Source organism: Melospiza georgiana, chromosome 11, assembly GCF_028018845.1.
Source record: "Melospiza georgiana isolate bMelGeo1 chromosome 11, bMelGeo1.pri, whole genome shotgun sequence".
In the NCBI taxonomy this organism is placed as follows: domain Eukaryota; kingdom Metazoa; phylum Chordata; class Aves; order Passeriformes; family Passerellidae; genus Melospiza; species Melospiza georgiana.
Window position 1 is genome coordinate 6,466,919 of NC_080440.1, and position 141,897 is coordinate 6,608,815.

Below are 141,897 nucleotides of genomic sequence, written 5' to 3' on the forward strand. Positions count from 1 at the left end.
CTCTTCATGGAGGATTATTTTATGCAGATTGAGAGGTGTTTGGAGATGACAGGCATCTAATCTCATCTTAAGCCTTAAATTGCTGTAAATCCTGTATTGGTTTACTTTTAACTTCAACCAAATAAGATATTATCCTGCCTCAGAGTTAACACTTTCCAAGCTTGCCTCAGCTGAGTGTTGCACACCAAAGGCATTATTATCTGCCACCACTGGACAAGGCACAGCACAGAGCCACCAATTCATGTGTGACACAGCTAAAACACTAAACAGGATTATGTGGCCCATAAGGCAGGAACCACATGCATGTAACAACCATTTTGCTTCTGCGTGGGGCCCTTGAAGGGCAGGTAAAATACTGAAACAGCCTGAGATGTGCTGTGTTGTGTGCATGGGCAAAGGATGTGAGGTCTCATCAGCTTCCAGATGTGGCTATCCAAAGGCTGCACTAAGAAGGGTGTCAGTGGATATTTACTTCAGTGAGGACCTCAGTGGAGGTCACAGCCAATGTCTGAATGATGAAAACAAGAATGAGGGTGTGAAAAAATTTACTTCTGAAATGCAAAACATTTATTGTTATTTCTTTTATGTTAGTGTTCAAGAGCACCTTACCCTCCTTTATCCCAGGAGCTGTCTTAGCAGTCTCCTTCAGAATAGATTATCTTTGACTCCAGTGGTACATTTATTTTGGGATGGATTGCTAATAAATAGAGTTTTCTAGGTGTTCTGACTGCAGGGAATGTAATTGGTAGGCAGGTACATTATGAACCTAACCAAAGAAGACTTACAAGACTAAATATTGTTTTATTGCCTATTTAAGACTTTGAAATGAAATGTTTGTATAAAAGAAGGTGCATTATCCCAAGACAGTGGTTTTATTTGTGCTATTATTTAACAGAGTGTTACAAACACCCAAGAGGCCTCTGTAAACTTTCTGACTGAGCTGTGAATTGAGGCCAAGGTGAATGTCATGGTTTGACCCTGGCCAAATGCCAGGCACTCACGAGAGTCCTTCCCTTACCTCCTTCTGCTAGTTGGGCAGAGGAGATGGGGAAAAAAAAATGAATGAAGGGTCAAGATGAGGACTGGGAGAAAAAACACTCTAGGAGAAAAACAGGTTTAAATTGAAAGGTATATAGTAAATTTATTATTAACAGAGTCAGAGGAGGATAATGAGAAGTGAAATAAGTCCTTAAACCACCTTTTTTTCCCTCCAGCCCTTCCCTCCTTCCCAGCGACAGCACAGGAAGACAGAGCATGGGAGTTTTGGTCAGTTTGTCACTCAATATCTTTTTCTCTTCATTCAAAGAGAGGTTTTTTTTTCTGCCATGTCATGAGTCCCTCCTACGGGCAAACAGCCTTCCCAAAGCTGCTCTGGTGTGGGTCACTCATCCCTGGGGTGCAGTCCTTGAAGGGTGGGCTGCTCTGGTTTGGAAGCAAGGACCCTCTCTCTGTCTCTGGCAGCAGGGGCCCTCTGTCTATTCAGGTCTCACACTGGATCACAAATTTCTCTGGCATCCACCCACTGTGGTGTGAGCAATTTGCCCATGGGCTGTGAGTGGATCTCTGCATCCCCCATGCACTCCATGAATTCCAAGGGGCAGTTTGTTTAACTGTGCCCCTCACCATGGCTTGCAGGCAGGCAGGCAGAGCTCACTGTGAGCTGCACTGAGATGGGTTTGGCCTTGGCATTGCATTGCCATGCTCCGTGCCAGGGATGGCCCTGGCAGTGGTGCTTCACCACTCCTGGAAAAAAACTGCCCATGTGATGTTTTGATTTTCTTCTTAAATGTCGTCACAGAGGCATTACCAACCTCTCTAACTGGGCCAGCAGCATGTCCATCTTCAGAGCCATCAGAGATGGGTTCTGTTGGACATGGTGGAAGCTTCCAGCAGCTTCTCACAGAATCTACCATCTACCCTGTGGCCCTCTCCCACTACCAAAAAGTCAGGCAGTGCCAAATCAATGCAGTGAATTTCTCCCAGTGAGACACAGTCACTGGGTAAAGATGTTCCTCTTAAGGAGGTAACCTGGTCAAAATGGCTAGAAGTTATTCTGATCCATAACAGAGCTGCTCTTTATGCATTTTTGTGGATGTGTGAGGTTTTTACCCACTAGTAACATGTACAGGTATAATTTATTTTAGCACAGAAGCACTAAATAATTAATTAATTACCACATTCTCCTTGGATGTGTTCAGCTGCTGCTTGTTGTGAACATCCCATAGGCTCTGAGGGATTGTTTCTGTGCAGGCAGTGGCTGTTACCCTGGCAAGCAAGTGTTCACCCACTGTTTAGAAATCTTATTTTCTCTGCTGGTATGTGAAAAATTGCATGGCATTCTGGTCACAAAATTCCTTTTCTAGTTTTCCTGTGCTTTGCGCTTTCACAATTCTCTTTGGCACAGCAATTATTATTGTACCAGCTGCAATGCTTGCAAAAGGTAATCATAATGAAACCTTGCAGGCATCTTGTGAAATGCCAACACTGGTGAGTATGGGCCCCACCAGAGCTTTTATTATAGATTTTGCTAATTCATTTGGGCATGCACGTGAAGGCTTTGATGTTATTTACCTCACATGCTATATCTAAGTGAATTGCCATAATTATTTACCTATGAACTATATTTTTTTATCTAGAAAAGTGTAGTTTGTGGCTGGTGCTTTGGGATGAACTTCTGCTCAGTGTGTTCTTTGAATGGCTTGGCACCCCAGTTGAATGACACAGGTTTTAGTTTTGTACATCACAGAAAGAAAGCAAACTTATAAAACTCTGTTAATGAAAACTAGCTCTGCATTTCAACAACTGTTTTAATTATTACCAAATTATTTGTTTTACTATATTTGATTTCAAATTTAATTTTTTGTAACTCTGTTTCAAGTATAGAGACTGGTTATATTTATCTTTATATATTTTTATAATTTATATTTTTATGTTTATATTTATATTATAGGTTTATATATATTTTTATTCACAGACACCTTAAAAATTGAATTTGCTTTTGTATTTCTTCCATTTATACTGATAAAATATCATACACTACGTAATTCCTATACCCATTACATATGATTTGTCATCCTTACTTCCTCAGCCTATTTTCAACTTTAGGCCACTGCTAATCCATGACCTTAGTGTTTTTGTCTCCAGGTTTGAATTATATAAGTATTATGGAGCAAGGATTGAAATTAACTACTCTTGACTTTATTGTACAATTACAGTCAGCTGATTAGCTTTTCTATTTCCACTAACTTGAATAATAGAGCAAATTTAATTACTTAAATTTTTAAAAAAAATAATGATTATTTAATTTTTTTCAATGTGGGAAGGCCTTTTATGAAATATTTCTAAAAGGAAAGTGGAAATTAAAGAAAATAGCTATGGTCTGTGTTTCTGGGTATCCAGAATTGCTGCCAAGCGCACAGAAAGACAACTGAAGCAGGAATGTACCCTGCATTCTGCAGTGCCCACTGCAATGGCAATTGAATAAAATCTGCTGAGACAAAAAAGAAAAATCAAAAAGCACTTTGGTCACAGAGCTGAAATTGCAAAGCAGCAACTGTTAAAAGGAACCTTTTGTAGTGTGTCTCCTCAAACTCTGTCTCCTTCCACGAGACTCAAAAGAAGAACACCTGCAGAATGTCAGGTTTCCTTTAGGATGCAGGAGAGCAGCATCACAAGGCATGGCCATGTCTCCAACAGGCTGGGCAGTTTGCTGCTGCTCCTGTTCCAGCCAAGCTGGTTGATCCTCACTTGAAATGCTATCTCTAAGCTGCTTTTGTTCAATTGCTTACTCTCCTGAAAGGTTATAATCAAATGGCCATACTTCAGGAATAATTTGGCTCCCTTGTATGGTACTGGTTTCCAAGTGGCATGTAAATAAGGAGTCACATTTTCCAAAGAGAGAGCTGCCCCACCATCAGTGCTGTGAGAAATCTGCTTCGCAGCTCCATGGCTGAATTTAGGGGGAAGCATTGCTGACAGGCTGAGTCAGTGGCCCAAATTCTTCTCCCTTTATCCATATAACCACATGAAAATTGTTTCTCCTATCCACAGAATGTGCATGAATAATTTGCTTGGCATGGAACTGGAGCTAACTAGCACAATAAATGCTTTTGTAAGCTCCATATGTCCCTTGCCTTGGAGCTTTTCAGATGACACAAAACCCTGGTACTGTGACTAAAATGAGAAAAGCCTGGGCAATGACTTCAGAAGCAATTGGGAGCGACCTAAAGCTCATAACGGATTCTTGGCTTCAATGGTATTGACTCGGGTCCATCAGACTTACAAGTTACATCCAGACCTTATTGGGATCCTGGAATGACCCCTGCAGTCTGCAGAGATGGGTTTTTGAACCCTGCAAGGGGGTCCAAATTTCCAAACTTCAGAAACACCAGACTCTTTAACTGTACTTTTTGAAATAAGTTCAAGAAATGAGTGCACACATGTTGCCTATCCCTCTCCTTCTCTTTGCACTCAACATTTTTGGTGTAGGAGAGTTCAGTAACGGAAGTGTAAACCTTCTGTTTACATCTCTAAACAAGATAAGGTACAAATTGCTGCAATACAAACTTCCTTGCTCTGGCCCTCCACTGACCTCAGCTATAAATGACAAGGACCCCTCTTTCTCACAGTTGCAGGAGTCTCCAGTCTCTGGGACAAAGTTTAAACCAGCAAATGTGCTTACAGAATCTTCTGTGTGAATTTTTCTGACTGCTGTGCTAGTCACACGCCGCTCAGGGCCAGGGGCTCATGCCTGTGACATGAGGGACAGACGCAGCTGGAACTACATTTGGAGGGTGCCCCAGACACCTCCAGCTGCTGGGTGAGCCTGGGTGCATTTGCACACATTTCCTGAAGTCAAGGAGCAAGCTACAAGCACTTTTGCTGAAGGGCTTGGATAGAGAAAGCCACATTGTACCACATCTTAGACCTACAGGAAACACCCGTGTCACTGTATCTCACGCTTCAAGACTTCTCCTGGAGGCTGAGTCAAATAAATTGGTTGCAAAATATCCAAGATTTTGCCAAGTAAACACAAGAATAATTAGATTTAAAAGCTACTCATGCATTGTCTTATTTTTGTAGATTTCAATGGGTGCAGAAAGAAGAGCTGCCAGTAACACAAAAGCTGTTCCAGGCACGGGAACCAAATTCCTTGGTGACCAGGAGAGATGACACATGGCCTGAGGGAACGACACAACAAGAGGGATGGGGCATGAGAAAAATCTTATGGAGTGGGGCAGAAAAGGGAATTTCTGCACCTGACAGCTGTAACTATATTTCCATACCCTGAGAGATGTCACAGCCACTGGCAGTCACACACACACATCATTGAGACTATGGTGAGTATTCCTAATTGGAATTGTTAATTTGGGATTTCCACAGCCATGTCTGTCTGGGTGGTAGAAGTGGAAACTAAACCATCATGTGTGGTACCGACATCAGACTGTAGAGCAGTGCAAGGCTGGGCATTTGCACAAGGGTGAGAGTTACATTGATGTTTGTGTGTCCCCTGGCAGGACTTGTGTCCCTCTCCTCCTGGAGCAGCTCAGCAGAGGAGCACAAGGACATCACCTCTGGTATGGGTCACCCAGCTGCAGATCCCTGGAACATGGACTGGTGCTCAGGCAAGGCCCTGCAAGCTTTCCTTGTTCCTGCCCCATCACCACTGAGCACTCACCATTGGTGTGCCCTGGAGAGAGTGGGAAATTACTCAAAGAGGGTCAGGTCAGTAGTTCTTGTGTGTTTAAGCAATGCAGAAACTTCTCTTTTCCTTGTGCTGTGCAGTGGATTGCAGGAGAGTGACTCAGGGATATCTGCAAGAGGGAAGGGCCATGGGGATGGTTCTTGGTCACTGTTGTTAATGATGCTGCAGAGAGGTGGTGACAATGGATCCCTCACAATGCTTTCAGCAGAAGCATGTCAGCTTCTGAAAAGTGCCAGCTCCTGGCCCAGAGGCCTGTTTTCTATACATAATGGTATCCAAAAAAAAATTAATGCAATTAGATACTGCTGCCCTAAACCACATGGTTTTATATATGTACAACCAGGGCTGCAAAGTTCCATTCTCACTGCTCAGAGGAGTTAACTGATGCACAGAATCAAAAAGGATGATGTGTCTGTTTTAATGTACCCACTTCTACTTGTGTTTGGGGGAAGTTGCTCTTTTGGCTCTCCATGTGTTTCACAAGCTATGAGAGGTCTAGAAGTCTCAGCCGTGGGGGAGCATCTCTCTGTCCTGCTGTAGAAGGAACACAAAATTTGTTGGTAGATGAAATGGCTCAGATTTGGACAATTCTCTGTTTTGGCTATGGGCTTTGTGCTGCAAAGAACCATGTGCTGGAACCTCCTATGAAAACAGCAGGGAGAAAGAATGCTGCTGGTGTGTATGAGATTTCTCCTCCCTTCAACAAATGCTATTCTTAGCTGGCTGGCTGGTGTGGAGTAATGCATTAACTGAGTGTGATAAGGCAGGGGAATGCCGATTCTGGCCCCATTTTCAGCCCTGTGTTTGCTCTGCCATTAGACAATGGGGTCTTGGTCCCCTGGGAGGCCCTGACATGTCAAAACAATGTCAGTTAAGTCAACAAATATCCTTATGTTACAGTCATTTCCAAATCATGCTTTATCCTTTTAAAAATTCTGAATGGAAAGGTTAGGGATATTTAAGAATTAAGATAAAATATGGGGAGACAACATGGAAACAGCTGGCTTACAAACATAAGCCTGATTCCCATCACCAGCATTTGTTAATGTTATTTATGTTGCAATGCATATAAGAAAGTTGAAAGGTCTGAAAAACACGACATGTATATCTCAGCATCCATGTGTAGGGTAGGAAATTACCCCCTTAGCAGAGCTGCCACACCTCCAGACATAAAAGGTGTGCTGCTCACATGCACATCTCCTCAGGTCTGCCATGCACCTGCAGGTGATGAGGAGCTCCAGCAGGGCCACAGTTCCCAGGAAGGTCCAAATCCTTTAGATAATTTTTGGTAATATTTCTGCATGGGAAAGAAATGTCATGGCCTCACACTGGGTATATGGGAGCTCAATTCGTGGTGTCATTGAATTCAGATATTATGGGTAATAGTGCTATAATCATTACTGCCAAATGATCACACCTGGATTTAGAAGCAAGTTGCATGTATTAAAGCAACATAAAGATTACTGACAGGCTGTTTATTCCTACTGGCATCCTTATGGCTCTTGTCCCAGCTTATCCCTCCTTGCATGCAAAAGACATACAAAAGGCTCAGTTGAAAAGTTTTGGGAATTTTGAGGGCTGCTCTTGTGTGCTTAGAGGTGACAAAATTAGCTGCTTAATTCATTGGCTGACAACAGATTAAAAGTAACACCTACTTGTGCTATGAATAATTCATCAGTGAAAGAAAGTGCTGCAGGATAGTATTTGGGATGAAAACTGCACAACAGTAGTCTCACAAGTCAATTTGCTACCTGTAAAGGAAGGGATTTCTGTTGGCTGTCCTCTCTTCAGGAAAAAAAATCTACTCCTCTTAACATTGTCTGCGTTTGGAAACAGCCTACATTTTAGGTAATTAAAACTGATGTTCCTGACAAACATTCGCCTCCAAAGAAATGGTCTATTGTAAACGTAAACTCTCAGGATTCTTCCAGGCGTACCAGCAGACTGTCTCCTAAAAATTCTTCCCAAGCCATCTGGTGCCTTATCTTTGTAGCCAAGCCATACAATAACTTTAAAAGAGGATTGTTGCTTGCAGGGTTTAGTCTCAGGACTACAGATTCTCTTGGAAGTATCCCAGTTCACTCTGAACCCCTTAGACAAGCAGCCTTGGTTGTGTGAATTCTCCACTACTTTTAATCAAAACCCAAAATGTGCAGCTGTGGTTCTCTGGGGAGATCCCCTCTTCCTGTGGTTTGCAAAGGGAATGAAGGAGTTACAGAGAGAAGCTGGAGATTTCCAAACAGGGATTTACACTCCATTAATTCTCTCTCCAGCATCCCAGCCAGAGTGGCATGACATGAATGTGGTTAAGGCTGCAGCCAATTCACATCATTCTTGTAGCTCTCCTCGCACCTGTGAGGGGAAAGGATGGATTCCAGGTTTGCTCCTAGACAACCTTTGCCATCAAAAAGAAAAAAAAAAGGTATTTTGTGAGTAAGAAGGCATGAAGGCATAGAGCAGAGGTGGCTGTTGCAAACAGCTGGGAAGAAAAAGACAATTTTTGTTTCAGCTTTGCAGATCACCCAAAGTTTGCTCTCCCTGAGTCCTGCTACTTTTGTGCCTGCTTTTTAACATCTCACCTAAACTCCATCTTCTAAGAAACTGAATTCTTAGCATTAAGTCCTCTATTTTGGTTGCAAAAGCAGAGCTGACAGTGAAGTTAAGCAGCAAAGCCAAGGCTGCAGGTATCTGACAACAAAGCAGTAGCTCAGGCACAAACCAGTGAGGGATCCTGTATTAGGTGTGCCCAGCTGCTCAGGCAGCGACAGCCATCGTGAGAAACAGCGCAGGGTGTGCAGCTGAAAATAGAATTTGTTCACCACTCCTTCATCCAGGGCAAACACAGCATAGTTGGGGAGAGACCAAATGCCTTTTTGGATTTTTGTGCTGCGTTTATATGCTGAATCTTCCACACTAAGCATTTCTAGTCTCCTTCTTATCAATGCTGCTTTCAGAGGAGAGGAGGAAACTGGGTGCAAGGGTATAGGAGCACCTATAAGAAGAGAGCTGTTTCCTCAACATATCCTGCAAGTTGGGGTCAATGACTGTGGTCTGTTGCACATTCTGGCTGTGGTAATGATGTGGTACCAGCAGTGCTACAAAGTGATGGGCTGCCATTAGATTATCTTCTCTCTCCCTGTGCCCATCTGTTCTGGGAACCCTCAGCTATCTGAGAAGAATTTTAAAACATCCCAGTTTTGGTACTGCAACTAAGCAAGCACAGACATTTTTCTAAGTTAAAAACAAAATGGGTTTTTCAAGCTGTTGCATCTTGGTAAAGAAATAGTGGATGTTATATATGCTTGTCAGGTGGATATTAATGAGCAAGATGTGATGCTATAAAATAGCTCCTGGAAATGACAGAGATTCATTCTGCACTTCTCTAAGTCAGTGGAAATTTTGATGATGAGTTTTGACAGGCACTGGATTAGGCCTAAAACATTCCCAGCTTTTTGGCCATTGACAATTTTTTTGACAGTTTTACAACGAGTAGAGACTTCCTACCACAATACAAATGCAACAACACTGTAAAGACTTGCCCCAGGGAGACGTCTTTGCTTTTAGCTGGGTACCTCGTTACACCCCAAGGGAAATCAAACAGTGTAGGGAAAAAGAACTTGATATCTGTAATGTTGCTTAGCTTTTTCCCTGCTCTACTGGATATTTGTATTTTGTTATCTCTGGAGACAATCTACTATTTGGGAAAAGAATGAAAACAACCCTCCTAAAATAGAATTTTACAGTTTAATGATCCCTGCACTGAAATATTACATTATACACTTAGACTGCATACATGATGGAGAGGGAGGGTGGAACTAGCATGAGGTCAGAGCTCCATGACCCCATGTTCTTGGCCAAATCAATCATCTCAGTTTTCTTTTCATAAGGTGATGGTGACACCTCACAGAGCTGTTATGATAATTTGTTTATATAACAAAAGTACATGGCTCGAGGGATAAAGCTTTTTGTACCTGTATAATTTCCAACATTCCCAGGTTGCCTTTTGGTGTGGGATTACAGAACATCTGCTCTATTTAGTCCTCCTAGTATTACTGTTAATGTTTTGGCAAAGGCACCTGAAACATAGCATAGATGCATAAGTACATAATATCAAAAGTCATGCAGAGTGTATTCCAAAGATAAAAATAATGCTTAGCTTTATGTGGCTTAATTTGCACAAAAATGGAAAGATTCAGAATTGAGTGTTTCTTAGCTACTTTAGGACTTCTCCCAGGTTTACCTGTAGTAAAAAGGGAGATGGGATCTATAACTACTTGTTAGGCCAAAGAAACTGCCGGGCTGCAGCGAGACGCAGAAGCTGGGCTGTCCTGAGCACTTTCCACGTGGCAGATAAGAGGTGTAAGGAAAAGGAGCAGTGTGTGAACAGTCAGCAGCAATGCTGGGAGCAGGGGAGGGTGAGCTGGAACCAGCAGTTTCAAGTGGAGAGCCTCAAGGGATCATTATGTCCATCCGTGCTGACCTGAAGATGAAAATCCCACACGTTTGCAGTGTCTATGTGGGCTGTGCTGTTCCTCCCACCCAGTCCCTAGCTCCTACTCATGTATCTGTTTTCCAGGGTCAGAGCTGTTTCTGAAGGCAAGCTGAAAGCCAGTTTCCCTGCATGAGTGGAGCAGTGGAACAGGCTTGTTTGTGCTTCCTCCTTCACGTCCTTTTCCCAAATGGTGATTCCCCACCAGGCAAAGAGCAGGGATGGTATCTGCAAGGAGGTAACACTGCATTTCCACTGTGCCCACCTTGCACCTGTGTACAGAGATGGATGGCTCCCACAGAACACGGCTCCTGCTGCAATGCATTGGCTGGGAAGATGTTTGAGTTGCACAGTTTGACACAGGACCAAGATGAAGGGTGTTTGGGTATTATTGCCCTGGGTAACCTTGAATTAGTCACCTCAATGTGCACATCTCAGTGTTCAGGGAAGTGGGATGGCACTGATGGCTCTGCAGCATCCTGGCACATCGTGTCACATCTCCCTCAGCCAATGGCCCTAAAATGGGAACCAGCATATGGGCCCACAGAGGGCAAGTTGTGACAGCAGTGCTGTGCTGGTATTGCTGGGAATGGCAGGAAGCACTTCCCAGCCTCCTGTGGTAAGAGGAGCAAACTCCTGAACAACCCAGTGATTCAGACCTTGATGGCAGCAGCAAACTACATGGGGTAAGAAGAGAACTCCAGGGAGGAAGCAGAAGCTTAAAGGACTACAGTCAATGAGTGTATTTAAATCCTTTAAACGAGGACCAAAAAGAGTTGGCTTGGCACAGATAAGTTTGACAATTAGGTATACCCAAGGACTTGCAAGTTTCAGTCCCTCCAAACAAATGTGAAAGGCTTACAAAACCTAAAAATCCAGCTTTGACACAACTGCTGAAAATGTCTTTTAAAGAGAAGCCTCTATGAGAGTTTCCAAAACAAAAAGAAAGGCAGCCCAGAGTGGTATCCTTGTTACCAGCATCAGCAGATGAATGAGAGAGCAGGAGAGGGTGGTTAGCTGTTGGAAGGGAATGAAATCTTTCGCTTTCTGACCACACAGATTAGACAGAAGGAGAAGAGTTGGCTGTTTTCAGTTATCTTGTAGCACTGAGGAGCAACCATCAAAGGGAAACTGCCTTGTGGGATAATCGTTGGGCAAGCAAGAGGATGCAGCAGATAAAGGAAGATGATGCTTACCCAGAGAGGGTGAACCACAAAGATCAAAGATTAGTACAGCCTCACCTATAGTGAAAATGAAATGGTAGCGAGGGAGAAAAGCAGTGCAAAAACCTCAGGAAATCTGGGTTCTTCTGCAAGTGTATTCTTGCAGCAGTGTGCACTGCCTTAATTTCTTACTGAAATTTTGCTGTTGTGATCAAGTTCTGATTTTGTGGTTTTTAGAAGAGGCATTTGGAGCTCAAGTTCTGCAATATTTACATAGGCAAAATTCCCAGTGTTTTAAGGGGTAGGTATGGGCTCTTAAGTCTTACTTTTGACTGGGTGAGGACTTGGAGTCTGCACAATTACCATACCGTAAGTATTAATAGATCCTTCCTAATAGGAAAGTTATTTGAATTTAAGATTGCAGCTTAGTTCCTCTAAGCTCCACATAATCTATTTACTTAGAGTACAGCTTTCATTCTGCACTTACTAATCTCCAGCTGTAAAGATTCAAAATGCCACACAACATAAAACTTGTGCATGTTGATGGAAATGGCTCCGGAAGTCATGGCATGCTGCATGGAATGCATAAATGTATGTTTAGTGACATTGCAAAGCCAGGATTTGGTCCTGGGAGGCTTCAGACCTCTCCCAACTCTGCCCCATAATGGAGTCGCATGCGTTGGATCCCCTTTTCTGAATGATAAATTTGTGTTTCTTGCCTTCCTTCAGGTTGGTGGTTTCAGATCAGTGGGCTGGGCTGTGAGGATGCTCGACAAAACAACCTTGCTCCATTCAGCTCAGAGCCAAAAAGAGTCCTACCCAACCAAGTCACAGGTATGTGCTGTCACTTCTCAGCCATTACCAGCTCCTGAGCTCCATCAAACCTCACCCCAGAGCCAAATTAGTTTTCTACTGGTCACCTTGTAGAAAAGTAAGGAGAAAAACTTCAAAGCTCTGATAGGTCTTCCTGTGACAGTGAGCTGAACAGAAACAAGGCAGCTCTCACCAGTGCCTGATGGGACACAGGGGATGCTGAGGCTGAGAGAGGTGGGATGTGAGATGTTTGTGAAATGGGGATGCCCCGGGGCACTCTGCAGCCTAGATAAACCAGACCTGTTTCCCAACACCATGCTCATCAGAGGCCTGAAGGCTGCACCCCTCTCTCCCAGACACAGGCAGGACAAGCTCCACGTATGCCTCCTTCCCTCTGACTCAGCCCTAATGCTATGCTCAGCTTTTCACTTCCCCTTCCTCAGGCAACTCGGTTCACTTCTCCTCACTCCCTTTTTGCTGATCAGCTGCTCAGTATTGCTCCACATGCCCAAAGAGCAGAACAGGATCCCCCTGGCACTCCTGGGAAATGTGTCCACATCCACCTGAGTTTGGGATACAGCCTACCCTTCCTTCTCCCACAATTTCTGGAGCATTATCCCAAGCTCAAGCACCCTGTGTGTATCTCTCTCTGTGAAGACTGAAAGCTTTGGGGTACATGTGGACATTGTAGGAAGGTGGTCAGGGCTCAGGGTGCTCTGCAAGCACTGCAGCTCAGGAAGACATGGGTGAGTTATCTCTTGGTAAGTATCTGAGATTTTAATTAAGTCTGGTTTGTAAGAGTAGGTACAATGCCATGCAGGGAGGTTTTGTGCCATTACACCTTGCCCTAAGGATGTGCTGACTTGGTCTCCACAATACTGGAGATTTCTTCACTGTCGAGGCTCTGCCTCCCAGCCCTGCAACCCTGGCCAGCCAGCAGCAGGGTTGAAGATGCACGGCTTTGCAGGTGATGCTTTATTTACTCTGACTTTTACATTCATCATACAAAATTAATAATTGACTCCTAATAGTTGAGGTTTGTAGCACTTCACCAGTTGAAGACTCAGGAGGTACCATTTTGCCCAGAAGTGGATTCTGAATTGATTTTTATTTTAAAGCTTTCCCTTTCTGCAGCAAATACCAACATTTCTGTGCCTTGTCCCAAAGTTGAGCGAAGAATGTAAAGAACTTTGACATTTTCCATGGAAGTGCAAACTGAACTTCCAAACTTCTCATTTGCCTTGCTTATGTGTTTTAAAGGTTTAAAAACCTTTTAAACCAAGGCTGGGGTTTTGATTTGAGGAAGGGGTAGAAGACAACACTTAATTATATGTAGCTCTAAAGCATGTCTTAAATTTTTAGAGACCTTTCAAACTGTAAAACAAAACAAAATAAACTCAGTTTTGGATATAATCTTCCTTTTCCCTCAGGGTGCCTGAAAAGTGCACAACACAAATCTCATCCTGAACAAAAGTTGCTTGAATTGCCTCTTATCTGAGAAATGCCTAAGAAAACAACTGCTATAAGAAGTGCCGCACAGGGGATTCTTCAACTGCTGGTCCACTTCTTCAAGCTGCCTTGGGAAAAAAAAAAAAAAAAAGGGAAAACATTAATTACGTAAGAAAACCCATCTCTCCTCCCAGTGAGTGACAAAGGGACTCATCCCCACCAGGTCCTGGCAGTGCAGGCAGCTCTGGTGCCGCTCTGCCTGGGCTACTTTGGGATTTTAAAGCTTTTTGGACGGAGCCGGCGGGGAGCGGGCGCCGATCCCGGGTGTACGAAGCCGTGGCTCGGACTCCCCCCGCCCGCTCCAGCGATGGTTTCCTTGACCAAAACCTGCGACTTCGGCTCTCGCCGGCAATGAAAAAAGAAAGTGTCATTGGAAGGTGGGGAGCAGAGGAGGGCGGGCTTGATCCATGGAGCCCGCCCCTTTTTAAACAGAGAGTCCCGGCAGCTCTCGTCCACCAGCCCGACGGGGGGAGAGGCGGAAAGCGAGGGAGAGCAGGCGGGCGGGCGGGCGGCTCCCCCGTCCTGTCCCGGCCCGTCGGTCCCGACCCCGGCCCGTCCGCCCCCGCGCACCATGCGCGGCCCCCGGCGCCCCGCGCGCCGCCGGCCCGCCCGCCCCTAACGCCGCCCGGCTCCGGCGCCTTCCCGCGGCAGCGCTCCGGGGGCCGGGAGGGGGCCGCGAGAAAGGAGAAGAGAGGGGGGAAAAAATTAAAAGAGGAAAAGGGAGGAAAAAAGAGGAGAAGGAGCGGAGGCGGGGAAAGCTGCTCCTCCGAGGACAGCGCGCAGCACCATGCAGCTGGCGCTGTTGGCGCTGGCACTCACCACGCTCTTCATCGACGGCTGGAGGACGGCAGCGAGGAGGCAGAAGCTGCACCCCAGGCAAGGTAAGGGGGTGCTCGGGGAGGGGCAAGGGGAGTGCTGCGCTGCCGCTCCCCGGGGCCGCGGGGCTCGGCCACTTCACTCAGCGTCTGTCCCCTCGCAGCCCAGCTGCTGGAGAAGCTCAGCGAGTACGAGATCGTGACTCCTACCCGAGTGAATGAGTTCGGTGAGCCCTTCCCCACCGATGTCCACTTCAGGCGGCGCCGGCGGAGCACCAGTGCTGCCCCCGACGCCTGGACGGCGGCCGCCGCCGGCTCCCCGAAGGCACACTACAGGCTGTCCGCCTTCGGGCAGCAGTTCCTCTTCAACCTGACGGCCAGCTCGGCCTTCATCGCCCCGCTCTTCACCGTCAGCCTCCTGGGAGAGCCCGCCGCAGACCAACGGCGCCTCTACGCCGAGGCGGCCGACGCCGATGTGAAGCACTGCTTCTACCGGGGGCACGTCAACGCCCGCCCTCGGCTCACCGCCGTTATCAGCCTCTGCTCCGGGATGGTGAGACCCCCGCCCCGCTGAGGGCCAGGGGCGGAAGCGCGGAGGAGGAGGAGAAGGAGGAGCGGGGCGACGGAGGGTGGGCGGGCAGAGCGATGGCGCCCGCCCCTTCCCCTGACGGCGGCGGGCGGCTCCGGCCCACCCCGGCCGCGGCTTGCTCCCACGCCGCTCCTCATCCCTCGGGTTCGGGGTGCGCCGCTCCTGCTCTGCGGATTTTTGGGGGGAAAATGCCACCCATCGACACCTGGAGGGGCGGTCTGTGGGCCAGACCCGGGCACGGACCCTGCCTGCCCCCGAGGATGCCGGTGTGAGGGACGGCTGCGGGCATACCACCAGCGCTGGCCCCGGAGCCACCCAGCACCCGAGACCAGGGCATGTCCCGGTCCCTGGTACCCCAGCTGGGTGCCCTTCGGTGCAGGGATGTTGGCACCGGGATGTGCAGAAGCTCCTAAAAGGGGAGCTCTTCTGTCTGTCCTGGTACCTTTCAGTCCCACGGGATTCCAATTTCAGGGGCTCCCCGGAGGTTTCTGCTGGCTTCATTCAGTCCCGGGGTTCCTCTGGGTGCATGTGTTCACCTATGCTTGGGCACATGTGTATGTGGCTTCCCTCCCGTGGATACCAGTATGGGATGGCTGCAGAATGTTTTGTCTTGGGTATTTTTTAATTTACCCGCCAAATATGTGCATTCATAGTTGTACGCAACTAGGAGAGCATTGGTGTCTCCTTGTAAGCAGGGATTTCACTAGCTGGACACCTTCTTCTGGTCCTTATATGTGGGTTAAAAGCCTGTCTCAGGGAAATGTGCTGTGTGCATGTGAAGCCAGCACATGATGGCGTTGCACTGGGGCCTCCAGCACACAGCAGCACCATCACCCTTTGGGCAGGACTGGCTTGGTGAACATCACTGGCATAAGGACAGGGTCTGGCAGACATGCCTCTCATGCTCCCTGCCTGTGGGTTGGTAATTATCCCTTTGTAAGCACCAGTGGGATGGCTGTGCAGCCCAGGGTGGGTGCAAGCGGTGTGACCAAAGCTGGAACTCCAGCCACTGCCCTCACAGGGGTTACCACAGAACTAGGCACACCTCCCTCATTAGCTGCTTGCTTTGTGGGGTAGTGCTGCTAGGTGGCTTGTCATCGCACACAGCTGACCACCTGTTCCTCTCTCTGGACCCTCTCAGCTAGGCACATTCAAGTCTGATGATGGGGACTATTTTGTAGAGCCACTCCTATCGCTTGAGGAGCAGGAGTATGAAGAAGAGCACAATAAACCACATCTTGTCTACCGACACCGGACACCTCCAACCAACTCTTCAGGGGACTGGCAGACTTGCAATACTCCAGGTACTCCTTTTCTTACTGCCTTGGATGACTCGATGCTTGGAAGTCCTGTTTGCAGTTAAAAGGCAGTAGGTTTAGGGGGGGGAAAAAAGAGATGTGGAGTTGAGAGACCCCTCTAGAAATGGTGCTGTGAGTGCTGGGACTGGGCTTGTGGTGGTAGCGCTGTCCTGGAGAGATGTGGTGCACCCGTGCTTTCTAGGAATTGGTTATGAGGAAGTTGCGGTCAGAAAAAAGTTTCCCTTTGATTCCTGAGGTAAAGCTGGCAAGAGAGCTTTTCATCTGTCTTGCCTTAAGTATCCTGTGAGCCCTTAAACTCGTTTTCTGTTCTATCCTACATGTAATTCCCAACCATCCTAATCTGATATACTCTCTGTCTGATACTCTGTCCTTTAAATGACATCTGTCTTAGTCTTGCTGTGCTCCTGGTCTTCTTTCCCCAAATCTGGCTGTGAGTTGTCACGTCTTACCTCTTTCTAGTGGAAATGAGGAGGTCCTAACACCAACCCTGACAGTTTTCAGTAATCACTTTTCCATGGTTCATTTTCAAAGGCTTTTTTTTCCTCATGGCTCTTCCTCCACCAGCACCATCTCCCTGACCTCCTCACTCTCTCTTTCTAGTCCTTGCACATATGAAAGAGCACACACCTTTTTCTCCCGCCCTTCATGTGCCTTGATGAGCAATAACCTTGCTCCTACTGTCCCTGTTATCTACAGTGGCCTCCTGCTGCTCTCTGCTTCCCTGACTTCCTGATGTTCACAACTAATCCTCCCCTTTGGCAGCAAATACCTCAGTTTTCTCTGATGAGGCTTATTCCTTCAGTCTCCTGTTTCACCTGCTGTTTTGCCCTTGTCTTTTGGCCTGCAGCTCGATCTACAGGAACTTTAGAACCTAAACAGAGTAGACCTTGACTGAGTTCCCTTGTGGGCTGCAATCTGCTCATATGCTGCAAAGTAGGTGGAGTTGCTCAGGAAGTAAAGGTACCACTGGAGGAGAAGTATGGTGCCCAAGTTAGGCTGCAGTTAGCACACGTTACTTGTTTGGCACCCATGACTGTGATCGTGGCTGTGCTGTTGAGCTGTCAGTCTGTTCAGCTTGCACTGATCATGCTGAGTCCAAAGATGCTCTGATACTCTGTGACCAGCCAGAGCAACATGTGCTTCTTCTGGAAGACGTGTGAATCCACTTCCACATGCAAACCTATGTGCCAGGGGTACAGTGGCACCTCTCACAAGGCTGTCATTGTTTGTTCTTCCAAGGGTTGCTGCTGGAATATGCCATTCTGGTTTCTCTCTTCCAGCTGTTTCTGCTCCCTTCTTTGAGATCAGATGCAGGAGACTCAGAACAGTTGGAAAGAAACACGGAATCTGGCACATTGCATCAGTAACCCTTGGAGGAACGGAGCAGCAGATCACAAGACTCATTGAATCAAAGGTAGCTGGGAGGGCTCTGAATTTTGCTTGTGAACTTGACTCTGTGCTGCTGTAACTGACTGGTGTATTTCACCCCACTGTATCATAGTTCTCATTTAGAATATTATTCTTCTGTATTGTAGTTCACAAGAATAATACTCCATCTGTGATTTTGCTGTATCTCTTTCTCCTTTGTTCCACTGTGCTTTGCTTCTTGCTTGTCTTTGTTTTCTTGCTCTTCTCAGTTGCTTCATGTAGTGGAGGGAGGAGTTCTCACCTCTCAAACATAAGCTTAAGTGTTCCAGATAGGCATGAGAGTCTTGTCTCCCTGTCTTTTTTCCCTCCATCTCTCCCTCTTTACCATCTCTTCTTTTTGTCATCATCCAAGCTTTTGAAAGGGAATTATGCTATGGCCATATGTGTTTGGTGAACAAGTCTTGGTTATTTCATTTAAGGAGCAAGTTCAGAGCAGCTTGGGCAATGATAAACCTTGGCATCCAACCTGAGGTTACATCTGGTGAGAGAAGGTGTCTCATGTATTTGCATCAGAGGTGAACGTGCAAAATCTAGCAGCACTCACTGTTTTAGACAAGGTGTATCTCTCACTCCTGCCAGAGAAGAATGGTTTTGTGAGAGTTTGGTAGTTAGTCATAATTGTAGGGTGTTGTGTAAATCCAATCTTTTGTCAGAAGAATGTGTGAAATGGTGCATTTGCTTTGCAGGCTTCTGGCAGGGGTGGAAATTTGCTTGAAGAGGAAATTCATGGGAGGGAAATCTAAGGTACCCTCCTGAGGTGAGCAAGGGACCCTGTGTTGCCAGGCAGTGGTGCTATTAAGAATGACTTTCTGATAGTCATCTTTCTGGAAATGATTAATAGTCAACATGCTGGTGTGCCCTTGCCATAATGCTGTAATTTTAAACTTCTTGAGGTATTCAGGAAAGTTTCCCTTGTGAGTTGACTAACAGATTGAGTAAAAGCTTTCATTTGCAGCAGTCTCCCTGGTCGTACTTTTAGTTTTCAGTGTCCTGAGGTCAGCTTAGAAAACCAGGCATTTGCTTTTGTGAAGTTTTAATTAGCAGTTTCTGATAACAGTTTTAGGTCCTCTGATATAAAAGATACTCTACAGGTGTTCTGGAAAAAGATCATTTTCCTCTGAATGCTGATGGATATCAAATGGAAGCTGTGCTCTGCAGATGAACTTTCATAGCACAGCACTGGGGTCTCTGGCAATGCATTTGAGCCGTCTGGCATACAGCTCAACTGCTGCAAGAAAAACTTTGGACAGAGTTTTCCTTGGGGTAACAGGTTAATGTAGTTTCAGTCATAGGAAATGGTGCATTTTCCTGTCCTTCTTTTCTTGTAGTCGGTGCCGTGAATCAGTTTGTCATCTGGCCGGGGATCTGGCAGGATAATCAGTTGTGTTTTACTGAATAGCCCTGACGGGATGAGGGCTTGGCCAGGCAGACAGCATGATGTCACTGAGGTGCAGCACCACTACCACCCATCGCTTCAGGATAGCAAACTCTTCCGACCCAATTATTAAATATCCGCTTTTTGAGGTGGAGGAGGAAGAGAAAAGAAATTGCAGTCCTAAAAAAAGAAAAGAGGAAGGGCTCATTGCAAGGCTGGAGAGCGCCGCTTTCCTGCACCCCATGGAGGAACAATCTGACTCCAGTGATAAAGGCACGGAGCTGCATCCTGCATCCACCTTCATGAGGCAGGCAGCACCTCCCCAGGCCCCCATCCAGTGGGACCTTCTGGCAGGAGCAGACCTGTGAGCCCTTTCCATGTGAAACTGTCAAGGTTTGGTCTTGCAGAGAGATGTCCAGGTCCAGATGCCAATAGGACACTGCCTTTGGTCATCACTTAAGTAAACTACTTGAGGCACCTCTTATTCTGGGTCTTACATCCATTTCTGCTGCTTCTCCTTTCTATCATATTTCCCATGGTTTTTGTCAGTGATGTATGCATATATGTATTTCTATGTATATTTCAGTTGTTGAGTTCTCTGGAGCTCTTCTCTTCCAGTTTTGTTGGGGTCTGTGATAGCTTTAGCCTTCTACTGAACCTTAGCAATCATTCTGCCTGTTGGCCACCCCTTATTCTGAGACAGATGTGGCCTCCTCCTGCTTGGTTGCACTGAGCCAAAATTCCCCTATGTCCATGAGTATAATTGCAAGTATTGTGCCCTTTCGTCACCCTGCTTCTGTTGACTGTTTGGCTCTTGCTCCAAACTTAGCAAATTCTGTGCAGCTTTTATTGTGACCCTGATGCAGGACTCTCAACTAAACTTTTTGGGGCAGCTCCTTCTTTGTACCCATGATGCCTTTAAGTTTTAGCTTTCGTAATTTATGTATAGTGAGTGTGAGCTGCTCCCTCCCATGCTGCTGGTCAGCTGTGCCCATCCTGAGGCTGGCATTGGACCTGGGCTCTGGGGCTGGATGTGAGGATCTTGCTCAAAGTCCTCTCTCCTTAATGAGAGCATTTAAAGCAGGAACATCCACCACGGGCAAAACTCGTCATGCAGAAGCAGCAATAACACTGTGATGGTGCCAAACTAGTAGGAAGATGATTAGAGCTGTTCCTGTTTCTGGAGGGGAGCCAGGGGGCTGTAGCCAGCAAAGAGGCCTTCCAGCAGTTCGTGCTGAGGTGGTGAGGTTTTGGAAACAGCCTCAGATGAGTGCAGGACAGAGCAGGTCTTACCTGTGCCGTGCTGACTATGCCCCCACCCACTGCTGGCAGGGGTGGGAAAGCCCAGTGACTCACCTGCTGAGGCTGCTTTCCAAAATCCACCAAGTATTATCAGCACAGATGGCTGTGGGACACAACCTGCAGACTTAGCATATCCCACTACCTGCCAGAAATGAATGCAAAAGGGTCTCAAATTTGCTGGTATTTTGTTGGGTGTTACAGCAGTTTGACTGCTGGAGAGTACATGTGTGGCCAGGCACAGCAGCTCCACAAAGGGAAGCCCCATGTGGTCCAGGGGAGGAGAAGAGAAGGTCTGTGTGTAAGTTGTGCTGAGAAGGGTCCTACAAAAAGCAGAGGAGGAACCAGCAGCATGAAGCAAGTCTTGCTGCTGAGCCAGCATGGCACAGGCATACTCAGTAATGTGTCACTGATTTTTGAGTTGCATTAACGAGTAATTTGTAATAGATTACCCTTTCACAGTAACTGTAACAACCTTTCCCACTGAACCTGGGGAACCACCAGGGCAGAGGAGGGCTGCCCTGTGTCTTGAGCAAGCAGATGCCTGATGCTGCCAGCTCAATGATTGTGATCTTATTTCTGCATGATAATTAGCACCAGCCTGCTCTCCTAATGCCAGCCAGCTGCATGGGAAGTCACTGGTGAACCAGTGGCACAAGCAGGAGATGGTTCTGTCACCATGTTCCCATGTGCTTGGAAGGGCTGGTCAGGTTGAGGTTGCCAGAATGGGGGTGTTATCAGTGTGTTATCAGTGCCATGATCAGGGAGGAGGCCTGGGGAAGGATGTGTTTGCTATCTGGTACTGTGGCTAAAGCCTGACTTTGTAGTGTGGTCTTTCATTGGTGCAGGAAGGGGATGAGCTGTTGTTCCTGCTCCAGCTGTGGTTCCAGGTGTGTTTGCAGTGTTAAAATTGGCAATAGAGTGGAATGAGGCCAGTGGTGGAAAATTTCCTGCTCCTTCTCCAGACCCTTTGTATGTGTTATGTTGTTACTTTATAGCAGTTTCAAGGCAGAAACTTTGAATTCCTTTTCCTCAGGGCTCAATGTTTGTACTCCTGTGAGTGGTGTGTGGTGAAATCCCAGATCCTTTGCACTTGGATTGTTGGTCTGTAGCCCTTTAGTATTTTTGCTGTTTCTTTTGGACTCTGTCTTCCTTCCAACTGTGTCCCCTCTTTTTTGTTTTCAACTCATTCATCCAGCAGAATTCTGCATTCTAGGTGTCTGGTTTCCAGGCAGGTCTTCAGGCAAATTCTGTACTGCTGAGTGTCACGTAAACTCAGGCTTGCAGGAGATCTGCAGGGAGGCTTTCTTAAGCCTTTACTTCCAGGTTGAGCAATCCTTGAGCTCTTTCAAGAGTCTGTTTAAACTGTCAGCTTTGCTCTTGGCCTCAGGGTAAAACACTGAGTTTGTTCTTTTCCTCAGAAAAGTTTCTTATCTTAAAGAAGTGGATTGTAATTTTTAGTCAGATAGTAATTAATTCACATTTCCTTCCCTCCCAGAATAAAGAAGAGAATTGCATCACAACTCCCATATGCTAATGTAATTAATTCTATTTCTGCCTCCCTGTTGAGGTAACAGCACAGTAAGAGCCAACTGGTATTTGGTCAGCTGGGCCTGGGAGGTCAAGCTCAAGCTTTTGCCATGCTGAGCTGGGGAAGGGATCGGTCTGTAATGTTTGAGGTGTCTTGTGATATTGACAAGTGAAATAAGGTAATAGACTGACTTCAGTTAAAAAACATTGATCACAGTCAGTGATACAGATCCCATAATTAGTTTTGGCTTAAGATTCCTCAATGTGAGTTATAAGTGCATGCATTTTGTTGTTACTCTTAGCCTTGAATATGTATCAAGCATCCATCTGGTGCCCTAAAGGTGTAAGATTTAAGATTATAATTAAACAAATTGTTGTTGATTGGTTATTGTTCTGCAATTTAAACATGGTAAGTGGACAGAGTTAAATTATTCTCCTGGAATCAAAATGGACATACTTTTGCCTCATCTGTGTGGACATCCACTGAAGAAGGACAGGTGGGAGAAGCAGAGGGGAATCACTTGGGTGCTTTCTGTCTGTTCCCTATGGCATATATTACTGAAAATAAACAGGCTGACTGTTCTGTGACTGCTTCTCCCATATGCCTGTAATGTCATTATCAACATCCCTGTGGCCAATTGCTGAACAATTTTTTTTTCTTTTTGTCTAATGGGATATTTTGTCTTATCTTTTACTGACTGTCAGTACAAAGTTGTGGTGGCCTCAATGTTGTTCTTGTTGGCATGGTGCCTCACAGGTGTCACTAGAGACTAGTGTGGGACACAGGTTGTGTAGTTGTGACTGTTGTGCATTGGAAGTTGCCTGAAGAGCATGTGTGGGAGTTCTGTAAGATGATCTTGAATCATTTTCTGCCACATGTTCAGCTCATGTGTTAGTATGTCCTTTCATAAAGAGAAAATTTGTTTTGTTCATTAATCTACTTTCTGTCTACTGTGCAAAATTGATAGCTTTCGCTTGCAACATTTTACCTTAGGCATAAAAATAATCTTTTAGGCTGGAATGCATTCTGATATTCATCACCTGGAAAGAAAACATTTAGAGTATGTGTGGTCTTTAGTGTTAGCATGGTATAAACCAGAGAATGTTTTATTACTAAGGGAAGCTGACTGCTGCTCACTGCAAGTCCGTGGTTCTCAGCATTCTGGTTCAAGCAGTGAGAAGAAAGGCAGGGTCACCCTGACAGACATCAGGGTTCAGCATCTCCTTGAGCTTTGGCACCTCCAGGTCTCTATAGTCAGAGACACAGGATGCAGTGAGTGAATTGGGGTGGAACTGTTGGTTTGTGCATCAGTGATGCTTCATGCCAGTCTGAACTGCTCATGGCTTTCTATCTTTGCTTTCTGGCATTAATATTTTCACATATTGCAAACACAAATTCTGCGCTCTGGGCTTGACACGTGGGACTGACTTCAACAGGAGGAGCTCCTGGACATGGACCTGGCTATAGCAGCAGCTCTGGTTCACTCAAGGAGCTATCCAGAGGGAAGGCAGGATTAATCCTGCTCATAGGACTGATCATCTCAATGTGGTACAGGGCAAGGCAGTGGCTGGTCCCCAATTTGTTTCAATCCCTGGCTATTGTCCAAGCAGGGTGTGAAGCTCCTGGCAGAGAAGGTGTGTTCAGCTCTGGGTTATGCTGACCACATCAGCACCCCACAGTTACAAAGGTGAGAATTTGGCCTCATGCAAATCCATCTGAGATACATTTGTAGGTGTACAGAAAGACAGAGATATAAAACATCTTGATATAGAATTAGGACAGACCCAAGGCTAGAAAAGTTCTTTGGTCTGGCTTCTTACCTGTTTGTGTCCTAAAGAGGAGCCAGTTTCCATTCCATTTCTTGGCAAGAAGAGCCTAAAAATGTGGTTCAGTTTCAGCCAGTCTGATCTCTGCATGAAGGCAAATCCATTTTCCTCTCTCTGTTTCCCAGGTGATGGCAGTCCCTGGGGCAGCTGCCTTTGTAGCAGCTACAGGCAGCAAATCCAGCCAGGCAGCTGGAGCTGGGGCTTGGACTGAATCTTTTGGCCAGGGTTTGCTCCTGTGGAGTTGAGGGAGACAGGTCACACACTGACTGACTGCATGAGGGGAACTCAGCTGAATTTTGGTCTGTTTTATGGAGGTGTGCAATAATTTATTATCTGTGCAACTGGATTAGAGCAGGGCTAGAAGTGGTGTGGGTCAACCGCTGAGTGGCAAATTTTATTAAAAATCCTAGGTCACACATTCAGAAAACTTGTCATAATTAGTCAGTTTGAAAGGATCATACTTTTTTTCTAGCAGGGAGATGTTGTTAGCTCACGAAAGAATTTTTCTTGCCTCCTTCTCTTGCTCTCTCTCTCTCTGTTACATTTTTTTTTCGCTGCTATGTGCAGCTCTTATGAACTTGGACCTGAACTGGAATTGCTTGAATTGTTACATGTCTTACTTAATTGTGCAAATTGCTTTCTGTTCCAAGGACTAGTTAATGTAGAAATGGAAAGGATTAGGACTGTTGGGATAAGTGATCATTCCATCTTTTAATGTTTGGTTTAGTATAACAATAGTTACTATGTCAAAAGCAGATCCTGACTCTGCCCTGTCACCCTTTCATGCAGGCAAAGTACTCACACAGGGCCCGAGTCTTCTCTGCCCTCTTTCTTGTGATAGATCCAAAGTACATTAGCCAGCAGGAAACATCCATAAATCAGCTGAATGGATTCTGGGCTGAGGCTTCTTGCCTGGGCAAAAATAAATGGCATTAGTGAAAAGATGCCATCAGGAAGTGATATCCTTGCACAGGATTGGGTCTCCTTTTAAGTCCCACATTACAAAGAAGAAACCAAACAGAAAAAAAATTAAGATAAACTACCAGGTCTGTATAAAGACAGTGAAAACAGCATAGATTGCCTTGGTAAAGTAGGCAGTAAAATGGACATTATTCTAGCCTTTACCTGCCTCTCAAATGAATACAAGCTGTTGAGTCAGTGCATGGGCTCGCCTCATACTGGAATTATTGAACTATAGTTTACATGATTTTAAAGGTAGTAAGTAAAAAGGAAAAGAAAAGTAAAAAAGTAAAAGAAAAATGTTTTGCTTCTTAAACTCATCCAGTTACTACCATGTGTAAGTAGATGTGTTTCAGGTCATTGCAAAGACTGGGGGCTTGCCAAGAAAACCATTTTTCTTGCTGATTTCTGTTACTATGTTAACACAATAGGGAAAATAAAGTGGGGAAATATCACACCCTTTTCTGATGTTATGTGTGGCAGTAGGAAGCTGGTGCTGCAGAATCACAGTTTTGTGTAATGTGAGATTTTCCCTTCTGCCTGATGGAGCAGGAGCACATTGCGCCATTCAATGAGAGCCCTGCTGTTGTGGCCATTGTAATGGAGCAGGATATCAGCAGAATCAGGCACACAGAGTTCCTGGCAGTGCCTGGGTGCTGCTCCCATTAACGTGGTCAGGATTTTACAGATGGGTTGAGAGCAGTGCACAGCCATTAGCATTTAATTTTTTACAGGTGAGTGCACACTATCTACATGCAACAAAGATGGGTGAAGATAACAGTTCACTACTACCAAAGTCCAGGAGGGATTTTCCATGCAGGGCATCCCCATCACTGGTGCCTGGTTTTCCAGTAACCAGGCTGACAGACACCCAATATGTGACCTGTCCAAATGGCACAGTGCAAGTGTTGGAGTGACTTTGTGAGTGGAAATAATTCAGTTGTTTTGGAAGTGAAGATGTGTCTGCCTTCATTTGTGTGCTGAATGGGCAAAGAGCACTGATACTGTACCAACACTTGGCAGGATTAAATTAATGATTGCACTTGATGATCTTTAGTATCTTTTCCAACCTAAATGATTCTGTGACTCTATGCCAGATCTCTGCACAAAAAGGAAAGTTATTTTTCCTCTGTGCTGAGCATACCTGGCTTTGTTGGGCTCTGATTCTCCTGCATGATCAGGGGCAGGTCAGGGCTCTCAGAACAAAATGTGGAATTTCATGTGGTACTCTCTGGGTGGTTTGTGAGGTTTTTTTTTAGTGTGTGACACCAGCTGCAGGATTTCAATGCAAGCCCAATGAATATCAACTTTTTTTATAGATCTGTGTGATAGGTGTCTTCAAAGATAGATGTCTTTGCAATTCCCTCTTTTTTTGCCATCTGACATCCCTGTGACTGGATGGTTGGAGGAGAAGGTACCCGAGCCTCATGGCCCCACCTAGGGCCCTGTAGAGCTCTGCCTTCACTCTGCAGCTTTGTCTTCAGCCTCACTCAAGCCCTGTTGAGGATCTCACCATCCTTAACACATTTTTGCTTGGGCACCTGCTCCTTTTGGAAGTTAGTTATTTAAAAGGGGAATTTGAGTGGTGGTCTGAGGGTGCAGAGAGGAAAGGAGAGGAGCTGGCTCAAGGGCTGGGGTTAGCACTTTCTCCTCAGTCTGGTCCTCTCCTCACCTTTAAGTTATTTATATGCATAGTTGGCTCCCCAAGCTGATTGGCACTGAATGAGTCGGGATAATGTCACGGTTGCCCACGAAGCAGTGCCAGCATGAGAGCATAACCTTGCCAACACAAGGGCATTGATTAGAGCAGAGGAACTAGGGCAATCCAATTATAACCACAAATGCCATTGGCTTTCTCAAATTCTTACTCAAATAACTGCAGACTCTGCTGTATTAAGGTGGTCTGGGCTATATCAAGAAAGGGGAATTTAGAGGACTTAGGTAGTACAGAGTAGGCAGGATTTAATTCTTAACTGCTGTATTGCCTATTTACACATAGGGCAGAAGGATAGTATTTTTCACTTAGGTAGAAGCTGATCCCCTTTCCCTGCCATGATACTGCAGAACATATTTCTTTATTTGGAAATTATTACAAATATTTCTAAAAGGAAACTATACAAGAAAAAAAAAATAAGAAGTTTCCTATCATTTCAATCTTGTTTGAGCATTGAATATTCCTTTGTTCTGTAATATTATGCTTCCTCTAACCTACTCAATGGGTCAGATAAGGAAATGTGATATTTTTCACCACCATGACGAAATTAAACTAAAGCTACAAAAAGCATGAGGATTGTAGCCTGGAGTCGTAGATGAGTAGTTCAGATTTGGCTTTATATTAAATGCAGAAGTGAACAGTCTTTTGTGGATGAATCACATTCAATTAGCTACTTCCTATGATGAACTGATTAAAAATTAAGTGGCATCAAATAAGCCTGATTTTGCTCTTACATTTAAATAATGCTATAATTACATACTAATCAGATGGTAAATCTTAATTGTACACGTTCCATATGTTTTATATGCCTGTTCTCCCTCTTCACTTTGTCGTCTTTGTATCAGCATGGAGTATATTTTCAGGCTGCTTTTATGTTTGGCCTAATTGAATATCAAAAGCAGTATATGTGAAACTTCCTGAATTCTATTCTTTTGCCAGTGGCAGCTGTGCTATTAGATGACCTTTACCATTCCTGTAGCACAGAATAATAAAGGGAGGGGGGGAGCTGAAGCCCAGCCGTGTTATTGTTAGAGACAGAAATAAATCATATATAATTGCTTTGCTGTGAAGGCCAAATCCTGCCGTCCTTCATGCCTGAGTTAGAAATACAGGATTTGGACCTTTGTTTCCTGGCCACCTTGGACGTGCCCAGAATCCTCACACTGCTGCTGCAGTGGCTAATTACCATTGCAGGGCTCCATCCCTCCTGCACAGACCAGGAGCTGGATCTGCTGCAGGGAATGTCCACCTCTAAGTGCTGCTGGCTTCCCCAAGACGGCTTTAAAAATGAAGCCTTAGATGTTGGATTACATGGTGGGCTTCCACAGAGTGCTTCTGTTTCAGTTCCCTGCTTGCTTGGAGCAAGCCTACACAACTTTGTTGAGGCAATAGGTATTTTGACTTAGCATACACATGGCATTAATTTTACTCACTCCAGAATGTACTGTATGTGTTTTCTGCCTTTTAACCATAGATCATGACCACAGTCACAAAAAGAGCAAACGGAAACACTGGAGAAGGCAGTGGGCAGAGAGCAGCATATTGTCTGACGTGGAGATGTTGAAACACAGCCTGGAAGTGAATTCTTTTTCTGGGGACAGCAACAAGACGGGGACCATTGGTGAAAAGAAGAGCCACAAGCGAACAAAGCGGTTCTTGTCCTACCCACGTTTTGTGGAGGTGATGGTGGTGGCTGACAGCAGGATGGTCGCCTACCATGGAGCCAACCTTCAGCACTATGTCTTAACCCTGATGTCAATAGTGAGTGTTCAACCAGGGCAAGTAGATTCACCCACAAGTCGTTTTCTAGTGGTCACAGAGCCCCTCTCTGCTGCGTTCATATGCAACACCATCAGTTTGCCTTCCCTGGGCATGGAGATAATGCTGGGGTTACATCAAAAAATGGTAAAACATGGCTGGAAAATGCTGGTTGGAGTCTTCTTTCCGAGATCCATCACACTTCCTGATCCTTCTCACACCTCTCTCTTCCAGCTTTCTGAACATCAGATACCATGAGCAATAACACTGCTTGTTTAGTCCACATGCTGTACTATTGTTTTTATTTAAGCCCACATGAAATAACAGCTGAATTTAAAAGGTGCTTTGGGCACTGTGCCTTCCAGGGGCCTGAGGCTGGTAGGTTAGGCAGTTGCCTGACTTTCCTTGCTGTTGCAAGGAGAAGGAGCCTGTTGTCACCTTGATCCTTAGCATAGTTCTCAAGTTGGCTTTTCAGGCTGAGAGCAAGCACCTTAGGAGCTGCAGGTACTAGGATGCAGTAGTGCAGTTTCCAGACAGGCAGTTCTGTAGATTCAGAGTGACTGGCAGGGAGTACCCAACACATTTGTGTCTCTGGAGGGATGTTCATCCTGTCTGAGGGTAGAAGTGCACTGAATGCATGGTCTGAAGCTGCCCACGTCAAAATCAGGTGCTTGGAAGAGTAAGTTGCTTTTGACAGTCTTGTTTGGTGGTCTTTGTGTCTCAGAGCAGAATGATCCTTTAATTTGGTGAAATGTGTGCTAAAGCAAAAGGAAATGTTGGGTTTCTCTGATATCAGCAGGTTTTTTTCATTCTCAAATTGTGCTTCTGCCAGGAGGTCTCTCCAGGTAGCATCAGAGCACTGAGCAGGGCAGAAGAGCCGCCCAGGAGAAAAACAGTTGCAAAATGGAAAATATGTGTGTTGTCTTAATTGTTTGTTTCCTTGAATGTTAAGAATAATTCCAAATACTGCTTTTTTGAAACAGGTGGCTTCTATCTACAAAGACCCAAGCATTGGAAATTTAATTAATATTGTTATTGTGAAATTGGTCGTGATACATAATGAGCAGGTAATGGAAATTATTTTCTTCACCTTCTGCTTGACAATGGCATTTGTAGTGAGAATTGTCATGAATAATTAAAATACCTGCTTTCTGTGTGTTGCTTATCAGGATGGCCCTGCAATATCTTACAATGCCCAGACAACATTAAAAAACTTCTGCCAATGGCAGCAGTCCCAAAACCACCCAGAGGGAAGTCACCTTCGCCATGATACAGCTGTGCTTGTTACCAGGTATGGTGAATATTCTCATGAAAACTGTTGCCACTTGTGTGTTAGGGGCTGTGAGCATGTAATGTATGGGCAATGTTGAGGTTTTGATGTGAGTGTAATGATATTTGCAGTTGTGGGAGCATATGTCCACCATAACAAGAGATGATTTTGAGAGGTTCAAAGCTGTCTAAGGTCTGCCCATGGGTTTAGCATAAGATGAAAAACACTGACTGTGGTGGGGAGTTAGTTTGGATGATGTGGCAAACCAGCATGAGAAGGTCCATTGAAGGACCAAGAGTTGTTTCTGCTGTTGTTACTGTGCTTGTACCTTAACTCACTGCTGCATTGAGAATTAATGTGTCAGGTCTGTTCTGCTTTCAGACAAGATATTTGTAGAGCGCACGACAAATGCGATACTCTGGGTAAGGAAAACCTTTTCTTTGTCACTTTTTTTGTAGTTGCCTGTTCTGAACTGTGAGTGACATTTCTTTTTCTATCATAAACCTCTGTGTTCTCTCCTAGGTCTGGCAGAGTTGGGCACAGTCTGTGACCCATACAGGAGCTGTTCAATTAGTGAAGATAACGGACTGAGCACTGCTTTCACAATAGCACATGAACTTGGCCATGTGTATGTTCTATGTAAATACATTTACATTTAAATAGCCCAATATTTATGCTAACTAGGGCTTGCCAGCCAGGCTGGGAACTGGTACTGCTGAGCCTAATTATTTGAGGGGAGATCAGTATATTTGGCTAGAAGATGCACCACTGAGGTAGATGAAACTGAGGTGCTCTGGAGCCTGTCTGAGAGCAGCCAAACCAGCAGGGCCATGTTTTGGGGAGAATAAATGATAGAGAACCACAAGCAGCACCTAAGAAATGACATCTTGACCAAGCTATTGGAACTAGCCAGGGTTTTGGGCAGAGGTCCTTGAGGAGGACCAGGACGAAGAATGCTGGCACATCTGAACTATCTTTTGGGACTGAAGTCCTCTGAGAGCAGATCCTCAGCCTGCCACAGCTTGTCCCACAGCTCTGTGTGGTGCTGGTGAAGGCAGTGCAGCAGCTGTATGTGAAGGAGGAACTTACCCAGGGCATCTGGGAGGTGATGAGGTGTATAAGTGAGCTTCACTCAGCTCTTGAACTGTTTCATCATGGAAAATCCTCTGCTGCCATTCACCTCCTCCAGCAGAAGTTTCTTTCAAACAATTTTTGCTTTTTTTCTCACTTCTGAGACTTTTTCTCACTACTAAGCAGTCATGAGAAAAATCACCTTAGATCACATAATCCTTTACCTCTGGCTACAAACTTTGGCAGCTGATTCAGTCCCAAACCATCACACGCCTGCTTTGCAGTGGAGGTCTGTAGGTGTGGAATGGATGAGTACTTGGGAACAGATCTCCCATTGTTCTAAACTCTTGTTTTTCTTCATGGAGAGCTGGCTGAGACAGTCTATTTTTAACCACAGTAGTCTTTGTTTAAATAAGACTTCCTGACAGAAAGTCCCCAAAGTTTTGGTGTTCCCCACACCTAACCTGTGCCTAATTCCTTTGCTAATGCTGCCTCAGAGCTGCTGGGGGGGTTAGCAGTGCTCCCAAGCAGGATATGCCTCTGTGCTCTGTTTTTCAGAGAACAGAGTGAAAAGATGGTTTGTTGGAGGTAATCTTAATGGAATACAAACTCCCCAGCCTTGGAACACAGGATCACACCAGGTCACTTCCCCTTCCCCACTTCAAACAGCGCAGCGCTTTAAGCCGCTCTGTCTCCATTAGTGAATTTACCACATTCTTCAAGGTGTCATGTGCTGCAAACTTCGTGTTGGTTTCTGCTGATACCAATGCTTGCTGGCATTTTGTAAACCTGCCACATAAAGTATAGGAGCCAAGTCTATCCCTGGTGCAACTCTCCTTAAGCAGCAGTGTGGCCCAGGGTATTCAACCGCATTAGAAAGTATTTTGCATCCAACAAGGTGTTGCCTGTGTGCATGAGGGTCTGCAGTCAGTGGGCTTATATCGTCTCCTTCAGAATTCCCTGAGATCAGCTCTTGGATCTGTGGTCAGTTCCAGAGTATTTCCCATTTTTATGAAGGAGGGGCCAGACTCCAGCCTGTCTGCAGGGTAGCAACTGTCAGCTGAAAAGGAAACTGCAGCTGCGTTTGCATCTCACTCGAGGCTCCCTGGAGAACTTGTCTGGCTAAATATATGCAGTCATGGAGTGGAGAGCTTAGCAGGGTGCTGCACAGCTTTTCCCAGATGAGTGCTAGAAACCCTGTTCATTAACACTTCTAAATTTATTATGAATATATGTGTATTAATACTTTTATTCTGTAATATCTGTCAGCAGCATATTTAGGGAAAATTCTTGGGTTTGCTTGCATTTAGTTCACACTGTTGCCCTTGCTATGCTAAATACTTGATGTTTGCCTCTTAACTGACTCTACTTTTTGCTCTTTTCCTCTTAGATTTAACATGCCACATGATGACAATCACAAGTGCAAGGAAGATGGAGGTAAAAACCAACAGCATGTCATGGCACCAACACTGAACTTCTACACCAATCCCTGGATGTGGTCAAAGTGCAGTAGGAAATACATCACTGAATTTCTGGAGTAAGACCTTGCATATGCATGTGTTGGCTGTTTTCACATGTCCATGTGTCCCATGGAGTTCTTCAGTTAATTTGGAGCCCTAGTGTGCAGTGTTTGGAGGAAATCAGAGGGATTTGTGTGTGCACGCATCCTTTACCTAGAGCAGGAATGCACCCCTGGCATCCAGTCCCTGCCAGTTCAGCCTCATGATAAGCTGGCAAGGACCAGCCTCTCAATGGGGAAGAATAAGTCTTCCCCCATGGATATTGCTTTTAAGGAATGTGTGTTCTCCTCAAACCTGAAGAATGACTTTCCCGAGCTTTGTGGCCCAGATACGGAGCTGTGTTTTAGAAGGCAGATTGAATCTGCCTTTCTGCTCCACAGGTCAAGATAAAGCCCTGGCACTAATCCGTGTGGGAACACCGTTCCAGGAGCCCACGGGTCAGTTTGATGCACAGTGATTCGCCCATTTTGCTGTCGTGCCTTCCCGTGTGTTGTGGTGTGGAACAGAATGAGAGCCATGATGGTGTTCTGGCAAATCCAGGAGCTCAGTCCCTTGGGCAGTTCTGCTAATCAGTGATTTTTTTTTTATTCTGAATTCTTTGTAAAAGTGCGCCAGTGCTTGCTCAGCAACTAAATGCACACTCAGAAATGCTTTTGCCATGGTAGCTGACTGTGGTGTGGTGGATGGTTGCTGTCACAGCACAAGGGTGATGGTGTATGGGTAACACACCCTCCTGTGCTTGAGTTTGAAATAGCTCTTGTAATGCTTGTTAAATATGGCAAACATAGTGTGCAACTGCCCTACAGCTAATTCAGGCAAACACAAGGGAATTCTGATCTCCCACCTCCTGTTTAACACCAGTATTCTGATTTGTGTTGTAGCACTGGTTATGGGGAGTGTTTGCTTGATGAACCTTCATCAAGAACTTACACATTGCCTCAGCAGCTCCCAGGGCTGATTTATGACGTCAACAAACAATGTGAGTTAATTTTTGGACCCGGATCCCAAGTGTGCCCCTATATGGTAAGTGAAATTTCACACCTTATTTTTCCTGGTTTTGCCAGAGCAAAATAAGGTCTCCTGGGGTTGGATGAATGGCAGACTCACAATCCATCAACTTACTGTCAAGCTTGTGAGTTAATGATAAATCCTGGGGGGAATAATTTCATAAAGGATCATCTGTCTGGCAAGGCATGTGGTGCATGTTTAATGTTTTGATCTCTGCAATCACTTGAGCAGATGCAGTGTCGGCGACTTTGGTGTATCAACGTCGATGGTGCTCACAAGGGATGTCGAACCCAACACACACCTTGGGCTGATGGGACAGAATGTGAGCCTGGAAAGGTAATTTGTGCCTCATGGCTCTATTTCCTTGGGCTGAGGATGAGCATATCAGTCAGAATCATCCTTCCCTAATGCCAGTTGTGTGGGGCACAGCTCTGACTGCAGTGCTGGAAGCCCAAAGCAGCTCACTGTGTTTTCAGCCTGGTGGTGCCTGGGACATCTCCAGCCCAGATACATGATTAAAGTCAACTGCTTGGTGTAACACTGCTTAAAGCAGGTATTCCTGGAGTGCTTATCTTCTTGAATTAATGCCCTTGAGTGAACTTTTGAGCAAAACTCTTGCAAAGCTTCCCTAAGCTTTTTTTAGAAATTGCCTGTGTGATGTGAGCAATTAGTAATTCTGTGTAACATAAACTTGTCAGCTGGCTTTTCATCTTGACAGCTTCAGAGTAAAATATAGAATTGGTTGACATTTTATGTATGGAACATTTTTGGCAGTAATTAATAGAAACTTCCCATTTCCATGTGCAATGACTATGACTTGAGACCTTGTGCCCTCAATTTCTCTGTTGGTGAGCTTGAGATCTGCTCACTGCTGAAAGATCAGCAATAACTTTGAAATTTTCTTGAAATTCCGAAAATCTGGGCTGCAGGAAACCTGCACTCACCCTTGGATATGACCAGAGTGATGTGCAAACAGCAGCAGCTGAGCAGATCAGCACCCCCTCAGAGCCACCCTGTGTCATGCAGTGTCCAGCTGCATGGCTCTTAATAAAGACTGTGTGAGCAAAAATATGTCAGGCCACAAATTTAGACAATCTGACAAGTTCAGACCAACTAGGTAAGTGTGATCTGAATGTCTCAGCTGAGAGCAGATGGGCTCTTAAGAAAAGTTAATGCAGCCCACTCGTGTTCAGGTATTTAAATGTGTTCTCACAAAAGGGCTTTATGGAGTAATTTTGCTGTCTGAGTGTTCATCTGATTCAAGCTTAAAGTTTGGATCAACATAAACTCTGTCCTGCTTGCTATTTACTTGGGCTTGTGAAGTGCTGAGGTGCGAGTCTGAAGTGTTTTTCCTTGGAATAAATTGCTATTTTGGTACTCTGCTGTGGCCAGGAGCCCTATCAAACTGCTACTTGCTGACTAATGCCTCAAGTCTGCATGTTTAAAGCCCATGCTGTATGGGTTGGCAGATGGAGAAAATACCATACCATTTTTTATGGAGATATCTTTGGAAATAAGAGAGCCTGAATAGCTAAAAAAAAGATCTAGCTAAAATTACTGGGATGTAGATTTAACTGGGCTCTAAATTTACTCTTAAATCAAGGGCAGTAAAAAACATGGGAGTATTAACTTACACATATTTTGCATGTGAGGACACTGAATCTGATACCACTAAATCAAGCCATAAGCCAAGCTCAGAGTCTGGCTTTGCTGGGTGATGGTTTTACCAGGTTCCACAGAACCAGCTCATTGTTGGGTGGAGATAAATCTCTGAAGGAAGATGAAGGGGGTTGCAAATTTGGGCCACTCTCTGTTGTGCTTTTCAAGGCTGTTTAAAGAATGGTGACAGAGGAGCAGATGAGCAGTAATGATTTGTGTCTGCTGCCCTGTGGCAGCAGGTAGTGTGTCTGTTATGCATGCATGGAGCTGCACTGCCCCTTCTGCCCCCTGCTACTCCATTCAGCCAGCCCAAGGATGGCAGCTGGATTTGGGGAATTATCTGGAGCTCTGGTGGTAAGACAAAGGAAAGGAAAGTCTGCTGTAATGTCTTCCATCCCTGCCAGGGCTCTCCAGCTCCACTGTGTGTCTAAGATATTTTGAATTTGCTCCAGACAATCTGCCTTTTATTCTCTTCATTCTGTGAGCTGTTAGCTTATAGGAAAGAGAACCCTGGCAGGCTTTTTAGTCTTTCTGCTGTATCTCAACATAGAAATTATTTTTAAAATATGAAAGGCATAAAGGTTGCACAGCCAGACTGTTCACAGTGTGGTTCCAAGAAGCACTATTGTGTTTTCATAAGATAATCTTGCTGTTTATTTAAAACAGCTGCTCTTTTCCCCTGCTTCGCTTTACCATCAACTCCAACCTCCAAATTTTTAATAAAATCAATGGATGTAGATGACTTCCTGGTTAATACTCAACCATGAGATGGGAGACATATAGGTCATGTCACGGTCTGTGAGCTCTGTTCATTCACTAGTTAGCTATTCAGTCATCTTCCCTGGGTCAGTGGTGCCAGGCATGACTCTGGTTAGATATTTAGCTGTGAGCATCAACATTGCTGCAAGAAGTTCTCCACTGGGACAGCACTGTTGGGTTGGTGTCATGTATTTCTGTTGTTTAATGATAGCTGTCAGACCTCTTTGGACCTGTATAGGGACCCCCAACCTTCAGGTTTTCAACCTTTAAATGCCAGGAAGAGTTGTGCATTGTAATTTGTCCTGCAGCAAAGAAACAGGCATTTCAGCTGATTTTATTGCTGTTCTTTACTGTAGCAGATGGGTTTTAGTCAGTTTTATCTGGGAGTCAGATCTTCAGATGAAAGCAAATCTGGGGCATTTTGCAGCCTAGAGACCATGCTTGTCTCTGAGCAAACACCACATGCAGGACTCAAATTATGAGTCCTGCTGTCCTGCAAACCATGTTCATGGGCAAATGCACCTGAGATCAGCTTCCTTCATCAGCAAAGCTATATAAAAGTCAGCCTTCATGGGAAAAAGTGTCCCACGTGCTGCAGAGCTGGTGTCCTGTGGGATGCACAGCCCCATGACAGCTTGATCCTGCTCTGTTTTCCTAGATGGCTTTATCCAAGGTGGTTCATAAAGGTGTCTAAAAAAGCAGGATGAGCTTGTGGTGTATCTTGACATACCCTTGTTGTGCTATTAGTGGAAGGGCTGGAAAAACAAAGTGCATTAGCAAATTTGACCCTGTTGCCATAAAGATCATCAGATCTGAACAGCACCTGGTGCACAGAAACACTGCAAGGGAATATTTTAGTGATACTCTCTACCTGCATTTTATAGCCTGTAGCCTCTTCTAATCTGTGAGCAATCAGCAATGTTTGGGCTTCCCATAATTACAAAGATTTAGGCATCTGCATGTCTCTGGGTTTAAAGCAACTGTAGCAAGCACTGTTCACTGAGAGGGGACATTTTTCCATCTATTCTGGTGAGGCCAGAAGGTGACTCTTTCACTTCTGCAGAAGTCTGTGTAGTCCATGTGGTAAACATACCCCAAAGGATACAATTTATACCATGAAAATAGGGATAGGGGCTTGCCAAGGTAACTTAATCCAATTTTCCAAACAAAAAAAAACGAGTCATAGCTGGAAAACAGAAGTGTAGACCAAGTCTTGGCAAGTCCCATGTTATGTCTGAGTGTAAAAAAAAACGACTTGGGCTTGAGGAAATAATTTTTCTCTTTTATTTGCCTTTTGGATTTGGAAGTTTTCTGCTTTGGGTAACTGTGGGGAGGTTAGTGTTTTCCCTGGTGTTTCTCCTCATTGCCCATCTCGTCCCCTGACAGGGCTCTCCATGCAGAGTTTCTGCAGCTCTGCAGGAAATCAGATAGAGCAGCTTTTTGAAAAGCCAGTGCTGCGAGCTTGCTGTGCTGCTTAGCACCAATAAACAGGGAATATTTAGTGGTTGCTGTTGTCTTTAGTCTTCATCCCATAACTCATTCCATGGACTCAGCACCTTGCCTTCACTTTGCCATTTAAGGGTATGGAGAAAGAAAAATATGGGGGTGACAGACAAAAGTAAAAGCGGTTCAGTTTTATTTGATTGCAAAATCATTGTGTGTGGCTGAGAAATAAGCGAGGCTGAGTCTCATTGCCCGGGCTGGTCACTGTGGGTCGCTCATAATGCAAAGCAGCACAATCCCACCTTTGCCCTGTCTCCTTCACGTGCAGCACTGCAGGTTTGGGATGTGTGTGCCCAAGGAGCGGGAGGCGCCGGTGACAGACGGAGCCTGGGGCACCTGGAGCCCCTTCGGGACCTGCTCGAGGACCTGCGGCGGCGGCATAAAGACGGCGATCCGAGAGTGCAACAGGCCCGAGTGAGTGCACAGGGGGAGATGGGGAAACACACTTTGGGCTGCCCAAATGGGCTGGAATCAACCTGGGCTGCCCTCAGTCCTTGGGAGTGCCAAGGACAGGTGGCTCTGCACTGGGCATGGGTGGCTTTGCCCAGCATGGGTGAGGCAGGATCTGGTCATTGGTGTGTGGGTGAAGTGCTCTAAAAAAGGGATCCATCCATTCAACAATGAGGGATAAAAAGCTGATACCTCCATGTGTTTATTACCTTCTGTTTTCCTGTGGAGGCACAGCTGGGGTCCCACTTCGAGAGGTGTTTTTCTTTCTCCAAAGCTGTCAGAAAGGAAGGAGCCTTCCTTTTTCACCATTTTATCCCTGCTTTGGTTGCTTTTGCAGCTGTTCCTATAGGCCTTTATAATAAGGTTTTCTACCGTTTTATTCCTGCTTTGTCTGGTTTTGCAGCTTTTGGCTGCTTTTGCAGCTGATCCTTTATACAGTTACATTTCAGCTGGTGCAGGCTAGCCAAACCTCAGCAGAAATCTGTGCCCCATTAAAAAGTGGTACTCGAGAATGTTTGCTATCAGCCTGGAATGCAAAATCCTGCACCATTTGAAACGGCAGGGAATTTTGCTGTGGGCTTCAAGGAGACAAATATGTAGCTGGTGCAATAGTAATGGCTTGAGCAACTGGTATGAAAACAGCCTGTTTACGTAAATTGTGAATTGTGCTGGTTTCTGTTTAAATGCCTTCTTGCAGAAGGGAGGCTCTCTGAGCTTTTATTTGGGACTGAGATACAGGGAGGAGGGGGTCTGTGGGGCTGGTTGCACTGAGGGGTCTTAAAAAGATTCCTATTTCTGATCACTGGTGTTGGATGGTTTATTGCCAAGAAAATAGCCACTAGAGATGTGCCAGTGATAATTTCATCACTGTTAATGGGAGAAGGGAGAGCTTATGCCCATGACACTCGTGCTGTGGTAACAGGAGAGGCTGCTCAGCACAGCTGGGCAAGTGTCAAAAGTTGAGGCTGAGAGAGTAGGACACCAGCACATTAATTAAAACAATGCTAAGAAAAACACAAGTGCAGAGAGCTCTCCTCTGGCTGTGCTGAGTCAGCACACTCCATATGGTCTTCTGTAGCCATGGAAAGACAAAAGCAAAGCATCTTTGCAGCTCTGCTGCTGAAACTTTGGATGCTGTCAGTGAGATGTATTCCTGTCTTCTGAGACGCATCTATTCAGACTGATAGCTTTTTGTGATAGAAAATCTCCTTTATCCTAAAGGCTAGCCAAGGGATTTGAAATTCCATCTTCCCTGATTGCTTGTGGTTTGTATCCTGGTGCTTCAGTAGGTGTATTGCTGTGGCTGGGATTTGCAAAAGCACCTAAACACACTCTGCTCCAAGCTGCCTGAGAAATCCTTGTGACTGATAGTGGTATTTTCCTTTCCTGAGCCTTGTGCTGGCACTGGCCTCTCTTCTCCAGCCCCTCACAAGGTCTTTGTGAGGAGTAGCCTGTCCTGGCACCAGCCATAGAGCTTCCCACTGATTGTCGTTGGTTTGTGCCTGTAATTTGACACCACAGTGTGAGCTCCCACCTCCTGTGTCCCCATTATCATGGGGCTGCTAAAACGATGCAAATGGATGAGAGCCCACTGGATATTCTCTTGCCTTTTCCCCTTCTCAAAGTACTTAAAAAGGAGACAGTCTCTCCTCTGTTGTAGAAGGCAGCAAACCTAACCCAGATACCTCGAGTAAGGTCTGAAATAATTCTCAATAAATCTTTTGTATTCAAAGTTGGTTTAGCTTTTTAAAGATTTTTTCTGTGCATGAGAATCTGGGGTGGGATCTTGCATCCGGTAAAAAATTGTGTTAAATCTGGCATTGAAAATTACATCCATTCCCTCCATGCTGCAGAAAGTAAAGCTGCAGCTCCCGCCTCTCTACAATTTGTAGAGTGCTCTGACACCTACATGATGAGTGTCCTGCAGGGATGCAGGGAGAGCTGTAGGCCTCTGGAATTGCAGCAGCCTCTTTTGACATACCCTGAAGGAATGTGTTTGCTAACCAGACCAGACCCTTCCCACTGAGATTGCCCACATGGGAATTTGAGCCTGGCTGGTGGACAAAGCCCATGGCTGTGGTGCATCATCAGAGGGGCTGTGGTGCAAGCCCTGATTTTCAGATAAAGACATGCTGCAGAATTATGGGGAAGGGCATATTTGATAACATGTCAATACCAGAAGCCCTGTTTACAGGAATGGTTTTTTGGATGGGGGAGTCTAATCTCTGGATGTGAGTCAGATCACATTTGCATTTTAGTCCATCACAGAGGTATCCACCTGTGCTTAACAGTCTGAGCCTGACATGTAAACAAATGTGTAGATAACTGTGCTAGCCACCAACCAATTCCCAGTCCTAGGGCTTCCTGGAATGTGGGGAAGGATATCTCAAACTGATCTGTGCACACTGGAGCTTCACAGATTTTTGTGCACATCCTCAAAATGCTCAAGCCATCACCTTGAGCATCATGTATTTCAGACCTGTTGGGGTGGAAATGGGGATGAGACCACATCATTCCCTGGGCATGAGAGTTTCTGGGCTGCTGGGAGGAGGGCAGTGGGTCTGGGGTGTGTGCAGGAGCCTGGGGGAATGGTACTGGATTGAAAGTGGGTCCATGCCAGCTGTTCATTGGTCAAATAGGTGACTCCAAGAGAAGGGAAATGGAAGGAAAACAAGGAGGTTTCTGTGCATGTACTGCTTTCCTTTCTGACTCTGTGGTACATTGTTGATGATCCATAAAAATATTACACAGAGCAAAGTATGCTGTATTTCTTCATGACACTGAAAATTGATGTTATATGAGGGTGGCTTCTTTTTCAGGGTCAGCTCTTTCTGTCCCTTAGATTCTGTGAGAAGCAGAGCTGGTTAAAAACACTCTGAACTGTCAGGGCAGTTTGGAGCTGTTTTTGAGTGTCCGAAGTGTGAGTGTGCTTCGGCCCCCAGCATTGTCTGCAAGGAGATTTCCTGCCAGGGTTGCAAAGCTGACAGTTTGCAACAAGGTGGCAAGCTTTAGCATCCTTCAGTTTGTGGTGTGTCCTGCGTCGATGTTATCTCAGTCTCAGGGGTCATGTCTAGTGAAGAAAAAACTAAATAGTAGCTTGGGATTTTTGGATTTTATCAGACATACTTTAAAAAAAGAAAAAGCTCCTACGTGTTCATGTTCCCCTTAACTAAATAGTTGAGAGTTTCATTTTAGTTAATTGATTTATATTGGAAGCAATATGTGGTTGCCATAAAAATGTTGTAATTACAATTTTTTTAAAAAAGAAATGCCCTCTTAAAGGTTTGTATAACTCAGATGTTTTGTCAAACTGCAGCAATCCTGCAGAGGTACAAATGCTTTTGAAGCGAAAATGACGAATCCTGTTAATTCCCCCATGAATGACTCAGACTCAGCCAGGTCTGGAGTGTGCTGTTGCCATGATAAAGAAGTTTCCCAGTATGCTGTGTGGTTGAGATGTCCCTTTGTAGCTAGAGGTGGCTCATGTGCCTGCATGGGAATAGTCCATGGGATGTGCCCTGGTATTGGGAAACCCCCAGCAATTGCCATTGTGCCTGCAAGGCAAGGAGGAGTTTGGACTTCTTTGAAGTTGTTTGTCACAAGGTGGACAACAGATTAAATCAGTTAAAAACCAGGTTTAGACTTACTCCTCCACTAGGAACTGTAAAGGTGTAAAATCAGTCTGTAATCAGGAATCTGCAATGGCCACTGCGTAGTTGCTTGGGCTTTTTATCGCTGGTACTTGCTTAATTGCAAACACCAGAAACCTTTGTAAGTGACATGCATTTCACTTCCAGATGGCATGTGAGAACTGCCCTCAGAGCAGGTAGAGCTGGTGTTGTGAGCTATTGCTCAGGGCTGTGCCTGAGGACAAATCATACCCTGTGGCATTTAGGGTAGGACTAGAAGGGTCTGCACCAGAGCAGTGAGAATCTCAGTGACTGGAGGATGCTGGCAGGAAAAATCCCGTGTTTGTAACTGGTGGTGCCCAGCATCTCATCTGCAGCTGCTCAAGGACGCAACTCCTTCTGCCAAACCTGTGAGCATCCCTAGTGTGGTGCTGAGGGGGTGGTGGGAAGTCTGCCTGCCTTTCCTGGTTTTGCAGGTAATCTTTTGGCAAGGGCAAGCTGTTCTGTGCTTCTGTCTCTCATTTGTTTCACAGGAACTTTGCTACTTGAGTCATAAAGAGATCTCAAATGAAAGAGTGAAGAATTGTTATTTGTGGGATAAAAGGCACTGCTGGGCTTCCTGAGGTGCAGAGATGCTCAAAAATCCTGTTCAACTGCAGGAACTTGTTGACTCACTGTGTGTAGGGACCATTGTGCAGGTGCAGGGGAGTACTGTCTTTTTTGTTAGAGGTGCTGGCTGCACGCAACTTGGAGATCTCATGGTGAGCACCTCTGTTCTGAGGACAGGGGTGGCTCCCATTTATCACTCATTCATCTGCATCTTGAAGGGTTCTCCAAGTGTGCAAACTTTGTGTGTGTTCCTTCCCAATTGAGCTCCAAGGGAAGGAGCATTCTGCCAGCATCCCTGGGGCACTGATGGGCGCCTGGTTCCCAGGCAAGGCAGAGCTGATCCTGAAGAACAGCCCTGGAAAGCACGAGGTGTGGGTGCATGGTTGTTGGAGCCTGGCAAGTCACTCTTCTGATTGCACTCCTTGCTACTGCAGGCACCCATTTTTCAGGGTGTAGATAGAAGATGTAGGTTTAGTGGTTATTTTGATGTGCAGCTCATTCTTGCACCACTGCTGGCAGCAGATGGAATAGGAGAGGCTCTTTCAGTCCCCAGAGTGATGTTCTTTGGCAAAGGCTTCATCTGCATATGAGAAAAATAGTTTTATGACTACAGCTCTGAATCTGTGAGTCAGGAAATTTAAAATGAAAGCTTCTAGGCTTTACCACTGGGTTTTATGTGGCTTGGATGGGATTTCTCTTCCCAGTTTATACCAGTGTCATCCTGCTATAAAATGGGGGTAAGTTATTTATTGGCTGTCTTTGATGCTTTCTGGAATGTATGGAGGTAAAGTTGTTTCAAAGTGCTCAGCATTACCATTTTTAACATTTGGGGCTAGAAATCCTGAAGGACTAAGTGCTGCCTGACCTTTCCGCCTCTGCAGGGAAGGAAGCCTTTTCTCCTGTAATGTTTAGTTATTTGCAACCTACTAGATCAAAGGCAAATTGTCAGCCACAAAATCCATAGGACTGATGGGGTTGTAAGGAAACATGGGCCTGAGTGGGATCCCTCAATGTGAAAATAAATCCTCAGGTGGGGAAGAAGATGTTGTGCTTCCTTTTTGGTTTCTCTCACGACCATGGCATCCATCAGAAAACAAGTATTCTCTTTTTCATCCCTTTTTATTGCATATGTGGGATTTTTTTTGTTAGACACCAGCATAACATTTCCTGCTTGTCAATCTGGGATATTAATTAAAGATATGCAGAAAGACAGAGCCCACAAAGTGCTGCTGCAAATCCTGACTGTACCGACCCAGTTGCAGAATTGCAGTTCTACCTCATTTCCAGCCTGATGTTGTCTCTGCAGACCCAAAAACGGTGGGAAATACTGCGTGGGTCGTCGTATGAAGTTTAAATCCTGCAACACAGAACCTTGCTCGAAGCTGAAGAAGGATTTCCGGGACGAGCAGTGTGCTGACTTTGATGGGAAACACTTCAACATCAACGGGCTGCCCACGAACGTGCGCTGGGTTCCCAAGTACAGCGGCAGTAAGTGGCTGGGGGGATGCAGGTCCTGCCTCCTGGATTGCTGCCTGGGGTGAGGGTGTTCAGATAACGTGCTCCTGGTGTCCCTCCTCCCCCTGCAGTCCTGATGAAGGATCGGTGCAAGCTCTTCTGCCGGGTGGCGGGGAACACGGCCTACTACCAGCTGCGGGACCGCGTCATCGACGGGACGCCCTGCGGCCCCGACACCAACGACATCTGCGTGCAGGGCCTCTGCCGGGTAATCATTGTCCCTTCCTCACCAAAGGGGGATGGCAGTTTGGTAGGGCAGGCTGTTGCTTCTGCACCATGCTCCAGGCAGGTGGTGGCATGTCCTCTTCACTCAGAGGATGCCTGTTACCAGCTGCAGGCTCTGTAAGCCCCAAATGGTCTGAAACTTGTGCCAGCCTCAAGATTTGCCCAAGAGCCACATGTGGAATCATAGGATTATTTAGATGGAGACCTTTGAGGTCAAGTCCCACCATTAACCCAGCAGTGCCAAGTTCACCACTAAACCATGTCCCCAAGTGCCATATCTACATGTCTTCTAATACTAACAGGGAGGGTGACTCCCACCATTGCCCTGAGCAGCCTGTTCCAGTGTTAGACAAACTTTTTGGTGAAGAATCATTTCCTAGTATCAAATCTAAGCCTCCTCTGTTGTACATGAGGCTGTTTTCTCTTGTTCTGTTGGTCGTTACCTGTGAAAAGAGCCTGACCCTCGCCTGGCTACAACTTCCTTTCAGGTAGTTGTAGAGAGTGAGAAAGTCTCTCCTGAGCCTCTTTTTCTCCAGGCTGAGCTCCTCAGCCACTCCTCATCTTAGTCTAGACCATTCACCAGGGGACACACTTAAGTGGAACATGTTTGCACGTCTGCCCTAGGTTACTGAGGGCTGTGGAATCTCAGCCTAAATCCCAGTGTTGCTTCCTTCTGTGTTTTGCCCCAGTTCCTCCTGATCAGGCCCCAGAGCCCTACATTTCCATTCACAATTGTTCTTCACACTTTTCTCTACAGGAACAATTGATGCAAGAATTTTTTTTCTAGTGAAAGCATTACCTGGTGCAAATAGTTGTTCTGATTCTTGCTTTGTAAAAAAGCCTTTTGTTGTAAAACCTTGTAGGATGGCCGCACTGTAAATCAGTGGAAAAATGTGGGGAAGCAAACCAGTTTATCTCACAGCAGCCTTTTGCATACACAGCTTTTGTGTGCCTTAATTAGGAGATTTGTCAATGCTGTTCTAGTCTGTATTTGCTCAATATGTTTTTTTCAATTTTTCTCTTAAAGCAAGCTGGATGTGATCATGTGCTGAATTCAAAAGCAAGAAGAGATAAATGTGGTGTTTGTGGTGGGGATAATTCTTCATGCAAAACTGTTGCAGGCACATTTAACACAGTGCATTATGGTAAGAATCTGTTGCTAAAAACTTTATGGTGAAAAAATGTGGGTCTATAAAAGCCATTACATCACTTAATCTACAAAAACGCCGATGTAAAACACAAAATCCTTCTAGCTATAGTATATTCCTTTTTATAACTATTTATGCTATCCCTAAATGAAAAGTATCAGCTTGTGTAATGTGAAGTAACTTAGCTCATTTCCCTTCCCCTGCAGAAAACAAATCAAGTGCCTGTGTAATAGCCTTGACTTCCTGTTCCATCTTTCCTAGGTTATAACGTTGTGGTTCGCATCCCAGCTGGTGCCACTAATATTGATGTGCGTCAGCACAGTTACTCAGGGAAACCAGAGGATGACAACTACCTGGGTGAGTTGTGTTCCTTATGTCACTCCAGAAATCTGCCTTGTTGTCTGGCTGTGGTGATGTATCTACTGGCAGCTCTCTGCTAGGGAGTTTGAAGAATTAATTTGAGGGAGATGTTTTCTTGGTGAGAATTTTTCTGTGTCTGCCAAACATTCAACCTTACTGGGAGGTTCTCCAATTATAAGAAATATTCCCTTAGGGTGTGTCTAGGGCTCTGAAGGACTGTTGAGCCTGGGTGGTAGCTGAGGGACAAAGCTGGGAACCAAACAGCATTCTGAGCTCTGCTTGAGTCTCCTCACTGCAACTTTATCTCTGCTGTCACCATGCTTTGTTGGTGCCATGTCCTGAAAGATGTTTGTAAACACATACAAAGAGAAATTATTTTCTTCTGAGAATAATAATTCTGATTTCAGATAGTGAGGCCTTCTTGTCCCTGCCTGATAGTGACATGTAACTGTAAAGAAATACTCTGCACCAAAGATATTGGTTTGATTTAAACCTAACAGTAACTTGGCCTTTAGAGGCAGATGAAAATGCTTGTGGTGCTGTGTTAGACCACTGCGCTACATGCACATATATGCTGCTAGCACGGCCATGAGTGTCTTTTCCACCATGATCATCACTCACCCCACAGATAGTTCTGTTTGGCTTCAATAACAGAGATAATACAAATGAGCCTCACTACTGATGTTACACTTCCCAGTTGAAGGCTGATTTTGCCATTAAGTCCTGTCAGTCTCTAGTCCTCCTGTTTTGCACACCCTGTGCCTTGCACCCCCAGCTGTGTTCCAGTAGCACAGGGTCCTGTACTTAAATCTTTGAACAGGGCACTTCATCTTGTTCTGTCACCAAGTTCCTGTAACTAGGTGTGTTAATAAGGGGAGTTGGTTGGTGGCCCCTAGCCCATCAAAGGTATAGGGAGTCATTTGAGAAACAAGTGCCAGAGACCACCATGCACCAAAGGGAGGCAATGACAGCCTTGCTGTTGCTCTGAAATGCCATCCATGTGCTGGACCCTTCACTGAGGCAAAAAGTTGAGATGGTGCAGCATGAATGCACATCAGCACCAAAAAATGGTCTCAGAGTTTTCTGTCTTGGAGGAGGGAGCCAAATTTTATTTTTCATCTTCCCTGGGAAAAGCAATCCTCCCTATGTTATGCTTTTTCAAACTGGTTCACCCCAGAAGGAGCCCCAAAGTTCTCAGCTCTTCTTGGAGGGCCTTTAATCTTCTTGGGAAACAATGAAGTCAAATCTTCTTTAATGTTGCTTTAATATTGCTGGGAAAGCATCTCTTCACATTAGGCCTGACTGGAAGTAAATGAGAAGTGTGCATGTGTCCACTTACTTTGCAGCTCACTGAGTGTGAAATCTTGGGCCCTCAGTTACTGTGAACCTTGTAGTTGCTTAACAATTTAGGAGGAATTTGATGTTGTCATCAAGTCCAAGATGTACCTACTGTTATAGGAGATATAGTAAAAGAGAAGTAATCCCTTAATGAGTTCTACTACTGCCTAATAACATTAAAACCTCCAAAGTGTGAAACTTGGTTGAGAGTAGCCTCTGCTTTGTGAGGTTTTCTCCATCTATGTCTTTTTGCTACTAAGCAGTGTTTTGCTTCATTATCTCTCCTCATTCGATGGAAAAACTTTCCTTTTGGTGTTTAGATTTTTCAGTAGAGGGGCTTTTTAGTAACATAGCTGTGATGGGTGAAATGGTGGGGAAACTAACTTAGGAAATTAGCTACATAATCGCATTAGTGTGAAGTTGTGCAGCAGACTGCTGTTTTCAGGAAACTGTTCCTTTTATAAAGCATTTAGGCTTTAAGCCTCCAGTGCTCTCACATACCTTAAGATTTGGAATAATAAAAAGTATGGGGGGAGGAGGGAGAGGGCAACCAAGGGGAAAATACTGACCAAGCTCTTTGTAATTATATACTAGAAATTATGTTTAGGTAATTAGGGTGCATACATTTACCCTAAGAACACACCTAAAAACACCAGGGAAGACACCCTGCTCATGAAAAGTTTTGGGCAGGATTATTTCTGTGGTATATGTGGGGATACAGCCCATGTGTACTCCTTGCAGCAGCCAGCCCAGAATGCCTTTTGGATACCTCTGTTTTGGGTTATGGATGAACTGTTTAGCAACAACTTCAGGAATTCAGCCTTCATTTTTAGGAGGCTTTCCAGTGGAAAAAGGAGGAGGCAGAATGTCTGCAAGAGCTCTGCTGCTCACTTTACATCCTTTCTGTTTGAGAATGCCAGTGGGCTCCCCCCCCCAGAGAAAGGAGCACTGAGAGCACGACCCACGTTGTTATGTATGTATGAGTTAATTCTGCCTCTTTAGTTATTGTTTTTTGCACCTATGCAGCCTTATCTAACAGTCAAGGAGACTTTATATTAAATGGAGACTTTGTCGTCAGTATGTTTAAAAGGGAAATCAAAGTTGGGAATGCTGTGATCGAATACAGTGGCTCCGATAATACTGTTGAAAGGATTAATTCTACAGATCGGATTGAGCAAGAAATAACACTTCAGGTGAAGTATATGTTGTGTGTATGGACAAGTCTGCCCAGCTTTGTTGGACTGAAAACAGTGGGCAGTGATATCTGTTGATTTACTCTGCTTCATTTTTCTTCCTCTCAGGTTTTATCAGTGGGCAATTTGTACAATCCTGACGTTCGTTACACATTCAATATCCCTATTGAGGACAAACCTCAGCAGTTTTACTGGAATGAGCATGGCCCGTGGCAGCCCTGCAGTAAGCTCTGCCAAGGTGGGTGCTTGGGAAGGGTAGTTTTGTCCTGGATTCATTTGGGGTCTGGGCAGTTCATCAAACAGATCCCTCTCTGTCAAGAGATTCTCACCCTGTGAGTATTGTTGTTTCCCTGGTCTGCAGGGAGGATAACATCCTATAAGGGGCTTCTGGGTTTCAGAGCAGGGCACCTTACAGCCCCTCGCAGCTAGGTGAACCTCACAACCTGGTTTGCAGGTGAGGAAGCTGAAGCACAGAAAATGAGGCATTTCCTAAGGGTGGCCACCCTGCTAAATACTCAGAGCCCATCCTTGTGGAGGTACTGAGCTCTCTGCCTGTGTCCATCCCATCTACAATAAACCCTTTCTGCCTCGCTTAGTCTTAAACCCCCTCCCTGTTTCTGACAGAGGTAGAAAAGCACACCTAAGCATGTCTTAAATATTACTATAAAAGGTGTAGGAGAAATAGCTGAATTGATCACTTACTGCTTGACTCAAACCAAGTGCTGATTTTCTCTGCAGGAGAACGCAAAAGGAAGCCTGCGTGTAAGAGAGAGTCAGATCAGCTCACGGTGTCAGACCAGCGATGCGATCGACTTCCCCAGCCTGAGCCCAGCACCGAGCCTTGTAACACAGAGTGTGAATTAAGGTGCACTGTGCTCAGCCATGTATATAAATAACATTGTGTACTTATTATTTACTCCTCTTGCCTTTCGCTTCTCACCCTAATTCCCTTTCTCACCAGCCTGTATTAGATTTTGAAAAAGAAAAGGATTGGTAGTTGCCTCTTTGTCGACCAAGAGAGATTGTCATCCACCAGTGATGTTTTGAAAGGCACTTTTCAATGTTTTTACATTTCTCTTGCTGGATTCAATTAGAGCTAACTATAACAAAAATTCTCTAATGTTGAAAAATCTCCCTGTGCAATACAAGGCCTGAAATTTGCATGTGCCTGGATCAGAAATGCTCAGTGCCATTCTACATACAGCCTGCAGAGAGGGGAAAACATACACTTAAAGCAAAAATGTAGCTAAGACTTGGATTTATCACTGTTTATTTAAAGCAAAGAATAGGCTTAAGTGTAGAATGGGTTTGGGGCTGTCCCCAGACAATTCTTGGCAAGCTGGAATTGATGGAGCACAGTCTAAATCATCACAACCCATTTTCCTTTAAAAAGCAATCTGTTTTCCTTCCTGGGGCTTAAATGTGGTGGCATTAAGCCTCTGCTGGTGAAGCAATTCAGAAGGCTGAGTTTCCCGAGGGGTTTCTGCAGCCCTGTTAAACAGGGGCTGTGCGGGGCCGGGTTGTCGCGGTAACAGCTGTTGCCATTGCAACAGGTTGGAAACTTGAGAAGGGCAAAACAGGAGTTTGAAAAGCATGCGGGGATGTGAGGCTCCCACCAGTCAGGAGCTATTGATTCCAAATCCCCTTGATCTTATTCTTCTCTGGGCTGTGATAGAATTTGCTCTCTTGGCTTGGGAGCAGGGCTCTGTGCTCCCTGTACAGGCACAGGCAGCAGCCCGAGGGTCTCCAGGACCCCTAGAGGATGTCACTGCCTCCTCCCCCAGAAGCCACCCCTGCCAGGTGTGAGGGGCAATGGACCCTGTTGGCTTCAGGGTCTCCAGCACCTCCCTGGATCAGGCCTCATGTCCAGCATCTCTTTCCAGAGCTGAACTGATGTGAAGCAGGGATGTATCCCCAGGTGGGTGCTTGGGGGCCTCCAGCACCATCCTTGTTGTCCATCTTACAGAAGAGGCTACAGGATGGAAATCTGTCAAGAGAGAGCACCTCTAATCCCTGCTGACACAGCTAGGGCTTGAGTATCTTGTAGCAAGTCATTTGCTTGTTCTTTGGAGAGTTGAAACTGCTTTGTGGGTGTCCTTTATTGTGGAACACCTCTCCAGCCTGTGCACATCATTTTCTGATGCTGTATTTTCCAGTTTTTAGATGCTGAGGTGGTGAGTGCAGGAGAACATGGGGTGGAAAGTTTTGAGGAGCTTTCAGTGCACTATTCCTTGCTTGCTCATGAACTCTCCTTGCCACCTTGGCTGGTCCCACAGGATTACAGTGTGCCTTTGCTATCTTTCTTTTGCTTAAGAAAGACCTTTCTGCCAGTTCCTTCCCTTCAAGCAGCAATGCCAGGCTAATTGTAAGTCCCAAAACACTGGGAAGTGTGACACAGCGCCAAAACTTCCTGTTCAAGAGCATATATTCCTTATTTCTGTCCCACACCCTTGAGCACGTTCCCTGCAGAGCCTGGGGCTGATGTTTGCTGTCCCTGGCACAGGTGGCACATCGCGAGGAAGAGCGAGTGCACGGCGCAGTGCGGGCTGGGCTACCGCACGCTGGAGATCTACTGCTCCAAGTACAGCCGGCTGGAGGGCAAGATAGAGAAGGTGGATGATCGCTTCTGCAACAGCCAGACCAAGCCCAGCACGAGGGAGAAGTGCACTGGAGACTGCAACGTGGGAGGATGGCGCTATTCGGCCTGGACTGAGGTTAGGGATGCTCTGTGGCACGGAGAATCTGCTCCGTGCACAGCAGTACATTGGGCTGTTTGGGTTGCTAACAGAATATATGTAAAATATGGCCACAGTGCTTCTGCTTTCATTGCTTCCTATGGAGGACACTCTAGTCTGAATCAACCTGGTACTCCTTACCTACTGCTGCAATTAATTGTCTCATCTTCATTACATGAAGCTCTGCTAGCTGCCATCAAAGCTGTTACTGCTGCCAGGAGCTGGGGAGGACATGTTGCCATCATCAGAGAGCTTCTGAAATTTGTTTCCTTTACACATCTTTTTGCATTAACAAGAATATTCCTGAATGGAGGCGCCAAGAGATTGATGAGCCTCAGGTTTTCCAGGGAGGGTGCAGTGAAGGGGGGCTGGCTGGTCAGAGAAAGTTAATCTCTCTTAGAATGAGAACAAACAGCAGCCATTTAGGAGAACTGAAAGGCAACACTTGTAAAAGTAATAATGGGGTTATATTCTGAAATGAATTTGAGAAACACATCGCCACAACATTTTATTAAGCTTAGCAAGATTAGCTTTTTAAAGGAATACATAAAGTAAAAGCCTGTTACTTGAAGCTGTTGCTCTGGAGGTTTCCTGCAGTCACTCCACAGTGAGGGAGGAGGCAATAGCAGTAGAGTGGCAGGAAATGTTGACTCTTTGTGTCCCTCCAGTGCTCCAAGAGCTGTGGCGGGGGCACGCGGCGGCGGCGAGCCATGTGTGTGAACACCTACAATGATGTGCTGGATGACAGCAAGTGCAGCCAGCAGGAGAAGCTGACGGTGCAGAGGTGCAGTGACTTCTCGTGCCCACAGTGGAAAACCGGCGACTGGTCCGAGGTGAGTGCTGGTCACCAGGCTGGGCTCACCCTGCTGGTCCTCCACCCTGAGGGGCTGCTGTCTGCAAACAAATGTCTCTGTCTCCATCCCTGCTTGTCTTGTTTGTGCCTCCTGCAGAAGGTGGCAAGCCTGTGCACAGGGGGGCTTCAGACAGGCAGCAAAGTCATTGGCCTTGTGGTCAAGGGGCCACTTTCCCCCCTGCAAAGCCACCAGGGGTTAATGTCTCTGCAATCCTGCAGTAATTTCTCCACAGTTTTTCTGTACTTCTGCTGTGTATTTGAGAAGAAAAATACCTTCTGCCCTCATTTTCCCTTGAGATTGTCCTCAAGAGCCCTGGCAGCTCTGGCTGTCACTGGAGGGCAGGATTGCACCCTGCTGATGTTTTGCTCAGCCTCTCTCTGCTGTTTATTACTGCTTCCACTGCTGCTGGTGTTTTTTGCAATGCAACAAAATGATCTTGATAGGTTTGTCTCTGCAGCAGGACTGGGGGTCCTGGAGAACAATCTTCAAAGGGTGCTCATCTTCATTGTAGCCAAATTTCTCTTGTTTCTGTGAATCATGTTCTTTTAGGGCATAATGAATGCAATTAAATGGGAACAGGGATTGTTTTCTACCAAACCTATCTTCTGATTCGAGTTGGTGGCAGTCCAAGCCACACCAGGGCAGTGGGAGAAGTGCTCACAGCCTGCAGAAGCCAAGACCCTTAAAATGCACACTCAGAAAGAACAAGTGTTTTAGAAACACCCTGTTGTGCACAGCTAAAACCCCACAGGGCAGTGCTGTGCCTTTGTCCTGTGTCTCAGAGCTACTGGAATTCGAGAAACTTTGTGGTCTCACTTTGCCCATGCTGAAGGATTCTAGACCAACTCTGCTCTCCATGATCCAGCCCCTGCTCTAGACCAGCTCCTGAGAGCAATCTTCTTCTTGACAAGACACTCCCCTGTCTTTCATGTTGATGTTAGCTAAAGAGCTGCACTTCAGCATCAGGATATTTTTTAACCAGTGATTGCAGTAGATCTCCAGGTTTATTTTCCAGTGCCAGGGTAGGTGCTGAGCTGGCAGTGCATCCCCAGCACCACCTGAGCTTGCACTTTTCTCCTCACAGTGCTTGGTCACCTGTGGAAAAGGGCATAAGCACCGCCAGACGTGGTGCCAGTTTGGAGAAGATCAATTGAACGACAGGTTTTGCGACCCCAAGACGAAGCCGGAGTCGGTGCAGATGTGCCAGCAGCAGGAGTGTGCCTCGTGGCAAGTGGGGCCCTGGGGACAGGTACCACACAGCCCCACAGGGCTCCTGCCTGGGGGGACCTGGATGAGGGTGGCTCTGGGGCTGGGTGCTGCCCTTTCATCCAGATTCAGCAGCATAACTGTGTTAATTGATTTGCACACCAAAGCAGCCCTCTGTTTGCTCGGGTTCAGCGGATAGGCAGCAATAACAGTACCTGCCCTTTGTGCTAAATTTAATCTCTGTCATACTGAATTGGCCATGATTTTCAAAAAAAGAGGTTTCCAAGGTTACGCTCCTAAATCCATATTTAGGCACATAAATACATGCCCTAATTTTCACAGAAAAGCTGCTCACGTTGAATAACTTTTGTTGCTTTCAATGTTTTCCAGTTTCTGGGTTAGTGAGGAGGTTTTTTTCTGTTAATATACAAGTTAGTCATTCCTCCCAGAGTGTTCTGGCATCTGCTTTTTTCACAAAGCTGTTAGCTCTTGACTTAAAAAACAGGAGTAAACCCAGACCAGTTGTCCCAGTCAGACATATTTCCCATCAGTAAAATTATTCATTAGCTGCTCGTGCTACCATGGGGCTGAACAATCAGTTTTAAAGAAGGATATCATACAGGTTCTACCAGACTCTGCTTCTAATGTGTGCAGCAAAGTAAATAATTTCAGTGTTCCACCTTCCTTCCCAAAGAAGCAAGTGAAGCGTGCAAGGCACTGGTGGCTGCAGCGAGTTAAAACTTTGACCTAATTTAAAGCTAAATGCATGAAGTGGAGAGAAACCAGAAGGGAAACTGTCTTTAATTTTTGCTGCTTTTGCTACGTGCCTAAACAAAGACTGGGTAATTAATACTTTCTAACCAAAGCACCTACTCAGACCCAGTGCTCTTTTCTCCCATCTATCTTCTCCCAGTGCACTGTGACTTGTGGCCAAGGCTACCAGATGAGAGCAGTGAAGTGTGTTGTGGGCACCTACGTGTCAGTGGTGGATGATAATGAGTGTAATGCTGCAACCAGGCCCACAGATACCCAGGTAAATCCTGCTCTCTTGTCTCCATCTCTTCCCAGTGTGTGTATAGAGGCTTCCAGGCTACAGGTTCAGGGGACATCTTGCTGCAGCAAAGCTTTGCCCTGAATGCCAGCCATGAAGAGCAGTACTTTGGGCTGCTCATGGTTGTTGGAAAGATGCAGCACAGCACCCTGCTTTTGTAGAAATGGGATAGATAAACAGGGAGTTCCCATCCAGATCCTCTCTATGTGGTTCACCTTACACTCTGAAGCACCAGATTGCCAGAAAGGCAACAGACAACCTATGAAGGTATCAGGGCTTTTTGGATGAAAATTAATTACCTTTGCTTATGGTTTATATCCATGGAGCTCTAGCAATGAGTTGTGAGGGTGTGTTCAGATGCAGCACTATTGCTGGAGTCTTAAGAGCTCATGAGCTAAAGAATCTGCAGTGGATTAATCTGGAATAGCAACAAGAGACCTCAAGGTTGAGACATATTTACTGGCCTCAGAGGTTCAGGTTTTGACACAGCAGACACCTCCTTTGGCTTGCATGGAGTCAAGGATGCCTGGCTGCAGGACTGTTGCTGTTGCCCCTCACCACAAATGATGGTAAGAGGCCATTTCTTGTCTGCTGCATGTGACAATGTAATGTTTGTGACAGCTACAGTTCCAGACACGTCCTCCCCGGCCAGATAAATTAAAAAATGTTGCACACCTTTTGCAAATTTGCTGAAGAGGCTTTCCATGCTGTGTACTTGGAAGCAAACATGTAAATTCCCGTTTCAAACAGAGGATATGTCCAAGGTGTCTGGAGGAGCTGGATAAAACAGAACATTACCATCTATCTGTCATCTAGGAGGATTGTAGTGTTCATGCCCTGTGCAACTTCAGTCTTGCATGAGCTCAGAGTTTAACCAAGGCCACAACATTTGGGAAAGAGCTGTTTTTCTCATGTATGGACACCAGTTGCACTGCAGTCAAGGGGTAACAAACCCACCTGTCAGCAGCCATCATATGGCATGCATGCCTCCAGCATAAGTGAAATCACAGCAAAACAGAAATTGGGTTTACCATTTGTCAGAAGCTGCTCTCCCCCTCACAGGGACAATCACTCTTAATTTCCTTTTTGGCAAAGACTACTCAATGGAGTAAAGTCATGGATGTTCATAGTTTCTGACACCAGACCTCCTGGGAGGTCCAGACAGGACCAGAGCCCTGCTGTGAGGCATTGTACAAAGACTGAGCAGAATGACATGTCTGTCCCCAAAACCTCACATTGCTTGATGTGTGGTGGAAATCAGCACATGGATATAGGTGGTCTGGTGGGCTGCAGGGAATCAAAGGGCTGCAATCAGCAGCATAACCTTTATTGTGTGGGCTGCAGGTCTCACACTGAAGGAAGGCAGCTTTGAAGGGAGATAAAGTTGCTGTTTTGCAGATGTGTGTTCATGCCAGAACATTTAATGAACTTTCATCTTTTGCCTCAAAAACATCTGGTTTTAATGCATGGAGATGGCACATGGTTATAGGGATCTCTATTGCAGAGTTCCTATAAGTCAAAAGTCCACATTGGGTATTCCATATGAAGGCCTCAGGAAAGGATGCTGAGTTTTGCTGATTCACCAAGGGGATGCAGGGAGGAAGCTGCCTGCACAATGCATGCAGGTCACAGAGTTTCAAGATGTTGCCTATTCTCCATAATTACGTTGAAGAGGAGGTGGTTTATTCAAAACATCTGCAAATTCTTTATTTCCTATTTTTCCCCCATGTATTTCCTGTACAGGACTGTGAGATAGCTGTATGTCCTCCCCATCCAAATAGTCCTGAAGCCAAGAGAGCCATATCAGGTGTTCACAGGACACAGTGGAGATTTGGATCCTGGACACCGGTAAGCACACATCACAATACTTTCAGGATTATTTTACAGTAGACAGTGTGATATTTTAAAGTGCATATGCCCAACTTTTCATTACAAAGTCCTTGCAATGTATGTCAAGCAGCTTCCTAGTGAAGTGCTCTTTGCTCTTCCCTAGTGCTCTGCAACATGTGGGAAGGGCACCCGGATGAGATACGTCAGCTGCCGGGATGACCAGGGCTCCGTGGCTGATGAGTCAGCTTGTTTCCACCTTCCAAAGCCATCAGCCACAGAAACGTGCACCGTGACACCATGTGGGCAGTGGAAGGCCTTGGAGTGGAGCTCTGTAAGCATCATGCTGTCTCTTGCAAGAGACCTCATTGCTGCAAATGTGCTTCATTAATCTGTCGCACTTGCCCTTTTATAAGTGAGGCTATTTGGGTTTTCTGCTGTTCATTATTAGCAAGAGCTGGTTTTCAAGACTGGAAATGTGACCGTGTCTCCTTTTCCCACTGTAACGCAGTGCTCAGTGACCTGTGGTCAAGGTAAGGCAACGCGACAAGTGATCTGCGTCAATTACAGTGACCAGCTGGTGGACAGGAGCGAGTGTGACCCAGATGACCTCCCTGCCACCGAGCAAGAGTGCTCCATGTCTCCTTGTCATCCAAACAGCCATGACTATGGCAGGCCCATCCCCCCTTTCCTCTATCCAGACCATCGCCTCAAGCCGCACCCTGGGGGCAGCCCCAACCGAAACCGTGCACAAATACCAGGAGGCAACCAGTGGAGGATTGGCCCCTGGGGTGCTGTAAGTGCCCTGATTCTCTTATGCCTGGGTTTTATTGGGTTTTGGTTCTTTCCCAAGCTAATCTATATTTTTTTAAAGTCAGCACAAAGGGAAACAAGAGAGGGACCTTTCTTCCCACTGACTGCTCTCTGCTCACACAAGCAAGTGTTGCAGAAGGGCTCAAGCATCACTTGTCAGCCTCTCATACCTTGTATCTCCAAGGCAGTCTAGGCAGATAGCTGACAGCATCATTTTCCATGAGGCAAAGGCTGGCCTCTGCTTCTTGGCTGTCTCCTGGGGCTTTTACAGCTGTGCAGGGTTGTTGCCAAAGCACAGCAGAGCCTCGATGCCAGCTCCTCTCACTGCAAACAGTATGCAATGCTTTATCATGGAAGTCTCTAAAGGGAATTGAGCACAAATGGGATGTCAGACACTGCAACAGGGATTACTCACCTGCTTAAAACTAGGCTGGTGTTTACTTTCTTTGCTTAGTCAGCACCTAAGTCATTGCACTGCTATTAGCCATAGCTGGGTTTTGAAGTTTAATAATGCCTGTTAGATGAATTAAACTTCTAGCAGTGCATTCCCACAGTGCAAGGCACTGGGAAGGAGCTGAGAATGCTAGCCTATTCCTGGAGTAAATGAAGCTCTGGGCAATTGTGTCTTCCAGTGCTCTAGCACGTGTGCAGGGGGGTTCCAGCGGCGGGTCGTGGTGTGCCAGGATGAAAATGGATACACTGCAAATAACTGCGATGAGAAAAGCAAACCCATGGAGCAGAGATCCTGCGAGTCTGGCCCCTGCCCTCAGTGGGCCTATGGCAACTGGGGAGAGGTGAGTGCACTCACATCTGGGCTCCCTGCCCAGGGCAAGACTTTCATTAGCAGGTGGCTGAAAAATGGGAGAAGAGAGGGCTATTGTGGTGACATTTATTAGAAGGATTGGAACTTGAAGGGCAGCCTCTGATAAATGAGTGAACTCAAGCAGTTGTTGGGTGGTATTTTCATTTGTCATGGGAAAACTTTCTTCCCAAGCAAGAGTAAGTTTTACAAAAATGAAGATTTTTTTTTTTAAGAGAAGCCTAGTTTAACTAAAGGCCTTTTTTTTAACAAAAGCACTGCTTCCTTTTGAAAATTAATCTGAGATAAGCAATTGGAGATGTAAACCTCCGTTATCACATGGAGTTGGGCAATATCATGGTGGAGCAGCATGAACAGCTTTAGGAGGAGAGAAGCTGAGGCAGCTGAAGGTCCATCTGAGGCTCACAAGAGGGATTTGGCTGGAGGGGGTTAGTTTGGAACAGAAGCTACCATTGGTTTTTTGAGGTGCTAGTGCTTTGGGCAGCAGGTGAACAGTGTTTTTGCTGTCCCAACGGTGATTGCTCTGTCCTCTGCTGACTTGCAGTGCACAAAGCCATGTGGAGGAGGGACAAGGACACGGCTGGTGGTGTGCCAGCGCCCAAATGGAGAAAGGTTTACGGATCTGAGCTGTGAAATCCTTGACAAGCCACCAGACAGAGAGCAGTGCAATGTGCAGGACTGTCCTAGAGATGCTGCCTGGAGTGCTGGTCCTTGGAGCTCGGTACGACCATAAACTCTTTCTCTTTATGAACTATTTTGTAGATATCCCCTAACAACAATTAATTTGCTTCAAACCAAGGTGCTAATGCTTCATGTCTTAAAACTGCACTTACAGAGGATTATTTACTATATATTCAGAATAACACCTATTCAGGAAGGGCTTACATTAGGGGAGCTCTGGTCCTTTAATTTAAAAGGCACTTTCTGCTAAGTAGCAACCTTTGTCCATTTTATTACACTTTGCAAGTGCTGTGCATTATGAATCTTGGTTCTGGCGAAGTTTTTGCATATGGATTTAAACCTGGAATTTAAGCAGTACATTTCCATTGAAGTTAAATTGTTCTGCTCTTTAATGGTAGTACTGCACTGGGCACCTACTGGTTTAGCGGTGATTGTTCTCTGCCAAAGGCAAGAGAAGTGGGGACAATGTGCTAAATGGCATCAATTCCCAGGCATGTGTAAGTGTGTATAGATGTGTGTGCATGTGGGCACATGCCCACACACAGACCTACATAGAAACGTGTGCATTCACACCTGTGCTCTATTTCTGTTCCTGTGTATATAATAAGACTGTGATGTACAGTGCAAAGGCACCTGTAAGCTATTCTCATGCATCTCTCTGGTTCTGGAGAGTGATTGTCTAGCTTGATCTCCAGCTGCTGCTTTATCACTAATCCAGCAAATGATCAGCCAGGTGTTGGAAGGCTTAAAACCCTGGCAGTTTCCCAATAGCAAAATAGTATTTGGAGCAGAGGTGTCTTACTTTGCTCCTTTGCTGCTGGAGGAGTCTGCTACAGAGATGCACTTGTGAGGGCAGAGCAGCCCTGAACCGCAGGGTTGGGGTGCTGTTTTGGGTGCCACACCTTTGCAACTGTCCCTGCCCAGAGCAGCAACCTTTTCTGTGAACCTGCACCAAAGCAAGTGCCACCTGAGGTGCTTCGGGAGCCCTGGAAAACCACAGACCTGTCCATTTTGGAGTGGCCTTCAAACAGATGTAAACCTTTATTGTGTATTTTGTTATAAAAGCATTTGAAGACAATTTTTAAAAAAATCTGATTCAAAAGCACTTTATAGGAAAAGAAAAAAGAGGCCTGTTTTTTAATGTACTGGACTTCCTCAATTGTCATAGTTTGGAAAGTCATCTTGCCAAAACCTGCTCTCCTTCTGTGGGTGCTTTCAGTAACACAGATGCCTTCAGTAACACTCTTCAATATTTTTATCATACCTCAGTGAGCTCTGCAATAGCCATAAACCTTCTGAACTGGTGTGTATCTGGTGCTTCACCAGTACAAGAGACAGTGCTATGAAATATTTCATTTGAGGTGCTAATGTACCCCTTGTCCATCAACCTGACTGGTGCTAAGGAAGAGCAAGGTGCGGTAAGCAGAGGTAGCGATGCGTGTGCTGGCTGCCCCACAGGATTTGCCAGCTGGGAGATGCCTCCAACTTTGTTTTACCTGTGCTGGACCATTTTCAAGAGCCAAAGGTGTGGACAGAGTTGTGTTTCATTCTTCGTGGATGTTGAGGAGCAGGCTCCAGGGCTGCACCTTCTTCTCAGTGTTGGAAACACAGGGCGCAGTCCTCTAGTCTGGTGGTTTTCTTTTCACCCAGGAAAAGTTCCCTTGGCTCCACTCTGATGTATTAGTCTCAGTGGTGGGTTGTCCTTGCTCTGCTGGGAGCAAGTGGGACATCTGGCAGACAGGTTGGAGGGCAGGGACACCCTGTCCTGCCTGCAGTGTCTCCTCCCAGCTGGTGCAGGGCCAGAGCCCTGGGGAAGTGGCTGCAGGACTGAGGCCCCGTCATTGCCATGAACTGACTTGGTTTTTCAGTCACATTTACTGAGCTGTCCTTGGGCTCTGACACAGGGGACCCAGAGCTGTTTGAAGACTGAGAAGCATCTGTGGGGTCCCCAGGGCTTCGTGTCCCTCCAGCAGAACACTCCACGTGTATTTCTACCTCGTGCTACTACTGTAGGTAGTAACGGCCAAATTTTCCTCTTTACTGTGGTGTCACCTGAACTTGCTTTAGCTCTGCCATCGGTTGCAAACATCATTCTGTAGCTGTACATACTTCATCTTTTGGGATGGAGTGTCACTACCATATTTTTTTGGTCACTTTTGAAACAAGAGTATAGTATTAGCTGAAACTCTTCAGCAGTATGGATTTATGTATTTATGTAAAAGTGTATTTATTTTTCCAATACTGTTATTTAATTTTATATAAATATTGCATACATTTACAATGTTTAATGTTAATGTTGAACAGTGAAAATTAAAGACAAGTAGAATGTAATCATAAATGAATTTGTATAATGATTTCTTGAGTCTTTTGCTAAATTCAGATCATATACTTAGTTTTGGTAACTTCTGCTAAATTTTCTGAAACGGTTCTGCAATGTTCCATCTTTTATCTTGCTTTGTTCTCCAACAGAAATTGTCATTCTCAATGATTAAACAAACACAGTTAAAGGTGTATGAATTACAAAGTTTAGATAACTAATTTCTTGCAATCATCTGACTGGCTTAGCATTACTCAAGTTTCAGAGAAATTAGTACTATAAAATACTTACAAATTAAAGCAGAGAGTCTGAAGCACCCAACCCGCAGTCCTCGGGCAAAATTCCACTGGGATTTTATACAGTAAACAAGTGATCTTTATCTGGCTGGTTAAATCCAGGTTTGGAAGAGATAATTAAATGGAAAAACTGATTGTATGTGTAAATGATAATTTTACAACAAGAAACTGGTGAGATGTCTTGTCATTTTAATGTATGTTCAAAGAGGACTAAGAGGAGGTGACACTTTTATTCCCTTGCTTATTTAAGAAGATGTATTTCCCCATTGCAGAATTGTACACCATGTGATAGACCTGACCTTTTTATTAAAACCATGCTTTAGAAAACGTGCTGACTGACTGTCACCAGAATACAGAGAGTGTTTTTTCTCCTCTGAATGCTTTGTGGTATGAATGCAGATCTCCATACACACTCTCGAATCCTGAGAGGAAATCTTGCCATGTTCTCCAGGATGAGGGAGATGTTCACGATGAGAATTATCCATTGTTTCACTTAAAACCCAAGGTTTGGTTTTAATAAATATACCCATATTTATAGCACATATATAAAATATATGCATAACCTCCCTTAAAGAACCTGTTTTGGAGCAGATTTGCTCCATGCAATAATTTCTGATATTTTGAGTTTGCCTTAATATCCAACTGTATCCTGATACAATTTAGGAACAATGCTGAATTAACTTGTTGTGGGCTTCTCATTCTTTCTGAGTTAGGAAATGGTCACAGATAAGGTAAAACAATTCTATCTTATAGCACCCTGCTTCAGTTGGGTGAGTCATTTGGGCTTCACTGCACAGGGCAGTGATCATTTGACTTTAAACTCTGGAAAATGGGTGGGTGAGGTTTAGATTTATTTGGGGTTTGGGTTTTTCTCCAAAAAAGTATTATAATTTTAAAAGTAGTCTGGCTTGGCAGGTACTTGTCAGTCTTGGGTTTCTGAAGTTCAAGCTGCTGGTGTAGTGGTTGTGCAGCTCTCAGTGCTTCTCAGCTCTGTATCCTGTAGGCAGAGGTGCTGGAATCAGAGTCTTTGAGGGCCTTTTGCTCTAATAAAAAATCAGAAGCTTACTGTCAAGTAATTAGAACATTAACCAGCTAAATTCCAAACTCCCTTATTGTGGATGTGAGTTCAGGTTTGGGCTAGGGCATCACTGGTTTCCCTTGGTGGGAAGCTGGTGCCATTGATGGCTTTGCAGGGCTCTTTGGTTGCACACAGGGATAGAGCAGCAAAGGAGCTCTGAACTGGGAAGTGGAAGAACTGCCTGGCCAACATCTGTGTCAGACAGCTGGCACTCTGGAATTTTAATCTTAAAGTTGATGTCAGTGCAAACTTTGGGTGATTTGTATTTAATTCTGTCAAAGCCCAACATGTTGTTTGCAAAATGTCTTCCCCGTGCAGCTGGCTGGAAATAGGCTGCTCAACAGCAATATTCTCTGTGTCATTGTTCTGATAATGTTCATAGCAGGCAGGATATCAGGTCTTGCTAAGGCAGAAGTGATAGCCAGGGACAGATTTGGTTGCAAGTGTATATAACTCTGCTGTTCCATTCTTGTCCTCTGCAGAAAATGAATTTTCTGTGACAGCAGCATTGCTGAACTGCTCTTGGGGTTTTGTTTGAAGAGTCTCAGCCTGTTGCTCCTCTGAGGCAGTGGTGATGGATGCTCATGCATCTCTCTCCTCACCTCAGTGCTCACTGAGCTGGTGGCTCCAAGGCAATCACAGGTGGGCAAAGCCAGTGGTACCCAGCTGTCCAGTAGAGTCACATCATTTTTTTAATCTCTTTTTACCCTAAAATCTCCTCATTTTGTTTTCCTTTCCATTTTTATTTTTTGCCTATTATCACTATCTTTCATTGTTCTGTTTCTACTTAAAAAAAGGAGAGAACTGTATAGGTATACTTTTGTAATCAGTTCTCTGTCTCCTCTTTGCTGGTGTTGATGCTCCATCAGCAGGAGAACAACCATGGAAGCCCATCAGTACACCCTGCAGGTGAGGGACCACCCTGGGGCACTGTGTGCTTAACACTGAGCCAGCACCTTAGTGATTCCTGGATCAGCTCCTCACAGGGCTGATTTCCTGCAACTTAAATCTCAGCTGTTGCAATCCACTCTCCCCCTTGCAAGCCACCATTGGTCTTTACACCCCTCATGACCTTTTAGTGTAATGGAGAAGCAAAAGGACTGGTCAGCAATGTCCCTTCCTGACCTCCTTAATCCAGTGAATAAATGCAGGGGAAGGACCAGGGAAAGGAGCTGCAGAGGATCTCATCTGCTGTCCTTTAACAACCTCTCCTGTTGCCACTGCCAGCACAGACAGGAGCTGGGCCAGTGGTTAGGCTCACAAAGGTTATTTTCAGGTATCTTTAAAACCTTCTTATCCCTTTGCCCCCAGACAGTACATCTTTCCCCCAAGTTCCTCAGAGCACTTTCCCACTCAGAGCAGTCTCTTTCCTCCCATAGTGCAGTGGCTGTTTGGCTGCATTTGGCATGCCTCTGTGGTTGCCTTTTTACACCTCCTCCCTTACATGTTTTCTCAATGAAATAGTCATTTTCTAGGCCTAAACTCAACCAAGAAGTGGTGAGGCTGCTGTTCATCAATGGCTGGCTTCAGGCCTTGTGTTATGGGTGGCCCATCCCTGGCTGCAGATCTCCTGCACATCTGCACAGGCCCTCACAGGAGAAATAAAGCAATAAATAAAAGGGCAATTGCTGGGAATATTTGTCTCCCAAAGCACTGGCTCTGAGCACAGGAATTCATTGGGCTGCAAGGGACACATAGAAGCAGTAACACACTTCCAGGGATGAGCTGTGAAATGCAGCATCTCCAGGCATATCCCTGAGCTGGGTTTTGGGAGTCTGCCTGCAGTTTTGCCCATTTTCCAGAGTCACACTCTAAACTCCACACTGCAATCATTGCTGTCCCTCAGATCCTAGGGATTTAGAAACAAGGATGTATAACAATGAGGGACATTAGGCACAAAGAGATTTACTGTGCTTCTAACTTTCCCAGTGACTGATTTGTGCAGTTATTAAGAAAAAAATGGTGTAATCAGTCCTGTTCCAATGACACTTAAAGCTCTATTCATATTTTAATTTTACTAGCTCACAGGGGAGGTGAATGAGCCAGCAGCATGGATGAAAATCTGTCTGATGCCCAAGACCATGTACAGGTTAGCAATATTTATCCCTAGTGCATTAAGGATAAATAAAATGGGGAACAAGCAGCAGCCCAGTGCTCCTACAACCCCCCAGCGTGATGCACACCTGTGAAACAGGGCTGACATTTTTTGGAGAGCTCTTTACTTTGTGTTTTACTGCATCCAACACAGAAAAATCCTGTTCTGGAACAGAATATCTAAATGGCATTGTAGTACCACTGTTCCCTAGAAATATGAAGTGTCAGTTAGCTGAGGCACCTTGCTGCTTCAATTGGTACTCTCCTAGAAGTGCCACAGCATGGAAAATGGGTTTCATCAGCACCTTCCACATCCCACTGTATTGGTGTCCTTAGGTAGCTCACACATCTCCTCCCAGTTTGAGGAAATGCCATCAGACCTGCAGTGGCTCTGTGGGGCTTTAGTTTGTTGTTCAAGGTAAATAGTGTGGAGCAGGACAGGGACACAGCTTTTAGGAGAGCTTTGTGTGCCCACAGCCCTGCTAATTTCTGTGCCTGGTGAAGTCTTTTGTGGTGTAACAGGGCAGGGAAAAGAGAGGGAGAAGGTGCTGCTTACTGGGTGGATGCTGCAGAAGAGGAGATGCGTGGCTTCTCCTGCTGCAGTTACCTCTTTCTGTCATATATCTTGTGAGGTTTCCCAGCTTGGGGAAATTATTGTATTGACTTTGGCACTCAGGCCTTAAATCTTGCAGGAGTTAAAGAACCCAAGAGCATCCTTTCCTCTGGGCAATTTGTGCTGGAGCAATGGGCTCCAGACACACCAGCTCTTTCTTCCCTTGCAGCAACACATCAAATTGGACCCTTTTCTTGATAAATTTTCTTCTTTTCTTTTTCTGGGTTTTTTTGGTTTGTTTGTTTTTTTTTAATGTGTTATAAGACATCATCTGAGGCCACTCACCAGTCCCTGCAGCTGAGTTTGGTGGTGGGAAGGTGAAGATTTAGTGTTTTTTTTTTTTAGATTTCTTCCTTTTGCAGTAATGATTTGGGAAGCTCTGTGCCTCTGCTCCAAGCCAAGACCAGAGCCTCTGGAGGATGGAGACCCTGTGGGCACTGCAGAGACAGGACAGGCCAGCAGGGAAGTTCCCTCTTGCCCATGCCCAGGGCAATGAGGGCTCCTTGGGAATACCAGGGCAAAGCCTGCTCCTGTTCAGACTAGGGGCTGTGCTCCAGCTCTAGGAGGGCTCCTCAGAACACTTCCACAGGGGCTCTGCACAGTGCTCACAAACACATTCAGACTATACATTCCAAAATCCCTAATGTTTGTGCCTTGTTTTTCAATCACCCCATTTCTCTGAGGAATCAATTTGGATGAAACATTTCTAAAACCTCTTTCAGAACTGCAGTGCAGTGCTTTGGTATGTTTTTTTCAGGTCTCTGGTCCATTTGCCCTCCCTTAAATGTAGAGATCCATCTTCTTTTTAAATGTACAAGAAGCACGGGTACTCTTTGGCCATGCACCAGCTAAAATCACCATGACCATACACACTCAGCACCATGTGTCTTTAGTCATGGCTCCTTAGTTTGTGAGGAAAGTAAGGCCAAGCTGGGTGACTCCTGCCCTGCTTGTATCCCCACCCAACTTTAGGGATTTCTCACCATACCAAGGCAGATGGGCACAAAACCTTGATAAAACACACTGATGGCAGAAACAAGGCTTCAGAGCAGCAATAAACATTTCCTAAACATCTCCTAAAGTGCTGCAGCCTTGCTTTCAGCCTGTCCCCCTGAAGCCAAGGGAATTACCTGCTGAAACACCTTGCTGTTGTGAAGCTGGTTTGGTTTGGAAGCCACAGACCCCCTGTTGCTAAACAGCTCACAAAGGTTCCAGCATTTTAAGATTCCTGGTGAAGATTCAGCTGGTGAGGAAGGATCCAGGCTTTCCTTGGTCATGTCTGTTGATGTCCTTTGTGCTCAGGGACTTCAGAGGTACAGAAGTCACTGGGATATGGTTTCAGTATCTGACAGCAGCAGTGTTAGTGGTGGTAAAAGGTGACACAGACTAAGAGGCTGCTGACAGGTAGCTGTGAGGGTACATTGTTGGGTTTGCTTGTTGTTGGAGAAGTTTGCTGGCATCCAGGAGCACAGCCCTCTTGGAAAATGGATGTAAAGCATTGGAGGGCTCTGTTGCTTTTCTGCTTTATTTCATCCAACACGTTTTGTCTCAGATTGTTGGAAAGGATGAACCAGGGCTTACTTACAGCTGCTGACTTTCCATAAAATCCTTAATGTGGGGCAGTCTAAATCTACAAGGATTGATTTTAATTTCCTCCAAAAAGTTGCTCCTGGCAGAATCTGATAAAGCCATTTTCAGTCTAATCCTTCCCAGCCTTGCCTTGCTGAGCTATCATTCCTATCTTTGGGAATTCACTGGGTGATCACCACAGCTTGCATTCATTGTCTTAAATACCTCCCAAATCGCTGTCGGCTGTGCACAGTGGGTCTGAAAAGTGGTCTGACAGCATTTCTGCAGCTTTTCACTTCTGGGGGAGAGTTTTCCCAGGTTCTTGCTTGGGATGTGCCCTTCTGCCCTTTGTGGAGCTGCCCCTTCAGTGCACAAAGTTTTCAAGGAGCAGTTATTCCATTTCTTCTTGGCGGCTCTGTGATGCCTTTTTCTTGCTGAGATCTCTTCATTTGTGCCCAGGGCTCTTGAGTCCTCTTGGTGCTGGACTGACTCCACTCCCAGAAATTCACCAGATTTTGTACAGATTTTTAAGCGATTTTGAACATATTCTGGTTTTTTTGGGGTTTTTTTTGCCTGCTGCCAGCCCTGTGCATCAAGTAGCAGCCCATCTATTTTAGACAGGTCTTAATGAACAAGAGGTACCCTCATCTCCCAAACAATGAGATCAGGAAATACAGAAAGGGTTATTTTAAAGCAATTTGCACACACTTGGTAAAACAGAATGATCATCTCCTAAACTCTGAAACAGAAAATAATTTTTCTGTGGAAACAAAAACACGAGCAGAGCAAGGCATGGCAGATGTTTAGCATCGTGTTCTGACCTTTATGGAAACAGTTGATATGGAAATATTTCTGCTGTATTTATTTAAACCTTTTTCCTTGAATTTATTTAAACTAGGGAGTATATTTATTTGAAAATATCAGCAGCATGCCAATCTCCAGTTCTTGGTAGGTTAACACAAATCACGCAATAAACATAAAGCCCTTAAATCTGTGCTAAGTGCTTTGATCCTAATGCTCTTAGGAAAGTTCTTTTGTTATTGTTCTCCGTGTAAAGTGCCAGGTGCAACTCTGGTGGGTTTAAGAGATAATAAAGATAATAACAAGGGGAAGGTTTGCTAGAGTTTTAGAGTGATGGCTATAGCTGATTTTTCAAAATACTGTTTCTTTATTACTTTATGCACCACGAACTTTTTGGTGGTTTTTTTACAGAAACATAACAATTTGTTATGTTCTGTTAAAAACCAGAAACATGCCTGGCTGTCCTCCCAGTTTCATCCAGGGGTGCTGTTTGCTGTTGTGCCTCAATCACAGGCCGTAAACTGCCTTTCAGGGCAGCATTTTCCCACACCCAAGTGGAGGTGGAGGCAATGTGACCACAGACATGCCCAAGTGCATGTGATCCTGGAGTTCAGGAAGCTGATTAGTGAAAAAATTCCATACATTACCTAAGCTACACCTTCAGGGCTGGCCCAGAGGTGCTTAAAACCGGCAGAGGCTTTTCTGTTGACTCAGAAAACCTTGGATAAGGTGAGGCTGTGATTCCTGAGAGCCACCATCTGCCCCCAGTACTTGGAAGCATTTTTTATGGGAGGTGTGGGAAAAAAGCTCAAGAAAAAGAGGAATGTGAAGGCAGTGATTTTCCCAAATGTTTTGAGGAAGGCAAGGTCAAAGCTTACCTCATTGTATTGGTGGGTACCATAAGCAGGCAGCATTTGCAGCCACGAAAAATCCTGTTAATGGAATGCAAAGTTTATCCAGGGTCCATAATAAATGATGAGGCTGGTGGTGGTAGTTGGGTGTAGAACTTCCTGGACTCACATGGTGTTGAGATGCAGCCCACTATTAAATTATGCTTTGCATGTGGCTCACACATGCTTAAAATCTATGTGCCAGATAAAAGTTGAATACCTGAGATGAATTAGATGGCAGTTATTAAGTAGACTCTTTGCAAAGGAATTTTCAGTCTGTGATACTTGGTTAAATTAGATTATTCAACCTTTCTTTTCTGTCAGTGCAAATGAGATCATAACTCAAATGTGCATGAAAGCAAACGGGTGGTTTAGATCTGAAAATGCACAGCTGCCTAAATTTGATTTATATTAAAGGCAGACATAGAAATGATTCATTCCAGCATCTTGGGAATTACATTTAAGTATTAAAAAAATTAAGCAAATTATGTCTCAACCTCTGAGTGCACCGAGGTTTGCACGCAGACTTGTTTGATCATGGGATCATGAGATAAATGTCAGAACCAGGCTCCACGCCAAAGTTCAGCATTTTGTAGGGGAGTAATAACTTTGGAAATAGCTAGGACCAAATTGTTTGTGAGATCAAGTATTTATCAACCAGCTTCGGGTCCCCAGAAAGGTGCTTGCATTGTTGCACAGTGTGGTTTGTCTTACTTTAGGATAAGTAGTGGCATCCCATGTGTTTTGTAAATTAAGGATACTCTGGGCTGTATCAGCTCAGGATGTGGGACATGAGAGAGTCCTGATCAATGCTGTAAATTTACTCTTTAGCTTTGGCTGTCATAGTAAAGTGGCACAACCTGCATGAAGCCTGTTTTCCAAGGAGCACTTGAATTTTTGTTTAAGCATCAGTGTTGGTGTTTAGTCCACAGACAGTAAGTGGATGAAAATACTAGAAGTTTAAAAATGGGTTCTGTAGGATGTGACATTTCTGTCTTGCTGCTGACTTTCATTGCCTGAGGAGAGAAGTAGAGAAAATGAAAAAATTAACTTCTGATGAAATTTGAAGGCTTATAAAAATAGGGATAACATTAGCTTGATATTTCTTCTCTTGATGCTAAAGAAAAGAAGTTTATGGGTCTGGGTAACTCATGGCAGTTTTATTTTATTGCAAGGGACAACATTTCTTCTGTTTTTCAGTGCAAGGTTGGATGTTGGGGTTTTTGGGCTATCTTTTTCCTGGGCTCAGGAAAACTCAGAGGCAGCTATCCCTGCTCAGCCTCTGGGAGGAGCATCATTAATGGCTCTTAAAGCTGTTGATCAACAGGACCTCAGTGATCTTTTGTCAATCTGTAACACTCCTGCAGCAGGAAAACAACCTTTTTCAAGGCATCATTTATACAAGCTTTTAAGCATCAATATCTGGTTTTTAGAGCTACATCCATTTTTCTCCACATTGGTCTGAATTTTTCCATTTAGAAACTGCTCTCTTGCTGATTCTTTGTGAGCTGAATGAGCTGTAAGTAGGGCTGTAATATAAAATATTCACAGGTGTCAATGTATATGCCAATTTCTATTCTAGTGGATCTTCCAGAGCTGCTATATATATAAATTTTTTAGGGTTCAAATGTATTTATAGGCTGGGAAGAGCTTAAGCTGTAATATTTTTCTTGGGAAATGTACTGATGGAGTGACTCCAAAATGAAGGTTGAAGCCTCATTTCTGCATGTTTTCTCCATTCTGAAAAGAAAGCAGAACATTTTATATGGAGGGATGGTTAGAACAGTGTGTTTGCCTTCAAGGATTAAACCAGTATGCTCATGGTGTAGCATGTAATGAAGAAATGGAAGCTGAGTCTCTGGGTGCATCATGCTGAGTAAGAGGCTTGTTCTACATGAAACTGTCATATTAAATTCGTGTCGTGATTCCAGACCCCTTTGATTCCTAAATCTTTGGAGGAGACTAATCTGAAATCAAAGTGAAGTTGCTTGGGGTTTGCATGCCAGAAGTGGTCACATTTGAAAAAGTTCAGTGAACCTGCAGAGGGAGGTTGAAATTAGTTGCTTCACTACAAAGCTTGCAGCTAACATACCTGCTGGTTTGCTTTTTGCTTTGATTCTCCAGGCTCTGCCTTCTTGCCACCTTCTGAGTTGTTTTCAAAATGCATAAATCTTAAGGATGAACATGTCCTGGTTTCAGTCTGTTTAGTGAAGGAAAAAAGAAAAGTCAGACTACACTGATAAAACAAACACGAACTTTTGTACCAAGGACAAGGAAATGCTGCACTTTTCTGCCTTGTCCTTTGTGCAGTTATTTCCCTCTGTGAAGGTGCAGCGCACACTTTACCCTCCTGATTTACCAATATTTGACATCCCTTTGTACCAAGGTAAATGGAAATGGTTCATTTCAAGTTGTTCTAAGTAGATACTGAGGGCTCCTGCCTTGATCCCTGTAAGATGACTCTGCTCCTTTGAAAGGACTGGAGCAATGCCAGGAATCCAGGCTGTTATCCCTGCTGAATGTCAGCTGTTTTCTCTGTTTTGATACTGGCATTTTTTGGAGCTTTGACCAAGGATATCACACAGTATGAAATGCCTGCACTCCCCTCAAGCTTTGTGTAGCCTGCTGGAGACCTGGGGAGGTGCCTTTTGGTCCAGCTAAAAGAAAATGCCCTGGGTAGCCATGGCCCTGTATGAGTGTGCAAGCTGATCTGTTATTACTTTATATTTACAGTGTTCTGTCTCCTGTGGAAGGGGCCAAAAGCACCGCAGTGTGTACTGTTTGTCAAAGGAAGGGAGGCATGTAGAAGAAGAGAATTGTAAACACCTTGCTAAGCCCAACGTGCAAAAGAAATGCAGAGGGGGCAGATGTCCGAAGTGGAAAGCAGGAGATTGGGGCCAGGTGAGACATCTTGTGTACCCTTTTGCACCTTTTGGTATTCCTCCTCCATCAAATTGGTTAGAGCCTGGTTTTCTAGTCACTTCTGTCCTCATGAATTATTCAGGGTGAAGGTTTGGGGCCAGATCCTGGTGTAAAACAGTGCAGCTTCATGGACAGCAGTGGAGCAGCACAGATTTGTACCAGCTGAAAACTAGGCAGCTTGCTTTTAGTGTCTATCTGAAAGCAAATTCCTCGTTTTCAAATTCCAAAATTTTAGGTTTTTGCTAGAAACATCATTAGTATATAATATTAAAGAGAATCTACTATTTATTCATGTTTTAAATATAATTTAAATATCATATCTCTAGTAAAATCTTCCTTAGTTTTGAGCAATAAACTCATTGCTTGATTTTCCCTTGTTAAAAAGTCAGACAGTCATGCATAGATCAGAGGCTGCTGGAAATAAAAAAGTATTTTGAGTTATTAAACTTCTTGCTTGCTGAAAGCATACCTTGAATCCTTTTTTCCTGAAAATAATGTCTTTGTCATCACCTTGAATCTGCTGCATCACATTTTTAACTCTGAACTTTGCTTTTCCCTCTACCTCATTAGCATGCTAATCAGAGGAATTATTGAAAATCCCAGACTAAATGAACTGTTAACTTGTAAGGCATCGTGTTCCCTTGCATTCTGTCTTCCAAATTTAGGTACAAAACACCCATTCTTGAGGTATTTCAGTTTCCTGAAAGACAAACCATTCACATTGCCACAGGCACACATGCAAATGTTAGGAGTAGGACACCATGCTTTGATTAATGTCCACTAATAAAAAGGACAGCAAACCCATTAATGATCTGTGATTGTTTTCAGACTTGTATTAGTTGTTTTTTTAATCCTTACCTTTGGATTCACAGGATAGGAGTGTTTACCATTATATGGGTAAAGGACTCAGTGCTTGTTCACCATGGAGGTTCAGTTACCAAGGTCTGGGCTCTTTACCTGAGGATAGGAGCATCCAGCCTGTGAAATCCAGAATACTGCTCCCATACTGGAAATTAAGTCAATATTATTAGCTTTATTACCTTCAGGATTGAAACCTCAGTTTTATACAGGAGCCAGACTAAAATAAAATGCAAGGCCATTACACAGTCTTGTGGTATCCAATTTGCACCTTATTTAAGTGGCTACTCCTGAAAGCAGTTTTGACTAATAATTGTAAACATAATAATGTAATGGTCTGTCAATTGCATTAAAATACACTAATACTAATTGGTAAAAGTAAGTGGTTTAAAATTCTCAGCTTTCCACTGCATCATGGATATTAATTTTATGCAACTAGAGAAAGAAACCCAAGTTAATAGGAGGATGAGGTGATTTATGGTCTAAGGTCATCTCTCGTGACTGGGCAATTAAGGAATATTTGTATGCTAATGATAAGGCTAAGAACAGGCTTTTCCAGGAGCAGCTCCTCAGCCCAGGTTCCTGATGCAGGATGTGCTCAGCCAGCCAGCATCTTGCTTGGGGACAAAGTAAAGTGGTAGAAAAATTTGTGCTACAATGTCAAATTGGGCTTTTTAAAGCCCCATCAGATGCTGTGGCATGGATCTCTGAGCCTCACTGGTGCTGGCAGCATATTTTTTTTTGCCTGTGACGATGAAGAGTTGGGGCTGTCACAGGTTGGAAGTGCTGGTTCTGGGTCCCTTGTAAGGGTGTTCAGGGCTTTGCCAGAGATTTAATGCTGTGGAGCCAAATTTAGGTGCTGAACTTCTCCTTAAGAGCATGAAACAGACACGAGTTTGGTGCTCTGAATACACAGTAGATCAGGGTATGAACTGGGCATGAAAACTTCATGTGACTTTCCCTATCTCCAGTGCCACTGTTGCCAATAGGAGCCATGATCAGTTTCCACTTAGATATTATCTAAAAACCCCTAACTTTCTAAAGGTGTAATTTTCTCAGAATGTTAATCCCAAAGCTGAGCTGCTGTGCTTTTTCTCCTGAATAAACCAAAAAGTCTGCATGAGAAGTAAGGCAAGGTTCTCCCATAAAAGTGCATCCTTGTGTCACTATATATGCACAGAACCTGTTGCACATACCTTTAGGTAGATGTTGGGGGGTTTTGCCTTCTGGAAAAGGAATTACTGAGAAAATTAAGCTCAAAAAATACAGAAATGGTTAAAAACCAGTCTCAGCTGAACACTGGCTGTGCTGGTGCTCCAATCCTAGGTTTTTTTCTCTTTGGATGTTTTGTATTCAGAACATGGTTAGTTCTTTTCTAGATTGTTAAGAACCCACTTCCCTGGGGCAAAGCATTTTTGATAAATCTCTAAAAAGGCTTTTTCTCCAAGTTTTAACTGTGTTTATGTCTGCACTGAAATATCAGATTTAATGTGTTTGTTTCTCCTAAGTGGTGTCAATTATGGCCATTTACCTTTCCTTTAACAAAAATACCAATATTTATTCTGCTGTCTGGTACTTGCATACTTCAGCTACAGGCTGAAATCCAGCCCTGTATAAAAACACAGGCAGAGCATCAGGTGGAGTTTCTGGCACAGTCCAGGGACCATCCTCTCCCCAAACCCAGGTGTCACACACACACACACACACAGTGCAGCCCCCCATGAAAAAGCCACAGTGTCACCTGCGCTCTTTTATCCACACCTGGGCTTTTTATTTTGGTGATAAATGCAACTCAAAAGACACCTTAGAGCATGGTAGGCATCCTGGTGTGTATGTTTCTCCAAGTTTGTGCCTTTATTCAGTTTGAGAGTCCCCTATGGAATGTGTAGGACAAAGAGCACTGTTAATCCCAGGGAAGCAGCAGCATATGGGAAGCATTTGCATCACTAGTGACAGAAATCCCACTGCTGCTTTCAAAAGCTACACAAAAATACTCCCACCCTCCTATGAATGTCTGAAGCCAGACAAATAGTCACAGTCAGCTTTTCTCTGGTTTTCTTGGCTTTATGGGGTATTTGGACAGTAAAGCAAAGAGCATTATGGAGGAATACAGAAAAGGGAATTGCTTCTCCATCAGGTACCACTCAATTCCCTGCCTTAAGAAGGCTCATTTTAGTGGGCATTGCAATAATAGACTGTGAACTTATTTTCTTAGTACCTGATATATTAATAAGTAATATTAGTTATAAATAATATTAGTTGTTAATTCAGCTGTGGTTTTAATACATACCTTTATTTTTTATGCACTTTCTTCTAAAAATGCAAATTCTCTGTACTCCAAATCTGTATAGTATACTTTAAGGTCTAGCCAGGAGGAATCTGTTCCAGGGGAATATTAAGTACTGCTAAACACATTAGTGTGCAGTCACAACACTAAGAAATGTTGCGTGAAAGAAAAAATAAGCTGTTAATAATATTGCAGTATAGATAATAATTTAAAGATGTCTGAGAAACAGAAAAATGCAGGCATTTGTTGCTGTGTCTTGAAGTTGGGAAAAATGTGCCCACAGTGTAATGAAGGAAATGTGAAATGCAGTTAATTTCAAAAAGACATTTGCTTTCAAAACCTAACTGTATTCCCTGCCTTGGTGCATGTGCATGTCTAGATGCATGAAAGAAATCCCAGCTGTATCACACCTTTCCCTCTCTACAGCTACACACTTTCTTCTATAGAATCCAAGTTTGCTTTTCATTAAAGCCCACTCTGTTTGTGGCATTTGATGTATTTTGAACTATTACTTTTTTGAAACAGTGCCTGAGAAGCAATACTCAGAGCAAATCTCAGAGCCTGGCCACCTCTGGAATGTCAGGGTGGTTTTGCAGCACTGCTATTTTGCAATAAAAACAGATTTTTCAATAAAAATCCTGTCCAGGAAGTCCTGACCCCACTGAAGCCAACAGCAAATGTTCACACCAGCTTCAGATTCCCAGTTTTCCCTTGCACAATGAAAAGCCTCACTTGGAAGTTTGATAGAGCATTGCTACCTTGTTTTCAAATTCCAAAATTTTAGGTTTTTGCTAGAAACATCATTAGTATATATTATTAAAGAGAATCCTTAATCATTGCTAACGATGCCGTGGAGCCCAGAGCAGAGCCCAGACCCCCTGAACTCACTGTGGTGTCTGCGATGGGAGCTGCACTCACCTTGTGTCCCTCCCTGCAGTGCTCGGTGTCCTGCGGCCGGGGCGTCCAGCGCCGCTCCGTGCAGTGCCACAGCAGCAGCAGCAGCAGCCCCAAGGAGGCCGAGTGTGACCCGGCCAGCCAGCCCCCTCCTCAGCGGGACTGTCACCTCCCCCCGTGCCCCACGCACCGCTGGGCAGCCGGGGAATGGCAGGCGGTAAGAACCAACCTTCCTTCCTTTCCTCCCTTTCCTCCCTTCCTTTCCTCCCTTTCCTCCCTTCCCTTCCTTCCTCTCCTCTCTCCCTTCCCTTCCCTTCCCTTCCCTTCCCTTCCCTTCCCTTCCCTTCCCTTCCCTTCCCTTCCCTTCCCTTCCCTTCCCTTCCCTTCCCTTCCCTTCCCTTCCCTTCCCTTCCCGCCCCTGCCCGCCCCTGCCCGCCCCTGCCCCTTCCCCTGCCCGCCCCTGCCCCTTCCCCTGCCCCTTCCCCTTTCCCCTTTCCCTTTCCCTTTCCCTTTCCCTTTCCCTTTCCCTTTCCCTTTCCCTTTCCTCCCTTTCCTTCCTTCCCTCCTTCTTTCCTCCCTTCCTCTCTTTCCTCCCTTCCTTCCCCCAGCTCACAGCTCTGTGCTCTCAGGCGTGCCATGATGCTGGGAGTGCTGCTGGAGGGTCAGGGTGTTTGGGTTGCAACCTGGGGTTGCAAAAAAAAAAAAAAAAAAAAAAAAAAAAGTTCATGCAGAGCAGAGAAATGCCTCTGTAGGGTTAATTTATTGCTTGTGCTGCCCTGGGTTTGGCTGGGTCCTATGAAAATGCTGAGCAGGTTTTGGGTAGGATGGATTTGGGTCTCTTCCAGGAGGCAGAGCCCTGCTGTGCTGCTCCAGCCTGAGCCCAGTGTCTGGAGGAGTTAGGGAGCAGTGGTAATTGCCTCTTTCCTGCCCCATTACCCCAGCACCATCTGACATCCCTATCCTTTCACTGAGCTCTGGGTCTTTGCTGTTTTATCAAACCATGAGCAGTGCTGAGATCAAGTCTTCTGTAGGAGATGATGCTTTTCTGTGTGACCAAGATCAGTTCCCATCAAAAACAGCTCCTGAGACTGAAACTGGGGATAAAGCTGCTGCTCCAGTGGTTTAGGGAGTGACTCCAACTCTCCTGCAATGTGGGCATGAGTGGCCTCAAGGCTGGTGGGTGGTAGGAGTATGAGGGGATTTTGAGCAGGAGGAGCCCCACCATGCACTGCCAAGAAGGTGCTGTGTCAGCCTTCAAATGCCCAGAAGTTTTTGGCAGAGGCAGCTCAGACCAGACACCAAAATGATTCTTTTCATTCTGTTTTTTTCTGTTTTTAACCCGTGCATGTGGTGCCTCAGCCTGACGGGAACAGGACACACAAGTTTATCTTCATTTCCCCAGCCTCAGCAGTGCTAGGAAGTTGGGTTTATAATCCTGTGAAACCCAGCCACGAGTGCAGGAGGCCAGAGGGGCTGTGTCCTCTCCCAGCTGCTTCCCAGGACACAGGGAAGAGTGATGGGAAGCAGCAGGAGGAAAAGCCAGGCTGGTCACACAGTGGTAGCAGATGGAAACATCCCAGCCAGAAAAGGAAATGCAGGAACAGCTGAGGGGGCTCCAGCAGCTTCCTTGCGGTTTTAGTTTTAGTTTTACAGAGCCCATTGACTTCTTCAGTGAATAAATTTAAAGGCAGTAAAGAGGTCACCAAACAGCAGGTAGTGCCAGTCCTTACCTGGTGCTGTAATCAGCCCTGGAAAGAAACAACTCCTGCCCCATCCTTTTGTAGAATCTTAGAATCATTAGTTGGAAAGGTCCTCCAAAATCATCAAGTCCAACTTGCCCTCTCTCCCTTATCTTTGCAACTTCTCAAAGCAGTTTGGAGAGGCGCCTGCCCTCACCCTTCTGAGCCCTTGATTGGATACAAATACTGATGTTTTCTGAAATTTTCCAGGACTCCCCATTGCACTGGGCAAATTTTGAACAAAGTGTGGAGATTTGATTTTTCCCCAAGGGAGCTTTACTAAGAGGGACTGGAGGTTTCCTCACCCTCATAAGTACTCATGAGTAACCATGAACAGGAAAATGCAGGAGCTGCCCAATGTGAGCTTGCCCCTCTGGCTCATTCCAAGCATTTCTTCCAAGCACTTCTTATTTTGTTCTGGTGTACACAGTGAAAAAACAGAATAGCACCTCCCTCCAGCCATAGGCAGTGTCCATGAGGAGGCACAGATTGCATTGGTATTCTTTGAGCAGGGAGCAGCAATGAACCCTAATTGACATGGAAGGCAGGATATAAATAACATCTCAGTGCTGTCTTGTTCTTGATTCCTTATCTTTAAAGGGAATCTCTCAAGAGGGTTTGGGGTTTCTTAATTGTTCCTTTTTGTTGTTGTACTTGTGTTGTTTCGAAAAAAAAAGTGTTGGTCTTGACAATGAGAAGGAATATGAAATTTACTGGAAACCATTTATTGCTCTGTTGGTGTATCACATTAATCACCTGTTCTCAGTGCCCTCACCAAGGAGAAGAAAGTCAATAGAAAGAGCCTTGCTAATGTCAAAAAAGAACTCAGACTAGAGTCACAAAGAAAAAGGGAAAATTGGGAGAAAGTTTTTATATGAGCCTCTGTGGAAGGACAGCGCACGCTCTGGAAGCTGCCATCCAACTCCTGAATCTTTGACATTTGTCTTTTTGGGGGGAAATTGTGCCATCCTTGCCTGATTTGAATTGCAGAGTTACCCAAGGCATGTTTCAAGCATTCATGGCACGGGGGGTACATTTCATCTCTGCATTAGATTGTTATCTAAAAAAAAAGAAAAAAAAAATCAATGCTTTTGCAAAGCACTGCCTTTGGGGTTGTTTTAATTGTTATTATTGCTCTTCTAAAGCAGTTTCAGAAGTGCCTGAAATGATCCTTAATTTGATCTGCCAGGAAAATAGTTCAGAATTTGGGAAATGAGGCAAAAGAGACAAATATTGTCAAATGCCTGACCTGTTTTCAGATTTTGCTATCAATAGCTGTTATAGCCTGGCCCCACTGTTTTGCGTGAGACTTAAATCAATCTTGAACATGAGAATTCATGCAAAATCTGTCACTGCATTAAAAGGAAAAATAGCCTTCCCATGCTAGCTGAACTATCTGCTTTCTACATGAATAATGTTTTATAACTTTGGCTTTGGCTGATTGGAACCTCTGCAGTGTTTCTCTTTGACTTATTTTATGATGGTCTCACTGTCTTTGAGCCTCATTTAATATTTCAGTGGGATTATTTTAATTACCAGTTACCCTTAAAAATACAAATAGCCAAACTTTCAATTTCTGATGATGACAAAATGCACAGAGCTGGCTCAGGTTTATTTGGCCACACAACTGTTATTTGCAGACAAACCCAAATCAGGCTGGCATGTGCTTGGGAGTGCCAGTCTTCCATCAGCAAGTAATGATTTTAAACAAGGATGGGCTTTTGATGTGATAGCTCTTCACAGCCACTGTTAGAAGATGCCTTGATGGCATAGACATGGTTTACCCTCTGAAAGTGAAGCATTAGCCAATGTACTTTACAAATTTAGTCTGAAATATACATTAAGGAGATGAGACAAAATCAGGCTTGGTTCTTCCCTCTCCTTTCAAGGTGCCTCCTTTGGCTCTGAGGGACCATGGAATGATTCACCTTGTATTGCTGACCCCTCACTGGGCTGGAAATGCCAAAGGAGGGAAGCTTTGAGCATGCTGTGACCCCACTCCCAGTGAGCAGGAAGGTTGGGGTTCAGGCTGCCCCAGAAGGTGCCTGGAGAGCTGTCAGGGGAGCTCCCTGATGATGGAGCTGCAGTGGTGCCATATTCACACACAATGACCCCCTTTCAGTTTTTACTTATGTAATAGGGAGATAATCAGAGATGGGCAAATATAGCTCACTTTGTTTGCTTTCTGGGGAAATCACACTCCAGCAAATTCCCCCAACCCCTGTAGGATTGCCATGTTTCAGCACAGACCTAGAAGGAGCTTCCACTCCAAGGACTCAAAGCAAGAGAGTAAATAAGGTTGAAAGCACACAAAGCCCTTGGGGTCTTCTGGCAGACTGCAGATTTTGCAATGTTGACTGTTGCCTAAGAGCTCCTAAGTTATTCCTTTGGAATAAATGCTGCTTTGTGGAGCTGCCTCTCCTTCCCCATCCCTTTCCACTTTGCCCCAGTTTTAAATATTTACACCCCACATGATGATGTGCTCACTGCTGCTCTCCTGGTTTGCTGCTGCTGCCACACATTGATCTGAATTTTCAATATTCTCAAATAATTTACAATCCTGGTTCTGACAGCCAATTACAGTAACAAGGCCATGACAGTGCCTGCATTTTGCAATTAACTGAACCCACTAATATCTTCCTAATTGTTGGCCAGCCAGGAGAACAGGATTTGCTTCAGGGAGGCTGGAAATGATGTTTGGAGGGTAAGACTCCAACTAGATTAAACTGGCACAGTGTTCCAAGCCTAGGTAACTTCAAGCAGTGTTTCTGTACAGATAGGGATGGTCTGATTGGATGTTTTATCCTTTTCCTTAAGGGGAAGACATTCCCTACATGTTCTATAAATGATTATTTTCATGCATTTTTCTCCTCGTTAATCCAGTTAGTTGAAAGTGTTAGAAGTCCATTACAGGCAATAACTAAAAGAAAATGGGGTTTTATCTAGGCAGCTGCTCTTACACTGATTTATTTTGTTTTATGTGTTTTTCTAAGATGCCCTCCAAGGACAGCCTCACTCCCAGGAACACAGCCTCACAGTCAGGCTCGTTTTTCTGTGACAAGGAGAGAAAGAACTGAGTCCTTGAAATCTCCAGAAGGACCTGGGGAGCACTTGTACTTGTCTGGCATGGGTTGATCTTAATATCAGGCAGGGCAGTGTTTAAAAGAGAATAAACCTGCAGGGCTGCCTGCGCTGCAGTGCTTGTAGAGCTGTGTTTGAGGCCAAGGTTGGGTGAAACTCTGAGCAACCTGCTCTAGTGGAAGGTGTCCCTGCCCATGGCAGGGGGTTGGAATGAGATGGTCTCTAAGGTTGTTTTTACCCAAACTATTCTATGATGATTCTATGATTATGTGTGCCCCATGCCAAAGCAGAGAGCTGGGGAAGGAGCTCCCCCCACACCAGCCACAGCCAGAGGTGCAGCAGTGTGAATTTTGCACGGGAGATGGTCGAGTTGTCGTTCTCCAAACAGCTGTATTCACTAGGGGCTGAAATAATGGGGGTTGGCCCTATCTCCTGGCCCAGCATGCCCAACCCTGCATGTTTTGATCCTACCACAGCTGGGCCCCACACCTACCCCATCCCAATACCTGCTGCCTTGGTTTCTGCTCTCTCCTGGGGACGTGGGTCAGTACTCCGGAGGTCAGCAGCAGTTTGTCACAGGCAGCAGCATGGGGCACAGCAGGTCCTGGTGGGAAATCCTCCCCCAGGGGATACCAGTGGCAGCTTACAGGGGTTGCTGGGGCGTGGGTTCGTCCCTTGGAGCCCCACAGGGCTGCCTGAGCTGCTGTTTGTCGCACACAGTGCACCAAGACGTGCGGGGAGGCGTCGCGGTTCCGCGAGGTGCTGTGCGTGGACGAGGAGGAGCAGCCGCAGAGCAGCGGCCGCTGCGAGCCCAGCGAGCGCCCGGCCGAGGTGCAGAGCTGCGCGCTGCCGCCCTGCGAGTACATCTGGATCACCGGAGAGTGGTCAGAGGTGAGGCCCCGTCCCGCCCCTGCATCCTTGACCTCCTCTCAACGCTGCCCCTGCTGAGGTATTGCAGCCCAAATCAATCAGCGCTGGCAAGGCAAGGCCGTGGGTTTGAAATCTTATTTTTTGGTTTATTTCGGTGTGCAGTCTCCCTGCTGGATAGAAAGGAGCTGGGCTGTGGCCGACAACCAGGTTATTAAAGAGTAAAAGCAGCGTGCTCAGGGTCCTAGCTAATATTATCTGGACGCAATTTTCTTCCAAAGCACAGTGCATTCAACAGGCACCCTCTTTGGTTTTCTGCTGGTTTAGTTCATTTATTTAATTAATTGGTTTTATTCCCATCCACTCCCTGGGGGCTCTGGGGCCCTGTGAGTTGTACAAGGGTCCAGATGTGCATCATGGGGGAGAGGCAAGCCTGGAGGTGACCATGGGGGCACATCCTTCCTCAGTGCTGTCTTTGCAGGGGCAAGGACCCAGAGTGAGGGAAGGCAGGCCATTCACCCTCCCAGCTGGGAGGCAGGGAAAATAGATGAGTTTTCCTTGCAGCGGGCGCCGCGTGCGGGAGGACGCAGGCTAATCTCAGCCTGTTTCCTTCTGCAGCCAGTGAAGGATTACTTTCCAGTTGGAGAAACAGCAGAGGGAAATGACAAGGCAGCTGCTGACACAGCACTGATTAAAGAGCAAGAACGAGAAAAGGGAAAAAGGAAAACATGGCAGGACTGAGGGGAAGGAGAGCCCAGCCACCTGAGATAGTGCAAGGAGGGAGAAATGTGGAGACATAAGAAAATCTCAGAGCAGCCTGGTCTGCTGAGTGGTTTCTTAAGAGAAATATTGAGGTGCTTGTCAGGCTGGAGCTCTGGCTGCTCCTTGCCCAGGCACCCTCTACCCACCCCCAGTGCCTGGGAGACCACCTGGGAGCACTCAGGCCCATGAAGACAGAGAGGTAAAGAGATCTTACAGAGCCAGAGTTTGGCTCTCCCAGGTCCCACTCAGTCCTTTGATGAGGAAGGCAGAAGTGCTGTTTATCCTCTAATTACGATGAAAAATTTCTCATTCTTCTGGTTGTTGGTTCTTCTGGTTCTCCTAGTTGCTGACAAGTACCTGCAATTCAGAGTCAACCTTGACCCCTTTCTATCTCTCTGTATGTATGGCAAAAAAAACCCACCCAACCAAAACAACTAATAGAGGCATTTCCAAATTCCCATGGATCTTCTGCTCCTTTCTTTGTGGTTGGGAAGAAATAACACATGGCCAGGAGCCAGCCTGGAGCAGGGAGTCCTGGAGCAGCTGTAGATCCAGCCCAGAGAGGAACTGGGTGCCCAAAGACAATGTCAGGCACCAGCCCACTCGTAGTAGCCACTTACAATATTCATGACTGGCTTAAATGGAACCCAGTGATCCCTTGAATCAGTTTCCTGTGTTGAAAGCTGTCAGGCCTGGTTTCCTCCCCTCCCATTTTGGGCAGCCCTGCTGAAGCAGGTGGTGCTCACCGCTCCTTGCTGTGCCCGCAGTGCTCCGTCACGTGCGGGAAGGGCTACAGGCAGCGCCTCGTGTCCTGCAGTGAGATCTACACCGGGAAGGACCACTATGAGTATGGCTACCAGAACATGGTCAACTGTCCTGGCACACAGCCCCCCAACATCCAGCCCTGCTACCTCGGAGAGTGCCCCATCTCGGCCTCCTGGCGCGTCGGCAACTGGGGAAGCGTAAGTCGGGCAAGCTTCTTTTTTGGCCAAAAAGAATGGAACAACCTGGGGTTTGTTTAGACACAGACCAAAGGTTTGGCAGGGGAATGTTTTAGAGATGCTTAAATTAATGCATGGAATACTCTGGTGCAGCAGCAGGCCTGGTGTGTGTAGGGCTCCATACTTCCGACTGAACCCCTTCGTATGGGGGAGTCCCAGCAGCTACAAGTAGGATCATTCATGAAAACTGGGATGTAGCCAACGTTTGTGGCCATGTTGATGGCCATGCTGCATGCTTAGTCATTGCAGAAAACAAGGGTTTGAAAGCCTTGTGCTAGAAGCATTGGTGAGTCACTGGCAACTGCAGTTGATCCCACTTGGCCACATGTATAAGAAAGACTTGGGAGCCAGCATTAGGCTGAAACACTGGTCATTTGAACCTTAAAACTATTTTTTTCTTGTTTTTTCCTCCCCCTCCTTCTCACAAATGCTGGGACAGGTCAGGGAAAAGAACCTGGCCTTTCTGCTAAAGTTATTTGTTTTGAGCCTCTTCTGGGACCTGAACTACAAGATCAAATTTTAGTTAAGGTGATAACATTTCACTTCTTAGGGCTTCTGACATTCTTTGAAATGTGATGTTTCTCCCATAAACTTGATTTATTAACCCAGCTCAGGCATTTGTAGGAATTTGTCAAACCTTTACAAGGCGATGAGTGTCAGGCCAAGTAAAATGTAGTAGAAGTTGTCACGGTAACTGACAAAGCCATTTGAAACCTAAGTTCCTCCTGCCCCATAGGAAGCTTCAGATCCTCCCTGTGAGTCAGCAGGTAGGAGTTATAGCAAATACCTCAGCATCAATTAATTGGTATTTTCCCTCAGAATTTAAGTGCAAAATACCCAAGTCATTAATCCAACTTCACTGCAAAGAGCACTCATTTCAGAGAGCAACACCTTTCTCCTCACTTTGAGCTGCTGAATGTCCCAATGACCACCAAGTGCCATGACCCTTGTCAGCTGTGATTTTGAAAGGGATTTAATGTAAAATGCCATCACCTTTGATGGACAGAGAGAGTCCTACTCAGCGCTTCAGCTAAATTTTATGGAACTGGACTTGATAAAGAGTAAATGCCCAAGTTGTGAATACCATGAGCCGTTGAAGACCATCTTCTTCATGGTGTATTCCTTTAGAATAATAATTTCTAAATGTTTGAGCAACTTCATTTTCTTTATAGCCTAGCCTGGTAGCAGTAGAAAGAGCTGAACTTCATTTCTCAAGTACTTGAAAGAACAAGTTGTGGATGGAGGAGCAAGGTGCTCCCACCTCCCACAGCCCACACTCAGTAGCTGGATGCTCTGCTGATTGGTACCTCCTGCAATTTGTACAATTTCAGCCTTAGGATTGCCCTTAGACTGGATGGTTTGAGGATGACCCAGTGTTTGCACAGATGTACCCATTTTCCCAGCATGGTAGGGGACAGAAGATTTTGAGACTCCTTTTTTTTTTTTTTTTGTGCAATTCGCATGGAAAACAGCAATCTTCCTAATATGAAAAATAAGCAATTTCACTTGAGCACATGGTTCCCTTTAACAAACTGCCTCATCCAGCAAAGTGTGCAAACACTGAGCAAAGTATGGTAGTCTTGAAGTAATCAATGATAATAAGGAAGGGATTAATTACCGAAGGGACTACTCATTTGATTAAAATTAAGCCTGTGTTTGAACACTTCACGGGATTGAAGTCTTTGCTGCTGTCTCTTGATAGAAGGGAAACCATCTGTCTCTGTTCTTTCTGGAGCCCATAAACCCTTGAGATAAAGCAGGAATCTCTGTCTTGTGTCCCGCAGTGCTCTGTCACCTGTGGAGTTGGGGTCATGCACCGCTCAGTGCAGTGTTTGACCAATGACGACCAGCTCAGCAGCTTGTGCCACGTGGACCTGAAACCTGAAGAGAGGAGGACATGTCACAATGTCCATGACTGTAAGTCTGCAGATTTACACCTTCTTTTGCCTTTCTCATGGTTTCAGCATCTTTTCCCCTCAAACTCCTAGAGATCTACAGTATTTCCAAGCATTGGGAGCCATCCAAGTAAGGACTAAGACACTTCAGGGAAAGCTGTTAAAAATAAAAAAAGATGTTTTGATGTTTTGGAAGCCTCAGATTCAAAATAAATTTTGATGTATAGTTGTTCAGTGACTACAAGTATTTCTGTTTTGTTTCAGGTGACTTACCAAGGAGTTGCAAAGATGTTAAAAATCTTGAAGGTGTCACTGAAGATGGTGAATATTTCCTGCAAGTCAAAGGAAAGACATTAAAGGTGCATTTCAGCAACAGAATGATACTTCATGGGTTTTCTGAAGGTTCAAGAGGACCCTGCCTGTGGTCTTGACTTCCACTCTTGGATTTTCTGCCTTTGGTTGTCTCAGTGATGCCTTTGCACATGACACAATCCTGGCTTCTCTTTCTCTCTCAGGTGTATTGCTCTGGGATGCAGACTGACAGCCCAAAGGAGTATGTGACCCTTGTAAACGGGGATGCAGAGAATTTTTCAGAGGTGTATGGATACAGGTAAGAAATCCTGTAATCATGAACCTCACAGTGTTTTTGTTTTCCATGGCAGTATTTCCTGGTCATGAGTAGAAAGGGTTTTCTTTTGATTCAGATTGCATAACCCGACCGAGTGTCCGTATAACGGGAGCAGACGAGAAGACTGCCAGTGTAGGAAAGATTACACAGCAGCTGGGTTTTCCTCCTTCAGCAAAGTAAGGCTGGACCTGAACACTATGCAAATAATAAGTGAGTAAAAACAGGGCCTTGCCATTAAAAAAAAATGTTTATTTTACACAAATATAGCGGTAACTACAAGCGAGCAGTGGTACTCTAGTGAGCAATATTCTTGAGAATTCCTGCTTTTAGACTTGGTCACCTGTTTGCTGCTTTACACTGGGAGACTGAGTACATCAGAGATGCTCATGTTATTTCTCTGTAAAACAGGAAAATACTAAGGCAATTCCTGTTGTATCTGCTCTGCACAATGAGTATTTGCATACTCCCAGAAGCCCAGTGCATTTTGTGAAGGATTTTATTTTATTTTATTTTATTTTATTTTATTTTATTTTATTTTATTTTATTTTATTTTATTTTATTTCATTTGGTCCCCTATTTTCAGAATGGACTCAGACACAAAGCCTGACCAGGGAGGAGCTGCCCCACTCCTGTACCCCCCTCCATTTTACTCAGAGAGATCCCAGTGCAGGGGTCTCCACTGGGGTGGGGATGCTATTCCCAGTGGCCAGGGCAGAGAAGTCTCTCAGCAGAGCCAGACCACAGGAAAATAACTTTTGTTGAGGGCTGGGAACATAGATTTGCAATGGAGAAAGAGAATCTAGCTGTGCAATAAGAGTAACACACTGTCCCTTTTGTCATTCCTGTGAGCTGGGAGCCCATCCCACCACCAGAGACCCTGTAGCATTCCATGGGGTTATGGTTTCAGTCCCCTGACTCCACTGCTATCAGTTTTCAGCAAGTGTTTTAAAAATACAACATATTGTTGGGAGTTCATTCAGTAAATAGCTAAGTGGTCTTTTAGCGAATCAAAATCCTTCCCTGTAAAACGACTCCTCATCTGATAAGTGGGTTTTATCACTTAATTTTCAAGACCTCCCAGTCTATCAATCTGTAAAAAGCAACTAATAATCTGTAAAAGCTCCTAGGTAAAGATCTCAAAGGAACCACCCTCTGGGAATTTGATACCAGCTCCCTTTGAATTTCAAAAGGAGCTGGGCACCTACCTCTGTCAGGCAGGAGCTATCTCACATCCCCATCTAAATGAGTCTCAGTTACTTCAGATCCCTCCAGAGCAAAATACTCCAGTTCCCTTTGAAAACCCGACCCCTGGGCTGGGGCAGCCAGGAGAGCAGAGATGTTGTTTGCTTTTGTTTAAAAGAGAGACTTAGAAGGTGCTGGAGCCTTTTTGAATGTGGGGAATTTTTTGAAAGCGAAATAAACCCCAAGTTAAGGGTTTGAGTTTTGTTGTTATTTATACCTTGTTCCTAAATCACCAACAGATTTAAACTGAGCTGTAAATACTGAGTGTGTCCTGTTAAATTCAGTGCTCATGTGCTGGGAATCAAATGTGGGATGAATCAGGATATTTAATATTAAAAAATATAGTAATATTGATATCACAAAAATATAGACGTCTTGACTTCCTACATTAATGTAGGAAGCCAGCTTTGGTGAATTTAAACATTAGCAAAGAGCATGTTTACATTTATTTTGTCTCTCTCCCTGCATCTTCCTTTCCATGTTATTCACCAACTCTTCTCCACAGCAACTGATTTACAGTTTGCACAGACACATGATGGACGACCTGTTCCTTATGCCACTGCTGGGGACTGCTACAGCGCTGCCAAATGCCCGCAGGTATTTGACAAGAGCATTTAACAGGAATTGGTGCCATTTGTTCTGTTCAGGCCCTCTATTAATTACTGCTGATCGCAGCAGCCCAACTTCAGTGAGTGGCACATTCTTATCTCAGCGATCTGAAACTTTTCCCTTTGTGAAGAGGGAGAAAGTGATGGAGAAAGTTCCTTTTGTGAAAAGGGAAGAAAGTAGTTTCCATTTTCCATGTTATCAGGCCAGTGGCTGCCTAAGAGACATTCCCTAAGGCCCCAGTAAAGGAGAAAAGGAAGAAGAAAGAGGCTGTGGGGAGAGAACTAGGCTGGAGTCAGGGGGATCAGTCCATGACAGGACTTGGTGGAAATGCTGGGCAGAGAGAGCAGCAGGGAGTAGATGCTTTTCAAGTCTGTAGGAAACAAATAACACTGTTAGGGATGACTTGCTGCATGTTCCCAGCACACCTATTTTTGTTTGTTAAATGATGGTTAAATGTTTGTTAAATGATCACTGGCAAGTGATCTGTTTGGACAGTCCAAGGTATTGGGTGGGCATTACTGGCAAAGGGCATTAACAGGGAGTCAGAGCAGCAGCAGAGGGCAAACCTTTCCATCTCCTTCCCTCCCTGCTTCCAGAGCTGACACTTTGCTGCACAGCTCAGCAGCTTAGGGATTGACTGCTTACCTCAGGAATGCTCATAAATGTTAATATCCATCCACCTGACCCAGCCCGTTTGCTCCTCACAGAAAATCAGCATACCCAAGGCAGCAAGTGCAAGGAGCAAAGCTAACACCATCTGGTACTGCAGGGCCCTGCTGGGCTGTGGGTCAGCCTGGGATGTGTCCAAAGGATCCCTCCATGGGTCCAGAAATTGGCAGGACTGGAGTCTGCCATTGGGGTGAGGGGAGGGCTGGGGGGCTGAGTGTTGGATGCTGGCATAGTCCTTAATTTTCCATCCATCTTTGTCATTTTGAGAAAATGTGGAATTAAGTGCTTTAAAGAGATGGAAGAGTTTTTATTTCACTAGTCTGGGAAAAAAAAAAAAAAAAAAAAAAAAGCCAGTGGAAAAGAAGGCCAAGTGTGCCCTCTCCAGTTGAGGAGGGAGCAGTGAGAGCAGCTGCAGAACATCCCTGAAATTCCTTCCCATCAGCTGCTGGAGCACCAGGCTCTGCAGTTTGCCATGGGAAAGCCAACAATGCCCTCAGCCGGCAGAGAAGAAGCAGTGCAAAACCGGGGTAAAGCAGTGCAAAACCGGGGTGAAGCAGTGAAAACCTGGGGGAAAAGGCAGCAGTTCAAAAGCAATCTGAAACCCCTCCTTCTCTGCAGCCACCAGGGAGAAGAAATTCCTAATGTGAGCCGTGCTGTGATTTGTACAATGACCATGGTCAGAGCAATGGAAAACGAGGAAAACGCTGCTGTCAAATGCTGCTAGAAAAGTGACACCGTGGCATGCTGGGAGTCTGGAGCGTGGCATTCTGGGATAACCAGGCTCTTGTTGTTTTTTAGGGTCGATTCAGCATAGACCTGTATGGGACAGGCCTGTCCCTGGTGGGAACAGCCAAGTGGCTCTCACAAGGGAATTACGCCGTGTCGGAAATTCAGAAATCCCCAGTAAGTTGTAACTTTATTATGGCTATACCTGCTCCTCACTACATTGTCATTCATGGCAACATCTTCCAATAGAGACTAACAAAAAATGAACATCTGATATTAAAGTGTTGTAGGTAATTGTAGAGGGGCGAGGCCTTTGTGGGTTTAACTTGATCTGAGTTATTGCAATTAATTAGTGAGCCTGATTAACTGTGAGGCTGAAAGTGCTGAGTGCTGTGGGGCAGACAGATCTTTAATCAGTTGCCTGAGATGTCCAGCATGGAGTGTGCATCACAAGGCAGGGCAGCAGGACAGGGTCAGGGCTTCAGAGTTGGACCTGCAGGTAGGGTCTGGTGCCAGGCAAGTGCCCTGAGCAGGAATTGTTCCCAACACATGGCTGATAAAGCGTGGAGGATGTGGACCTTCCTGCTGGTCTGGTCTGGGTTTATCTCCTTGGGAAAGTCTCAAGTCACTGGAGTGTTGCAGAGGCACCATCCCCTGTCACTGCCTGGGGCTCTGCAGGCTGGAACCTCAGGGTAAGCCAGGCAGCCCTTCACAATCACAGCCAAATTTGTACTTGTACTGCTTAATTTGCCTGTTAACACCTCCTGCAGTCACTGTGTGTCTTCACTCTGTTGCTTCTGTGTCATATTCTGACATGGTAGAAACCCGGGATTGCTTTTTTGGCTGTTATTTCGTGTGAGTCATCTGAATTGCCCCTGTTAAAACTCTCCAAAGGAGGTCACCATCATTTAACAAACAGCAATTGGCAAAATATCCTCTCCTGTCCTGCTTTCAGTCTCCCCCTGGCTCTGGGGAGCATGAGTCTCCTCTGTGCTGGTCTCTTAGGGGAGAATTAATGCTACAGATCTGACCACACTACAGGTGGAAGAGGACCAGCCCCGTATGTCAGTTCCAGCAGGTGCTTTTCTATCCTCTCCTTCTAAAGGGAGAGAAGTCAACTTTGGGGTTGCAGAAAACATCATGGCTGGCAGAATTAAAACAACTTTAAGGAATAGAGGTGCTCAGAAATCCTCCATCACCTGGTGGCATCTGTCAAGAGCTGTTCCAAGGGCGTAATTGCCTGCAGGAGCAGAAGAAAGAACGGTGCAGTGAGAAGAGATGATAGCAGCCTGCTGCAGTCACAGATCAATAATGTCAAGGGCAGGGTGGAGCTCGTTTAAAAATAAGTGCTTTGTGCAAGCTTGTTGTGTGCTTAAGTCTAATTTTCTGGTAATTGAGGGTTGAATTCCCCTCAAGGACCGTCTGTCCATTCTAATGACCAAAAGAGGAGAAAGACTCTGCAGAGGTGAGGTAAGGAGGGCCAGATGGACGTATTAATCTCCTGACTCAAGCCCAGAGTTGCACCCTGCTTGCTGGGCTCACCTGGAGACCAGGTCAACCTCAGGACCACTCCATACCTACCCCTACTGGCTGTGGGAAGGGGAGGAGGGTTGGCACCTCAGCAAGTGACATCACCTCACCCTGTCACTTTCCCTCCTCTCTTGTCTCTGGAGCCACTCCAGGACTTTCCCTTCCAAGTGGATGTTTCCTGGTGTTGCCTGCAAATACCCTTTCCATGCCCTTCCCATGCTCAGGCAGAGCTGTGCAGTTGTTACTGGTCCAGAGTTCTGGTTTTGTTCTTGCATGAGCCAAGATTTCTACTCATTCCTGTTATTCACTGTGGGGCAAACTGGAGAAAGCAGATATCCTTGAGATACCCTCCAAATGACCTTCTCCTTGGGCAGCTTGCAATTTATTAAATCAAAACTACCCTTTCCTATTTGTGTCCACCATCTGACCTGCTAGCGCTAAAGAGAATTACCTTTGTGTATATTTGAATACAGCAGTGATTTCATAGACTGATTTTGGCATCATTTGTTTTCTTATACACCCTAAAAACCATGGCTTGAGTAACCCAGATCTGGCCCTTCTACAGCATGGAATTCCTGAGCTCTTACTGAGCTGTTATTTCTGATTTTGCCTGCAGGATGGTACCAAAGTCGTAGGAAGATGTGGTGGTTACTGTGGGAAGTGCACTCCATCATCAGGAACAGGCCTGGACATTCAGGTGTTATAGCAGTGGTGAGTTCTCAGCTGCTTCTGCATGAGGAGAATCTCCCCCAAAATGCCCTGAAGGAGCAGATCAGGCCATGCTTGCAAAAAGACATGGAGTGCATTGGTGACAGCCACCCACCCCACACAGCATCCCAGTGGGGTCCCCTGCTCCCCCAGGAACCCTTGTGGATCCAGAACTGTCACCTGGAGACACCTCCCTACATTACTGGCACCTCCTTTCCTCTGTTTTTTGCCACTTTCTCTGGTGACCTGTTCCAGAGGCCAGGATCACTCTAAATGTGCTTTTCTGTGTTTTCCAGGTTCTCTGGGAGCAGCCAATGGAGATGAGAGATGGATGAAGGATAGTGATGCAATACCTCTGCCTTCCACTTTTATATCTGTGTATATGTGTATATAGATTGCATATTCCTAATGTACAGTATAATATTTATGTTTGGGATTATTTATTTTGATTTAATATTTTTGTACGTAAAATCATTATATTAAGGCTGCTTTTACTATTTTTATTTTTTATTGTTAAATCCTGCAGTCAAACCACTGCATTTTGCATACTCTACATTATATGTAGCATTATGACAAGTGATACTTAATTGTCACTGTATTCAGTTGTTTACTTACAGTCAGTAATTTTCCTTCAGTTATGGGCTGCTTTGGCCCTCCACGGTGCTACACAATCTGCATAGGGGTATTTTTGGCATTTCAATCTGTCTTTATGCAAGGAAATTAGACAAGATGTGCTTAAATTTTTATTTTTAGGGATTAGGCTGACAGCACTCAAGGAAAACATGACAATGAATACTGTGCTAGTTGCATTAGCAATCTTTATCTTTTAGGTATGTTTTGAATTTCACATGACCTCTGTGGCCAGTGCTGAAAGCACTGGTTTGGTGCTAACATGATATTTATTAATGCTCTCTAGTTTTAGTTAATCCAGTGCCTTTATCATTGAAGAAGGGGATAAAGCAGAAAAATTGTCAGGCAATTCAAATCAATCAAGATCTACCCTAGGTTTAGCAAAATTGCTGCAGATGGATCTTCAGATCTTCAGCTCAAGCCCCCTTTTTTTAGGGTTCTGAAGTGAACTCACTTTTTTAAAAAAATGTATCTTTGTCTCCTAATTCCATGTGCCACTGTGCTTCCTGACTCCATCTGGAAGCGGGGTATTAACTCATCCCAGACAGGCTGATCAGGCCATATGTTTCCCTGGGCTGTGTTCTCACAAGAGATGTAGTTTCTTACAGACTTTGTTACAAAATCCTAGCGTGAGGACAAAAGCATCCCTGTGGTGCTCCCTCCCCCTGGGGCTGGTGAGCACTGTGGGGACAGCACGCCCAGGGATGGGGACAGCACACCCAGCCAAGCCACCCCTTCTCTTGGCCAGGGTGCTCCCCTGCAGGCACTTGCAGCATTTCCCCAGCTTCCTACTCACTCCCAGACCATCTGCAGAGGGAGGCTTCGCTGCCTCCTTTCAGCAAGATCACTCTGTACCTACAGATGATTCTGCCCCCCCTTCTAAAGCAAGCTGCTTTACGCCTACTCCTGAGTTGCTTCGGATCTTCTGGTAAGGCATCTGTGCTCCTTGCCTCTCCTCATTCCCATGTACAGCCAGACATTTGCTGTTGGCTTTTTTTTAATCAAACTGAGGAGCCATGTCCCTTAGGTGTGGTGGCTCCTGCCTGTACATAGCCCTTAGGCCACGCTTTCACAGAGCTCTGCAGCACATAACGGGGGTGATGTGACCAGGTTACTCTTGTAGTCTATGACTATGTCCCTTATCTCTTTCTCCACAACTTTACTTAGTGATAGCAAGGTGCTGCCCTTCCACCTTTTATGTCAAGGCAGCCAGAAGCACAAAGTACAAGGAAAGGAAGCTTTTCAGCACAAAATTACCAGCAGTTTAGAAAAAAAAAGAGGCTTATCTGCTACTCCAGATAACTCTTTCCATTTTCGATGCAAGCAGTTACCAAACACAACCTCAGGATCTTGTGTGAGTCTTTTACAGAGCTCCCCAAAGGATGTGTAATCAGTGTGTTACAAAAGGGTTGGATCAATGGTGATAAATGATCCCTGGATTCATAACCTGTGTGTGCTGGGCTGTGCTCAGCCTTTGGAGTGAAACCTGTCAGCCTGACAATCAGGGATTGACACATTCCTGTCAGCTGGGAGACACCTCACAGGCGAGCAGGGCTGTGCTACAGCCCAGAGCTGGAGAATTGGTGAAGGAAAGAGGAAAAAGGGAAAGAGAAAGGGAAAAAAGGGAAAGGGGAAAGGAGTAATAATGGAATAGTGATTTTCTAATGATAATTGCTTATGTGTAAATTCTGTAGGGGAAAAGGGAAAATTGCACTATGAAGTTCAGAAAGAAATTGTGGTGCTTTACCACTGTAAGTGAAATGAAATGAAGTGAATGGCTATTTATAAAAAGAAATACTATTTTGACCTGTACAAATTCATTTCTACCATATAGTTTCAAGGCAGCTATTAACAGAGTTATCAGAACCTAAAAAATACAAAGTAAACTAAAAGGGAAAAAAATGACAGAGCACCGATCCTGATATTCCTTAATGGTCATCATTAAATAGAGCAGATTTTGAGGATCAGAGACGTTTCTTGTTCAGGAAAGAACTCTGGGTTTTGTATATCAATGCCATTATTTTTCTACAAACTGGGGTATTTTTTTGCAAGCACTTTCCTGTACAATGTTTCCTTTCTTTCTGCTTATACTCAAAAGGAAATGAGAATACCTGTATGACATGTCTGTATGGTCTTGCTGCATTTGCCATCGTATTTCAGTACCTGTCCTACAATAGAGGCAAAATACTTTGTACACAAGGGAATAATACATTTAATGGTAAACATTTTTTTTATGTGCTGGTGTTTATTTCCAAGGTGTGGGTTTAATTGTCCCATGCAAAAGGAATGAGGGATGTTGTTTATATGGAACCCTGCCCCAAACCTGTGCTGGAGTCTGTGGACCAGGGACCACCTTGGAGAATGGCCATGACCACCCACTCATGTCCTGATGGCTGGAGAGGCTGGTGCTCCCAAGTTTCTGTCCAGAGAGGACTGCTCCTAGGTGCATGATATACATAAGCACATCTCAGAGATGTCCCATGCATTGTTCAGACGTGTCTGGTGACTGGCTGGTGCTGCCTTCAATGACCAGGGACATCCTTTGACATGGCATGTAAGGGAGACAAGCAGTTCATTTTGCAAATGTTTTTGAATTATGAGCTGGGATAATGGCCTGGTCCACACTGCTTCTAGTGTTATGGAAAGAAATGTGCAAAATAAAATCAACTTTTCTAAATTGGAAAAGATAGTATCAAATATACAAGAAAATTCAGGCAGGAGAAATTTAGTTTAAAAGGAAGCAAATGTAGGGACTGCCTCCCAGGATGACAAGCAAGTGTTGAAGTGCAACCAGTGTTACATCACCACTGCCCCAGATACTGCAGGTAAGAGTGAAGTTGCAATTTCTGTCTTCCCTTATATGTTCCTCATGCTTTGTCTCAGAAAATGCTGCAGATCTCTTAGTGCTGGCAGGTCTAGCCTTTTCCAGCTTCTATTTTTTTCAAAGGAGAGAGGATTCCCCCCTTGGTGCTGTCTGAAACACTGTCAGATGCAGAGAACAGAACATGCAGTATTTCAAAACCTCAATTCTTACTTTAAATGACCAATCTCGTAAAAATGGCTTTTCTATAATTTATCCTTAATAAATTATTACACAGACTTTAAATGTCAGCTGCTGTGGAATTAATACACAGACCCTGAATCATATTTAACTTTCCAGCCCTGTATAATGAAAGGGCATTTTAACACTTTCAGTGCTTAGGTTCTGTGTGCTTAGTGCTGAGATTCTGTGACAATTCTTCAGTCTCTTTGTGCAGCTGCAGAGATAGAGGTGATGCTTGATCACTTTGGCCTTCTGCCCCAGTGATGGGCATTTTTCTTCTACAGAAAAATAAAACGCATTTTGTTGAAGGCTGTTGGAAAGGCGTGTCTCAAGGCATTAGTCCCAAATCAGGACATTTGATTCCTTTCCTTCCTTTCCTCATAGCCAGACTTTGAAAATTGAAGAGTGCAGAGAAGCCTGTTCTGTTGAGTCTTTCCAACACAACTCCTCAAACAGATGATTGAGGGCTGACTCAGAAGAAAGCGTTCTGTCAGGGGAAGAGCACTGAGGTGAGACACCTCCCATCACCAGGCAAAGGCACAGGAATTCAACCCAACCCAGGCGTCATTAACAGCTCAAGTGGCTCAGCCCATGCCCTAAGTTCTCCCATCACTCGAACCCTTCAAATGGAGAACCCTTTCAACCAGGTCGTTGTAAGAGAAGTGTTTCAGTTCATCCAGCAGTCGCAGCCCTTTGTGGTGTTGGTCATGGTGTGGGAGGGGATGAGTCCCTCTGCAGAACAGATTCCTGGAGGCAGCTCCGGCTTGCATCGAGCAGGAGGAGGAAGCTGATGACCGAAAGTGGTGCCTGTCAGTCTCACTCCAACATTTTCCAAGTATTTTCGCCTGTGAAGTGATCCAGGCAATTGGAATTGTAGCTTTCCAGAAGCAGATTTAGCTGACAAGTTTCTGACCTCTCTTTGCAATAGCGAGATGAAGAATGCTAAGAAGTTATTTTCAGCCTTCAGAGAAGAGTCTGAGTTTCCACTTCAAAGTTGGCTTAATTTTCCAGCTATTTAACATTTGAAAATACAAGGCACGGATTTCAGAAGAAAAAAAAAAGGCATAATATTTTGACCTAACCCAAATGCCTTTTATACTATATTTCCTGGGGAGGTTTCTTTTGTTTGTTCCAATTGAAAAAAAAAAAAAAAACCCCAAACAACCTGTGAAATTTTCCATAAAATTACTTCTGTGTCTCTCTAGTTATAAATATTGGTTTTGAAGTGTTTGGAGCTGTGATCTGTTGACTGTAAGTACAAGAAGATCTGATGTAGGTACCGTTTAAGTAAGGGGAGGTAGAAATTCATTTCTCCTTTGTGACACTGATCCAGGTCCTTCAAGGCAGGATATGAAATGCAGAGGCTGAGGCCGTGCCCATCAATCCATTTCCACCAGGAAAACCTCAGTTCTGCTGGGAGCAGAATGGTTTCCACATTACATCTCCTCACAGGTTTTGGCACATGCCTGGCTCTAATGATCAGTCTGAGCCGCCAGCAACAAGATCAAGCTGCAGCTAATTAAACATGTGTTGGTAGTCAGTGTCTCCATTTCTGAAGAGACAGTATGAGGAGAAGAGCCAGAAGTCTGGAGTAATCTCTGAATACAAAACCCTTTGTATGTGGGGCAGAGGGTGCAGGGGGAGGCAGGGCTCTGATATTCTCTCTGAAAATCATTACTTGGCTCCATTCATATGCTTATAATTTCTTCATCCTTCTTTAGTCTGCGCCTACATTTCAGATGAGCAATTAAATTAATCAGGTCTTTTCTGCATTGTCCTTTTCTAATCCATCCTCTGACCTTGCTCTTTGAAGCTATTCACAGCTCGCTGCCTGCCTTGCTCAGCCCCGCACAGAAAGGAGCATTGACTGTGAAATGCTCTCATTGCTCCTGCTGCCGGCAGCAGGGAAGTGGGAATGGCTCCCTGCAAACTCCCTGGCAAGAACAGACACGTCCAGGTTATTTGCTGTTACTGGCAAATACAAGGAGCAGTAAATACAGGTGGTGCCTCCAAGCCCCCCGCAGCAGAGGATGCCAGCAGCTACCAGATGCTGCCAGAGGCTGGAGCTGTGGCCTCATGCATGGCTTGGACTTCCCAGACGAAGTTTCTCAGCTTGGTCCCAGGTGTGAGAAGCCCTTTGGAGCAGGATGCACGTGTGTAGTGGTGGGAGCATGCAGCTCTGCACTTCCACTGAGGATGATGCCTTGCCAGAGCTTAGAACAAGCAGGTACACACTGGTGGCAGCTTTTCCCTGCTTCAGAAAACACAGCACAGCTGAACTGGCAAACAACTGAGACCTAGAATTTCAAACCATGAGCTGCTGAAAGGAGATGTAGGGCAGCAGTGGCCATGGAGGTTTGTTTCCTGGCAGCACAGTGAGTCTGAGCCTTGTCTGTGGGAGCAGGAGGCAAAGGCCTTTCTTCTTACCTGTGCTGGGGCTCAGCTGCTGAAACATTTGCTGTCTCTCCTTCATTGTTCTCATCCCTGAGCATGCTATGTCACCTCAAATCCACATGTCTCAGGGGGACAGTAAACCCAGATTAGTGGCACAGGAAACCCCAGCAGATCACTCTGCTGACTCTCACCTGAGCATGCTGCTCCATTCAGGTAGGACAAATGGAGAGCTGATACCCTTCAGATCCACTTTTCAGAGATATTTCTAAATTCTGCTGACTGAATTGCTTGAAGTGGGGTGTCCTCAAGACATTTCAACAGCTCTTGTCAACACCGACAGCTTCATCCTGCTCTGTGTGGAAAAATGCAGTGGGTGTGCCCTGTGCTGGGGCAGAGCTCACCTGGAATAACCCCTGAGAGCTGCCTGCCTGCCCCAGAGAGGCTCTTGCCCAAGATAACCTGGCTGTGCCCTCCTCTTCAGCTTTGCTCCACATTGTGCAAGTGGCATGTGAGGCTTTCCAGGTACGACTGGCATTCAGATTTCACTGATGGCATTCTCCCATCTGATCATTCCCAATGGCTTGGGGCTTTCAAGAACTCAGATGTATGGCAGCATTTAACTTGGGAGAACCAGAAGCTTTTGACAGCAGGTTTGTCCTGGGCTGTTTGCCTTGGCTAAAGAACTGGTGGCTCCAGCAGGCAAAAACAGCACCAATAGAAAATCTGAAAGAAACAATTTCTGGCCTCACAGCCACCTAATCTCTCATGATCTGAGCCACCACCAGTAGCCTGGTTTTGCTAGGCATTTCTCTACCCTATTTATAAGCAGGCTTCAACCCTGTAAAATGGTAAGTAAAAGACTCTTCTCTTTTTCTCCCAATCAAAAGAGACTATAGACAGCTTTAAAAACATGAGCCAAAGGACCTTTCCACCTGCAGGGTGGCAAATGAATGATTAATGTGAGGGATTGCAGGACATCTGTGACACTTCCAGTGCTGTGGCAAGGGAAGGGCAGGATGGTTTCCCTCCTGCCAGCTCACCTCCTGCCGAGCCTGCTGACACCTGCCTCTCTGCCAGTTACCCTAAATTGGTTTGTTTTCCCTTATCTTCATAAATGGTCCTGAAAAGTCAAAGTAGCATGGCAGAAGTGTGAATTTACAGCATAAAGCAAATAATTCTGCTGCACCAAAGAGAGCTCTAGGGAGTGAGGGGGGATAGTAGAAAGTTACTTGTTGCTATAGCGCTAGGATGTTGTGTGCAAATTGGCAGAGTCCCACCTGATGGCTTTGTTTAGCCTCAAATTGAAAGGCATTAAGTAATCACATGAACTGGGGCCATCTCCCACCCCTTTGTCAGAGAGGCTGGGGGAGCTGAGCTGAGGGGTTCCTGAGCCTGACAGCAGAGAAATACAGACCTGGGAAAAGCTGAAGCACTGGCATTTCATTTCAGAGAGCAACAGCCTGAAGGATGAGGAGTTGGAAAGGAGCAGGAGGGAGGGAAGGGAGCCTGTGACACCCTGCCATGCTGGCATCAGAGGCCAGGGTCCCTCCAGCACCTCAGCAATGCCCAATCTGAGAGGGGCAGGTCCCTTTTTGAGAGGGTAAGTTTTATGTATCCACTTGGCTCTGCATTTCATAGCAGGTGCTCTTCTCCACAGAGTGGGACTGGGCTCCAAGTTTTTATTGGTGTGGACTCCAACTCCCAAATGCTATTTACAGGGAAATTGAAGACCGCCTTCACAATTAACAATAGATGGCTATAAATCTTACTCAGTTACTTAGCAACTAACACAATAAAATCCTAAGGTTAAAAGGAGAAGGGTTATTTGGAGATACCTTGGGGAACACATAATGGCCATTTGCATTCCTGGGTGGGAGGACACAAAAAAAATTCCTGGGATATTTACAAATGAGTGTACTGATGAAAGAATAAAGGTGCAATTACTCAGTACTGTTTTAATCAAAATACCTCAGGACAGAGAAATCTAACAAAAAAAGTAGTAGTCAAATGGCTGTGATAAAGAGCACTGAGAAAATGTATAATCTACAGAATTTGTAGAAGGGTTTGTTAAGTTGCTAAGCCCACTTTGTTGCCATTTGTGACATTTGAAGTGTGTGTACTGCAAAGTATCCGTGTAAGAAACGTTCAGAGTGAATCTGACCATTACATGCATGATGGAATATGCCCCAGAAAATCCTACGCAGCGCAAAAAAAATTTAAAACCAAAGTAACACAGCATGATTCATCCCGGCCTGGGTTCCTGTTATGCACAGCACAGATTGAAATTCCATCTCCCCTCCTCAAACAGGGGTTTGTGCACTGCCTTTTCTGCCTGCAGTAATTGCAAATCTTGGAGCTGGAATGAGCAGAAACACTGAGAACTCCTGAAAGACCCTCATGGGGGCACATTTACCCAGGAAGAAGGAGGCTTGGTGGAGGAAAGATGCAGCAAATTAAATGTGTAGTCTCCATCAAACTCCTTCAGCAGCTGTGGCACTTAGAGGTATTTTTAAGCCCTCCTTTTGCTGTTTGAAAGGCTTCAGACAATAACTTCCTAATAACAGTCAGACATTTATAACCTTCAGGGTACTAGATGGAGACAGGGCTCATGTTGAGCTGTAATTCACCTGCACAGGCTGCTGGCAGGAGGAACCACGAGGGGACTGACTCTGTGTGTAACAGCCAAATTCACCTTGACATCACAGAGGAGAGAAATGGATGGGTCCAGCATGAAAATGAGAGCTGCTTTCTGCCTTACTCCACTGCTTTCTCTTGGTGCTGATGGTCAGGGCTGGACTGTAAGAGGCACAGGGGTGTCAGAGCTGATGGAGGGATGCTGAGAGCTTCCTGCATGTGAGTATTCTGGAGGTGATTTCCTGACATGAGGCACAGTTTGCAGGATAGAAAAGCCAGGGGCACTTGCCTGGAAAGACTAGGAAATTTTCCTGGCTCCACACACAAAACTGTTTTGTCTGCCAGCTAATTCCCATCCAGAATTGCTGGAGCAGAGTTGAAGGCAGACTTTCCATGGTCTTTGGTGGCACAAGTTGTCCCCGTATTTCCCATCCCCTGGCTGCAGCTACTGCTGTGGGCCTGCAGCTCCTCTTCCCAGCTGGCAAGGACTGCCCCTGGGCTGGGACACAATCACTGCTGCTACTGCACATGCTGGTGTCCCACATGGGATGGAGGCCACCAGGAGAACAGAGCCCTAATGACAGCCCTGCCCTGCATCCCAGGCTGCTCTTCTGCACAGATCTATCCCATGGCAGTCCCTGTTCCACCTACCTTGTGACCAAAAGCTAACACAGGAGCTGTATTATACCTTTCCCTGAGTTCTTTGATTTTCATCATAATTATTTCTGTATTATCAGGTACAACAGGGAGCAGGAAGCAAAGAGCATCCCTGTCATTTCCCTCCTCTCGGCCATCCACAACTTCAAAGGGAAGGAAAATGGGTCCAACTCAGTGCATAAATGGAGCAAACTGGGTTTTAAGCTGGTTTAGTCATTAGAAGGGCTGGAAGGAGAGTCAGCCCTAGGCAGGTTTGATTGAAACAGAAATGGGAAGGGAAGATCATGTATGGAACAATTGAAGTGACAGCAGAAACAATAATTTGTCAGCCAAACTGTCTAGCATGTATTATACATGTGTGTCTGTTTCTGAGCCTATTTGACAGCAGTATCTGACACCCCCCACCTCCAAGCTGAGTCTGCCTCCACTCAAGAGGAAGATGTCCATGTCTATAAAAACAATAATGCAAAATACCCTTTTGAAAGTAGCTCTTGTGGCAGCAAAGGTAGGGCTGGAGCTGTGTTGCTGTCCCCTGCTTACCCAGCCATGCCAGGATGGTGCATCATCCCCTTTGCACATGGTGAGAACAAGGGAGTGGGAGTTTATTTCCTGAGAGATCTTTACTCTTGGCAGCTTTTCTGGGGGAGGAAAGACAAGAGGAGCATTCAGGCCAATGAGATAATGTATCCCCTCCCTTTCCCAAATGCATCCAGAGATGATGTTCTGGCCTGGCTGTTTCCTTACAGAGAGGGAGCATCTGAGCATCCCTAAAAGGGGATGGGGTCCTCCCAAATTGCCCTTCATTTACCCTGGTTGTCTCAGACCAGAGAGGAATTGTTGTTCCTGTGAGATATTCAGGTGAGCAGGAGTCCCTAAGGACCTGACTTCACTGGGGTCTGTGCTACCTGAGTATTTTCATGGCTCTGAATGATTTCTCCAGATCCTTCTGCAGGCACAGCAGAACAGAACCCCTCACCCCTCTTGTCTGCATCTTCTGCACTCCCAGGCTGAGCCCTCATCTTCCCTTTTCTGAACACACTGATGCAAGCCTTGATGCTCAGAGCCTCCCCTGCCTTTTCCTTGTGTCACCCCCTGTGCCTGCAGGACACAAGCATGCAGGGTGACAGGGAAGTTTGGTAGCTTCATGGACAGCTTGGGAGGGGACCAGCCAGCCTTGTTTTAAGTTTGAAGTAGCCAGCCTTGTTTTAAGTAGCAATTTAGGACTTGCATCTTCATCAGGAGACTGGAGCTGTGATTCAGTACAGCCACACCTCCAAGGAATTTATCCTCCAACTTTGACTTACATTTGCTGTTTTAAACTCATAGCAGATGTCCTCGCCAGCCCTGTTATTGAGGGCGCACAGCATCTCTTGCAACAGCAGAGCAATTAAAGAGGATTTGCAGGTCACCTTTAAAGCATTTCCCACAGCACGTTGAATCTTGTTATAAGTCCTGTATCCAATACTGTTTTTATTTCAGCAGTTTTAATTGGAGTTTTAAATATTCTGAACCTTATGCAAGACACCCAAAGTGCTGGAGATTTTTCAGGCCCTCTCTTGCATGACACCCACTCCCTGAAATCCCATTGTCCTTCTGTAGAACTAACAGTAACCCTGATAATGTATTGGACACTGGATACAGGCTGGAGGCTGAGATGTTTCAATATGAGGTCAAACCCCAGCCTGCAACCAGTTGCCCACTGTGTGATGAAATGTATACTTGGAGAGATCACCTCTTCCCTTGAGAGTTCATAATATATTCATGCACCACTGTGTGAGTTGGAAACTGGGAGAGAAACCAAGAAGGAAAATGATGAGGAAATTTAGCAGAAGGGAGCAATAGAGGGAAGCTTGGAGGGTTTTGGAAAGGTAAAAATAGCAACCACAGAAAAACAGAGCAGGGAGCATTCAATATTTTCTCAGTGCCATGAAGAAAGCCTATGGAAAAGGAAATTTTCTCCATTATAAAATTCTGTGAGTGGACGGTTTTTTATTTTCCTTAGACTGGGTTTGTTTGTTTTATTTGGGTTTTTGTTTGTTTATTTGTTGGGTTATTTTTTGGATTTGGGTGTGGGTGGGTTTTTTTTTTTGTTGTTTTTTTTTTTTGTTTTGTTTTGTTTTTTGTTTTTTGTGGGTTTTTTGTTTGTTTGTTTGTTTTTTGTTGTTGTTTTTTTTTTTTTTTTTTTTAAGAAAGCACAGTATTTATGGCATGAAAGAATGAAAATCTCCCTGAAACTTTTTGTCTGAGACTCTTCAAAAGGCCACCTCAGCTACACAGCTCCCAGCCTCATTTCAGCCTCCCGGGGAAGAAGATACAAGAGAAGAATTGACAAAAATGAGAACCGATTAAATGGAAAAAAGAAATTATCAAAGGGTTACCATTTTAACCAGCTGTGAGGCAGCAAGGCGAGGGAACAAAGAGGCAAGGAAGGAGGGGAAGGAGCTGACAGCATCTGCAAACAACCACAACCCTGGGTGAAGCTGTGAAATGCTAATGGCGAAGCTGCTCCAGCCCCACTGGGGAAGATTTTCCGAGGAGCCCTGTGCTCTGTGAAGCGTTTGCTGCTCCTCCTCTCCCCACGGTTCATTTTGCTCTGCCTTGTGCCAGATGTGCTGTTTGATTGCAAACCCCAGGGGCACGGGGTGGGCATTGCTTTAGTGCACCGTGTGTATGACAAGAGTGGGCTGATGCATGGGCAACCCTACGGCTCCCAGCCCTACGAATCCCAGGCTCCCAGCCCATGGATCCCAGGATCACAGCCCTGCTGGCCCCATGGATCCCAGCATCACAGCCCTGCTCTGGCAGCACCGTGAGCTCCGGGGCTGTAACAGGTGGTGCTTTGCGTCCCACTCCAGCATCTCAGGCCGCAAACATATTTCCTGTGACAGTGTTTTTCCTGCACCCTGCCCGTGTTTGTGGGCTAAACGTGTCCTCCTTGAGGAGGGGATCACACGCCCGGCAGGAATCCGGGATGATCGACCCGTGCCTGGGCCAGTTAAATCCCCTGCACAGCGCAGGTAAGCTCAGCGTGCGCCCTGCCGAGCCGCAGCTCTGCCCTTGGGGAGCCTCAGCTGTTTTATCGCCACCCAGCTCTGGAGCCCAACGAGGACATGGCGCTGCCCGCTGCACACCCGGCCGAGCGCGGGGCTCCGAGGGCGGGCAGGGCCCGGGGAGCGCGGCGAGCCCTGAGGGGAGCGGGGCGGGGGAGCTGGTCCGTGCGCCGGGGCGGTGCCTGCCGGGCTGAGGGGCGGGTGAGGGGCGGGAGCGCGGCCGAGGGGCGGCCGGCGGGGCGGCCGCCGGGGGGGCGGGGCGGCCGCCGGGGGGGCGGGGCGGCCGCCGGGGGGGCGGGACGGGCCCGGACGGGGCGGCCGCTGCTGCCGCGCACTCGGGCAGGGCTGCGCCGGGCTCCGCGCCGGGAGCGCTGCCATGTTCGGCCGCGGCTCCCGCAAGCGTGTGTTGTCTGTGTGTGGGTGTTCCTCGTGTGTGTGCCGGGGGTTCCTCGCCCCTCGTTCCCCGTCCCCCGCTCCACTCCCACCTGTGGCTCTGTCCCGCCGCCCGCTCCGGCTGCGCCCCGGCGGGTCCCCGCCGCCCGCATGTGCCGCTTGCTTGGGGTGCGTCCCTGCTCCAGCCCTTCCCCTGCCCTCTCCCAGCCGTGCCGGTGCCTTTCCCCCGGGCGTGCCCCTTCCCTATCCCTCGGGTGCCCGTTCCCGTCCTCCTCGTCCCGCAGCCGCCGCTGACTCTGCTGTTCCTTGCAGCTGACGGCGTCGGGGGAGCCGGAGCGGGGCCAGCCCTGCAACACCTGCGGGGACCAGTGCCCGGGCTTCGCCCTGCACAAGTGGAGGTAAGGCCCGGCCAAACCCCCTGGGTCATCACCCCCATCCTCCCCCACGCCCGGTCCCATCGCGGCTCTCCCTTCCCGGGGCTTTGCGGTGCCCTCCGAGTTCCGAGTGCATCCGGGGTGCAGGTGTGGTTCTTTAGGGAGGGTTTGTGTTGGTCCCAAGCGCGTTGCCCACCCACGGTGGGGGTTCTGGGGACACGGGTGGGCCGCCCCAACACAGGTATGCCCGCGGCCGCCGCCGGTGCGGGGCGCAGCAGGACCCAGATGCGGGACTGGGGTAACTGGTTTGGCGATTGCCGACTCGCAGCTTCCCCGGTGCGGTCAGGAGCTCGTCCTGCTGCTCCGGGTCATGCCGGGGGCTGGAGCCGCCCTCACCTGTCAGGGGCAACCTGGGTGGGGTGGGGTGAGGTGGGAAGGGAAAAATGGAGCTGAAGGGGTTCTTGCGGTCTGCATCAAACCGCTGCGTGAAACTCCGGCAAAAATAGTGGTTTTGGTTATTTCTGTTGTCTTTACAAAGATGGTATTTCTGTCTCTTCACAAACCTGACAGTGCCGGTGCCTGATAAGCGCAGCAAGCCCTGGCCTTCTCCTGGGTCAGCCCCTTCTCCCCTCCCCACGTTCTGCTGTCTCAAAATGAGTTCCTGCTGATGTGCGATCTGGGACTTGCTGCTATTAAATCTGGGCTGCGGGCCCTGGGAGCTCTACATAGTCTTAGTAGGCCAGGGAGCCCTTGGCGACCTTTTAACCTTATTTTTCAGGGTATACCCTTTTCTCCATCATCTGCTGTGCTTGGCGTTCCTCCCAGCCTCTGCCCTACTTCTCAGAGCTGTGTCTCACCAGATTAAAGCTTGAATTCAGAGCAAGGATGGGGATTGATATGTTCCTGTTGAGTTGTACCTTAACGTTTAGCCTTGCAAATCATCGTTCCCTTCGGCATTTGCCCCAGGGTGTGGTGGGACGGGTTCCATAGGCTGAGGTCTGCCCTGAGGGATGCACAGCAGCAGGTGGGGCTCGCCCTGGTCCTCGGGCTGTCCCGGGTTTCCTCGTGTCCCTGCAGAGCCGCTTTGTAATGCTTAAAAGTGCCAGGGAGAACTTTCAAATGCAGGATAAGAAGAAAAGCCGTGGTCACCAACAGTATTTCTCTCCTGCTCCAAGGACTTGTGAGGTGCTGTGCTTCACATTTCGTTATGTCCAAGAGTACAACTGTACAGTAGCTTTTGAAGGATTAAGTGAATTTTGATAGGATCCCACCAGGGGCCAAATGGCCCAGCAGAAGGGGCACACAGCTGCCTGGGGAGTGTCAGATCTGAGCGATGTTGCAGCTCTTTCCAGACTGTGCCCTCTGCATTGGCACACAGATCTTGACAAACCCCATGTGCAGGAGCCTCCACCCTGCCAGGACTACCCATAACCATCTCCTTTGCTGACAACCTTCAGGCACGGGAGGGGATTTTTGCAAATACAATGTGGATTTTTCCAGCGGCTTTCTCTCAGGAGAGAAGTGCTTATGTGCCCCGGGGCAGGAGAAGGATGGGGACCCTTTGGGTATGGGTGGGGTCAGCCCCCAGAGGCATTGCAGCCTTTGTGCTCCGGGGTTTGCATCCCACTGAGCAGGTTAGACCTTACTCCAAGTTTCCTTACACCAGGACTCGATTAGCTGAGAGCCCTCCTGCAGACATTCCCATTTAATTGCCTTGATGTAAGAGTAATTACACAATTAAACCAAATAAAGCAGTCTATTTGCCAGAACACAATGGAGAGGAAATTCGTTCATTTTTCACTAGCCAGTGGTCTATTAATGCCAGGAATAGGTGAGCAGACAAATTATTCCCAATAGTTTGTAGGTTGAAAGCATGCTGAGGAGCCTGTGCCCTCTGTGCAGGAGATGTTGCAGTCACTGACTGGTGGGGCTGCTCACCTGAACGTGCAGAATGAGACTGAAAGAAAACAAGAAAATAAGGGTTTGCAAGAAGATCCTCACATTAGGGGTATAAATCCAGATCAACTGACCTGTAGAGATTTATAAGGCTTTTTATAATCCTTTGACAGCAAAGTTTTGCTGATAAATGTAAATAGGGTGGTTTTCAAAGATGCAGAGTGGTGATAGCGCTTTAGGGAGACAGAATTTATAAACTTGCAGACACTGAAGCCATTGCTGAGGCAGGCATTGTCTATACCAATATCCCAATTATGCTGGACTCTGTATTTTCAATTTACCTGTGATTTTAGGTGTGATCTGTGCAGGCACTCCCTCAAGCAAGCAGAATGCTTTGTTAGAGGATAAAGATTCCTGTGTTCCTATGTTGCCTTAACAGCCACTTTTCTCAGAGATGGCTCTGAGCATTTGCTGAATTTATCATTCCTGGAAGCACAGGCATGCTTCTTGAGACAGGGAAACCTCTTGAAAATAAATTATATTCTGCAGAACTGTTTTCAGAATAAGCCTGCTTTCTCTACTGAAGGTGATGTGCAAAAAGAAGATGAAAGGGGATTCATGAAAGGGGATTGTTAAAGAATTAAATAATGTTGCTGGGTTTTGAAGTTTATTTTAGAATCTTTGTAATTTTGCTCTGAAATTATAATCCCACATTCAAGGTAGTAGGTGAATTATCCTGTAGCAGTGTCAGTTTATTTAATGCTAATGTGGTGGAAACAAGGAATTGAAAACACCTCAGTCCAGCTAGAGCCTACATCTTACTCCATCAAAGAGCTCTCTTCTGCACGCCACACATCCCTGCCTCTCGTTGTGAGGCAGAAATTCAATTTATAGCTTTAAATCATTTAGCCTCAAAGAGGAAAATGTAAGTGGTTTTTCTGAGAAGGTTTGGGGGCAAAGTCCATGAAGACACAGCTATCAAACTATAACCAGTGAAACCCTGAATTTCTCATGGGCTGAGCAGAAAAATGACTCCTTCCTCTCATCTCATCACTTTCTGCTGTGGTGGGTTGTCATCAAAGTGCCAAAGGACTGAGTTCATTTGTGTGAGCTCCAGTCTAGAAAACGGAAATGGCGTGTAGGTAACCAAATCCTCATTAATAAAGGTGGCTTTGTGTGGAAAAAGGGAAATCAAATTCAATAAAAATTGAACTCCTTAGGAGCCCGGTTGCTGTTTTCTAATCAGATCTGCATTACATTAAACTGTGTGCCATTCAGCTTGTTAACAAGCTTTGGCGTTAAATAAAGCTGTCACTGGAGTTTGGTGAATGAATAGCCATTAGCAGTGTCTTTTGCATAATGTCTTGCAGAGAAAAGCCTTCGAGGGAGGTGGTCCAGGAGCAAGGAAGGGAATTTATAACCTAGTGCCGGTGCAATTAGTGTGAATATGCAAACCTTAAAGGTGACAAATGGTTCGCTTTTGCTGCTGTTAAGCTTACTGTGAAGAACTAATTTCAGATTTACTCTGGGTGGAGTAAAATTACAGCCTTAGTACCTCCGTTAAAATAGCTGATCCTTCGTGTTGGGAGATTGGCATGTGTTTAGCACACGGAGCCATGGTTTGTTTGCTCCTAGAGAAAGCCAAAATACTCCTGCAGATCAGCAGACCTTGCTGTTCCCTGCTCCCTGCCTTCTCCAAACCCACCAACTAAAAAGATGGAAGCGGGACACGCAGGTCTCAGGATGGTGTTTGAGCTTTGCTGTGAGGAAGGGGGGATGTGCAACCTGGCTTGCAAAGCCTGCAGAGGCAGTGGCATACGGCTGGTTTCTGAGGGAAGGAATTTGGATGCTGTCTCAGAGAAGACAATTTTTAAAATAGAGTCTGAAAACCTTTGGAGAAGTCTTTGTTGCCATAGTTATTCTTCTGGTTTGCAGAAGAATTTGAAAAGCAGTAATAAACATGACATGAAGACAAAGACTGGTTTGCCAGGGTTTTAGCTTCAGTGTGAGATTATGTCTTACATCTTTTCTTGGAGCATCTTTTTCCTTGCATACGTCAAACAATCTTTGTCCCTTGGAATCACATTTTGCTGAGGAAGAGATCTGCTTCTCTTCATGCCTTGCTGTCACACACTGTGCACTTAATATCAGTGCTGTGTGTTTGTACAGCACACAGTGCCTGGCTCTTGCTTTTCAGGGTGAATTTATGTGACCTGATGTAGTATTCAGTAATATTCCATATTAACAAATTTTGCTGCATACAGTTGTTTTGAGCATTTGTTTATTTATTTATTTCCATAAATCAGCATCTTGCTGTAATCTACTGCAGTCAGTCCTGCTGAAGTCTGATCTCATCTGGGTTTTTTTGGATCAGGGAGTGTCTGCAAAGACAAACTTCTCATCTTCTCAGAAGAGAGCTGCCTGGAGATCCCAGGTGATCAGCCCAGAGGGTTGTGATTGACCACTGGGTCACAGAAACCTATGGACAAGGAAAAGAGGTGCATGTCCTGAGACAGTGACCCAAAACGGGGTGGTGGGCCAGAAGCCTTGTGATGTGTGATGATGTTGGGTGATGGTGCACAAGTTGCTTTGCAACTCCCTTCTCTGCCTTGTTGACTGTAGGCAGGGAGTTGCTTGTGGCAGTGGATGTTTGTTTTGTTCTGTAGGTTTATTTGTTTAGTGCCCGGTGCTCTGGAGATTGCTGTGCACAAGAGCAGCAATCTGTGTGTTTGAAATGAGCGAGAAATTCTGTGTGTTTGCAGCCTTTGTCTGCATTCCTAGGGCTCTGATCCTGCCCCTGGGGGGTACACCCCAGCAGGCTCATCCCTGGGTGCCTTTGGGTCTCCAGTTTGCTGCCTGGTTCCTCATCCAGAGAGCAGAAACAATAATATTTGTAATGCAGCACATGAGCGAATAACACCGAATTCTGAAGCATTTGTTTCTACTTCCAAAAAAAAAAAAAAAAGAGTACAGATTATTGCTTCCATTTGTTTTCAGCATTTCTCATAGGTTATGTCTCTTGCACACACACACTCCCAGCTTTTCCCTGGCATGAATAACAGGCTTTGTGCCTCTCTTCTTTAGGATTCAGATATTCCGCACTTCCTTGCATGTTTATTGGAAAGGGTTGGGAGATGTGAGAATAGCAATGCCTTATCTTGAATAGTCTGATGTTCCTATCACTGCCATGGTGAATTGTGCTAGCCTGGAAGGTTTTAGAAGATTCATCATTTTGCAGTTGGGAACCTGCTGAAATGGGCCAAATCCAGCCCGTGCAGGTGTGGCCCAGTGCAGATCCATCAAACACTCCTGAGGTGAGTCCCCAATGGACTGCAGAGGGCCAAGGCTGCTGCTGTCCCTAGGGGACCTGTGCCTGTCCCTAGGGGTGGGCAGGACTCACCTGCTTCCCAAAGATACTGTCACCCTGGCAGAGGAGATGCAAAAAAATCAAAGGCTGGTTTTGTTTGCTGATTTTAAAGCCTTTCACAAAGCGGTTGGTGTCATTAGCTTGTTTTTCATTTATTTTTTGTGTGCTTATTTGGTCCCAGGTTCAGAGAGGAGAAGCCACTCCCTGCCATGTCCTTCACTGTCAGTCAGTGCCCTTCAGCCCCTGTGCCCGGGCTGGTTTGGTGTGGGTGCCTGTGTGCACTGGAGCTCAGCTCAGGGAATGCTGCACTGTGCTCTTGGCTTGGCATCAGTGACTTCAGCTGTCCTATTTTCTTACATCTGCAAGGTTAAACACTTCTGTAAGTGTTTGGGAAATCAGGTCTACTTTTTTGGGGGGGCTTTTCACCCTCATGGTAGTAGGGAGAACAGGGATGATGACTGACGGCTCGTGCTGCTCCCACTGTTCCATCAGATATCTGTCTTGGGGTGTAACTCCCCAGTATGAAATAAAATGCAGCCCTGGATTGTTGGTTGTGCCGCAGCCAGGGTGCTGTTATGTGCATTTTTATGAGGCATTTTATCTAGAAGTGCTTTTTCTCTCGAGGACCCTTTAAATTGATTTTCCACACCAACTTATTTTTATAATTGCATCGTGTTTACTGATCCTGGCTCATGAACTTCTAACATCTGAATGCTGTAACTGCGAGGCAGCCAGCCTTTCTGGGGGGGCTGTCTTGAATAAATACAGCACAGAGGAGCAGATAAAGTCAATTAATTAGCTTGCAGCCAGCCTCAGTAACGAAGTGGCTCACAGGGTGTTTATCCAGGGAGTTGCACCTTGCCCTGGGCTCTGCCCAGGGACAGGCAGAGGAGAGGTTACCTTATTTCAGTCAGCTGCAAGTCTGCTGGTGCAATGTGAAAAGCAGCAGAGTGGAGCCAGTGTTCAAAGCTGAAGTCTGAAATCTCTAAATAGAAAATTGAAGTAAACAGGGTAAGAAAAAGAATCTTTATTGAAATTCTGATAAACAGCTGAAGTGATGCAGATGAAAAGTGAGAGATTTTGTTGTTATTAGTGAAGTAAACAAGGGTAATACAGGATTTTAAATGATTTGACCTGTAGATTTTTTCTTTTTTTTGTACTAAACACATTTGAGTTGCCTGGTCAGTCATTCAGGGAATACCATTTTACTGGGGAATATTGGTTTTCATCACATCAGCTGCTGATCTGTGGTGCAAATCTCTTGCCATAATATTGTAACTACCATTTCACTCATTCCTCTGGCAGGGTTCCCTCCAGCTGTGGGGTAAAATGGTGACAACAAAGCAAAAAGCTGTCCTGACCTTGCCACGATGGACATTTTCCCTCAGAAAAATGTGCCTTTTTAGAACCTCTTGGGACTTGCAGAAAATGGGTTTGCATTTAGGGCTGGCTCATGGTGCATTAAGAGCCTTCCCTGGCATGGCAGGGTGCTCAGAGCTCCAGCAGCTCCCTGGTAGCAAGCTGGGGTTCCCTCTGATTTACACCCCATCAAACCTTCCCACATTTCTCAGATTTTCTGCCAAAGTGTGGGTGCAGAGTTTCACAGGCCTTGGTTCAGCTGTTGCACTCTGTGTCTGTCATTAATAAACAGGATTTACATAAGTAAGAGGATGGAATATTGCTCACAGCCCTCATCTGGTGTAGAGTAGCTCTCCACTGATAAACTGTTTATGTCAAAGAGGGAAATAATCTTTAAATGAAATGGATAAGCAAATAGCTGGATTTGGCAAACAGATGTGAGAAGTGGAGTAGAAATCAAAGTGTGTAACAATAGGTAAAATATTGTCAGGATTCATTGTCTCAGTTCCCCTCTCCTCTGCTCCAGCATCTGGGCAGACAGAAGGAGGAGGCACGTGGTGACTGCCCCACAGCAGCCCAAGCAGCTTCAGGGGGGAATTTCAACCCATACTGAACATTTCTTTAAAATCACTGAGAAGCAGGAAATTTTTCAACAGCTTTGAGAACAACATGTTGATGGCAACAAAGCAAAGTTTTAATAATCAGTGGAGAACAGTGTTATACTCCCAGGATCTGTTGCTCTAACCACAAGTTTGTACTGGGATGCTTTCCTAATGTGATTTATTACCAGGCTTGTTGTTATATGGCTTTTCTAAGTGATACTTTATTTATTCCAAGTGTTTGTTTGGTGCCTTTGAAATAGAAGAGAGCCAAATCTGACAATTCGATAGTTTGACATATTTATTGAGATCTCTGTACTCTGCTTATCTATCCCTCCAGCTCCACAATGAGTTTCTTTACCCTGAATAGGGGTTTATGTACTGCACATGGAACTACTATAAAAATTAAAACAACTTTACCTTTGTTTTCTTGCTGTCTGAGCTCCAGCCTCACAGTCCATCCCAGCCATCCACAGCTGGGAGAATTTGGAGGGGTACAAAAGCAAGGTGTGACCATTCTCATTCAAATTCTTTTCTAAAGTAGAAGGCCCCATTTTGTATCAATAAAATACCTTATGCTTAAAAGATAAATCTTGGTACAAAAGAGACGCAAATTATAGGAGAGCTATCATAAAGGATCCTTGGAAAAATGCAAGCAAGATATATTGTAATATAGATAAACTGTATGTGTAGATACCATTCTTTTTACTCTGTTTTATTTAAAAAGAGAGATTTTTTCAATCTCTCTTTACCAGTGGTGTGGTCCCATCTGGAAACCATTCTTTCAGGCCTGCATCCCTACACAACAGATCACTATTTTGTTGTTTAATATGAGCCCAGTTCCCCCGGGCATTCAGTATATCCAGGCACTGGATGTATTTCTTATCATCTATATTGCCTCATTAATGCTGCACAAACTGACCCTGTAGCTGTGGAGCTGCTTTTGTGTGCCTGGTGTCACCTCCTGCAGCCAAACTAAGGCATGTGCCAGGGAGCCCAGGTCACAAATCTGGGCATGCAGTGTAAAAATACAGATTTACAGAGCTGTTAACCACCACAGCCTAATTAAAGTTGGACTCCCATTTTCTAACCCTCTGACCCAACAGATTGCTGGAGGTTTTTCGTTTTGCTGGGTTTTTTCTTAAAAAAAAAATCATCAAAATAAGCCTCAGATGAGAAGTTTGAAGGAAGGGTGCTTCTGTGATGGCTGCAGGGTCACTGGGTGTTGGCCATGTAGACGTACCTTGGAGGCAGCTGGATGGGAATCATGTGCTTAATTTGAGGTGCTCACCTGGGGCCCTTTTTTTGGCATCCATGGCACTACACAGGTTTAAATGAACCCCAAACAATTCTCCTTAAGGTGGACTTTTTTCCAGATGTAATAAAAGTGAGATCTTTTTCTGCTGATGGATAGGAGAACATGGAAAGTTCCCAGTGCAGCTCAATGTGTAAGGGAACCCCACTCCTCCAAAAAGGAGGAAAGAGAAGTCAAGTCCATATGGAAAGCCCTGTTGGAACCAGGAGGAGAGGAGAGGTGTGCACAGGCCTGACATTACTGAAATCCAGCAGGATTTGTTATCTCAGTGAAGAAGCTTTTGAGCCTCTCTCTATGTTTGTCTGGGAGGAGCGATGTGCACCCAAAGAACCATAGAAACAACAAATAATAACAGTGGCACTAAATGGCTTGCTCTAATCAAAAGCAAACTGTTGTGGTTATATTTGAGCACTGTCATTACAAGAAACTCTGTAATGAGGGTTTTTTTTTCATTTTTCATTTGCATCAGATTCCCTGTATTAGCATTAACATCCTTCTGTGGAGCCCAAGGTATTTACAAATTCGATGGTGCTGCTTCAGTCTTGTGGGAGGATTTTCAGTTCTTATTTAAATCACCCAAGACAGTTACACTAGGCAGATTGGAAGCATGAACTATGTGGATAATAGCACACATAAGCTTTGCTGTTGATGAGTGGTCTGTAGTCTTTGGAGACCCAAAGTACTGATATTATATATATTACATATGTTATGTATGTCTATTGACTCACTGTGTTGTGGCTGTGATGCCAAATGCCCAGAGCTTCTGGGAAGGTAAAGATGGACCATCCTTCTGCTACAGCAAGTGAATCTTTGTTTTCCTCATTTGGTTAAACCCCTCTTGTAGCAAACTTTGGATTTTGATAGTTGATAATTGGGGTTATTCGTAAGATAGTGCTCTTATTAATTGAAATGTGAGTTGCCAAAAGTACTATGGTTAATCTTCTCTTTGTAGGGGGAGAAAATGTATCTCAGACTCGTGTTGATGTTCTGTAAGCAGATTCTGCTGTGGCATTAGTTTTGTTTGCAAACAAGAAGCCTGTTTATGGTGAAAGGAGTCTATCCCTAATTGCTTGGCATAAAACTGTGGCTGAGGATTCATAGGGGGTTGCACATCCTCACCTCACAGTAACCACAGTGCCTCTGCTTCATGATGACTTCATCTCCATCTCTGACAGCTACTTGAAAGCAAACTGTCCACCAGCCTCGGCCTCTCACCTCACCCAGGGGTGAGCAGGGTTCATATCTGCTCCTGGGTCAGTTATCCCACAGATAACCCCACCCTGCTGGTGCATTGCAGGGATTTGCAAGCCCTAATACTGCAGAGGTGGTGGCTGAGGGTTTGATCTTAGCTCAGTAAATTTGCAGATGCCACCAAGCTGGGAGCCTGTGTCAATCTGTTGGAGGGTAGGAGGGCTCTGCAAAGGGACCTGGACAGGTGGAAGGGGAAGCTTGGGTTAGATGTCAGCACTGAAAGAGTTATTGGGCAATGGAATCATCTGCCCAGGGAGGAGTCACTGTGCCTGGATGTGTTTAAAAAAAGACTGGTTGAGTTGAAGAGGGGATGTTAGGTTAGGCCATACATTGGACTAGGTGATCTCAAAGGTCTTTTCCAACGTAGTTAATTTTGTGATTCTGTGATTCCACTTGATCATTTCCCAGAAAACAAACATCTCTTCTTGTTTCTGCATTACTGTGTGATCGCTCCATCTTGCAAGGTCATCCCTCAGCAGCTGAGACCCGGGGTCAACACCCATGACCAACATGTCTGTACAGTTTAGTACAAGCTTAAACTGGGAACGGAAAGTCCCCTTTTCAGATCAAAATACTTCTTTAGTTTTCAAGTATCCCGAGAGTTTGCACAGTTTTGGAATACGTGGATCTTGTGTCAGCTTTCAATCTCTTTGGCATCCAGATGTTAATTATGGATGAACCAAGGAGCATTGCTGATGAGCCCATTCCCACATAAAAATGCCTATGAAGAATAAATGAGTACCTTGGCGCCCCACACAGGCTGCCAGCTGAAAGGGAGCACAAAGGCTCCCAGACCCGCAGCCTGCTTACAGGCCGGTCCACACCCGGGGAGCCACAGAGCTCGGCCTTCCCCCAAGGCGACAGGAACCTGACTCTACCGTCAGGCAGTCCAGCTCACGGCCTAAAGCCGAGGGGCCACCAGCCCAGCCCTGAGGACAGGGAGGGCACACGCCCGGCCCCGTGACTCCTGGCCCCACGCCTCTGAAAGACCGGGGCCAGGGACACCCGCCTGATTACAGGGGGTCCCTCCAACCGCCCGCCGAGGCCAGGGGACGCACAGAACCCCACTTACGGGGCCGCCCCCCGCTGCCCGGCACCCCCCAACAAGCACTACGGAGCACGGGCTCCGGCCTGCGCCCCACTTGGGGACAGGCCAGAGCCCGGCCGCAGCGCAGCGCGGCAACACGGCCGCCTGCAGAGCCCCGGGAGCCTCCTGTACGAGGCCGCCAGCCATGTGGCGCCAGCCCGAAGCACTGCCAAAGGCAGGAGCGTGCCCTGCGGCACGGCACTTCTGCAAGCTGCCCCCTGGCAAGGGCCCGGGAGCGCTCGTTCCTGTCGCCTGGCTAAAGGAGCCTCCCCAGCCCTGCTTACGGGGACCTGGGTGGGGCTGCTCCTGGGGACAAAGGGTGCCGCCAAGGTCCTGACACGGGCCCCGAGTACAGGGCCCGCACGCTGGCAGCTCACCAGCACCATCGGCAGCGTGGGCGCACGCCCTGGCCCTGGCTACAGGCGGGTCACGCTGCCCACGCTGCCGCTAAGCGGCTTCGCGCCGCCCTCAGAAAGCAGGGGCAAGGCCGGAGGCTTTCTCCACCCGTGCATTTTGGGCACCCGCCTGCGGCTGCACAGAGCTCCTCTTTCCCTCCTGGGAAGTCTAAGCTACACTGGCTCTGTTGCTAAAGCACAACCACACTTCCTCACTCACACCAACTAGGGGGAAGACAGGGGAGGGGGAGGCAGGGGAGGGGGAGACAGTCCCAGAAGAGGGAGCAAGCTCTGTGCAGCCAACCTACTCTAGGGAGCCGTTGCTAATGCTGAGCGGGAGAGGAAAGCGTCAGACCTGCCCCTGCACTGAGAGGAGGCCACAGGGGCCTCGACGCGCTGAAGCGCTTCAGGACCGGCACCAGGGACGCAGGCTGCGACACGCCCCGAGTACAGGGGGTCACGCTGGCCAGGGGCCAGCAGCAGGCAGAAAGCTGCCGGGGTTGGGGAAAAGCCCTGCCCTGCTTACAGGGTAGCTGGGCTGGGGGCCGGGCGAGCTCCGTTTCCCCCCTGCGGTGCGGAGACAGGGGCTCTCACACCCTCCTTTACAGGGTCGCCCCTCTCTCCGGGCAGCCAAAGGAGCACAAGGCAAAAGGCCAAGCACAGCAAGGACCAGCCCTGCACGCAGGGAGGTCGCCCAGCGCAAAGCCGGCCGCGGCACCCTGAAGGCGCCCTGGCCTGGAAAAGGCCCTTTGCCCAGAGGGCCCCTCGCGTCCCTCTTCGGCTCCTGTGCCTCGCCGTTCCGCTCTTGATCTCGAAGGCGCCGCCGCTCTTCCCTCGTCGTCCCACGGCTTCTGCCAACGGACGACGACACGCTCAGGCCCCAGAAACTCCAGACCCCGTGCCTGCAGGGAACCGCCACCCAACAGCCCCACAGGGACATCCCCAACCGGCTGCCCAAAAGCCCCCCACTTCAGCTCCAAGCTGCTGCTCTTACCTTGCGGCTCCGCTTCTGGGCTCGGGGCCGCCAATGCTGAAGGCCGGCTCTTGCCTCGCCGATCCACTCTTGAGCTCGAAGAGGCCGCTCCTGCGGCTCGCTCTTTCCTCGCTGTCCCACGGCTTCTGCAAACGTCGACGAGGACACAATCAGGCCCGAGGAGCTCCAGCTGCCATAGGGAAGTGCCACCCAACAGCCCCACAGCCTCATGCCAGCAACGCCGCGGCCCCCCAGCTGCCCAAAAGCCTCCAACTACAGCTTGACTCACCGTCCCGACGTCCGGCGCAGTCCCACGTCGTGCTGGGAGCCGGGCCCTCTGGGCAAAGGAAGCTGGGCACGCAAGGCAGCGGCCAAGAGGCTGCACACCCCTGCTTACAGGGGGCTCAGGCCGCTGCCTGGACTAAAAAGTGCCCGGGGCTCCAGAGCACTTACAGGCCCCCACTTACAGGGCGGCTCTGGTCCCCAAGGCCTGTGGAGGCTCCTTCTCTCCACCAGCTGCGGGGCGCTCCCCACTAACGGGGCGGGCGCCCCACACAGGCTGCCAGCTGAAAGGGAGCACAAAGGCTCCCAGACCCGCAGCCTGCTTACAGGCCGGTCCACACCCGGGGAGCCACAGAGCTCGGCCTTCCCCCAAGGCGACAGGAACCTGACTCTACCGTCAGGCAGTCCAGCTCACGGCCTAAAGCCGAGGGGCCACCAGCCCAGCCCTGAGGACAGGGAGGGCACACGCCCGGCCCCGTGACTCCTGGCCCCACGCCTCTGAAAGACCGGGGCCAGGGACACCCGCCTGATTACAGGGGGTCCCTCCAACCGCCCGCCGAGGCCAGGGGACGCACAGAACCCCACTTACGGGGCCGCCCCCCGCTGCCCGGCACCCCCCAACAAGCACTACGGAGCACGGGCTCCGGCCTGCGCCCCACTTGGGGACAGGCCAGAGCCCGGCCGCAGCGCAGCGCGGCAACACGGCCGCCTGCAGAGCCCCGGGAGCCTCCTGTACGAGGCCGCCAGCCATGTGGCGCCAGCCCGAAGCACTGCCAAAGGCAGGAGCGTGCCCTGCGGCACGGCACTTCTGCAAGCTGCCCCCTGGCAAGGGCCCGGGAGCGCTCGTTCCTGTCGCCTGGCTAAAGGAGCCTCCCCAGCCCTGCTTACAGGGACCTGGGTGGGGCTGCTCCTGGGGACAAAGGGTGCCGCCAAGGTCCTGACACGGGCCCCGAGTACAGGGCCCGCACGCTGGCAGCTCACCAGCACCACCGGCAGCGTGGGCGCACGCCCTGGCCCTGGCTACAGGCGGGTCACGCTGCCCACGCTGCCGCTAAGCGGCTTCGCGCCGCCCTCAGAAAGCAGGGGCAAGGCCGGAGGCTTTCTCCACCCGTGCATTTTGGGCACCCGCCTGCGGCTGCACAGAGCTCCTCTTTCCCTCCTGGGAAGTCTAAGCTACACTGGCTCTGTTGCTAAAGCACAACCACACTTCCTCACTCACACCAACTAGGGGGAAGACAGGGGAGGGGGAGGCAGGGGAGGGGGAGACAGTCCCAGAAGAGGGAGCAAGCTCTGTGCAGCCAACCTACTCTAGGGAGCCGTTGCTAATGCTGAGCGGGAGAGGAAAGCGTCAGACCTGCCCCTGCACTGAGAGGAGGCCACAGGGGCCTCGACGCGCTGAAGCGCTTCAGGACCGGCACCAGGGACGCAGGCTGCGACACGCCCCGAGTACAGGGGGTCACGCTGGCCAGGGGCCAGCAGCAGGCAGAAAGCTGCCGGGGTTGGGGAAAAGCCCTGCCCTGCTTACAGGGTAGCTGGGCTGGGGGCCGGGCGAGCTCCGTTTCCCCCCTGCGGTGCGGAGACAGGGGCTCTCACACCCTCCTTTACAGGGTCGCCCCTCTCTCCGGGCAGCCAAAGGAGCACAAGGCAAAAGGCCAAGCACAGCAAGGACCAGCCCTGCACGCAGGGAGGTCGCCCAGCGCAAAGCCGGCCGCGGCACCCTGAAGGCGCCCTGGCCTGGAAAAGGCCCTTTGCCCAGAGGGCCCCTCGCATCCCTCTTCGGCTCCTGTGCCTCGCCGTTCCGCTCTTGATCTCGAAGGCGCCGCCGCTCTTCCCTCGTCGTCCCACGGCTTCTGCCAACGGACGACGACACGCTCAGGCCCCAGAAACTCCAGACCCCGTGCCTGCAGGGAACCGCCACCCAACAGCCCCACAGGGACATCCCCAACCGGCTGCCCAAAAGCCCCCCACTTCAGCTCCAAGCTGCTGCTCTTACCTTGCGGCTCCGCTTCTGGGCTCGGGGCCGCCAATGCTGAAGGCCGGCTCTTGCCTCGCCGATCCACTCTTGAGCTCGAAGAGGCCGCTCCTGCGGCTCGCTCTTTCCTCGCTGTCCCACGGCTTCTGCAAACGTCGACGAGGACACAATCAGGCCCGAGGAGCTCCAGCTGCCATAGGGAAGTGCCACCCAACAGCCCCACAGCCTCATGCCAGCAACGCCGCGGCCCCCCAGCTGCCCAAAAGCCTCCAACTACAGCTTGACTCACCGTCCCGACGTCCGGCGCAGTCCCACGTCGTGCTGGGAGCCGGGCCCTCTGGGCAAAGGAAGCTGGGCACGCAAGGCAGCGGCCAAGAGGCTGCACACCCCTGCTTACAGGGGGCTCAGGCCGCTGCCTGGACTAAAAAGTGCCCGGGGCTCCAGAGCACTTACAGGCCCCCACTTACAGGGCGGCTCTGGTCCCCAAGGCCTGTGGAGGCTCCTTCTCTCCACCAGCTGCGGGGCGCTCCCCACTAACGGGGCGGGCGCCCCACACAGGCTGCCAGCTGAAAGGGAGCACAAAGGCTCCCAGACCCGCAGCCTGCTTACAGGCCGGTCCACACCCGGGGAGCCACAGAGCTCGGCCTTCCCCCAAGGCGACAGGAACCTGACTCTACCGTCAGGCAGTCCAGCTCACGGCCTAAAGCCGAGGGGCCACCAGCCCAGCCCTGAGGACAGGGAGGGCACACGCCCGGCCCCGTGACTCCTGGCCCCACGCCTCTGAAAGACCGGGGCCAGGGACACCCGCCTGATTACAGGGGGTCCCTCCAACCGCCCGCCGAGGCCAGGGGACGCACAGAACCCCACTTACGGGGCCGCCCCCCGCTGCCCGGCACCCCCCAACAAGCACTACGGAGCACGGGCTCCGGCCTGCGCCCCACTTGGGGACAGGCCAGAGCCCGGCCGCAGCGCAGCGCGGCAACACGGCCGCCTGCAGAGCCCCGGGAGCCTCCTGTACGAGGCCGCCAGCCATGTGGCGCCAGCCCGAAGCACTGCCAAAGGCAGGAGCGTGCCCTGCGGCACGGCACTTCTGCAAGCTGCCCCCTGGCAAGGGCCCGGGAGCGCTCGTTCCTGTCGCCTGGCTAAAGGAGCCTCCCCAGCCCTGCTTACAGGGACCTGGGTGGGGCTGCTCCTGGGGACAAAGGGTGCCGCCAAGGTCCTGACACGGGCCCCGAGTACAGGGCCCGCACGCTGGCAGCTCACCAGCACCACCGGCAGCGTGGGCGCACGCCCTGGCCCTGGCTACAGGCGGGTCACGCTGCCCACGCTGCCGCTAAGCGGCTTCGCGCCGCCCTCAGAAAGCAGGGGCAAGGCCGGAGGCTTTCTCCACCCGTGCATTTTGGGCACCCGCCTGCGGCTGCACAGAGCTCCTCTTTCCCTCCTGGGAAGTCTAAGCTACACTGGCTCTGTTGCTAAAGCACAACCACACTTCCTCACTCACACCAACTAGGGGGAAGACAGGGGAGGGGGAGGCAGGGGAGGGGGAGACAGTCCCAGAAGAGGGAGCAAGCTCTGTGCAGCCAACCTACTCTAGGGAGCCGTTGCTAATGCTGAGCGGGAGAGGAAAGCGTCAGACCTGCCCCTGCACTGAGAGGAGGCCACAGGGGCCTCGACGCGCTGAAGCGCTTCAGGACCGGCACCAGGGACGCAGGCTGCGACACGCCCCGAGTACAGGGGGTCACGCTGGCCAGGGGCCAGCAGCAGGCAGAAAGCTGCCGGGGTTGGGGAAAAGCCCTGCCCTGCTTACAGGGTAGCTGGGCTGGGGGCCGGGCGAGCTCCGTTTCCCCCCTGCGGTGCGGAGACAGGGGCTCTCACACCCTCCTTTACAGGGTCGCCCCTCTCTCCGGGCAGCCAAAGGAGCACAAGGCAAAAGGCCAAGCACAGCAAGGACCAGCCCTGCACGCAGGGAGGTCGCCCAGCGCAAAGCCGGCCGCGGCACCCTGAAGGCGCCCTGGCCTGGAAAAGGCCCTTTGCCCAGAGGGCCCCTCGCATCCCTCTTCGGCTCCTGTGCCTCGCCGTTCCGCTCTTGATCTCGAAGGCGCCGCCGCTCTTCCCTCGTCGTCCCACGGCTTCTGCCAACGGACGACGACACGCTCAGGCCCCAGAAACTCCAGACCCCGTGCCTGCAGGGAACCGCCACCCAACAGCCCCACAGGGACATCCCCAACCGGCTGCCCAAAAGCCCCCCACTTCAGCTCCAAGCTGCTGCTCTTACCTTGCGGCTCCGCTTCTGGGCTCGGGGCCGCCAATGCTGAAGGCCGGCTCTTGCCTCGCCGATCCACTCTTGAGCTCGAAGAGGCCGCTCCTGCGGCTCGCTCTTTCCTCGCTGTCCCACGGCTTCTGCAAACGTCGACGAGGACACAATCAGGCCCGAGGAGCTCCAGCTGCCATAGGGAAGTGCCACCCAACAGCCCCACAGCCTCATGCCAGCAACGCCGCGGCCCCCCAGCTGCCCAAAAGCCTCCAACTACAGCTTGACTCACCGTCCCGACGTCCGGCGCAGTCCCACGTCGTGCTGGGAGCCGGGCCCTCTGGGCAAAGGAAGCTGGGCACGCAAGGCAGCGGCCAAGAGGCTGCACACCCCTGCTTACAGGGGGCTCAGGCCGCTGCCTGGACTAAAAAGTGCCCGGGGCTCCAGAGCACTTACAGGCCCCCACTTACAGGGCGGCTCTGGTCCCCAAGGCCTGTGGAGGCTCCTTCTCTCCACCAGCTGCGGGGCGCTCCCCACTAACGGGGCGGGCGCCCCACACAGGCTGCCAGCTGAAAGGGAGCACAAAGGCTCCCAGACCCGCAGCCTGCTTACAGGCCGGTCCACACCCGGGGAGCCACAGAGCTCGGCCTTCCCCCAAGGCGACAGGAACCTGACTCTACCGTCAGGCAGTCCAGCTCACGGCCTAAAGCCGAGGGGCCACCAGCCCAGCCCTGAGGACAGGGAGGGCACACGCCCGGCCCCGTGACTCCTGGCCCCACGCCTCTGAAAGACCGGGGCCAGGGACACCCGCCTGATTACAGGGGGTCCCTCCAACCGCCCGCCGAGGCCAGGGGACGCACAGAACCCCACTTACGGGGCCGCCCCCCGCTGCCCGGCACCCCCCAACAAGCACTACGGAGCACGGGCTCCGGCCTGCGCCCCACTTGGGGACAGGCCAGAGCCCGGCCGCAGCGCAGCGCGGCAACACGGCCGCCTGCAGAGCCCCGGGAGCCTCCTGTACGAGGCCGCCAGCCATGTGGCGCCAGCCCGAAGCACTGCCAAAGGCAGGAGCGTGCCCTGCGGCACGGCACTTCTGCAAGCTGCCCCCTGGCAAGGGCCCGGGAGCGCTCGTTCCTGTCGCCTGGCTAAAGGAGCCTCCCCAGCCCTGCTTACAGGGACCTGGGTGGGGCTGCTCCTGGGGACAAAGGGTGCCGCCAAGGTCCTGACACGGGCCCCGAGTACAGGGCCCGCACGCTGGCAGCTCACCAGCACCACCGGCAGCGTGGGCGCACGCCCTGGCCCTGGCTACAGGCGGGTCACGCTGCCCACGCTGCCGCTAAGCGGCTTCGCGCCGCCCTCAGAAAGCAGGGGCAAGGCCGGAGGCTTTCTCCACCCGTGCATTTTGGGCACCCGCCTGCGGCTGCACAGAGCTCCTCTTTCCCTCCTGGGAAGTCTAAGCTACACTGGCTCTGTTGCTAAAGCACAACCACACTTCCTCACTCACACCAACTAGGGGGAAGACAGGGGAGGGGGAGGCAGGGGAGGGGGAGACAGTCCCAGAAGAGGGAGCAAGCTCTGTGCAGCCAACCTACTCTAGGGAGCCGTTGCTAATGCTGAGCGGGAGAGGAAAGCGTCAGACCTGCCCCTGCACTGAGAGGAGGCCACAGGGGCCTCGACGCGCTGAAGCGCTTCAGGACCGGCACCAGGGACGCAGGCTGCGACACGCCCCGAGTACAGGGGGTCACGCTGGCCAGGGGCCAGCAGCAGGCAGAAAGCTGCCGGGGTTGGGGAAAAGCCCTGCCCTGCTTACAGGGTAGCTGGGCTGGGGGCCGGGCGAGCTCCGTTTCCCCCCTGCGGTGCGGAGACAGGGGCTCTCACACCCTCCTTTACAGGGTCGCCCCTCTCTCCGGGCAGCCAAAGGAGCACAAGGCAAAAGGCCAAGCACAGCAAGGACCAGCCCTGCACGCAGGGAGGTCGCCCAGCGCAAAGCCGGCCGCGGCACCCTGAAGGCGCCCTGGCCTGGAAAAGGCCCTTTGCCCAGAGGGCCCCTCGCGTCCCTCTTCGGCTCCTGTGCCTCGCCGTTCCGCTCTTGATCTCGAAGGCGCCGCCGCTCTTCCCTCGTCGTCCCACGGCTTCTGCCAACGGACGACGACACGCTCAGGCCCCAGAAACTCCAGACCCCGTGCCTGCAGGGAACCGCCACCCAACAGCCCCACAGGGACATCCCCAACCGGCTGCCCAAAAGCCCCCCACTTCAGCTCCAAGCTGCTGCTCTTACCTTGCGGCTCCGCTTCTGGGCTCGGGGCCGCCAATGCTGAAGGCCGGCTCTTGCCTCGCCGATCCACTCTTGAGCTCGAAGAGGCCGCTCCTGCGGCTCGCTCTTTCCTCGCTGTCCCACGGCTTCTGCAAACGTCGACGAGGACACAATCAGGCCCGAGGAGCTCCAGCTGCCATAGGGAAGTGCCACCCAACAGCCCCACAGCCTCATGCCAGCAACGCCGCGGCCCCCCAGCTGCCCAAAAGCCTCCAACTACAGCTTGACTCACCGTCCCGACGTCCGGCGCAGTCCCACGTCGTGCTGGGAGCCGGGCCCTCTGGGCAAAGGAAGCTGGGCACGCAAGGCAGCGGCCAAGAGGCTGCACACCCCTGCTTACAGGGGGCTCAGGCCGCTGCCTGGACTAAAAAGTGCCCGGGGCTCCAGAGCACTTACAGGCCCCCACTTACAGGGCGGCTCTGGTCCCCAAGGCCTGTGGAGGCTCCTTCTCTCCACCAGCTGCGGGGCGCTCCCCACTAACGGGGCGGGCGCCCCACACAGGCTGCCAGCTGAAAGGGAGCACAAAGGCTCCCAGACCCGCAGCCTGCTTACAGGCCGGTCCACACCCGGGGAGCCACAGAGCTCGGCCTTCCCCCAAGGCGACAGGAACCTGACTCTACCGTCAGGCAGTCCAGCTCACGGCCTAAAGCCGAGGGGCCACCAGCCCAGCCCTGAGGACAGGGAGGGCACACGCCCGGCCCCGTGACTCCTGGCCCCACGCCTCTGAAAGACCGGGGCCAGGGACACCCGCCTGATTACAGGGGGTCCCTCCAACCGCCCGCCGAGGCCAGGGGACGCACAGAACCCCACTTACGGGGCCGCCCCCCGCTGCCCGGCACCCCCCAACAAGCACTACGGAGCACGGGCTCCGGCCTGCGCCCCACTTGGGGACAGGCCAGAGCCCGGCCGCAGCGCAGCGCGGCAACACGGCCGCCTGCAGAGCCCCGGGAGCCTCCTGTACGAGGCCGCCAGCCATGTGGCGCCAGCCCGAAGCACTGCCAAAGGCAGGAGCGTGCCCTGCGGCACGGCACTTCTGCAAGCTGCCCCCTGGCAAGGGCCCGGGAGCGCTCGTTCCTGTCGCCTGGCTAAAGGAGCCTCCCCAGCCCTGCTTACGGGGACCTGGGTGGGGCTGCTCCTGGGGACAAAGGGTGCCGCCAAGGTCCTGACACGGGCCCCGAGTACAGGGCCCGCACGCTGGCAGCTCACCAGCACCATCGGCAGCGTGGGCGCACGCCCTGGCCCTGGCTACAGGCGGGTCACGCTGCCCACGCTGCCGCTAAGCGGCTTCGCGCCGCCCTCAGAAAGCAGGGGCAAGGCCGGAGGCTTTCTCCACCCGTGCATTTTGGGCACCCGCCTGCGGCTGCACAGAGCTCCTCTTTCCCTCCTGGGAAGTCTAAGCTACACTGGCTCTGTTGCTAAAGCACAACCACACTTCCTCACTCACACCAACTAGGGGGAAGACAGGGGAGGGGGAGGCAGGGGAGGGGGAGACAGTCCCAGAAGAGGGAGCAAGCTCTGTGCAGCCAACCTACTCTAGGGAGCCGTTGCTAATGCTGAGCGGGAGAGGAAAGCGTCAGACCTGCCCCTGCACTGAGAGGAGGCCACAGGGGCCTCGACGCGCTGAAGCGCTTCAGGACCGGCACCAGGGACGCAGGCTGTGACACGCCCCGAGTACAGGGGGTCACGCTGGCCAGGGGCCAGCAGCAGGCAGAAAGCTGCCGGGGTTGGGGAAAAGCCCTGCCCTGCTTACAGGGTAGCTGGGCTGGGGGCCGGGAGAGCTCCGTTTCCCCCCTGCGGTGCGGAGACAGGGGCTCTCACACCCTCCTTTACAGGGTCGCCCCTCTCTCCGGGCAGCCAAAGGAGCACAAGGCAAAAGGCCAAGCACAGCAAGGACCAGCCCTGCACGCAGGGAGGTCGCCCAGCGCAAAGCCGGCCGCGGCACCCTGAAGGCGCCCTGGCCTGGAAAAGGCCCTTTGCCCAGAGGGCCCCTCGCGTCCCTCTTCGGCTCCTGTGCCTCGCCGTTCCGCTCTTGATCTCGAAGGCGCCGCCGCTCTTCCCTCGTCGTCCCACGGCTTCTGCCAACGGACGACGACACGCTCAGGCCCCAGAAACTCCAGACCCCGTGCCTGCAGGGAACCGCCACCCAACAGCCCCACAGGGACATCCCCAACCGGCTGCCCAAAAGCCCCCCACTTCAGCTCCAAGCTGCTGCTCTTACCTTGCGGCTCCGCTTCTGGGCTCGGGGCCGCCAATGCTGAAGGCCGGCTCTTGCCTCGCCGATCCACTCTTGAGCTCGAAGAGGCCGCTCCTGCGGCTCGCTCTTTCCTCGCTGTCCCACGGCTTCTGCAAACGTCGACGAGGACACAATCAGGCCCGAGGAGCTCCAGCTGCCATAGGGAAGTGCCACCCAACAGCCCCACAGCCTCATGCCAGCAACGCCGCGGCCCCCCAGCTGCCCAAAAGCCTCCAACTACAGCTTGACTCACCGTCCCGACGTCCGGCGCAGTCCCACGTCGTGCTGGGAGCCGGGCCCTCTGGGCAAAGGAAGCTGGGCACGCAAGGCAGCGGCCAAGAGGCTGCACACCCCTGCTTACAGGGGGCTCAGGCCGCTGCCTGGACTAAAAAGTGCCCGGGGCTCCAGAGCACTTACAGGCCCCCACTTACAGGGCGGCTCTGGTCCCCAAGGCCTGTGGAGGCTCCTTCTCTCCACCAGCTGCGGGGCGCTCCCCACTAACGGGGCGGGCGCCCCACACAGGCTGCCAGCTGAAAGGGAGCACAAAGGCTCCCAGACCCGCAGCCTGCTTACAGGCCGGTCCACACCCGGGGAGCCACAGAGCTCGGCCTTCCCCCAAGGCGACAGGAACCTGACTCTACCGTCAGGCAGTCCAGCTCACGGCCTAAAGCCGAGGGGCCACCAGCCCAGCCCTGAGGACAGGGAGGGCACACGCCCGGCCCCGTGACTCCTGGCCCCACGCCTCTGAAAGACCGGGGCCAGGGACACCCGCCTGATTACAGGGGGTCCCTCCAACCGCCCGCCGAGGCCAGGGGACGCACAGAACCCCACTTACGGGGCCGCCCCCCGCTGCCCGGCACCCCCCAACAAGCACTACGGAGCACGGGCTCCGGCCTGCGCCCCACTTGGGGACAGGCCAGAGCCCGGCCGCAGCGCAGCGCGGCAACACGGCCGCCTGCAGAGCCCCGGGAGCCTCCTGTACGAGGCCGCCAGCCATGTGGCGCCAGCCCGAAGCACTGCCAAAGGCAGGAGCGTGCCCTGCGGCACGGCACTTCTGCAAGCTGCCCCCTGGCAAGGGCCCGGGAGCGCTCGTTCCTGTCGCCTGGCTAAAGGAGCCTCCCCAGCCCTGCTTACGGGGACCTGGGTGGGGCTGCTCCTGGGGACAAAGGGTGCCGCCAAGGTCCTGACACGGGCCCCGAGTACAGGGCCCGCACGCTGGCAGCTCACCAGCACCATCGGCAGCGTGGGCGCACGCCCTGGCCCTGGCTACAGGCGGGTCACGCTGCCCACGCTGCCGCTAAGCGGCTTCGCGCCGCCCTCAGAAAGCAGGGGCAAGGCCGGAGGCTTTCTCCACCCGTGCATTTTGGGCACCCGCCTGCGGCTGCACAGAGCTCCTCTTTCCCTCCTGGGAAGTCTAAGCTACACTGGCTCTGTTGCTAAAGCACAACCACACTTCCTCACTCACACCAACTAGGGGGAAGACAGGGGAGGGGGAGGCAGGGGAGGGGGAGACAGTCCCAGAAGAGGGAGCAAGCTCTGTGCAGCCAACCTACTCTAGGGAGCCGTTGCTAATGCTGAGCGGGAGAGGAAAGCGTCAGACCTGCCCCTGCACTGAGAGGAGGCCACAGGGGCCTCGACGCGCTGAAGCGCTTCAGGACCGGCACCAGGGACGCAGGCTGTGACACGCCCCGAGTACAGGGGGTCACGCTGGCCAGGGGCCAGCAGCAGGCAGAAAGCTGCCGGGGTTGGGGAAAAGCCCTGCCCTGCTTACAGGGTAGCTGGGCTGGGGGCCGGGCGAGCTCCGTTTCCCCCCTGCGGTGCGGAGACAGGGGCTCTCACACCCTCCTTTACAGGGTCGCCCCTCTCTCCGGGCAGCCAAAGGAGCACAAGGCAAAAGGCCAAGCACAGCAAGGACCAGCCCTGCACGCAGGGAGGTCGCCCAGCGCAAAGCCGGCCGCGGCACCCTGAAGGCGCCCTGGCCTGGAAAAGGCCCTTTGCCCAGAGGGCCCCTCGCGTCCCTCTTCGGCTCCTGTGCCTCGCCGTTCCGCTCTTGATCTCGAAGGCGCCGCCGCTCTTCCCTCGTCGTCCCACGGCTTCTGCCAACGGACGACGACACGCTCAGGCCCCAGAAACTCCAGACCCCGTGCCTGCAGGGAACCGCCACCCAACAGCCCCACAGGGACATCCCCAACCGGCTGCCCAAAAGCCCCCCACTTCAGCTCCAAGCTGCTGCTCTTACCTTGCGGCTCCGCTTCTGGGCTCGGGGCCGCCAATGCTGAAGGCCGGCTCTTGCCTCGCCGATCCACTCTTGAGCTCGAAGAGGCCGCTCCTGCGGCTCGCTCTTTCCTCGCTGTCCCACGGCTTCTGCAAACGTCGACGAGGACACAATCAGGCCCGAGGAGCTCCAGCTGCCATAGGGAAGTGCCACCCAACAGCCCCACAGCCTCATGCCAGCAACGCCGCGGCCCCCCAGCTGCCCAAAAGCCTCCAACTACAGCTTGACTCACCGTCCCGACGTCCGGCGCAGTCCCACGTCGTGCTGGGAGCCGGGCCCTCTGGGCAAAGGAAGCTGGGCACGCAAGGCAGCGGCCAAGAGGCTGCACACCCCTGCTTACAGGGGGCTCAGGCCGCTGCCTGGACTAAAAAGTGCCCGGGGCTCCAGAGCACTTACAGGCCCCCACTTACAGGGCGGCTCTGGTCCCCAAGGCCTGTGGAGGCTCCTTCTCTCCACCAGCTGCGGGGCGCTCCCCACTAACGGGGCGGGCGCCCCACACAGGCTGCCAGCTGAAAGGGAGCACAAAGGCTCCCAGACCCGCAGCCTGCTTACAGGCCGGTCCACACCCGGGGAGCCACAGAGCTCGGCCTTCCCCCAAGGCGACAGGAACCTGACTCTACCGTCAGGCAGTCCAGCTCACGGCCTAAAGCCGAGGGGCCACCAGCCCAGCCCTGAGGACAGGGAGGGCACACGCCCGGCCCCGTGACTCCTGGCCCCACGCCTCTGAAAGACCGGGGCCAGGGACACCCGCCTGATTACAGGGGGTCCCTCCAACCGCCCGCCGAGGCCAGGGGACGCACAGAACCCCACTTACGGGGCCGCCCCCCGCTGCCCGGCACCCCCCAACAAGCACTACGGAGCACGGGCTCCGGCCTGCGCCCCACTTGGGGACAGGCCAGAGCCCGGCCGCAGCGCAGCGCGGCAACACGGCCGCCTGCAGAGCCCCGGGAGCCTCCTGTACGAGGCCGCCAGCCATGTGGCGCCAGCCCGAAGCACTGCCAAAGGCAGGAGCGTGCCCTGCGGCACGGCACTTCTGCAAGCTGCCCCCTGGCAAGGGCCCGGGAGCGCTCGTTCCTGTCGCCTGGCTAAAGGAGCCTCCCCAGCCCTGCTTACAGGGACCTGGGTGGGGCTGCTCCTGGGGACAAAGGGTGCCGCCAAGGTCCTGACACGGGCCCCGAGTACAGGGCCCGCACGCTGGCAGCTCACCAGCACCACCGGCAGCGTGGGCGCACGCCCTGGCCCTGGCTACAGGCGGGTCACGCTGCCCACGCTGCCGCTAAGCGGCTTCGCGCCGCCCTCAGAAAGCAGGGGCAAGGCCGGAGGCTTTCTCCACCCGTGCATTTTGGGCACCCGCCTGCGGCTGCACAGAGCTCCTCTTTCCCTCCTGGGAAGTCTAAGCTACACTGGCTCTGTTGCTAAAGCACAACCACACTTCCTCACTCACACCAACTAGGGGGAAGACAGGGGAGGGGGAGGCAGGGGAGGGGGAGACAGTCCCAGAAGAGGGAGCAAGCTCTGTGCAGCCAACCTACTCTAGGGAGCCGTTGCTAATGCTGAGCGGGAGAGGAAAGCGTCAGACCTGCCCCTGCACTGAGAGGAGGCCACAGGGGCCTCGACGCGCTGAAGCGCTTCAGGACCGGCACCAGGGACGCAGGCTGCGACACGCCCCGAGTACAGGGGGTCACGCTGGCCAGGGGCCAGCAGCAGGCAGAAAGCTGCCGGGGTTGGGGAAAAGCCCTGCCCTGCTTACAGGGTAGCTGGGCTGGGGGCCGGGCGAGCTCCGTTTCCCCCCTGCGGTGCGGAGACAGGGGCTCTCACACCCTCCTTTACAGGGTCGCCCCTCTCTCCGGGCAGCCAAAGGAGCACAAGGCAAAAGGCCAAGCACAGCAAGGACCAGCCCTGCACGCAGGGAGGTCGCCCAGCGCAAAGCCGGCCGCGGCACCCTGAAGGCGCCCTGGCCTGGAAAAGGCCCTTTGCCCAGAGGGCCCCTCGCGTCCCTCTTCGGCTCCTGTGCCTCGCCGTTCCGCTCTTGATCTCGAAGGCGCCGCCGCTCTTCCCTCGTCGTCCCACGGCTTCTGCCAACGGACGACGACACGCTCAGGCCCCAGAAACTCCAGACCCCGTGCCTGCAGGGAACCGCCACCCAACAGCCCCACAGGGACATCCCCAACCGGCTGCCCAAAAGCCCCCCACTTCAGCTCCAAGCTGCTGCTCTTACCTTGCGGCTCCGCTTCTGGGCTCGGGGCCGCCAATGCTGAAGGCCGGCTCTTGCCTCGCCGATCCACTCTTGAGCTCGAAGAGGCCGCTCCTGCGGCTCGCTCTTTCCTCGCTGTCCCACGGCTTCTGCAAACGTCGACGAGGACACAATCAGGCCCGAGGAGCTCCAGCTGCCATAGGGAAGTGCCACCCAACAGCCCCACAGCCTCATGCCAGCAACGCCGCGGCCCCCCAGCTGCCCAAAAGCCTCCAACTACAGCTTGACTCACCGTCCCGACGTCCGGCGCAGTCCCACGTCGTGCTGGGAGCCGGGCCCTCTGGGCAAAGGAAGCTGGGCACGCAAGGCAGCGGCCAAGAGGCTGCACACCCCTGCTTACAGGGGGCTCAGGCCGCTGCCTGGACTAAAAAGTGCCCGGGGCTCCAGAGCACTTACAGGCCCCCACTTACAGGGCGGCTCTGGTCCCCAAGGCCTGTGGAGGCTCCTTCTCTCCACCAGCTGCGGGGCGCTCCCCACTAACGGGGCGGGCGCCCCACACAGGCTGCCAGCTGAAAGGGAGCACAAAGGCTCCCAGACCCGCAGCCTGCTTACAGGCCGGTCCACACCCGGGGAGCCACAGAGCTCGGCCTTCCCCCAAGGCGACAGGAACCTGACTCTACCGTCAGGCAGTCCAGCTCACGGCCTAAAGCCGAGGGGCCACCAGCCCAGCCCTGAGGACAGGGAGGGCACACGCCCGGCCCCGTGACTCCTGGCCCCACGCCTCTGAAAGACCGGGGCCAGGGACACCCGCCTGATTACAGGGGGTCCCTCCAACCGCCCGCCGAGGCCAGGGGACGCACAGAACCCCACTTACGGGGCCGCCCCCCGCTGCCCGGCACCCCCCAACAAGCACTACGGAGCACGGGCTCCGGCCTGCGCCCCACTTGGGGACAGGCCAGAGCCCGGCCGCAGCGCAGCGCGGCAACACGGCCGCCTGCAGAGCCCCGGGAGCCTCCTGTACGAGGCCGCCAGCCATGTGGCGCCAGCCCGAAGCACTGCCAAAGGCAGGAGCGTGCCCTGCGGCACGGCACTTCTGCAAGCTGCCCCCTGGCAAGGGCCCGGGAGCGCTCGTTCCTGTCGCCTGGCTAAAGGAGCCTCCCCAGCCCTGCTTACAGGGACCTGGGTGGGGCTGCTCCTGGGGACAAAGGGTGCCGCCAAGGTCCTGACACGGGCCCCGAGTACAGGGCCCGCACGCTGGCAGCTCACCAGCACCATCGGCAGCGTGGGCGCACGCCCTGGCCCTGGCTACAGGCGGGTCACGCTGCCCACGCTGCCGCTAAGCGGCTTCGCGCCGCCCTCAGAAAGCAGGGGCAAGGCCGGAGGCTTTCTCCACCCGTGCATTTTGGGCACCCGCCTGCGGCTGCACAGAGCTCCTCTTTCCCTCCTGGGAAGTCTAAGCTACACTGGCTCTGTTGCTAAAGCACAACCACACTTCCTCACTCACACCAACTAGGGGGAAGACAGGGGAGGGGGAGGCAGGGGAGGGGGAGACAGTCCCAGAAGAGGGAGCAAGCTCTGTGCAGCCAACCTACTCTAGGGAGCCGTTGCTAATGCTGAGCGGGAGAGGAAAGCGTCAGACCTGCCCCTGCACTGAGAGGAGGCCACAGGGGCCTCGACGCGCTGAAGCGCTTCAGGACCGGCACCAGGGACGCAGGCTGTGACACGCCCCGAGTACAGGGGGTCACGCTGGCCAGGGGCCAGCAGCAGGCAGAAAGCTGCCGGGGTTGGGGAAAAGCCCTGCCCTGCTTACAGGGTAGCTGGGCTGGGGGCCGGGAGAGCTCCGTTTCCCCCCTGCGGTGCGGAGACAGGGGCTCTCACACCCTCCTTTACAGGGTCGCCCCTCTCTCCGGGCAGCCAAAGGAGCACAAGGCAAAAGGCCAAGCACAGCAAGGACCAGCCCTGCACGCAGGGAGGTCGCCCAGCGCAAAGCCGGCCGCGGCACCCTGAAGGCGCCCTGGCCTGGAAAAGGCCCTTTGCCCAGAGGGCCCCTCGCATCCCTCTTCGGCTCCTGTGCCTCGCCGTTCCGCTCTTGATCTCGAAGGCGCCGCCGCTCTTCCCTCGTCGTCCCACGGCTTCTGCCAACGGACGACGACACGCTCAGGCCCCAGAAACTCCAGACCCCGTGCCTGCAGGGAACCGCCACCCAACAGCCCCACAGGGACATCCCCAACCGGCTGCCCAAAAGCCCCCCACTTCAGCTCCAAGCTGCTGCTCTTACCTTGCGGCTCCGCTTCTGGGCTCGGGGCCGCCAATGCTGAAGGCCGGCTCTTGCCTCGCCGATCCACTCTTGAGCTCGAAGAGGCCGCTCCTGCGGCTCGCTCTTTCCTCGCTGTCCCACGGCTTCTGCAAACGTCGACGAGGACACAATCAGGCCCGAGGAGCTCCAGCTGCCATAGGGAAGTGCCACCCAACAGCCCCACAGCCTCATGCCAGCAACGCCGCGGCCCCCCAGCTGCCCAAAAGCCTCCAACTACAGCTTGACTCACCGTCCCGACGTCCGGCGCAGTCCCACGTCGTGCTGGGAGCCGGGCCCTCTGGGCAAAGGAAGCTGGGCACGCAAGGCAGCGGCCAAGAGGCTGCACACCCCTGCTTACAGGGGGCTCAGGCCGCTGCCTGGACTAAAAAGTGCCCGGGGCTCCAGAGCACTTACAGGCCCCCACTTACAGGGCGGCTCTGGTCCCCAAGGCCTGTGGAGGCTCCTTCTCTCCACCAGCTGCGGGGCGCTCCCCACTAACGGGGCGGGCGCCCCACACAGGCTGCCAGCTGAAAGGGAGCACAAAGGCTCCCAGACCCGCAGCCTGCTTACAGGCCGGTCCACACCCGGGGAGCCACAGAGCTCGGCCTTCCCCCAAGGCGACAGGAACCTGACTCTACCGTCAGGCAGTCCAGCTCACGGCCTAAAGCCGAGGGGCCACCAGCCCAGCCCTGAGGACAGGGAGGGCACACGCCCGGCCCCGTGACTCCTGGCCCCACGCCTCTGAAAGACCGGGGCCAGGGACACCCGCCTGATTACAGGGGGTCCCTCCAACCGCCCGCCGAGGCCAGGGGACGCACAGAACCCCACTTACGGGGCCGCCCCCCGCTGCCCGGCACCCCCCAACAAGCACTACGGAGCACGGGCTCCGGCCTGCGCCCCACTTGGGGACAGGCCAGAGCCCGGCCGCAGCGCAGCGCGGCAACACGGCCGCCTGCAGAGCCCCGGGAGCCTCCTGTACGAGGCCGCCAGCCATGTGGCGCCAGCCCGAAGCACTGCCAAAGGCAGGAGCGTGCCCTGCGGCACGGCACTTCTGCAAGCTGCCCCCTGGCAAGGGCCCGGGAGCGCTCGTTCCTGTCGCCTGGCTAAAGGAGCCTCCCCAGCCCTGCTTACAGGGACCTGGGTGGGGCTGCTCCTGGGGACAAAGGGTGCCGCCAAGGTCCTGACACGGGCCCCGAGTACAGGGCCCGCACGCTGGCAGCTCACCAGCACCACCGGCAGCGTGGGCGCACGCCCTGGCCCTGGCTACAGGCGGGTCACGCTGCCCACGCTGCCGCTAAGCGGCTTCGCGCCGCCCTCAGAAAGCAGGGGCAAGGCCGGAGGCTTTCTCCACCCGTGCATTTTGGGCACCCGCCTGCGGCTGCACAGAGCTCCTCTTTCCCTCCTGGGAAGTCTAAGCTACACTGGCTCTGTTGCTAAAGCACAACCACACTTCCTCACTCACACCAACTAGGGGGAAGACAGGGGAGGGGGAGGCAGGGGAGGGGGAGACAGTCCCAGAAGAGGGAGCAAGCTCTGTGCAGCCAACCTACTCTAGGGAGCCGTTGCTAATGCTGAGCGGGAGAGGAAAGCGTCAGACCTGCCCCTGCACTGAGAGGAGGCCACAGGGGCCTCGACGCGCTGAAGCGCTTCAGGACCGGCACCAGGGACGCAGGCTGCGACACGCCCCGAGTACAGGGGGTCACGCTGGCCAGGGGCCAGCAGCAGGCAGAAAGCTGCCGGGGTTGGGGAAAAGCCCTGCCCTGCTTACAGGGTAGCTGGGCTGGGGGCCGGGCGAGCTCCGTTTCCCCCCTGCGGTGCGGAGACAGGGGCTCTCACACCCTCCTTTACAGGGTCGCCCCTCTCTCCGGGCAGCCAAAGGAGCACAAGGCAAAAGGCCAAGCACAGCAAGGACCAGCCCTGCACGCAGGGAGGTCGCCCAGCGCAAAGCCGGCCGCGGCACCCTGAAGGCGCCCTGGCCTGGAAAAGGCCCTTTGCCCAGAGGGCCCCTCGCGTCCCTCTTCGGCTCCTGTGCCTCGCCGTTCCGCTCTTGATCTCGAAGGCGCCGCCGCTCTTCCCTCGTCGTCCCACGGCTTCTGCCAACGGACGACGACACGCTCAGGCCCCAGAAACTCCAGACCCCGTGCCTGCAGGGAACCGCCACCCAACAGCCCCACAGGGACATCCCCAACCGGCTGCCCAAAAGCCCCCCACTTCAGCTCCAAGCTGCTGCTCTTACCTTGCGGCTCCGCTTCTGGGCTCGGGGCCGCCAATGCTGAAGGCCGGCTCTTGCCTCGCCGATCCACTCTTGAGCTCGAAGAGGCCGCTCCTGCGGCTCGCTCTTTCCTCGCTGTCCCACGGCTTCTGCAAATGTCGACGAGGACACAATCAGGCCCGAGGAGCTCCAGCTGCCATAGGGAAGTGCCACCCAACAGCCCCACAGCCTCATGCCAGCAACGCCGCGGCCCCCCAGCTGCCCAAAAGCCTCCAACTACAGCTTGACTCACCGTCCCGACGTCCGGCGCAGTCCCACGTCGTGCTGGGAGCCGGGCCCTCTGGGCAAAGGAAGCTGGGCACGCAAGGCAGCGGCCAAGAGGCTGCACACCCCTGCTTACAGGGGGCTCAGGCCGCTGCCTGGACTAAAAAGTGCCCGGGGCTCCAGAGCACTTACAGGCCCCCACTTACAGGGCGGCTCTGGTCCCCAAGGCCTGTGGAGGCTCCTTCTCTCCACCAGCTGCGGGGCGCTCCCCACTAACGGGGCGGGCGCCCCACACAGGCTGCCAGCTGAAAGGGAGCACAAAGGCTCCCAGACCCGCAGCCTGCTTACAGGCCGGTCCACACCCGGGGAGCCACAGAGCTCGGCCTTCCCCCAAGGCGACAGGAACCTGACTCTACCGTCAGGCAGTCCAGCTCACGGCCTAAAGCCGAGGGGCCACCAGCCCAGCCCTGAGGACAGGGAGGGCACACGCCCGGCCCCGTGACTCCTGGCCCCACGCCTCTGAAAGACCGGGGCCAGGGACACCCGCCTGATTACAGGGGGTCCCTCCAACCGCCCGCCGAGGCCAGGGGACGCACAGAACCCCACTTACGGGGCCGCCCCCCGCTGCCCGGCACCCCCCAACAAGCACTACGGAGCACGGGCTCCGGCCTGCGCCCCACTTGGGGACAGGCCAGAGCCCGGCCGCAGCGCAGCGCGGCAACACGGCCGCCTGCAGAGCCCCGGGAGCCTCCTGTACGAGGCCGCCAGCCATGTGGCGCCAGCCCGAAGCACTGCCAAAGGCAGGAGCGTGCCCTGCGGCACGGCACTTCTGCAAGCTGCCCCCTGGCAAGGGCCCGGGAGCGCTCGTTCCTGTCGCCTGGCTAAAGGAGCCTCCCCAGCCCTGCTTACAGGGACCTGGGTGGGGCTGCTCCTGGGGACAAAGGGTGCCGCCAAGGTCCTGACACGGGCCCCGAGTACAGGGCCCGCACGCTGGCAGCTCACCAGCACCACCGGCAGCGTGGGCGCACGCCCTGGCCCTGGCTACAGGCGGGTCACGCTGCCCACGCTGCCGCTAAGCGGCTTCGCGCCGCCCTCAGAAAGCAGGGGCAAGGCCGGAGGCTTTCTCCACCCGTGCATTTTGGGCACCCGCCTGCGGCTGCACAGAGCTCCTCTTTCCCTCCTGGGAAGTCTAAGCTACACTGGCTCTGTTGCTAAAGCACAACCACACTTCCTCACTCACACCAACTAGGGGGAAGACAGGGGAGGGGGAGGCAGGGGAGGGGGAGACAGTCCCAGAAGAGGGAGCAAGCTCTGTGCAGCCAACCTACTCTAGGGAGCCGTTGCTAATGCTGAGCGGGAGAGGAAAGCGTCAGACCTGCCCCTGCACTGAGAGGAGGCCACAGGGGCCTCGACGCGCTGAAGCGCTTCAGGACCGGCACCAGGGACGCAGGCTGTGACACGCCCCGAGTACAGGGGGTCACGCTGGCCAGGGGCCAGCAGCAGGCAGAAAGCTGCCGGGGTTGGGGAAAAGCCCTGCCCTGCTTACAGGGTAGCTGGGCTGGGGGCCGGGAGAGCTCCGTTTCCCCCCTGCGGTGCGGAGACAGGGGCTCTCACACCCTCCTTTACAGGGTCGCCCCTCTCTCCGGGCAGCCAAAGGAGCACAAGGCAAAAGGCCAAGCACAGCAAGGACCAGCCCTGCACGCAGGGAGGTCGCCCAGCGCAAAGCCGGCCGCGGCACCCTGAAGGCGCCCTGGCCTGGAAAAGGCCCTTTGCCCAGAGGGCCCCTCGCGTCCCTCTTCGGCTCCTGTGCCTCGCCGTTCCGCTCTTGATCTCGAAGGCGCCGCCGCTCTTCCCTCGTCGTCCCACGGCTTCTGCCAACGGACGACGACACGCTCAGGCCCCAGAAACTCCAGACCCCGTGCCTGCAGGGAACCGCCACCCAACAGCCCCCCACTTCAGCTCCAAGCTGCTGCTCTTACCTTGCGGCTCCGCTTCTGGGCTCGGGGCCGCCAATGCTGAAGGCCGGCTCTTGCCTCGCCGATCCACTCTTGAGCTCGAAGAGGCCGCTCCTGCGGCTCGCTCTTTCCTCGCTGTCCCACGGCTTCTGCAAACGTCGACGAGGACGCAATCAGGCCCGAGGAGCTCCAGCTGCCATAGGGAAGTGCCACCCAACAGCCCCACAGCCTCATGCCAGCAACGCCGCGGCCCCCCAGCTGCCCAAAAGCCTCCAACTACAGCTTGACTCACCGTCCCGACGTCCGGCGCAGTCCCATGTCGTGCTGGGAGCCAGGCCCTCTGGGCAAAGGAAGCTGGGCACGCAAGGCAGCGGCCAAGAGGCTGCACACCCCTGCTTACAGGGGGCTCAGGCCGCTGCCTGGACTAAAAAGTGCCCGGGGCTCCAGAGCACTTACAGGCCCCCACTTACAGGGCGGCTCTGGTCCCCAAGGCCTGTGGAGGCTCCTTCTCTCCACCAGCTGCGGGGCACTCCCCACTAACGGGGCGGGCGCCCCACACAGGCTGCCAGCTGAAAGGGAGCACAAAGGCTCCCAGACCCGCAGCCTGCTTACAGGCCGGTCCACACCCGGGGAGCCACAGAGCTCGGCCTTCCCCCAAGGCGACAGGAACCTGACTCTACCGTCAGGCAGTCCAGCTCACGGCCTAAAGCCGAGGGGCCACCAGCCCAGCCCTGAGGACAGGGAGGGCACACGCCCGGCCCCGTGACTCCTGGCCCCACGCCTCTGAAAGACCGGGGCCAGGGACACCCGCCTGATTACAGGGGGTCCCTCCAACCGCCCGCCGAGGCCAGGGGACGCACAGAACCCCACTTACGGGGCCGCCCCCCGCTGCCCGGCACCCCCCAACAAGCACTACGGAGCACGGGCTCCGGCCTGCGCCCCACTTGGGGACAGGCCAGAGCCCGGCCGCAGCGCAGCGCGGCAACACGGCCGCCTGCAGAGCCCCGGGAGCCTCCTGTACGAGGCCGCCAGCCATGTGGCGCCAGCCCGAAGCACTGCCAAAGGCAGGAGCGTGCCCTGCGGCACGGCACTTCTGCAAGCTGCCCCCTGGCAAGGGCCCGGGAGCGCTCGTTCCTGTCGCCTGGCTAAAGGAGCCTCCCCAGCCCTGCTTACAGGGACCTGGGTGGGGCTGCTCCTGGGGACAAAGGGTGCCGCCAAGGTCCTGACACGGGCCCCGAGTACAGGGCCCGCACGCTGGCAGCTCACCAGCACCACCGGCAGCGTGGGCGCACGCCCTGGCCCTGGCTACAGGCGGGTCACGCTGCCCACGCTGCCGCTAAGCGGCTTCGCGCCGCCCTCAGAAAGCAGGGGCAAGGCCGGAGGCTTTCTCCACCCGTGCATTTTGGGCACCCGCCTGCGGCTGCACAGAGCTCCTCTTTCCCTCCTGGGAAGTCTAAGCTACACTGGCTCTGTTGCTAAAGCACAACCACACTTCCTCACTCACACCAACTAGGGGGAAGACAGGGGAGGGGGAGGCAGGGGAGGGGGAGACAGTCCCAGAAGAGGGAGCAAGCTCTGTGCAGCCAACCTACTCTAGGGAGCCGTTGCTAATGCTGAGCGGGAGAGGAAAGCGTCAGACCTGCCCCTGCACTGAGAGGAGGCCACAGGGGCCTCGACGCGCTGAAGCGCTTCAGGACCGGCACCAGGGACGCAGGCTGCGACACGCCCCGAGTACAGGGGGTCACGCTGGCCAGGGGCCAGCAGCAGGCAGAAAGCTGCCGGGGTTGGGGAAAAGCCCTGCCCTGCTTACAGGGTAGCTGGGCTGGGGGCCGGGCGAGCTCCGTTTCCCCCCTGCGGTGCGGAGACAGGGGCTCTCACACCCTCCTTTACAGGGTCGCCCCTCTCTCCGGGCAGCCAAAGGAGCACAAGGCAAAAGGCCAAGCACAGCAAGGACCAGCCCTGCACGCAGGGAGGTCGCCCAGCGCAAAGCCGGCCGCGGCACCCTGAAGGCGCCCTGGCCTGGAAAAGGCCCTTTGCCCAGAGGGCCCCTCGCGTCCCTCTTCGGCTCCTGTGCCTCGCCGTTCCGCTCTTGATCTCGAAGGCGCCGCCGCTCTTCCCTCGTCGTCCCACGGCTTCTGCCAACGGACGACGACACGCTCAGGCCCCAGAAACTCCAGACCCCGTGCCTGCAGGGAACCGCCACCCAACAGCCCCACAGGGACATCCCCAACCGGCTGCCCAAAAGCCCCCCACTTCAGCTCCAAGCTGCTGCTCTTACCTTGCGGCTCCGCTTCTGGGCTCGGGGCCGCCAATGCTGAAGGCCGGCTCTTGCCTCGCCGATCCACTCTTGAGCTCGAAGAGGCTGCTCCTGCGGCTCGCTCTTTCCTCGCTGTCCCACGGCTTCTGCAAACGTCGACGAGGACACAATCAGGCCCGAGGAGCTCCAGCTGCCATAGGGAAGTGCCACCCAACAGCCCCACAGCCTCATGCCAGCAACGCCGCGGCCCCCCAGCTGCCCAAAAGCCTCCAACTACAGCTTGACTCACCGTCCCGACGTCCGGCGCAGTCCCACGTCGTGCTGGGAGCCGGGCCCTCTGGGCAAAGGAAGCTGGGCACGCAAGGCAGCGGCCAAGAGGCTGCACACCCCTGCTTACAGGGGGCTCAGGCCGCTGCCTGGACTAAAAAGTGCCCGGGGCTCCAGAGCACTTACAGGCCCCCACTTACAGGGCGGCTCTGGTCCCCAAGGCCTGTGGAGGCTCCTTCTCTCCACCAGCTGCGGGGCGCTCCCCACTAACGGGGCGGGCGCCCCACACAGGCTGCCAGCTGAAAGGGAGCACAAAGGCTCCCAGACCCGCAGCCTGCTTACAGGCCGGTCCACACCCGGGGAGCCACAGAGCTCGGCCTTCCCCCAAGGCGACAGGAACCTGACTCTACCGTCAGGCAGTCCAGCTCACGGCCTAAAGCCGAGGGGCCACCAGCCCAGCCCTGAGGACAGGGAGGGCACACGCCCGGCCCCGTGACTCCTGGCCCCACGCCTCTGAAAGACCGGGGCCAGGGACACCCGCCTGATTACAGGGGGTCCCTCCAACCGCCCGCCGAGGCCAGGGGACGCACAGAACCCCACTTACGGGGCCGCCCCCCGCTGCCCGGCACCCCCCAACAAGCACTACGGAGCACGGGCTCCGGCCTGCGCCCCACTTGGGGACAGGCCAGAGCCCGGCCGCAGCGCAGCGCGGCAACACGGCCGCCTGCAGAGCCCCGGGAGCCTCCTGTACGAGGCCGCCAGCCATGTGGCGCCAGCCCGAAGCACTGCCAAAGGCAGGAGCGTGCCCTGCGGCACGGCACTTCTGCAAGCTGCCCCCTGGCAAGGGCCCGGGAGCGCTCGTTCCTGTCGCCTGGCTAAAGGAGCCTCCCCAGCCCTGCTTACAGGGACCTGGGTGGGGCTGCTCCTGGGGACAAAGGGTGCCGCCAAGGTCCTGACACGGGCCCCGAGTACAGGGCCCGCACGCTGGCAGCTCACCAGCACCACCGGCAGCGTGGGCGCACGCCCTGGCCCTGGCTACAGGCGGGTCACGCTGCCCACGCTGCCGCTAAGCGGCTTCGCGCCGCCCTCAGAAAGCAGGGGCAAGGCCGGAGGCTTTCTCCACCCGTGCATTTTGGGCACCCGCCTGCGGCTGCACAGAGCTCCTCTTTCCCTCCTGGGAAGTCTAAGCTACACTGGCTCTGTTGCTAAAGCACAACCACACTTCCTCACTCACACCAACTAGGGGGAAGACAGGGGAGGGGGAGGCAGGGGAGGGGGAGACAGTCCCAGAAGAGGGAGCAAGCTCTGTGCAGCCAACCTACTCTAGGGAGCCGTTGCTAATGCTGAGCGGGAGAGGAAAGCGTCAGACCTGCCCCTGCACTGAGAGGAGGCCACAGGGGCCTCGACGCGCTGAAGCGCTTCAGGACCGGCACCAGGGACGCAGGCTGCGACACGCCCCGAGTACAGGGGGTCACGCTGGCCAGGGGCCAGCAGCAGGCAGAAAGCTGCCGGGGTTGGGGAAAAGCCCTGCCCTGCTTACAGGGTAGCTGGGCTGGGGGCCGGGCGAGCTCCGTTTCCCCCCTGCGGTGCGGAGACAGGGGCTCTCACACCCTCCTTTACAGGGTCGCCCCTCTCTCCGGGCAGCCAAAGGAGCACAAGGCAAAAGGCCAAGCACAGCAAGGACCAGCCCTGCACGCAGGGAGGTCGCCCAGCGCAAAGCCGGCCGCGGCACCCTGAAGGCGCCCTGGCCTGGAAAAGGCCCTTTGCCCAGAGGGCCCCTCGCGTCCCTCTTCGGCTCCTGTGCCTCGCCGTTCCGCTCTTGATCTCGAAGGCGCCGCCGCTCTTCCCTCGTCGTCCCACGGCTTCTGCCAACGGACGACGACACGCTCAGGCCCCAGAAACTCCAGACCCCGTGCCTGCAGGGAACCGCCACCCAACAGCCCCCCACTTCAGCTCCAAGCTGCTGCTCTTACCTTGCGGCTCCGCTTCTGGGCTCGGGGCCGCCAATGCTGAAGGCCGGCTCTTGCCTCGCCGATCCACTCTTGAGCTCGAAGAGGCCGCTCCTGCGGCTCGCTCTTTCCTCGCTGTCCCACGGCTTCTGCAAACGTCGACGAGGACGCAATCAGGCCCGAGGAGCTCCAGCTGCCATAGGGAAGTGCCACCCAACAGCCCCACAGCCTCATGCCAGCAACGCCGCGGCCCCCCAGCTGCCCAAAAGCCTCCAACTACAGCTTGACTCACCGTCCCGACGTCCGGCGCAGTCCCATGTCGTGCTGGGAGCCGGGCCCTCTGGGCAAAGGAAGCTGGGCACGCAAGGCAGCGGCCAAGAGGCTGCACACCCCTGCTTACAGGGGGCTCAGGCCGCTGCCTGGACTAAAAAGTGCCCGGGGCTCCAGAGCACTTACAGGCCCCCACTTACAGGGCGGCTCTGGTCCCCAAGGCCTGTGGAGGCTCCTTCTCTCCACCAGCTGCGGGGCACTCCCCACTAACGGGGCGGGCGCCCCACACAGGCTGCCAGCTGAAAGGGAGCACAAAGGCTCCCAGACCCGCAGCCTGCTTACAGGCCGGTCCACACCCGGGGAGCCACAGAGCTCGGCCTTCCCCCAAGGCGACAGGAACCTGACTCTACCGTCAGGCAGTCCAGCTCACGGCCTAAAGCCGAGGGGCCACCAGCCCAGCCCTGAGGACAGGGAGGGCACACGCCCGGCCCCGTGACTCCTGGCCCCACGCCTCTGAAAGACCGGGGCCAGGGACACCCGCCTGATTACAGGGGGTCCCTCCAACCGCCCGCCGAGGCCAGGGGACGCACAGAACCCCACTTACGGGGCCGCCCCCCGCTGCCCGGCACCCCCCAACAAGCACTACGGAGCACGGGCTCCGGCCTGCGCCCCACTTGGGGACAGGCCAGAGCCCGGCCGCAGCGCAGCGCGGCAACACGGCCGCCTGCAGAGCCCCGGGAGCCTCCTGTACGAGGCCGCCAGCCATGTGGCGCCAGCCCGAAGCACTGCCAAAGGCAGGAGCGTGCCCTGCGGCACGGCACTTCTGCAAGCTGCCCCCTGGCAAGGGCCCGGGAGCGCTCGTTCCTGTCGCCTGGCTAAAGGAGCCTCCCCAGCCCTGCTTACAGGGACCTGGGTGGGGCTGCTCCTGGGGACAAAGGGTGCCGCCAAGGTCCTGACACGGGCCCCGAGTACAGGGCCCGCACGCTGGCAGCTCACCAGCACCACCGGCAGCGTGGGCGCACGCCCTGGCCCTGGCTACAGGCGGGTCACGCTGCCCACGCTGCCGCTAAGCGGCTTCGCGCCGCCCTCAGAAAGCAGGGGCAAGGCCGGAGGCTTTCTCCACCCGTGCATTTTGGGCACCCGCCTGCGGCTGCACAGAGCTCCTCTTTCCCTCCTGGGAAGTCTAAGCTACACTGGCTCTGTTGCTAAAGCACAACCACACTTCCTCACTCACACCAACTAGGGGGAAGACAGGGGAGGGGGAGGCAGGGGAGGGGGAGACAGTCCCAGAAGAGGGAGCAAGCTCTGTGCAGCCAACCTACTCTAGGGAGCCGTTGCTAATGCTGAGCGGGAGAGGAAAGCGTCAGACCTGCCCCTGCACTGAGAGGAGGCCACAGGGGCCTCGACGCGCTGAAGCGCTTCAGGACCGGCACCAGGGACGCAGGCTGTGACACGCCCCGAGTACAGGGGGTCACGCTGGCCAGGGGCCAGCAGCAGGCAGAAAGCTGCCGGGGTTGGGGAAAAGCCCTGCCCTGCTTACAGGGTAGCTGGGCTGGGGGCCGGGAGAGCTCCGTTTCCCCCCTGCGGTGCGGAGACAGGGGCTCTCACACCCTCCTTTACAGGGTCGCCCCTCTCTCCGGGCAGCCAAAGGAGCACAAGGCAAAAGGCCAAGCACAGCAAGGACCAGCCCTGCACGCAGGGAGGTCGCCCAGCGCAAAGCCGGCCGCGGCACCCTGAAGGCGCCCTGGCCTGGAAAAGGCCCTTTGCCCAGAGGGCCCCTCGCGTCCCTCTTCGGCTCCTGTGCCTCGCCGTTCCGCTCTTGATCTCGAAGGCGCTGCCGCTCTTCCCTCGTCGTCCCACGGCTTCTGCCAACGGAC

The 141,897-nt window shown here is 50.1% G+C and overlaps 1 protein-coding gene across 1 annotated transcript; it reads left to right on the forward strand.

The window, feature by feature from the left end:
- The first annotated feature begins 14,308 nt into the window (after positions 1 to 14,308).
- Positions 14,309 to 90,653, forward strand: ADAMTS9 (ADAM metallopeptidase with thrombospondin type 1 motif 9). Its single transcript, XM_058032174.1, has 40 exons — positions 14,309 to 14,559; positions 14,658 to 15,046; positions 16,224 to 16,386; positions 28,009 to 28,295; positions 29,276 to 29,359; positions 29,462 to 29,583; positions 29,944 to 29,984; positions 30,085 to 30,190; positions 32,024 to 32,170; positions 33,035 to 33,176; positions 33,393 to 33,497; positions 37,351 to 37,496; positions 43,077 to 43,258; positions 43,357 to 43,493; positions 44,538 to 44,655; positions 44,920 to 45,015; positions 47,383 to 47,549; positions 47,658 to 47,787; positions 48,288 to 48,414; positions 50,053 to 50,263; positions 50,953 to 51,117; positions 52,223 to 52,387; positions 53,258 to 53,377; positions 55,139 to 55,243; positions 55,389 to 55,556; positions 55,734 to 56,018; positions 56,668 to 56,829; positions 57,400 to 57,576; positions 69,928 to 70,095; positions 74,199 to 74,372; positions 79,696 to 79,866; positions 81,372 to 81,566; positions 83,390 to 83,522; positions 83,765 to 83,859; positions 84,016 to 84,110; positions 84,205 to 84,338; positions 85,876 to 85,967; positions 87,447 to 87,551; positions 89,521 to 89,615; positions 89,909 to 90,653. The coding sequence occupies exons 1-39, from the start codon at positions 14,466 to 14,468 to the stop codon at positions 89,608 to 89,610; spliced, it is 5,793 nt and encodes a 1,930-aa protein (XP_057888157.1). The 5' UTR covers positions 14,309 to 14,465; the 3' UTR covers positions 89,611 to 89,615; positions 89,909 to 90,653.
- The last annotated feature ends 51,244 nt before the right edge of the window (positions 90,654 to 141,897 follow it).

What these genes read in the sequence shown, in the direction of transcription:
- ADAMTS9 (XM_058032174.1), top strand. Translation starts at nt 14,466, where the DNA reads ATGCAGCTGGCGCTGTTGGCGCTGGCACTCACCACGCTCTTCATCGAC. An exon ending in GTGCTGGTCCTTGGAGCTCG is followed by an intron (nt 57,577 to 69,927) that starts GTACGACCATAA and finishes TTATATTTACAG; the next exon opens with TGTTCTGTCTCCTGTGGAAG. An exon ending in GAACACTATGCAAATAATAA is followed by an intron (nt 84,339 to 85,875) that starts GTGAGTAAAAAC and finishes TCTTCTCCACAG; the next exon opens with CAACTGATTTACAGTTTGCA.